A 129,511-nucleotide genomic window follows, 5' to 3' on the forward strand; every position below is an offset into this window, starting at 1 on the left:
TTGTCCCGTGGGTGCCTGTCTGTGTCCTGGGGGGGCCTGTCTGTGTCCTCCGGGTGCCTGTCTGTGTCCTGGGGGGACCTGTCTGTGTCCTGTGGGTACATAGGTATGTCCTGGGGGGCCTGTCTGTGTCCTGTGAGTGCCTGCCTGTGTCCTGTGAGTGTCTTTCTGTGTCTCGTGGGTGCCTATCTGTGTCTCGTGGGTGCCTGTCTGTGTCTCGTGGGTGCCTGTCTTTGTCGCGTGGGTGCCTGTCTTTGTCCCGTGGGTGCCTGTCTGTGTCCTGGGGGGGGCCTGTCTGTGTCCTGCGGTTACCTGTCTGTGTCCTGCGGGTGCCTGTCTTTGTCCCGTGGGTTCCTGGGTGTGTCCTGGGGGGCCTGTCTGTGTCCTGTGAGTGCCTCTCTGTGTCCTGTGGGTGCCTGTCTGTGTCCTGGGGGGGCCTGTCTGTGTTCTGTGAGTGCCTAGCTGTGTCTTGTGGTTGGCTGTCTGTGTCCTGTGAGTGCCTGTCTGTGTCCTGTGAGTGCCTGTCTGTGTCCTGTGAGTGTCTTTCTGTGTCCTGGGGGGCCTGTCTGTGTCCCGTGGGTGCCTCTCTGTGTCCCGTGGGTGTCTGTCTGTGTCCTGTGAGTGCCTTTCTGAGTCCTGGGGGGCCTGTCTGTGTCCCGTGGGTGCCTGTCTGTGTCCCATGGGTGTCTGTCTGCGTCCTCTGGGTGCCTGTCCGTGTCCTGTGGGTGCCTGTCTCTGTCCAGCGGGTGCCTGTCTTTGTCCTGCGGGTGATTGTCTTTGTCCTGTGGGGGCTTGTCTGTGTCCTGTGGGAGCCTGTCTGTGTCCTGTGGGGGCCTGTCTGTGTCCTGGGGGGCCTGTCTCTGTCCAGCGGGTGCCTGTCTTTGTCCTGCGGGTGATTGTCTTTGTCCTGTGGGGGCTTGTCTGTGTGCTGTGGGAGCCTGTCTGTGTCCTGTGGGGGCCTGTCTGTGTCCTGGGGGGCCTGTCTGTGTCCTGTGAGTCCCTGTCTGTGTCCTGAGGGGCCTGCCTGTGTCCTGTGGGTGCCTGTCTGTGTCCTGGGGGCCTGTCCGCGTCCTGCGGGTGCCTGTCTATGTCCTGGGGGCCTGTCCACGTCCTGCGGGTGGCTGTCTGTGTCCTGCGGTTACCTGTCTGCGTCCTGCGGGTGCCTGTCTTTGTCCCGTGGGTGCCTGGGTGTGTCCTGGGGGGCCTGTCTGTGTCCTGGGGGGGCCTGTCTGTGTCCTGTGGGTACATAGGTGTGTCCTGGGGGGCCTGTCTGTGTCCTGAAGGGCCGGTCTGTGTCCTGTGGGTGCCTTTCTGTGTCCTGGGGGCCTGTCCGTGTCCTGCGGGTGCCTGTCCGTGTCCTGCGGGTGCCTGTCTGTGTCCTGCGGGTGCCTCTCTGTGTCCTGGGGGGGCCTGTCTGTGTCGTATGGGTGCATAGGTTTGTCCTGGGTGGCCTGTCTGTGTCCTGTGAGAGCCTGTCTGTGTCCTGTGAGTGCCTTTCTGTGTCCTGGGGGGCCTGTCTGTGTCCCGTGGGTGCCTGTCTGTGTCCTGTAGGTGTCTGTCTGTGTCCTCTGGGTGCCTGTCCGTGTCCTCTGGGTGCCTGTCTGTGTCCTGCGGGTGCCTGTCTTTGTCCCGTGGGTGCCTGTCTGTGTCCTGGGGGGGCCTGTCTGTGTCCTGCGGGTGCCTGTCTGTGTCCTAGGGGGGGCCTGTCTGTGTCCTGTGGGTGCATAGGTATGTCCAGGGGGGCCTGTATGTGTCCTGTGAGTGCCTGCCTGTGTCCTGTGAGTGTCTTTCTGTGTCCTGGGGGGCCTGTCTGTGTCTCGTGGGTGCCTGTCTGTGTCTCGTGGGTGCCTGTCTTTGTCCCGTGGGTGCCTGTCTGTGTCGTGGGGGGGCCTGTCTGTGTCCTGCGGTTACCTGTCTGTGTCCTGCGGGTGCCTGTCTTTGTCCCGTGCGTGCCTGGGTGAGTCCTGGGGGGCCTGTCTGTGTCCTGTAAGTTCCTCTCTGTGTCCTGTGGGTGCCTGTCTGTGTCCTGGGGGGCCTGTCTGTGTTCTGTGAGTGCCTGGCTGTGTCTTGTGGTTGGCTGTCTGTGTCCTGTGTGTGCCTGTCTGTGTCCTGTGAGTGTCTTTCTGTGTCCTGGGGGGCCTGTCTGTGTCCCGTGGGTGCCTGTCTGTGTCTCGTGGGTGATTGTCTTTGTCCTGTGGGGGCTTGTCTGTGTCCTGTGGGAGCCTGTCTGTGTCCTATGGGGGCCTGTCTGTGTCCTATGGGGGCCTGTCTGTGTCCTGTGGGGCCTGTCTGTGTCCTGTGAGTGCCTGTCTGTGTCCTGAGGGGCCTGTCTGTGTCCTGTGGGTGCCTGTCTGTGTCCTGGGGGCCTGCCACGTCCTGCGGGTGGCTGTCTGTGTCCTGCGGTTACCTGTCTGCGTCCTGCGGGTGCCTTTCTTTGTCCCGTGGGTGCCTGGGTGTGTCCTGGGGGGCCTGTCTGTGTCCTGGGGGGGCCTGTCTGTGTCCTGTGGGTGCATAGGTGTTTCCTGGGGGGCCTGTCTGTGTCCTGAGGGGCCTGTCTATGTCCTGTTGGTGCCTGTCTGTGTCCTGGGGGTGCCTATCTGTGTCCTCTGGGTGCCTGTCCGTGTCCTCTGGGTGCCTGTCTGTGACCTGCGGGTGCCTGTCTGTGTCCTGAGGGTGCCTGTCTTTGTCCTGCGGGTGCCTGTCTTTGTCTTGCGGGTGCCTGTCTTTGTCCTGTGGGTGCCTGTCAGTGTCCTGTGGGGGGCCTGTCTGTGTCCTCTGGGTGCCTGTCCGTGACCTGTGGGTGCCTGTCTGTGTCCTGCGGGTGGCTGTCTGTGTCCTACGGGTGCCTGTCTTTGTCCTGTGGGTGCCTGTCTGTGTCCTGGGGGGCCTGTCTGTGTCCTGGGGGAGCCTGGGTATGTCCCGGGGGGCCTGACTGTGTCCTGTGAGTGCCTGTCTGTGTCCTGTGGGTGCCTTTCTATGTCCTGAGGGGCCGGTCTGTGTCCTGTGGGTGCCTGTTTGTGTCCTGGGGGCCTGTCCGTGTCCTGCGGGTGCCTGTCCGTGTCCTGCGGGTGCCTGTCTGTGTCCTGCGGGTGCCTGTCTGTGTCCTGTGGGGGCCTGTCTGTGTCCTATGGGTACATAGGTGTGTCCTGGGGGGCCTGTCTGTGTCCTGTGAGTGCCTGTGTGTGTCCTGTGAGTGCCTTTCTGTGTCCTGGGGGGCCTGTCTGTGTCCCGTGGGTGCCTGTCTGTGTCCTGTAGGTGTCTGTCTGTGTCCTCTGGGTGCCTGTCCGTGTCCTCTGGGTGCCTGTCTGTGTCCTGCGGGTGCCTGTCTTTGTCCCGTGGGTGCCTGTCTGTGTCCTGGGGGGGCCTGTCTGTGTCCTCCGGGTGCCTGTCTGTGTCCTGGGGGGACCTGTCTGTGTCCTGTGGGTACATAGGTATGTCCTGGGGGGCCTGTCTGTGTCCTGTGAGTGCCTGCCTGTGTCCTGTGAGTGTCTTTCTGTGTCTCGTGGGTGCCTATCTGTGTCTCGTGGGTGCCTGTCTGTGTCTCGTGGGTGCCTGTCTTTGTCGCGTGGGTGCCTGTCTTTGTCCCGTGGGTGCCTGTCTGTGTCCTGGGGGGGGCCTGTCTGTGTCCTGCGGTTACCTGTCTGTGTCCTGCGGGTGCCTGTCTTTGTCCCGTGGGTTCCTGGGTGTGTCCTGGGGGGCCTGTCTGTGTCCTGTGAGTGCCTCTCTGTGTCCTGTGGGTGCCTGTCTGTGTCCTGGGGGGGCCTGTCTGTGTTCTGTGAGTGCCTAGCTGTGTCTTGTGGTTGGCTGTCTGTGTCCTGTGAGTGCCTGTCTGTGTCCTGTGAGTGCCTGTCTGTGTCCTGTGAGTGTCTTTCTGTGTCCTGGGGGGCCTGTCTGTGTCTCGTGGGTGCCTCTCTGTGTCCCGTGGGTGTCTGTCTGTGTCCTGTGAGTGCCTTTCTGAGTCCTGGGGGGCCTGTCTGTGTCCCGTGGGTGCCTGTCTGTGTCCCATGGGTGTCTGTCTGTGTCCTCTGGGTGCCTGTCCGTGTCCTGTGGGTGCCTGTCTCTGTCCAGCGGGTGCCTGTCTTTGTCCTGCGGGTGATTGTCTTTGTCCTGTGGGGGCTTGTCTGTGTCCTGTGGGAGCCTGTCTGTGTCCTGTGGGGGCCTGTCTGTGTCCTGGGGGGCCTGTCTGTGTCCTGTGAGTGCCTGTCTGTGTCCTGAGGGGCCTGCCTGTGTCCTGTGGGTGCCTGTCTGTGTCCTGGGGGCCTGTCCGCGTCCTGCGGGTGCCTGTCTATGTCCTGGGGGCCTGTCCACGTCCTGCGGGTGGCTGTCTGTGTCCTGCGGTTACCTGTCTGCGTCCTGCGGGTGCCTGTCTTTGTCCCGTGGGTGCCTGGGTGTGTCCTGGGGGGCCTGTCTGTGTCCTGGGGGGGCCTGTCTGTGTCCTGTGGGTACATAGGTGTGTCCTGGGGGGCCTGTCTGTGTCCTGAAGGGCCGGTCTGTGTCCTGTGGGTGCCTTTCTGTGTCCTGGGGGCCTGTCCGTGTCCTGCGGGTGCCTGTCCGTGTCCTGCGGGTGCCTGTCTGTGTCCTGCGGGTGCCTGTCTGTGTCCTGGGGGGCCTGTCTGTGTCGTATGGGTGCATAGGTTTGTCCTCGGTGGCCTGTCTGTGTCCTGTGAGAGCCTGTCTGTGTCCTGTGAGTGCCTTTCTGTGTCCTGGGGGGCCTGTCTGTGTCCCGTGGGTGCCTGTCTGTGTCCTGTAGGTGTCTGTCTGTGTCCTCTGGGTGCCTGTCCGTGTCCTCTGGGTGCCTGTCTGTGTCCTGCGGGTGCCTGTCTTTGTCCCGTGGGTGCCTGTCTGTGTCCTGGGGGGGCCTGTCTGTGTCCTGCGGGTGCCTGTCTGTGTCCTAGGGGGGGCCTGTCTGTGTCCTGTGGGTGCATAGGTATGTCCAGGGGGGCCTGTATGTGTCCTGTGAGTGCCTGCCTGTGTCCTGTGAGTGTCTTTCTGTGTCCTGGGGGGCCTGTCTGTGTCTCGTGGGTGCCTGTCTGTGTCTCGTGGGTGCCTGTCTTTGTCCCGTGGGTGCCTGTCTGTGTCGTGGGGGGGCCTGTCTGTGTCCTGCGGTTACCTGTCTGTGTCCTGCGGGTGCCTGTCTTTGTCCCGTGGGTTCCTGGGTGTGTCCTGGGGGGCCTGTCTGTGTCCTGTAAGTTCCTCTCTGTGTCCTGTGGGTGCCTGTCTGTGTCCTGGGGGGCCTGTCTGTGTTCTGTGAGTGCCTGGCTGTGTCTTGTGGTTGGCTGTCTGTGTCCTGTGTGTGCCTGTCTGTGTCCTGTGAGTGTCTTTCTGTGTCCTGGGGGGCCTGTCTGTGTCCGGTGGGTGCCTGTCTGTGTCTCGTGGGTGATTGTCTTTGTCCTGTGGGGGCTTGTCTGTGTCCTGTGGGAGCCTGTCTGTGTCCTATGGGGGCCTGTCTGTGTCCTGTGGGGCCTGTCTGTGTCCTGTGAGTGCCTGTCTGTGTCCTGAGGGGCCTGTCTGTGTCCTGTGGGTGCCTGTCTGCGTCCTGGGGGCCTGCCACGTCCTGCGGGTGGCTGTCTGTGTCCTGCGGTTACCTGTCTGCGTCCTGCGGGTGCCTTTCTTTGTCCCGTGGGTGCCTGGGTGTGTCCTGGGGGGCCTGTCTGTGTCCTGGGGGGGCCTGTCTGTGTCCTGTGGGTGCATAGGTGTTTCCTGGGGGGCCTGTCTGTGTCCTGAGGGGCCTGTCTATGTCCTGTTGGTGCCTGTCTGTGTCCTGGGGGCCTGTCCACGTCCTGCGGGTGCCTGTCTGTGTCCTGGGGGCCTGTCCACGTCCTGCGGGTGGCTGTCTGTGTCCTGCGGTTACCTGTCTGTGTCCTGCGGTGCCTGTCTTTGTCCCGTGGGTGGCTGGGTGTGTCCTGGGGGGCCTGTCTGTGTCCTGTGAGTGCCTCTCTGTGTCCTGTGGGTGCCTGTCTGTGTCCTGGGGGGCCTGTCTGTGTTCTGTGAGTGCCTGGCTGTGTCTTGTGGTTGGCTGTCTGTGTCCTGTGAGTGCCTGTCTGTGTCCTGGGGGGGGGGGCTGTCTGTGTCCTGTGGGTGCATAGGTGTGTCCTGGGGGGTCTGTATGTGTCCCGTGGGTGCCTGTCTATGTCCTGGGGGGGCCTGTCTGTGTCCTGGGGGGCCTGTCTGTGTCCTGTGGGTGCCTGTCTGTGTCCTGGGGGCCTGTCCGCGTCCTGTGGGTGGCTGTCTGTGTCCTGGGGGCCTGTCCACATCCTGCGGGTGGCTGTCTGTGTCCTTCGGTTAACTGTCTGCGTCCTGCGGGTGTCTGTCTTTGTACCGTGGGTGCTTGGGTGTGTCCTGAGGGGCCGGTCTGTGACCTGCGGGTGCCTGTCTGTGTCCTGCGAGAGCCTGTCTGTGTCCTGGGGGGGCCTGTCTGTGTCCTATGGGTGCATAGGTGTGTCCTGGGGGGCCTGTCTGTGTCCTGTGAGTGCCTGTCTGTGTACTGTGAGTGCCTTTCTGTGTCCTGGGGGGCCTGTCTGTTTCCCGTGGGTGCCTGTCTGTGTCCTGTAGGTGTCTGTCTGTGTCCTCTGGGTGCCTGTCCGTGTCCTCTGGGTGCCTGTCTGTGTCCTGCGGGTGCCTGTCTTTGTCCCGTGGGTGCCTGTCTGTGTCCTGGGGGGGGCCTGTCTGTGTCCTGCGGGTGCCTGTCTGTGTCCTGGGGGGGGCCTGTCTGTGTCCTGTGGGTGCATAGGTATGTCCTGGGGGGCCTGTCTGTGTCCTGTGAGTGCCTGCCTGTGTCCTGTGAGTGTCTTTCTGTGTCCTGGGGGGCCTGTCTGTGTCCCGTGGGTGCCTCTCTGTGTCCCGTGGGTGTCTGTCTGTGTCCTCTGGGGTCCGTGTCCTCTGGGTGCCTGTCTGTGTCCTGCGGGTGCCTGTCTTTGTCCCGTGGGTGCCTGTCTGTGTCCTGGGGGGGGCCTGTCTGTGTCCTGCGGGTGCCTGTCTGTGTCCTGGGTGGGGCCTCTCTGTGTCCTGTGGGTGCATAGGTATGTCCTGGGGGGCCTGTCGGTGTCCTGTGAGTGCCTGCCTGTGTCCTGTGAGTGTCTTTCTGTGTCCTGGGGGGCCTGTCTGTGTCCCGTGGGTGCCTCTCTGTTTCCCGTGGGTGCCTGTCTGTGTCTCGTGGGTGCCTGTCGTTGTCCCATGGGTGCCTGTCTGTGTCCTGGGGGGCCTGTCTCTGTCCTGCGGTTACCTGTCTGTGTCCTGCGGGTGCCTGTCTTTGTCCCGTGGGTGCCTGGGTGTGTCCTGGGGGGCCTGTCTGTGTCGTGTAAGTGCCTCTCTGTGTCATGTGGGTGCCTGTCTGTGTCCTCGGGGGCCTGTCTGTGTTCTGTGAGTGCCTGTCTGTGTCTTGTGGTTGGCTGTCTGTGTCCTGTGAGTGCCTGTCTGTGTCCTGTGAGTGTCTTTCTGTGTCCTGGGGGGCCTGTCTGTGTCCCGTGGGTGCCTGTCTGTGTCTCGTGGGTGATTGTCTTTGTCCTGTGGGGGCTTGTCTGTGTCCTGTGGGAGCCTGTATGTGTCCTGTGGGGGCCTGTCTGTGTCCTGGGGGGCCTGTCTGTGTCCTGTGAGTGCCTGTCTGTGTCCTGAGGGGCCTGTCTGTGTCCTGTGGGTGCCTGTCTGTGTCCTGGGGGCCTGCCCACATCCTGCGGGTGGCTGTCTGTGTCCTGCGGTTACCTGTCTGCGTCCTGCGGGTGCCTGTCTTTGTCCCGTGGGTGCCTGGGTGTGTCCTGGGGGGCCTGTCTGTGTCCTGGGGGGGTCTGTCTGTGTCCTGTGGGTGCATAGGTGTGTCCTGGGGGGCCTGTCTGTGTCCTGAAGGGCCTGTCTGTGTCCTCTGGGTGCCTGTCTGTGTCCTGGGGGCCTGTCCACGTCCTGCGGGTGCCTGTCTGTGTCCTGGGGGCCTGTCCACGTCCTGCGGGTGGCTGTCTGTGTCCTGCGGTTACCTGTCTGTGTCCTGCGGGTGCCTGTCTTTGTCCCGTGGGTGCCTGGGTGTGTCCTGGGGGGCCTGTCTGTGTCCTGTGAGTGCCTCTCTGTGTCCTGTGGGTGCCTGTCTGTGTCCAGGGGGGCCTGTCTGTGTTCTGTGAGTGCCTAGCTGTGTCTTGTGGTTGGCTGTCTGTGTCCTGTGAGAGCCTGTCTGTGTCCTGGGGGGGGGGGGGCGTCTGTGTCCTGTGGGTGCATAGGTGTGTCCTGGGGGGTCTGTCTGTGTCCTGTGAGTGCCTGCCTGTGTCCTGTGAGTGTCTTTCTGTGTCCTGGGGGCCTGTCCGTGTCCTGCGGGTGCCTGTCCGTGACCTGCGGGTGCCTGTCTGTGTCCTGCGAGAGCCTGTCTGTGTCCTGGGGGGGCCTGTCTGTGTCCTATGGGTGCATAGGTGTGTCCTGGGGGGCCTGTCTGTGTCCTGTGAGTGCCTGTCTGTGTACTGTGAGTGCCTTTCTGTGTCCTGGGGGGCCTGTCTGTTTCCCGTGGGTGCCTGTCTGTGTCCTGTAGGTGTCTGTCTGTGTCCTCTGGGTGCCTGTCCGTGTCCTCTGGGTGCCTGTCTGTGTCCTGCGGGTGCCTGTCTTTGTCCCGTGGGTGCCTGTCTGTGTCCTGGGGGGGCCTGTCTGTGTCCTGCGGGTGCCTGTCTGTGTCCTGGGGGGGGCCTGTCTGTGTCCTGTGGGTGCATAGGTATGTCCTGGGGGGCCTGTCTGTGTCCTGTGAGTGCCTGCCTGTGTCCTGTGAGTGTCTTTCTGTGTCCTGGGGGGCCTGTCTGTGTCCCGTGGGTGCCTCTCTGTGTCCCATGGGTGTCTGTCTGTGTCCTCTGGGGTCCGTGTCCTCTGGGTGCCTGTCTGTGTCCTGCGGGTGCCTGTCTTTGTCCCGTGGGTGCCTGTCTGTGTCCTGGGGGGGGCCTGTCTGTGTCCTGCGGGTGCCTGTCTGTGTCCTGGGTGGGGCCTCTCTGTGTCCTGTGGGTGCATAGGTATGTCCTGGGGGGCCTGTCGGTGTCCTGTGAGTGCCTGCCTGTGTCCTGTGAGTGTCTTTCTGTGTCCTGGGGGGCCTGTCTGTGTCCCGTGGGTGCCTCTCTGTTTCCCGTGGGTGCCTGTCTGTGTCTCGTGGGTGCCTGTCGTTGTCCCATGGGTGCCTGTCTGTGTCCTGGGGGGGCCTGTCTCTGTCCTGCGGTTACCTGTCTGTGTCCTGCGGGTGCCTGTCTTTGTCCCGTGGGTGCCTGGGTGTGTCCTGGGGGGCCTGTCTGTGTCGTGTAAGTGCCTCTCTGTGTCATGTGGGTGCCTGTCTGTGTCCTCGGGGGCCTGTCTGTGTTCTGTGAGTGCCTGTCTGTGTCTTGTGGTTGGCTGTCTGTGTCCTGTGAGTGCCTGTCTGTGTCCTGTGAGTGTCTTTCTGTGTCCTGGGGGGCCTGTCTGTGTCCCGTGGGTGCCTGTCTGTGTCTCGTGGGTGATTGTCTTTGTCCTGTGGGGGCTTGTCTGTGTCCTGTGGGAGCCTGTATGTGTCCTGTGGGGGCCTGTCTGTGTCCTGGGGGGCCTGTCTGTGTCCTGTGAGTGCCTGTCTGTGTCCTGAGGGGCCTGTCTGTGTCCTGTGGGTGCCTGTCTGTGTCCTGGGGGCCTGCCCACGTCCTGCGGGTGGCTGTCTGTGTCCTGCGGTTACCTGTCTGCGTCCTGCGGGTGCCTGTCTTTGTCCCGTGGGTGCCTGGGTGTGTCCTGGGGGGCCTGTCTGTGTCCTGGGGGGGTCTGTCTGTGTCCTGTGGGTGCATAGGTGTGTCCTGGGGGGCCTGTCTGTGTCCTGAAGGGCCTGTCTGTGTCCTCTGGGTGCCTGTCTGTGTCCTGGGGGCCTGTCCACGTCCTGCGGGTGCCTGTCTGTGTCCTGGGGGCCTGTCCACGTCCTGCGGGTGGCTGTCTGTGTCCTGCGGTTACCTGTCTGTGTCCTGCGGGTGCCTGTCTTTGTCCCGTGGGTGCCTGGGTGTGTCCTGGGGGGCCTGTCTGTGTCCTGTGAGTGCCTCTCTGTGTCCTGTGGGTGCCTGTCTGTGTCCAGGGGGGCCTGTCTGTGTTCTGTGAGTGCCTAGCTGTGTCTTGTGGTTGGCTGTCTGTGTCCTGTGAGAGCCTGTCTGTGTCCTGGGGGGGGGGCCGTCTGTGTCCTGTGGGTGCATAGGTGTGTCCTGGGGGGTCTGTCTGTGTCCTGTGAGTGCCTGCCTGTGTCCTGTGAGTGTCTTTCTGTGTCCTGGGGGGCCTGTCTGTGTCCCGTGGGTGCCTGTCTATATCCTGGGGGTCCTGTCTGTGTCCTGAGGGGCCTGTCTGTGTCCTGTGAGTGCCTTTCTGAGTCTTGGGGGGCCTGTCTGTGTCCTGTGGGTGCCTGTCTGTGACCCGTGGGTGTCTGTCTGTGTCCTCTGGGTGCCTGTTCGTTTCCTGCGGGTGCCTGTCTGTGTCCTGCGGGTGCCTGTCCGTGTCCTGCGGGTGCCTGTCTGTGTCCTGAGGGTGCCTTTGTGTGTCCTGCGGGTGCCTGTCTTTGTCCGTGGGTGCCTGTCTTTGTCCGTGGGTGCCTGTCTGTGTCCTCTTGGGGCCTGTATGTGTCCTGGGGGGCCTGTCTGTGTCCTGTGAGTGCCTTTCTGAGTCCTGGGGGGTCTGTCTGTGTCCTGTGGGTGCCTGTCTGTGTCCCGTGGGTGTCTGTCTGTGTCCTCTGGGTGCCTGTCCGTGTCCTGCGGGTGCCTGTCTGTGTCCTGCGGGTGCCTGTCTGTGTCCCGCGGGTGCTTGTCTTTGTCTTTTGGGGGCCTGTCTTTGTCCTGGGGGGGCCTGTCTGTGTCCTGGGGGGCCTGTCTGTGTTCTGTGAGTGCCTGTCTGTGTCCTTTGGGTGCCTGTCTGTGGGTGCCTGTCCATGTCCTGTGGGTGCCTGTTTGTGTCCTTCGGGTGCCTGTCTGTGTCCCGTGGGTGCCTCTCTTTGTCCCGTGGGTGCCTGTCTGTGTCCTGGGGGGTCTGTCTGTGTCATCTGGGTGCCTGGATGTGTCCTGAGGGGCCTGTCTGTGTCCTGTGAGTGCCTGTCTGTGTCCTGTGGGTGCATGTTTGTGTCCTGGGGGGCCTGTCCGTGTCCCACGGGTGCCTGTCTGTGTCCTGCGGGTGCCTGTCTTTGTCCCGTGGGTGCCTGTCTTTGTCACATGGGTGCCTGTATGTGTCCTCAGGGGGCCTGTCTGTGTCCTGTGAGTGCCTGGGTGTGTCCTGGGGGGGCCTGTCTGTGTCCCGGGGGGCCTCTCTGTGTCCTGGGGGGGCCTGTCTGTGTCGTGGGGGGCCACCAGTGTCCTGGGAGGGACTGTCAGTGTCCTGAGAGTGCCTGGGTGTGTCCTGGGGGGCCTGTCTGTGTTCTGTGAGTGCCTATCTGTGTCCTGTGGGTGCCTTTCTGTGTCCTGTGGGCGCCTGTCTGTGTCCTGTGGGTGTCTGTCTGTGTCCTCTGGGTGCCTGTCTGTGTCCTGCGGGTGCTTGTCTGTGTCCCGCGGGTGCCTGTCTTTATCCCGTGGGTGCCTGTCTGTGTCCTGAGGGGCCTGCCTGTGTCCTGTGGCTGTCTGGGTATGCCCTAGGAGGCCTGTCTTTGTCCTGTGAGTGCCTTTCTGTGTCCTGTGGGTGCCTTTCTGTGTCCTGGGGGGCCTGTCTGTGTCCTGTGGGTGCCTGTCTGTGTCCTGGGGGGCCTGTCTGTGTCCTGGATGGCCTGTCCGTGTGCTGTGGGTGCCTGTCCATGTCCTGGGGGGCCTGTCCGTGTCCTGCTGGTGTCTGTCCGTGTCCTGAGGGTGCCTGTCTGTGTCCTGCGGGTGCCTGTCTTTGTCCCGTGGGTGCCTGTCTTTGTCCCGTGGGTGCCTGTCTGTGTCCTGGGGGGCCTGTCTGTGTCCTGTGAGAGCCTGGGTGTGTCCTGGGGGGCCTGTCTGTGTCCTGTGAGTGCCTGTCAGTGCCCTGTGGGTGCCTGTCTGTGTCCTGGGGGCCTGTCCGCATCCTGCGGGTGCCTGTCTGTGTCATGCGGTTGCCTGTCTGTGTCTTGCGGGTGCCTGTCTTTGTCCTGTGGGTGCCTGCCTGTGTCCTGGGGGGGGCATGTCTGTATCCTGTGCGCGCATCGGTGTGTCCTGACGGGACAGTCTGTGTCTTGTGATTGCCTGTCTGTGTCCTCTGAGTTCCTTTCTATGTCCTGGGGGGCCTGTCTGTCTCCCGTGGGTGCCTGTCTGTGTCCTGTGGGTGTCTGTTTGTGTCCAGTGGGTGCCTCTCCGTGTCCTGTGGGTGCTGTCTGTGTCCTCTGAGTGCCTGTCTCTTTCCTCTTGGTGCCTGTCTGTGTCCCGGGTGTGTCTGTGTCCTGTGGGTGCCTGTCTCGGTCCTGTGGGTACCTGTCTGTGTCCTGTGGGTGCATCTGTGTCCCCTGGGTGCCTGTCGGTCTACTGTGGGTGTCTGTCTGTGTCCTCTGGGTGCGTCTGTGTCCTGTGAGAGCCTGTCTGTGGGTGCCTGTCTGTGTCCTGTGGGTGCATCTGTGTCCTGTGGGTGCCTGTCTATGTCCTGTGGGTGTCTGTATGTGTCCTGTGTGGTGCCTCTCTGTGTCCTGTGGGTGCCTGTCTGTGTCCTGTGGGTGCCTGTTTGTGTCCTGTGGGTGTCTGTCTGTGTCCTCTGGGTGCCTGTCCGTGTCCTGTGGGTGCCTGTCTGTCCTGTGGGTGCCTGTCTGTGTCCTGTGGGTACCTGTCTTTGTCCCGGGGGTGCCTGTCTGTGTCCTGGGGGGCCTGGGTGTATCCTGGGGGGCCTGTCTGTGTCCTGTGAGTACCTGTCTGTGTCCTGTGGGTGCCTGTCAGTGTCCTGTGAGGGGCCTGTCTGTGTCCTCTGGGTGCCTGTCTGTGACCTGCGGGTGCCTGTCTGTGACCTGCGGGTGCCTGTCTGTGTCCTGCGGGTGCCTGTCTTTGTTCTGTGGGTGCCTGTCTGTGTCCTGGGGGGCCTGTCTGTGTCCTTGGGGTGCCTGGTTATGTCCTGGGGGCCTGACTGTGTCCTGTGAGTGACTGTCTGTGTCCTGTGGGTTCCTTTCTATGTCCTGAGGGGCCTGTCTGTGTCCTGTGGGTGCCTGTCTGTGTCCTGGGGGCCTGTCGGTGTCGTGCGGGTGCCTGACCGTGTCCTGCAGGTGCCTGTCTGTGTCCTGTTGGGGCCTGTCTGTGTCCTGTGGGTGCATAGGTGTGTCCTGGGGGGCCTGTCTGTGTCCTGTGATTACCTGTCTGTGTCCTGTGAGTGCCTTTCTGTGTCCTGGGGGGCCTGTCTGTGTCCCTTGGGTGCCTGTCTGTGTCCTGTGGGTGTCGATCTGTGTCCTCTGGGTGCCTGTCCGTGTCCTGTGGGTGCCTGTCTGTGTCCTGCGGGTGCCTGTCTTTGTCCCGTGGGTGCCTGTCTGTGTCCTGGGGGGGCCTGTCTGTGTGCTGCGGGTGCCTGTCTGTGTCCTGGGGGGGCCTGTCTGTGTCCTGTGAGTGCCTGGGTGTGTCTTGGGGGGCCTGTCTGTGTCCTGTGAGTGCCTGTCAGTGCCCTGTGGGTGCCTGTCTGTGTCCTGGGGGCCTGTCCGCATCCTGCGGGTGCCTGTCTGTGTCATGCGGTTGCCTGTCTGTGTCTTGCGGGTGCCTGTCTTTGTCCTGTGGGTGCCTGCCTGTGTCCTGGGGGGGGCATGTCTGTATCCTGTGCGCGCATCGGTGTCTCCTGACGGGACAGTCTGTGTCTTGTGATTGCCTGTTTGTGTCCTCTGAGTTCCTTTCTATGTCCTGGGGGGCCTGTCTGTCTCCCGTGGGTGCCTGTCTGTGTCCTGTGGGTGTCTGTTTGTGTCCAGTGGGTGCCTCTCCGTGTCCTGTGGGTGCTGTCTGTGTCCTCTGAGTGCCTGTCTCTTTCCTCTTGGTGCCTGTCTGTGTCCCGGGTGTGTCTGTGTCCTGTGGGTGCCTGTCTCGGTCCTGTGGGTACCTGTCTGTGTCCTGTGGGTGCATCTGTGTCCCCTGGGTGCCTGTCGGTCTACTGTGGTTGTCTGTCTGTGTCCTCTGGGTGCGTCTGTGTCCTGTGAGAGCCTGTCTGTGGGTGCCTGTCTGTGTCCTGTGGGTGCATCTGTGTCCTGTGGGTGCCTGTCTATGTCCTGTGGGTGTCTGTATGTGTCCTGTGTGGTGCCTCTCTGTGTCCTGTGGGTGCCTGTCTGTGTCCTGTGGGTGCCTGTTTGTGTCCTGTGGGTGTCTGTCTGTGTCCTCTGGGTGCCTGTCCGTGTCCTGTGGGTGCCTGTCTGTCCTGTGGGTGCCTGTCTGTGTCTTGTGGGTACCTGTCTTTGTCCCGTGGGTGCCTGTCTGTGTCCTGGGGGGCCTGGGTGTATCCTGGGGGGCCTGTCTGTGTCCTGTAAGTGCCTGTCTGTGTCCTGTGGGTGCCTGTCAGTGTCCTGTGAGGGGCCTGTCTGTGTCCTCTGGGTGCCTGTCCGTGACCTGCGGGTGCCTGTCTGTGTCCTGCGGGTGCCTGTCTTTGTTCTGTGGGTGCCTGTCTGTGTCCTGGGGGACCTGTCTGTGTCCTTGGGGTGCCTGGTTATGTCCCGGGGGCCTGACTGTGTCCTGTGAGTGCCTGTCTGTGTCCTGTGGGTTCCTTTCTATGTCCTGAGGGGCCTGTCTGTGTCCTGTGGGTGCCTGTCTGTGTCCTCTGAGTGCCTGTCTCTTTCCTCTGGGTGCCTGTCTGTGTCCCGGGTGTGTCTGTGTCCTGTGGGTGCCTGTCTCGGTCCCGTGGGTGCCTGTCTGTGTCCTGTGGGTGCCTGTCTGTGTCATGTGGGTGTCTCTCTGTGTCCTCTGGGTGCCTGTCCGTGTCCTGCGGGTGCTTGTCTTTGTCCCGTGGGTGTCTGTAGGTGTGTCCTGGGGGGCCTGTCTGTGTCCTGTGAGTGCCTGTCTGTGTCCTCTGGGTGCCTGTCTGTGTCCCCGGGTGCCTCTGTGTCCTGTGGGTGCCTATCTCTGTCCTGGGGGGCCTGTCTGTGTCCTGTGGGTGCCTGGGCGTGTCCTGGGGGCCTGTCTGTGTCCTGTGAGTGCCTGTCTGTGTCCTGTGGGTGCCTTTCTGTGTCCTGAGGGGCCTGTCTGTCTCCTGGGGGTGCTGTCTGTGTCGTGGGGGCCTGTCCGCGTCCTGCGGGTGCCTGTCTGTGTTGTGCGGTTACCTGTCTGTGTCCTGCGGGTGCCTGTCTGTGTCCTGTGAGTGCCTTTCTGTGTCCTGGGGGGCCTGTCTGTGTCCCGTGGGTGCCTGTCTGTGTCCTGTGAGTGTCTGTCTGTGTCCTGTGGGTGCCTGTCCGTGTCCTGTGGGTGGCTGTCTGTGTCCTGCGGGTGCCTGTCTTTGTCCCGTGGGTGCCTATCTGTGTCCTGGGGGGGCCTGTCCGTGTCCTGCGGGTGCCTGTCAGTGTCCTGGGTGGGCCTGTCTGTGTCCTGTGGGTGCATAGGTGTGTCCTGGGGGCCTGTCTGTGTCCTGTGAGTGCCTGTCTGTGTCCTGTGAGTGCCTTTCTGTGTCCTGGGGGGCCTGTCTGTGTCCCGTGGGTGCCTGTCTGTGTCCTGTGAGTGTCTGTCTGTGTCCTGTGGGTGCCTGTCCGTGTCCTGTGGGTGCCTGTCTGTGTCCTCCGGGTGCCTGTCTTTGTCCCGTGGGTGCCTATCTGTGTCCTGGGGGGGCCTGTCTGAGACCTGTGGGTGCCTGTTTGTGTGCAGTGGGTGCCTCTCCGTGTACTGTGGGTGCCTGTCTGTCTCCTCTGAGTGGCTATCTGTTTCCTCTGGGTGCCTGTCGGTGTCCACGGGTGCGTCTGTGTCCTGTGGGTGCCTGTCTCTGTCCTGTGGGTACCTGTCTCTGTCCTGTGGGTGCCTGTCTGTGTCCTCTGGGTGCGTCTGTGTCCTGTGAGAGCCTGTCTGTGGGTGCCTGGCTGTATCCAGTGGGTGTCTGTTTGTGTCCTATGTGGTGCCTCTCTGTGTCCTGTGGGTGCCTGTCTGTGTCCTGTGGGTGCCTGTCTGTGTCCTGCGGGTGTCTGTCTTTGTCCCGAGGGTGCCTGTGTCCTGGGGGGGGCCTGTCTGTGTCCTGGGGGGGCCTGTCTGTGTCCTTGGGGGCCTGGGTGTGTCCTGTGGGTGCCTGTCTGCGTGCTGGGGGGCCTGTCTTTGAGTGCCTGTCTTTGTCCCGTGGGTGTCTGTCTGTGTCCTGGGGGGGCATGTCTGTGTCCTGTGGATGCCTGGGTGTGTCCTGGGGGGCCTGTCTGTGTCCTGTGAGTACCTGTCTGTGTCCTGTGAGTGCCTTTCTGTGTCCTGGGGGTGCCTTTCTGTGTCCTGGGGGCCTGTCCGCACCCTGCGGGTGCCTGTCTATGTCATGCGGTTGCCTGTTTGTGTCCTGCTGGTGCCTGTCTGTGTCCCGTGGGAGCCTGTCTGTGTCCTGTGGGTGCCTGTTTGTGACCAGTGGGTGCCTCTCAGTGTCCTGTGGGTGCCTGTCTGTGTCCTCTGAGCGCCTGTCTCTTTCCTCTGGGTGCCTGTCTGTGTCCCCGGGTGTGTCTGTGTCCTGTGGGTGCCTGTCTGTGTCCTGTGGGTACCTGTCTGTATCCTGTGGGTGCATCTGTGTCCCCTGGGTGCCTGTCGGTCTACTGTGGGTGTCTGTCTGTGTCCTCTGGGTGCGTCTGTGTCCTGTGAGAGCCTGTCTGTGGGTGCCTGTCTGTGTCCTGTGGGTGCATCTGTGTCCTGTGGGTGCCTGTCTGTGTCCTGCGGGTGCCTGTCTTTGTCCCGAGGGTGCCTGTCTGTGTCCTGGGGGGGCCTGTCTGTGTCCTGGGGGGGCCTGTCTGTGTCCTTGGGGGCCTGGGTGTGTCCCGGGGGGCCTGTCTGTGTCCTGTGAGTGCCTGTCTGTGTCCTGTGGGTGCCTGTCTGCGTGCTGGGGGTGCCTGTCTGTGAGTGCCTGTCTTTGTCCCGAAGGGTGTCTGTCTGTGTCCTGGGGGGGCCTGTCTGTGTCCTATGGATGCCTGGGTGTGTCCTGGGGGGCCTGTCTGTGTCCTGTGAGTACCTGTCTGTGTCCTGTGGGTGCCTTTCTGTGTCCTGAGGGGCCTATCTGTGTCCTGGGGGTGTCTGTCTGCGTGCTGGGGGTGCCTGTCTGTGAGTGCCTGTCTTTGTCCCGAAGGGTGTCTGTCTGTGTCCTGGGGGGGCCTGTCTGTGTCCTATGGATGCCTGGGTGTGTCCTGGGGGGCCTGTCTGTGTCCTGTGAGTACCTGTCTGTGTCCTGTGGGTGCCTTTCTGTGTACTGGGGGCCTGTCCGCATCCTGCGGGTGCCTGTCTGTGTCATGCGGTTGCCTGTTTGTGTCCTGCGGGTGCCTGTCGTTGTCCTGTGGGTGCCTGCCTGTGTCCTGGGGGGGCCTGTCTGTATCCTGTGCGTGCATCGGTGTGTCCTGAGGTGACAGTCTGTGTCTTGTGAGTGCCTGTCTGTGTCCTGTGAGTGCCTTTCTGTGTCCTGGGGGGCCTGTCTGTGTCCCGTGGGTGCCTGTCTGTGTCCCGTGGGTGCCTGTCCGTGTCCTGTGGGTGCCTGTCCGTGTCCCGTGGGTGCCTGTCTGTGTCCTGTGGGTGCCTGTTTGTGTCCAGTGGGTGCCTCTCCGTGTCCTGTTGGTGCCTGTCTGTGTCCTCTGAGCGCCTGTCTCTTTCCTCTGGGTGCCTGTCTGTGTCCCCGGGTGTGTCTGTGTCCTGTGGGTGCCTGTCTCGGTCCTGTGGGTACCTGTCTGTGTCCTGTGGGTGCATCTGTGTCCCCTGGGTGCCTGTCGGTCTACTGTGGGTGTCTGTCTGTGTCCTCTGGGTGCGTCTGTGTCCTGTGAGAGCCTGTCTGTGGGTGCCTGTCTGTGTCCTGTGGGTGCATCTGTGTCCTGTCGGTGCCTGTCTATGTCCTGTGGGTGTCTGTATGTGTCCTGTGTGGTGCCTCTCTGTGTCCTGTGGGTGCCTGTCTGTGTCCTGTGGGTGCCTGTTTGTGTCCTGTGGATGTCTGTCTGTGTCCTCTGGGTGCCTGTCTGTGTCCTGTGGGTGCCTGTCTGTCCTGTGGGTGCCTGTCTGTGTCCTGCGGGTACCTGTCTTTGTCCCATGGGTGCATGTCTGTGTCCTGGGGGGCCTGGGTGTGTCCTGGGGGGCCTGTCTGTGTCCTGTGAGTGCCTGTCTGTGTTCTGTGAGTGCCTGTCTGTGTCTTGTGGTTGGCTGTCTGTTTCCTGTCAGTGCCTGTCTGTGTCCTGGGGTGCCTGTCTGTGTCCAGTGGGTGTCTGTCTGTGTCCTCTGGGTGCCTGTCTGTGTCCTGTGGGTGCCTGTCTGTCCTGTGGGTGCCTGTCTGTGTCCTGCGGGTACCTGTCTTTGTCCCATGGGTGCATGTCTGTGTCCTGGGGGGCCTGGGTGTGTCCTGGGGGGCCTGTCTGTGTCCTGTGAGTGCCTGTCTGTGTTCTGTGAGTGCCTGTCTGTGTCTTGTGGTTGGCTGTCTGTTTCCTGTCAGTGCCTGTCTGTGTCCTGGGGTGCCTGTCTGTGTCCGGTGGGTGTCTGTCTGTGTCCTCTGGGTGCGTGTCGTGTCCTGCGGGTGCCTGCCTGTGTCCTAGGGGGCCTGTCTGTGTTCTGTGCGTGCATGGGTGTGTCCTGGGGGGCCTGTCTGTGTCCTCTGAGTGCCTGTCTGTGTCCTCTGGGTGCCTGTCTGTGTCCCCGGGTGCCTCTGTGTCCTGTGGGTGCCTGTCTCTGTCCTGTGGGTACCTGTCTGTGTCCTATGGGTGCCTGTCTGTGTCCTGTGGGTGCCTGTCTCTGTCCTCTGGGTGCATCTGTGTCCCCTGTGTGCCTGTCTGTGTCCTGTGGGTGCCTGTCTGTGTCCTCTGGGTGCGTCTGTGTCCTGTGGGAGCCTGTCTGTGGGTGCCTGTCTGTGTCCAGTGGGTGCCTGTCTATGTCCTGTGGGTGTCTGTATGTGCCTGAGTGGTGCCTCTCTGTGTCCTGTGGGTGCCTGTCTGTGTCCTGTGGGTGCCTGTGTCCTGTGGGTGCCTGTCTGTGTCCTCTCGGTGCCTGTCCGTGTCCTCTGGGTGCCTGTCCGTGACCTGCGGGTGCCTGTCTGTGTCCTGCGGGTGCCTGTCTGTGTCCTACGGGTGCCTGTCTTTGTCCTGCGGGTGCCTGTCTTTGTCCTGTGGGTGCCTGTCAGTGTCCTGTGGGGGGCCTGTCTGTGTCCTCTGGGTGCCTGTCCGTGACCTGCGGGTGCCTGTCTGTGTCCTGCGGGTGCCTGTCGTTGTCCTGTGGGTGCCTGTCTGTGTCCTGGGGGGCCTGTCTGTGTCCTTGGGGTGCCTGGTTATGTCCCGGGGGCCTGACTGTGTCCTGTTAGTGCCTGTCTGTGTCCTGTGGGTGCCTTTCTATGTCCTGAGGGGCCTGTGTCCTGTGGGTGCCTGTCTGTGTCCTGGGGGCCTGTCCGTGTCATGCGGGTGCCTGTCCGTGTCCTGCGGGTGCCAGTCGGTGTCCTGGGGGGGGCCTGTCTGTGTCCTGTGGGTTCATAGGTGTGTCCTGGGGGGCATGTCTGTGTCCTGTGATTACCTGTCTGTGTCCTGTGAGTGCCTTTCTGTGTCCTGGGGGGCCTGTCTGTGTCCCGTGGGTGCCTGTCTGTGTCCTGTGGGTGTCTGTCTGTGTCCTCTGGGTGCCTGTCAGTGTCCTGTGGGTGCCTGTCTGTGTCCTGCAGGTGCCTGTCTTTGTCCCGTGGGTGCCAGTCTGTGTCTTGGGGGGCCTGTCTGTGTCCTGTAAGTGCCTGTCTGTGTCCTCTGGGTGCCTTTCTGTGTCCTGAGGGGGCTGTCTGTGTCCTGTGGGTGCCTGTCTGTGTCCTGTGGGTGCCTTTCTGTGTCCTGAGGGGCCTGTCCATGTCCTGTGGGTGCCTGTCTGTGTCCTGTGGGTGCCTGTCTGTGTCCTGGGGGCCTGTCCGTGTCCTGCAGGTGCCTGTCTGTGTCCTGCGGGAGCCTGTCTGTGGGGCCTGTCAGTGTCCTGGGGGGGCCTGTCTGTGTCCGGTGAGTGCCTGGGTGTGTCCTGGGGGCCCTGTCGGTGTCCTGTGAGTGCCTGTCTTTGTCCTGTGGGTGCTTTTCTGTGTCCTGAGGGGCCTGTCTGTGTCCTGCGGGCGCCTGTCTTTGTCCCGTGGGTGCCTATCTTTGTCCCGTGGGTGCCTGTCTGTGTCCTGGGGGGGCCTGTCTGTGTCCTGTGAGTGCCTGGGTGTGTCCTGGGGAGCCTGTCTGTGTCCTGTGAGTGCCTGTCTGTGCCCTGTGGGTGCCTGTCTGTGTCCCGTGGGTGCCTGGGTGTGTCCTGAGGGGCCTGTCCGTGTCCTGTTGGTGCCTGTCTGTGTCCGGTGGGTGCCTTTTTGTGTCCTGAGGGGCCTGTCTGTGTCCTGTGGGTGCCTTTCTGTGTCCTGAGGTGCCTGTCTTTGTCCTTCGAGTGCCTTTCTGTGTCCTGGGGGGCCTGTCTGTGTCCCGTGGGTGCCTGTCTGTGTCCCGTGGGTGCCTGTCCGTGTCCTGTGGGTGCCTGTCTGTGTCCTGTGGGTGTCTGTTTGTGTCCAGTGGGTGCCTCTCCGTGTCCTGTGGGTGCCTGTCTGTGTCCTCTGAGTGCCTGTCTCTTTCCTCTGGGTGCCTGTCTGTGTCCCGGGTGTGTCTGTGTCCTGTGGGTGCCTGTCTCGGTCCTGTGGGTACCTGTCTGTGTCCTGTGGGTGCATCTGTGTCCCCTGGGTGCCTGTCGGTCTCCTGTGGGTGTCTGTATGTGTCCTGTGCGGTGCCTCTCTGTGTCCTGTGGGTGCCTGTCTGTGTCCTGTGGGTGTCTGTCTGTGTCCTCTGGGTGCCTGTCCGTGTCCTGTGGGTGCCTGTCTGTCCTGTGGGTGCCTGTCTGTGTCCTATGGGTACCTGTCTTTGTCCAGTGGGTGCATGTCTGTGTCCTGGGGGGCCTGGGTGTGTCCTGGGGGGGCCTGTCTGTGTTCTGTGAGTGCCTCTCTGTGTCCTGTGGGTGCCTGTCTGTGTCCTGTGGGTGCCTGTCAGTGTCCTGTGGGGGGCCTGTCTGTGTCCTCTGGGTGCCTCTCCGTGACCTGCGGGTGCCTGTCTGTGTCCTGCGGGTGCCTGTCTTTGTCCTGTGGGTGCCTGTCTGTGTCCTGGGGGGCCTGTCTGTGTCCTTGGGGTGCCTGGTTATGTCTCGGGGGCCTGACTGTGTCCTGTGAGTACCTGTCTGTGTCCTGTGGGTGCCTTTCTATGTCCTGAGGGGCCTGTCTGTGTCCTATGGGTGCCTGTCTGTGTCCTGGGGGCCTGTCGGTGTCGTGCGGGTGCCTGTCCGTGTCCTGTGAGTGCCTGTCTGTGTTCTGTGAGTGCCTCTCTGTGTCCTGTGGGTGCCTGTCTGTGTCCTGTGGGTGCCTGTCAGTGTCCTGTGGGGGGCCTGTCTGTGTCCTCTGGGTGCCTCTCCGTGACCTGCGGGTGCCTGTCTGTGTCCTGCGGGTGCCTGTCTTTGTCCTGTGGGTGCCTGTCTGTGTCCTGGGGGGCCTGTCTGTGTCATTGGGGTGCCTGGTTATGTCCCGGGGGCCTGACTGTGTCCTGTGAGTACCTGTCTGTGTCCTGTGGGTGCCTTTCTATGTCCTGAGGGGCCTGTCTGTGTCCTATGGGTGCCTGTCTGTGTCCTGGGGGCCTGTCGGTGTCGTGCGGGTGCCTGTCCGTGTCCTGCGGGTGCCTGTCTGTGTCCTGGGGGGGCCTGTCTGTGTCCTGTGGGTGCATAGGTGTGTCCTGGGGGGCCTGTCTGTGTCCTGTGAGTACCTGTCTGTGTCCTGTGAGTGCCTTTCTGTGTCCTGGGGGGTCTGTCTGTGTCCCGTGGGTGCCTGTCTGTGTCCTGTGGGTGTCTGTCTGTGTCCTCTGGGTGCCTGTCCGTGTCGTGTGGGTGCCTGTCTGTGTCCTGCGGGTGCCTGTCTCTGTCCCTTGGGTGCCTGTCTGTGTCCTGGGGGGGCCTGTCTGTGTCCTGCGGGTGCCTGTCTGTGTCCTGGGGGGGGGCCTGTCTGTGTCCCGTGGGTGCCTGTCTTTGTCCCGTGGGTGCCTGGGTGTGTCCTGAGGGGCCTGTCTTTGTCCTGTGAGTGCCTGTCTGTGTCCTGTGAGTGTCTTTCTGTGTCCTTGGGGGCCTGTCTGTGTCCCGTGGGTGCCTGTCTGTGTCCCGTGGGTGTCTGTCTGTGTCCTGTGAGTGCCTTTCTGAGTCCTGGGGGCCCTGTCTGTGTCCAGTGGGTGCCTGTCTGTGTCACGTGGGTGTCTGTCTGTGTCCTCTGGGTGCCTGTCCGTGTCCTGCGGGTGCCTGTCTGTGTCCCGCGGGTGCCTGTCTTTGTCCTGCGGGTGCTTGTCTTTGTCCTGTGGGGGCCTGTCTGTGTCCTGTGGGAGCCTGTCTGTGTCCTGTGGGGGCCTGTCTGTGTCCTGGGGGGCCTGTCTGTGTCCTGTGAGTACCTGTCTGTGTCCTGAGGGGCCTGTCTGTGTCCTGTGGGTGCCTGTCTGTGTCCTGGGGGACTGTCCGTGTCCTGCGGGTGCCTGTCTGTGTCCTGGTGGCCTGTCTGTGTCCTGGGGGACTGTCCGCGTCCTGCGGGTGCCTGTCTGTGTCCTGGTGGCCTGTGTGCGTCTGTGTTCAGGGGGGCCTGTCTGTGTCCTGTGGGTGCATGTTTGTGTCCTGTTGGGGCCTGTCTGTGTCCTGGGGGGGGGCCTGTCTGTGTCCTGTGGGTGCATAGGTGTGTCCTGGGGGCCTGTCTGTGTCCTGTGAGTGCCTTTCTGTGTCCCGTGGGTGCCTGTCTGTGTCCCGTGGGTGTCTGTCTGTGTCCTGTGGGTGCCTGTCCATGTCCTGTGGGACCCTGTTTGTGTCCTGCGGGTGCCTGTCTGTGTCCCGTGGGTGCCTGTCTTTGTCCCGTGGGTGCCTGTCTGTGTCCTGGGGGGTCTTTCTGTTTCATCTGGGTGCCTGGGTGTGTCCTGAGGGGCCTGTCTGTGTCCTGTGAGTGCCTGTCTGTGTCCTGTGGGTGCCTTTCTGTGTTCAGGGGGGCCTGTCTGTGTCCTGTGGGTGCATGTTTGTGTCCTGTTGGGGCCTGTCTGTGTCCTGGGGGGGGGCCTGTCTGTGTCCTGTGGGTGCATAGGTGTGTCCTGGGGGCCTGTCTGTGTCCTGTGAGTGCCTGTCTGTGTCCTGTGAGTGTCTTTCTGTGTCCTTGGGGGCCTGTCTGTGTCCCGTGGGTGCCTGTCTGTGTCCCGTGCGTGTCTGTGTCCAGTGGGTGCCTGTCTGTGTCACGTGGGTGCCTGTCTGTGTCCCGCGGGTGCCTGTCTTTGTCCTGAGGGTGCTTGTCTTTGTCCTGTGGGGGCCTGTCTGTGTCCTGTGGGAGCCTGTCTGTGTCCTGTGGGGGCCTGTCTGTGTCCTGGGGGGCCTGTCTGTGTACTGTGGGTGCCTGTCTGTGTCCTGGGGGCCTGTCCGTGTCCTGCGGGTGCCTGTCTGTGTCCTGCGGGTGCCTGTGTGTGTCTTGCGGGTACCTGTCTTTGTCCGTGGGTGCCTGTCTTTGTCCGTGGGTGCCTGTCTGTGTCCTGTTGGGGCCTGTCTGTGTCCTGGGGGGTCTGTCTGTGTCCTGTGAGTGCCTTTCTGAGTCCTGGGGGGCCTGTCTGTGTCCTGTGGGTGCCTGTCTGTGTCCCGTGGGTGTCTGTCTGTGTCCTCTGGGTGCCTGTCCGTGTCCTGCGGGTGCCTGTCTGTGCCCTGCGGGTGCCTGTCTGTGTCCCGCGGGTGCTTGTCTTTGTCTTTTGAGGGCCTGTCTGTGTCCTGGGGGGGGCCTGTCTGTGTCCTGTGGGTGCCTATCTGTGTCCTTTGGGTGCCTTTCTGTGTCCTGGGGGGCCTGTCTGTGTCCTGTGGGTGCCTGTCTGTGTCCTGGGGGCCTGTCAGCGTCCTGCGGGTGCCTGTCTGTGTCCTGTGGGTGCCTGTCTGTGTCCTGCGGTTCCCTGTCTGTGTCCTGCGGGTGCCTGTCTTTGTCCCGTGGGTGCCTGCCTGTGTCCTGGGGGGGCCTGTCTGTGTCCTATGGGTGCATCGGTGTTTCCTGGGGGGCCAGTCTGTGTCCTGTGAGTGCCTGTCTGTGTCCTGTGAGTGCCTTTCTGTGTCCCGTGGGTGCCTGTCTGTGTCCCGTGGGTGTCTGTCTGTGTCCTGTGGGTGCCTGTCCATGTCCTGTGGGACCCTGTTTGTGTCCTGCGGGTGCCTGTCTGTGTCCCGTGGGTGCCTGTCTTTGTCCCGTGGGTGCCTGTCTGTGTCCTGGGGGGTCTTTCTGTTTCATCTGGGTGCCTGGGTGTGTCCTGAGGGGCCTGTCTGTGTCCTGTGAGTGCCTGTCTGTGTCCTGTGGGTGCCTTTCTGTGTTCAGGGGGGCCTGTCTGTGTCCTGTGGGTGCATGTTTGTGTCCTGTTGGGGCCTGTCTGTGTCCTGGGGGGGGGGCCTGTCTGTGTCCTGTGGGTGCATAGGTGTGTCCTGGGGGCCTGTCTGTGTCCTGTGAGTGCCTGTCTGTGTCCTGTGAGTGTCTTTCTGTGTCCTTGGGGGCCTGTCTGTGTCCCGTGGGTGCCTGTCTGTGTCCCGTGGGTGTCTGTCTGTGTCCTGTGAGTGCCTTTCTGAGTCCTGGGGGCCCTGTCTGTGTCCAGTGGGTGCCTGTCTGTGTCACGTGGGTGTCTGTCTGTGTCCTCTGGGTGCCTGTCCGTGTCCTGCGGGTGCCTGTCTGTGTCCCGCGGGTGCCTGTCTTTGTCCTGAGGGTGCTTGTCTTTGTCCTGTGGGGGCCTGTCTGTGTCCTGTGGGAGCCTGTCTGTGTCCTGTGGGGGCCTGTCTGTGTCCTGGGGGGCCTGTCTGTGTCCTGTGAGTACCTGTCTGTGTCCTGAGGGGCCTGTCTGTGTCCTGTGGGTGCCTGTCTGTGTCCTGGGGGACTGTCCGCGTCCTGCGGGTGCCTGTCTGTGTCCTGGTGGCCTGTGCGCGTCATGCGGGTGCCTGTCTGTGTCCTGCGTTTACCTGTCTGTGTCCTGCGGGTGCCTGTCTTTGTCCCGTGGGTGCCTGGGTGTGTCCTGGGGGGCCTGTCTGTGTCCTGTGAGTGCCTCTCTGTGTCCTGTGGGTGCCTGTCTGTGTCCTGGGGGGCCTGTCTGTGTTCTGTGAGTGCCTGGCTGTGCCCTGTGGTTGGCTGTCTGTGTCCTGTGAGTGCCTGTCTGTGTCCTGGGGTGCCTGTCTGTCCTGTGGGTGTCTGTCTGTGTCCTCTGGATGCCTGTCCGTGACCTGCGGGTGCCTGTCTGTGTCCTACTGGTGCCTTTCTCTGTCCTGCCGTTGCCTGTCTTTGTCCTGTGGGTGCCTGTCTGTGTCCTGGGGGCCTGTCTCTGTCCTGTGGGTTCCTGGGTGTGTCCTGGGGGGCCTGTCTGTGTCCTGTGAGTGCCTGTCTGTCTCCTGTGGGTGCCTTTCTGTGTCCTGAGGGGCCTGTCTGTGTACTGTGGGTGCCTGTCTGTGTCCTGGGGGCCTGTCCGTGTCCTGCGGGTGCCTGTCTGTGTCCTGCGGGTGCCTGTGTGTGTCCTGCGGGTACCTGTCTTTGTCCGTGGGTGCCTGTCTTTGTCCGTGGGTGCCTGTCTGTGTCCTGTTGGGGCCTGTCTGTGTCCTGGGGGGTCTGTCTGTGTCCTGTGAGTGCCTTTCTGAGTCCTGGGGGGCCTGTCTGTGTCCTGTGGGTGCCTGTCTGTGTCCCGTGGGTGTCTGTCTGTGTCCTCTGGGTGCCTGTCCGTGTCCTGCGGGTGCCTGTCTGTGTCCTGCGGGTGCCTGTCTGTGTCCCGCGGGTGCTTGTCTTTGTCTTTTGGGGGCCTGTCTGTGTCCTGGGGGGGGCCTGTCTGTGTCCTGTGGGTGCCTATCTGTGTCCTTTGGGTGCCTTTCTGTGTCCTGGGGGGCCTGTCTGTGTCCTGTGGGTGCCTGTCTGTGTCACGTGGGTGTCTGTCTGTGTCCTGTGGGTGCCTGTCTGTGTCCTGCGGTTCCCTGTCTGTGTCCTGCGGGTGCCTGTCTTTGTCCCGTGGGTGCCTGCCTGTGTCCTGGGGGGGCCTGTCTGTGTCCTATGGGTGCATCGGTGTTTCCTGGGGGGCCAGTCTGTGTCCTGTGAGTGCCTGTCTGTGTCCTGTGAGTGCCTTTCTGTGTCCCGTGGGTGCCTGTCTGTGTCCCGTGGGTGTCTGTCTGTGTCCTGTGGGTGCCTGTCCATGTCCTGTGGGACCCTGTTTGTGTCCTGCGGGTGCCTGTCTGTGTCCCGTGGGTGCCTGTCTTTGTCCCGTGGGTGCCTGTCTGTGTCCTGGGGGGTCTTTCCGTTTCATCTGGGTGCCTGGGTGTGTCCTGAGGGGCCTGTCTGTGTCCTGTGAGTGCCTGTCTGTGTCCTGTGGGTGCCTTTCTGTGTTCAGGGGGGCCTGTCTGTGTCCTGTGGGTGCATGTTTGTGTCCTGTTGGGGCCTGTCTGTGTCCTGGGGGGGGGCCTGTCTGTGTCCTGTGGGTGCATAGGTGTGTCCTGGGGGCCTGTCTGTGTCCTGTGAGTGCCTGTCTGTGTCCTGTGAGTGTCTTTCTGTGTCCTTGGGGGCCTGTCTGTGTCCCGTGGGTGCCTGTCTGTGTCCCGTGGGTGTCTGTCTGTGTCCTGTGAGTGCCTTTCTGAGTCCTGGGGGCCCTGTCTGTGTCCAGTGGGTGCCTGTCTGTGTCACGTGGGTGTCTGTCTGTGTCCTCTGGGTGCCTGTCCGTGTCCTGCGGGTGCCTGTCTGTGTCCCGCGGGTGCCTGTCTTTGTCCTGAGGGTGCTTGTCTTTGTCCTTTGGGGGCCTGTCTGTGTCCTGTGGGAGCCTGTCTGTGTCCTGTGGGGGCCTGTCTGTGTCCTGGGGGGCCTGTCTGTGTCCTGTGAGTACCTGTCTGTGTCCTGAGGGGCCTGTCTGTGTCCTGTGGGTGCCTGTCTGTGTCCTGGGGGACTGTCCGCGTCCTGCGGGTGCCTGTCTGTGTCCTGGTGGCCTGTGCGCGTCATGCGGGTGCCTGTCTGTGTCCTGCGTTTACCTGTCTGTGTCCTGCGGGTGCCTGTCTTTGTCCCGTGGGTGCCTGGGTGTGTCCTGGGGGGCCTGTCTGTGTCCTGTGAGTGCCTCTCTGTGTCCTGTGGGTGCCTGTCTGTGTCCTGGGGGCCTGTCTGTGTTCTGTGAGTGCCTGGCTGTGCCCTGTGGTTGGCTGTCTGTGTCCTGTGAGTGCCTGTCTGTGTCCTGGGGTGCCTGTCTGTCCTGTGGGTGTCTGTCTGTGTCCTCTGGATGCCTGTCCGTGACCTGCGGGTGCCTGTCTGTGTCCTACTGGTGCCTTTCTCTGTCCTGCCGTTGCCTGTCTTTGTCCTGTGGGTGCCTGTCTGTGTCCTGGGGGGCCTGTCTCTGTCCTGTGGGTTCCTGGGTGTGTCCTGGGGGGCCTGTCTGTGTCCTGTGAGTGCCTGTCTGTCTCCTGTGGGTGCCTTTCTGTGTCCTGAGGGGCCTGTCTGTGTACTGTGGGTGCCTGTCTGTGTCCTGGGGGCCTGTCCGTGTCCTGCGGGTGCCTGTCTGTGTCCTGCGGGTGCCTGTGTGTGTCCTGCGGGTACCTGTCTTTGTCCGTGGGTGCCTGTCTTTGTCCGTGGGTGCCTGTCTGTGTCCTGTTGGGGCCTGTCTGTGTCCTGGGGGGTCTGTCTGTGTCCTGTGAGTGCCTTTCTGAGTCCTGGGGGGCCTGTCTGTGTCCTGTGGGTGCCTGTCTGTGTCCCGTGGGTGTCTGTCTGTGTCCTCTGGGTGTCTGTCCGTGTCCTGCGGGTGCCTGTCTGTGCCCTGCGGGTGCCTGTCTGTGTCCCGCGGGTGCTTGTCTTTGTCTTTTGAGGGCCTGTCTGTGTCCTGGGGGGGGCCTGTCTGTGTCCTGTGGGTGCCTATCTGTGTCCTTTGGGTGCCTTTCTGTGTCCTGGGGGGCCTGTCTGTGTCCTGGGGGCCTGTCTCTGTCCTGTGGGTTCCTGGGTGTGTCCTGGGGGGCCTGTCTGTGTCCTGTGAGTGCCTGTCTGTCTCCTGTGGGTGCCTTTCTGTGTCCTGAGGGGCCTGTCTGTGTACTGTGGGTGCCTGTCTGTGTCCTGGGGGCCTGTCTTTGTCCTGCGGGTGCCTGTCTGTGTCCTGCGGGTGCCTGTGTGTGTCCTGCGGGTACCTGTCTTTGTCCGTGGGTGCCTGTCTTTGTCCGTGGGTGCCTGTCTGTGTCCTGTTGGGGCCTGTCTGTGTCCTGGGGGGTCTGTCTGTGTCCTGTGAGTGCCTTTCTGAGTCCTGGGGGGCCTGTCTGTGTCCTGTGGGTGCCTGTCTGTGTCCCGTGGGTGTCTGTCTGTGTCCTCTGGGTGCCTGTCCGTGTCCTGCGGGTGCCTGACTGTGTCCTGCGGGTGCCTGTCTGTGTCCCGCGGGTGCTTGTCTTTGTCTTTTGGGGGCCTGTCTGTGTCCTGGGGGGGGGCCTGTCTGTGTCCTGTGGGTGCCTATCTGTGTCCTTTGGGTGCCTTTCTGTGTCCTGGGGGGCCTGTCTGTGTCCTGTGGGTGCCTGTCTGTGTCCTGGGGCCTGTCAGCGTCCTGCGGGTGCCTGTCTGTGTCCTGTGGGTGCCTGTCTGTGTCCTGCGGTTCCCTGTCTGTGTCCTGCGGGTGCCTGTCTTTGTCCCGTGGGTGCCTGCCTGTGTCCTGGGGGGGCCTGTCTGTGTCCTATGGGTGCATCGGTGTTTCCTGGGGGGCCAGTCTGTGTCCTGGGAGTGCCTGTCTGTGTCCTGTGAGTGCCTTTCTGTGTCCCGTGGGTGCCTGTCTGTGTCCTGGGGGTGCCTGTCTGTGTCCTGCGTTTACCTGTCTGTGTCCTGCGGGTGCCTGTCTTTGTCCCGTGGGTGCCTGGGTGTGTCCTGGGGGGCCTGTCTGTGTCCTGTGAGTGCCTCTCTGTGTCCTGTGGGTGCCTGTCTGTGTCCTGGGGGGCCTGTCTGTGTTCTGTGAGTGCCTGGCTGTGTCCTGTGGTTGGCTGTCTGTGTCCTGTGAGTGCCTGTCTGTGTCCTGGGGTGCCTGTCTGTCCTGTGGGTGTCTGTCTGTGTCCTCTGGATGCCTGTCCGTGACCTGCGGGTGCCTGTCTGTGTCCTACTGGTGCCTTTCTCTGTCCTGCCGTTGCCTGTCTTTGTCCTGTGGGTGCCTGTCTGTGTCCTGGGGGGCCTGTCTCTGTCCTGTGGGTTCCTGGGTGTGTCCTGGGGGGCCTGTCTGTGTCCTGTGAGTGCCTGTCTGTCTCCTGTGGGTGCCTTTCTGTGTCCTGAGGGGCCTGTCTGTGTACTGTGGGTGCCTGTCTGTGTCCTGGGGGCCTGTCCATGTCCTGCGGGTGCCTGTCTGTGTCCTGCGGGTGCCTGTGTGTGTCCTGCGGGTACCTGTCTTTGTCCGTGGGTGCCTGTCTTTGTCCGTGGGTGCCTGTCTGTGTCCTGTTGGGGCCTGTCTGTGTCCTGGGGGGTCTGTCTGTGTCCTGTGAGTGCCTTTCTGAGTCCTGGGGGGCCTGTCTGTGTCCTGTGGGTGCCTGTCTGTGTCCCGTGGGTGTCTGTCTGTGTCCTCTGGGTGTCTGTCCGTGTCCTGCGGGTGCCTGTCTGTGCCCTGCGGGTGCCTGTCTGTGTCCCGCGGGTGCTTGTCTTTGTCTTTTGAGGGCCTGTCTGTGTCCTGGGGGGGGCCTGTCTGTGTCCTGTGGGTGCCTATCTGTGTCCTTTGGGTGCCTTTCTGTGTCCTGGGGGGCCTGTCTGTGTCCTGTGGGTGCCTGTCTGTGTCCTGGGGGCCTGTCAGCGTCCTGCGGGTGCCTGTCTGTGTCCTGTGGGTGCCTGTCTGTGTCCTGCGGTTCCCTGTCTGTGTCCTGCGGGTGCCTGTCTTTGTCCCGTGGGTGCCTGCCTGTGTCCTGGGGGGGCCTGTCTGTGTCCTATGGGTGCATCGGTGTTTCCTGGGGGGCCAGTCTGTGTCCTGTGAGTGCCTGTCTGTGTCCTGTGAGTGCCTTTCTGTGTCCCGTGGGTGCCTGTCTGTGTCCCGTGGGTGTCTGTCTGTGTCCTGTGGGTGCCTGTCCATGTCCTGTGGGACCCTGTTTGTGTCCTGCGGGTGCCTGTCTGTGTCCCGTGGGTGCCTGTCTTTGTCCCGTGGGTGCCTGTCTGTGTCCTGGGGGGTCTTTCCGTTTCATCTGGGTGCCTGGGTGTGTCCTGAGGGGCCTGTCTGTGTCCTGTGAGTGCCTGTCTGTGTCCTGTGGGTGCCTTTCTGTGTCCTGGGGGGCCTGTCTGTGTCCTGTGGGTGCCTGTCTGTGTCCTGGGGGCCTGTCAGCGTCCTGCGGGTGCCTGTCTGTGTCCTGTGGGTGCCTGTCTGTGTCCTGCGGTTCCCTGTCTGTGTCCTGCGGGTGCCTGTCTTTGTCCCGTGGGTGCCTGCCTGTGTCCTGGGGGGGCCTGTCTGTGTCCTATGGGTGCATCGGTGTTTCCTGGGGGGCCAGTCTGTGTCCTGTGAGTGCCTGTCTGTGTCCTGTAAGTGCCTTTCTGTGTCCCGTGGGTGCCTGTCTGTGTCCCGTGGGTGTCTGTCTGTGTCCTGTGGGTGCCTGTCCATGTCCTGTGGGTGCCTGTTTGTGTCCTGCGGGTGCCTGTCTGTGTCCCGTGGGTGCCTGTCTTTGTCCCGTGGGTGCCTGTCTGTGTCCTGGGGGGTCTTTCTGTTTCATCTGGGTGCCTGGGTGTGTCCTGAGGGGCCTGTCTGTGTCCTGTGAGTGCCTGTCTGTGTCCTGTGGGTGCCTTTCTGTGTTCAGGAGGGCCAGTCTGTGTCCTGTGGGTGCATGTTTGTGTCCTGGGGGGCCTGTCCGTGTCCCACGGATGCCTGTCTGTGTCCTGCGGGTGCCTGTCTTTGTCCCGTGGGTGCCTGTCATTGTCACATGGGTGCCTGTCTGTGTCCTCAGGGGGCCTGTCTGTGTCCTGTGAGTGCCTGGGTGTGTCCTGGGGGGCCTGTCTGTGTCCTGTGAGTGCCTGACTGTGCCCTGTGTATGCCTGTCTGTGTCCTGGGGGGCCTGTCCGTGTCCTGCGGGTGCCTGTCCGTGTCCTGTGGGTGCCTGTCTGTGTCGCAGGAGGGCCTGTCTGTGTCCCGGGGGGGCCTCTCTGTGTCCTGGGGGGGCCTGTCTGTGTCCTGCGGGGCCACCAGTGTCCTGGGAGGGACTGTCAGTGTCCTGTGAGTGCCTGGGTGTGCCTGGGGGGGCCTGTCTGTGTTCTGTGAGTGCCTATCTGTGTCCTGTGGGTGCCTTTCTGTGTCCTGTGGGCGCCTGTCTGTGTCCTGTGGGTGTCTGTCTGTGTCCTCTGGGTGGCTGTCTGTGTCCTGCGGGTGCCTGTCTGTGTCCTGTGGGTGCCTGTCTTTATCCCGTGGGTGCCTGTCTGTGTCCTGGGGGGCCTGCCTGTGTCCTGTGGCTGTCTGGGTATGCCCTAGGAGGCCTGTCTGTGTCCTGTGAGTGCCTTTCTGTGTCCTGTGGGTGCCTTTCTGTGTTACCTGGGGGGCCTGTCTGTGTCCTCTGGGTGCCTGTCTGTGTCCTGGGGGGCCTGTCTGTGTCCTGGGGGGCCTGTCCGTGTGCTGTGGGTGCCTGTCCGTGTCCTGGGGGGCCTGTCCGTGTCCTGCTGGTGTCTGTCCGTGTCCTGTGGGTGCCTGTCTGTGTCCTGCGGGTGCCTGTCTTTGTCCCGTGGGTGCCTGTCTTTGTCCTGTGGGTGCCTGTCTGTGTCCTGGGGGGGCCTGTGTGTGTCCTGTGAGTGCCTGGGTGTGTCCTGGGGGGCCTGTCTGTGTCCTGTGAGTGCCTGTCAGTGCCCTATGGGTGCCTGTCTGTGTCCTGGGGGCCTGTCCGCATCCTGCGGGTGCCTGTCTGTGTCATGCGGTTGCCTGTCTGTGTCTTGCGGGTGCCTGTCTTTGTCCTGTGGGTGCCTGCCTGTGTCCTGGGGTGGCATGTCTGTATCCTGTGCTCGCATCGGTGTGTCCTGAGGGGACAGTCTGTGTCTTGTGAGTGCCTGTCTGTGTCCTCTGAGTTCCTTTCTGTGTCCTGGGGGGCCTGTCTGTGTCCCGTGGGTGCCTGTCTGTGTCCCGTGGGTGCCTGGCCGTGTCCTGTGGGTGTCTGTCTGTGTCCTGTGGGTGTCTGTTTGTGTCCAGTGGGTGCCTCTCCGTGTCCTGTGGGTGCCTGTCTGTGTCCCCTTAGTGCCTGTCTCTTTCCTCTGGGTGCCTGTCTGTGTCCAGGGTGTGTCTGTGTCCTGTGGGTGCCTGTCTCGGTCCTGTGGGTACCTGTCTGTGTCCTGTGGGTGCATCTGTGTCCCCTGGGTGCCTGTCGGTCTACTGTGGGTGTCTGTCTGTGTCCTCTGGGTGCGTCTGTGTCCTGTGAGAGCCTGTCTGCGGGTGCCTGTCTGTGTCCTGTGGGTGCATCTGTGTCCTTTGGGTGCCTGTCTATGTCCTGTGGGTGTCTGTATGTGTCCTGTGTGGTGCCTCTCTGTGTCCTGTGGGTGCCTGTCTGTGTCCTGTGGGTGCCTGTTTGTGTCCTGTGGGTGTCTGTCTGTGTCCTCTGGGTGCCTGTCCGTGTCCTGTGGGTGCCTGTCTGTCCTGTGGGTGCCTGTCTGTGTCCTGGGGGGCGTGGGTGTGTCCTGGGGGGCCTGTCTGTGTCCTGTGAGTGCCTGTCTGTGTCCAGTGGGTGCCTGTCAGTGTCCTGTGGGGGGCCTGTCTGTGTCCTCTGGGTGCCTGTCCGTGACCTGCGGGTGCCTGTCTGTGTCCTGCGGGTGCCTGTCTTTGTCCAGTGGGTGCCTGTCTGTGTCCTGGGGGGCCTGTCTGTGTCCTTGGGGTGCCTGGTTATGTCCCGGGGGCCTGACTGTGTCCTCTGAGTGCCTGTCTGTGTCCTGTGGGTTCCTTTCTATGTCCTGAGGGTCCTGTCTGTGTCCTGTGGGTGCCTGTCTGTGTCCTGGGGGCCTGTCGGTGTCGTGCGGGTGCCTGTCCGTGTCCTGCGGGTGCCTGTCTGTGTCCTGGTGGGGCCTCTCTGTGTCCTGTGGGTGCCTAGGTGTGTCCTGGGGGGCCTGTCTGTGTCCTGTCAGTACCTGATTGTGTCCTGTGAGTGCCTTTCTGTGTCCTGGGGGGCCTGTCTGTGTCCCGTGGGTGCCTGTCTGTGTCCTGTGGGTGTCTGTCTGTGTCCTCTGGGTGCCTGTCTGTGTCCTGTGGGTGCCTGTCTGTGTCCTGCGGGTGCCTGTCTTTGTCCCGTGGGTGCCTGTCTGTGTCCTGGGGGGCCTGTCTGTGTCCTGCGGGTGCCTGTCTGTGTCCTAGGGGGGCCTGTCTGTGTCCTGTGGGTGCATAGGTGTGTCCTGGGGGCCTGTCTGTGTCCTGTGAGCGCCTGTCTGTGTCCTGTGAGTGTCTTTCTGTGTCCTGGGGGGCCTGTCTGTGTCCCGGGGGTGCCTGTCTGTGTCCCGTGGGTGTCTGTCTGTGTCCTGTGAGTGCCTTTCTGAGTCTTGGGGGGCCTGTCTGTGTCCCGTGGGTGCATAGGTGTGTCCTGGGGGCCTGTCTGTGTCCTGTGAGTGCCTGTCTGTGTCCTGTGAGTGTCTTTCTGTGTCCTGGGGGGCCTGTCTGTGTCCCGGGGGTGCCTGTCTGTGTCCCGTGGGTGTCTGTCTGTGTCCTGTGAGTGCCTTTCTGAGTCCTGGGGGGCCTGTCTGTGTCCCGTGGGTGCATAGGTGTGTCCTGGGGGCCTGTCCGTGTCGTGTGGGTGCCTGTCTGTGTCCTGCGGGTGCCTGTCTCTGTCCCTTGGGTGCCTGTCTGTGTCCTGGGGGGGCCTGTCTGTGTCCTGCGGGTGCCTGTCTGTGTCCTGGGGGGGGGCCTGTCTGTGTCCCGTGGGTGCCTGTCTTTGTCCCGTGGGTGCCTGGGTGTGTCCTGAGGGGCCTGTCTTTGTCCTGTGAGTGCCTGTCTGTGTCCTGTGAGTGTCTTTCTGTGTCCTTGGGGGCCTGTCTGTGTCCCGTGGGTGCCTGTCTGTGTCCCGTGGGTGTCTGTCTGTGTCCTGTGAGTGCCTTTCTGAGTCCTGGGGGCCCTGTCTGTGTCCAGTGGGTGCCTGTCTGTGTCACGTGGGTGTCTGTCTGTGTCCTCTGGGTGCCTGTCCGTGTCCTGCGGGTGCCTGTCTGTGTCCCGCGGGTGCCTGTCTTTGTCCTGCGGGTGCTTGTCTTTGTCCTGTGGGGGCCTGTCTGTGTCCTGTGGGAGCCTGTCTGTGTCCTGTGGGGGCCTGTCTGTGTCCTGGGGGGCCTGTCTGTGTCCTGTGAGTACCTGTCTGTGTCCTGAGGGGCCTGTCTGTGTCCTGTGGGTGCCTGTCTGTGTCCTGGGGGACTGTCCGTGTCCTGCGGGTGCCTGTCTGTGTCCTGGTGGCCTGTCTGTGTCCTGGGGGACTGTCCGCGTCCTGCGGGTGCCTGTCTGTGTCCTGGTGGCCTGTGTGCGTCTGTGTTCAGGGGGGCCTGTCTGTGTCCTGTGGGTGCATGTTTGTGTCCTGTTGGGGCCTGTCTGTGTCCTGGGGGGGGGCCTGTCTGTGTCCTGTGGGTGCATAGGTGTGTCCTGGGGGCCTGTCTGTGTCCTGTGAGTGCCTTTCTGTGTCCCGTGGGTGCCTGTCTGTGTCCCGTGGGTGTCTGTCTGTGTCCTGTGGGTGCCTGTCCATGTCCTGTGGGACCCTGTTTGTGTCCTGCGGGTGCCTGTCTGTGTCCCGTGGGTGCCTGTCTTTGTCCCGTGGGTGCCTGTCTGTGTCCTGGGGGGTCTTTCTGTTTCATCTGGGTGCCTGGGTGTGTCCTGAGGGGCCTGTCTGTGTCCTGTGAGTGCCTGTCTGTGTCCTGTGGGTGCCTTTCTGTGTTCAGGGGGGCCTGTCTGTGTCCTGTGGGTGCATGTTTGTGTCCTGTTGGGGCCTGTCTGTGTCCTGGGGGGGGGCCTGTCTGTGTCCTGTGGGTGCATAGGTGTGTCCTGGGGGCCTGTCTGTGTCCTGTGAGTGCCTGTCTGTGTCCTGTGAGTGTCTTTCTGTGTCCTTGGGGGCCTGTCTGTGTCCCGTGGGTGCCTGTCTGTGTCCCGTGCGTGTCTGTGTCCAGTGGGTGCCTGTCTGTGTCACGTGGGTGCCTGTCTGTGTCCCGCGGGTGCCTGTCTTTGTCCTGAGGGTGCTTGTCTTTGTCCTGTGGGGGCCTGTCTGTGTCCTGTGGGAGCCTGTCTGTGTCCTGTGGGGGCCTGTCTGTGTCCTGGGGGGCCTGTCTGTGTACTGTGGGTGCCTGTCTGTGTCCTGGGGGCCTGTCCGTGTCCTGCGGGTGCCTGTCTGTGTCCTGCGGGTGCCTGTGTGTGTCTTGCGGGTACCTGTCTTTGTCCGTGGGTGCCTGTCTTTGTCCGTGGGTGCCTGTCTGTGTCCTGTTGGGGCCTGTCTGTGTCCTGGGGGGTCTGTCTGTGTCCTGTGAGTGCCTTTCTGAGTCCTGGGGGGCCTGTCTGTGTCCTGTGGGTGCCTGTCTGTGTCCCGTGGGTGTCTGTCTGTGTCCTCTGGGTGCCTGTCCGTGTCCTGCGGGTGCCTGTCTGTGCCCTGCGGGTGCCTGTCTGTGTCCCGCGGGTGCTTGTCTTTGTCTTTTGAGGGCCTGTCTGTGTCCTGGGGGGGGCCTGTCTGTGTCCTGTGGGTGCCTATCTGTGTCCTTTGGGTGCCTTTCTGTGTCCTGGGGGGCCTGTCTGTGTCCTGTGGGTGCCTGTCTGTGTCCTGGGGGCCTGTCAGCGTCCTGCGGGTGCCTGTCTGTGTCCTGTGGGTGCCTGTCTGTGTCCTGCGGTTCCCTGTCTGTGTCCTGCGGGTGCCTGTCTTTGTCCCGTGGGTGCCTGCCTGTGTCCTGGGGGGGCCTGTCTGTGTCCTATGGGTGCATCGGTGTTTCCTGGGGGGCCAGTCTGTGTCCTGTGAGTGCCTGTCTGTGTCCTGTGAGTGCCTTTCTGTGTCCCGTGGGTGCCTGTCTGTGTCCCGTGGGTGTCTGTCTGTGTCCTGTGGGTGCCTGTCCATGTCCTGTGGGACCCTGTTTGTGTCCTGCGGGTGCCTGTCTGTGTCCCGTGGGTGCCTGTCTTTGTCCCGTGGGTGCCTGTCTGTGTCCTGGGGGGTCTTTCTGTTTCATCTGGGTGCCTGGGTGTGTCCTGAGGGGCCTGTCTGTGTCCTGTGAGTGCCTGTCTGTGTCCTGTGGGTGCCTTTCTGTGTTCAGGGGGGCCTGTCTGTGTCCTGTGGGTGCATGTTTGTGTCCTGTTGGGGCCTGTCTGTGTCCTGGGGGGGGGGCCTGTCTGTGTCCTGTGGGTGCATAGGTGTGTCCTGGGGGCCTGTCTGTGTCCTGTGAGTGCCTGTCTGTGTCCTGTGAGTGTCTTTCTGTGTCCTTGGGGGCCTGTCTGTGTCCCGTGGGTGCCTGTCTGTGTCCCGTGGGTGTCTGTCTGTGTCCTGTGAGTGCCTTTCTGAGTCCTGGGGGCCCTGTCTGTGTCCAGTGGGTGCCTGTCTGTGTCACGTGGGTGTCTGTCTGTGTCCTCTGGGTGCCTGTCCGTGTCCTGCGGGTGCCTGTCTGTGTCCCGCGGGTGCCTGTCTTTGTCCTGAGGGTGCTTGTCTTTGTCCTGTGGGGGCCTGTCTGTGTCCTGTGGGAGCCTGTCTGTGTCCTGTGGGGGCCTGTCTGTGTCCTGGGGGGCCTGTCTGTGTCCTGTGAGTACCTGTCTGTGTCCTGAGGGGCCTGTCTGTGTCCTGTGGGTGCCTGTCTGTGTCCTGGGGGACTGTCCGCGTCCTGCGGGTGCCTGTCTGTGTCCTGGTGGCCTGTGCGCGTCATGCGGGTGCCTGTCTGTGTCCTGCGTTTACCTGTCTGTGTCCTGCGGGTGCCTGTCTTTGTCCCGTGGGTGCCTGGGTGTGTCCTGGGGGGCCTGTCTGTGTCCTGTGAGTGCCTCTCTGTGTCCTGTGGGTGCCTGTCTGTGTCCTGGGGGGCCTGTCTGTGTTCTGTGAGTGCCTGGCTGTGCCCTGTGGTTGGCTGTCTGTGTCCTGTGAGTGCCTGTCTGTGTCCTGGGGTGCCTGTCTGTCCTGTGGGTGTCTGTCTGTGTCCTCTGGATGCCTGTCCGTGACCTGCGGGTGCCTGTCTGTGTCCTACTGGTGCCTTTCTCTGTCCTGCCGTTGCCTGTCTTTGTCCTGTGGGTGCCTGTCTGTGTCCTGGGGGCCTGTCTCTGTCCTGTGGGTTCCTGGGTGTGTCCTGGGGGGCCTGTCTGTGTCCTGTGAGTGCCTGTCTGTCTCCTGTGGGTGCCTTTCTGTGTCCTGAGGGGCCTGTCTGTGTACTGTGGGTGCCTGTCTGTGTCCTGGGGGCCTGTCCGTGTCCTGCGGGTGCCTGTCTGTGTCCTGCGGGTGCCTGTGTGTGTCCTGCGGGTACCTGTCTTTGTCCGTGGGTGCCTGTCTTTGTCCGTGGGTGCCTGTCTGTGTCCTGTTGGGGCCTGTCTGTGTCCTGGGGGGTCTGTCTGTGTCCTGTGAGTGCCTTTCTGAGTCCTGGGGGGCCTGTCTGTGTCCTGTGGGTGCCTGTCTGTGTCCCGTGGGTGTCTGTCTGTGTCCTCTGGGTGCCTGTCCGTGTCCTGCGGGTGCCTGTCTGTGTCCTGCGGGTGCCTGTCTGTGTCCCGCGGGTGCTTGTCTTTGTCTTTTGGGGGCCTGTCTGTGTCCTGGGGGGGGCCTGTCTGTGTCCTGTGGGTGCCTATCTGTGTCCTTTGGGTGCCTTTCTGTGTCCTGGGGGGCCTGTCTGTGTCCTGTGGGTGCCTGTCTGTGTCACGTGGGTGTCTGTCTGTGTCACGTGGGTGCCTGTCTGTGTCCTGCGGTTCCCTGTCTGTGTCCTGCGGGTGCCTGTCTTTGTCCCGTGGGTGCCTGCCTGTGTCCTGGGGGGGCCTGTCTGTGTCCTATGGGTGCATCGGTGTTTCCTGGGGGGCCAGTCTGTGTCCTGTGAGTGCCTGTCTGTGTCCTGTGAGTGCCTTTCTGTGTCCCGTGGGTGCCTGTCTGTGTCCCGTGGGTGTCTGTCTGTGTCCTGTGGGTGCCTGTCCATGTCCTGTGGGACCCTGTTTGTGTCCTGCGGGTGCCTGTCTGTGTCCCGTGGGTGCCTGTCTTTGTCCCGTGGGTGCCTGTCTGTGTCCTGGGGGGTCTTTCCGTTTCATCTGGGTGCCTGGGTGTGTCCTGAGGGGCCTGTCTGTGTCCTGTGAGTGCCTGTCTGTGTCCTGTGGGTGCCTTTCTGTGTTCAGGGGGGCCTGTCTGTGTCCTGTGGGTGCATGTTTGTGTCCTGTTGGGGCCTGTCTGTGTCCTGGGGGGGGGCCTGTCTGTGTCCTGTGGGTGCATAGGTGTGTCCTGGGGGCCTGTCTGTGTCCTGTGAGTGCCTGTCTGTGTCCTGTGAGTGTCTTTCTGTGTCCTTGGGGGCCTGTCTGTGTCCCGTGGGTGCCTGTCTGTGTCCCGTGGGTGTCTGTCTGTGTCCTGTGAGTGCCTTTCTGAGTCCTGGGGGCCCTGTCTGTGTCCAGTGGGTGCCTGTCTGTGTCACGTGGGTGTCTGTCTGTGTCCTCTGGGTGCCTGTCCGTGTCCTGCGGGTGCCTGTCTGTGTCCCGCGGGTGCCTGTCTTTGTCCTGAGGGTGCTTGTCTTTGTCCTTTGGGGGCCTGTCTGTGTCCTGTGGGAGCCTGTCTGTGTCCTGTGGGGGCCTGTCTGTGTCCTGGGGGGCCTGTCTGTGTCCTGTGAGTACCTGTCTGTGTCCTGAGGGGCCTGTCTGTGTCCTGTGGGTGCCTGTCTGTGTCCTGGGGGACTGTCCGCGTCCTGCGGGTGCCTGTCTGTGTCCTGGTGGCCTGTGCGCGTCATGCGGGTGCCTGTCTGTGTCCTGCGTTTACCTGTCTGTGTCCTGCGGGTGCCTGTCTTTGTCCCGTGGGTGCCTGGGTGTGTCCTGGGGGGCCTGTCTGTGTCCTGTGAGTGCCTCTCTGTGTCCTGTGGGTGCCTGTCTGTGTCCTGGGGGGCCTGTCTGTGTTCTGTGAGTGCCTGGCTGTGCCCTGTGGTTGGCTGTCTGTGTCCTGTGAGTGCCTGTCTGTGTCCTGGGGTGCCTGTCTGTCCTGTGGGTGTCTGTCTGTGTCCTCTGGATGCCTGTCCGTGACCTGCGGGTGCCTGTCTGTGTCCTACTGGTGCCTTTCTCTGTCCTGCCGTTGCCTGTCTTTGTCCTGTGGGTGCCTGTCTGTGTCCTGGGGGGCCTGTCTCTGTCCTGTGGGTTCCTGGGTGTGTCCTGGGGGGCCTGTCTGTGTCCTGTGAGTGCCTGTCTGTCTCCTGTGGGTGCCTTTCTGTGTCCTGAGGGGCCTGTCTGTGTACTGTGGGTGCCTGTCTGTGTCCTGGGGGCCTGTCCGTGTCCTGCGGGTGCCTGTCTGTGTCCTGCGGGTGCCTGTGTGTGTCCTGCGGGTACCTGTCTTTGTCCGTGGGTGCCTGTCTTTGTCCGTGGGTGCCTGTCTGTGTCCTGTTGGGGCCTGTCTGTGTCCTGGGGGGTCTGTCTGTGTCCTGTGAGTGCCTTTCTGAGTCCTGGGGGGCCTGTCTGTGTCCTGTGGGTGCCTGTCTGTGTCCCGTGGGTGTCTGTCTGTGTCCTCTGGGTGTCTGTCCGTGTCCTGCGGGTGCCTGTCTGTGCCCTGCGGGTGCCTGTCTGTGTCCCGCGGGTGCTTGTCTTTGTCTTTTGAGGGCCTGTCTGTGTCCTGGGGGGGGCCTGTCTGTGTCCTGTGGGTGCCTATCTGTGTCCTTTGGGTGCCTTTCTGTGTCCTGGGGGGCCTGTCTGTGTCCTGGGGGCCTGTCTCTGTCCTGTGGGTTCCTGGGTGTGTCCTGGGGGGCCTGTCTGTGTCCTGTGAGTGCCTGTCTGTCTCCTGTGGGTGCCTTTCTGTGTCCTGAGGGGCCCGTCTGTGTACTGTGGGTGCCTGTCTGTGTCCTGGGGGCCTGTCTTTGTCCTGCGGGTGCCTGTCTGTGTCCTGCGGGTGCCTGTGTGTGTCCTGCGGGTACCTGTCTTTGTCCGTGGGTGCCTGTCTTTGTCCGTGGGTGCCTGTCTGTGTCCTGTTGGGGCCTGTCTGTGTCCTGGGGGGTCTGTCTGTGTCCTGTGAGTGCCTTTCTGAGTCCTGGGGGGCCTGTCTGTGTCCTGTGGGTGCCTGTCTGTGTCCCGTGGGTGTCTGTCTGTGTCCTCTGGGTGCCTGTCCGTGTCCTGCGGGTGCCTGACTGTGTCCTGCGGGTGCCTGTCTGTGTCCCGCGGGTGCTTGTCTTTGTCTTTTGGGGGCCTGTCTGTGTCCTGGGGGGGGGCCTGTCTGTGTCCTGTGGGTGCCTATCTGTGTCCTTTGGGTGCCTTTCTGTGTCCTGGGGGGCCTGTCTGTGTCCTGTGGGTGCCTGTCTGTGTCCTGGGGCCTGTCAGCGTCCTGCGGGTGCCTGTCTGTGTCCTGTGGGTGCCTGTCTGTGTCCTGCGGTTCCCTGTCTGTGTCCTGCGGGTGCCTGTCTTTGTCCCGTGGGTGCCTGCCTGTGTCCTGGGGGGGCCTGTCTGTGTCCTATGGGTGCATCGGTGTTTCCTGGGGGGCCAGTCTGTGTCCTGGGAGTGCCTGTCTGTGTCCTGTGAGTGCCTTTCTGTGTCCCGTGGGTGCCTGTCTGTGTCCTGGGGGTGCCTGTCTGTGTCCTGCGTTTACCTGTCTGTGTCCTGCGGGTGCCTGTCTTTGTCCCGTGGGTGCCTGGGTGTGTCCTGGGGGGCCTGTCTGTGTCCTGTGAGTGCCTCTCTGTGTCCTGTGGGTGCCTGTCTGTGTCCTGGGGGGCCTGTCTGTGTTCTGTGAGTGCCTGGCTGTGTCCTGTGGTTGGCTGTCTGTGTCCTGTGAGTGCCTGTCTGTGTCCTGGGGTGCCTGTCTGTCCTGTGGGTGTCTGTCTGTGTCCTCTGGATGCCTGTCCGTGACCTGCGGGTGCCTGTCTGTGTCCTACTGGTGCCTTTCTCTGTCCTGCCGTTGCCTGTCTTTGTCCTGTGGGTGCCTGTCTGTGTCCTGGGGGGCCTGTCTCTGTCCTGTGGGTTCCTGGGTGTGTCCTGGGGGGCCTGTCTGTGTCCTGTGAGTGCCTGTCTGTCTCCTGTGGGTGCCTTTCTGTGTCCTGAGGGGCCTGTCTGTGTACTGTGGGTGCCTGTCTGTGTCCTGGGGGCCTGTCCATGTCCTGCGGGTGCCTGTCTGTGTCCTGCGGGTGCCTGTGTGTGTCCTGCGGGTACCTGTCTTTGTCCGTGGGTGCCTGTCTTTGTCCGTGGGTGCCTGTCTGTGTCCTGTTGGGGCCTGTCTGTGTCCTGGGGGGTCTGTCTGTGTCCTGTGAGTGCCTTTCTGAGTCCTGGGGGGCCTGTCTGTGTCCTGTGGGTGCCTGTCTGTGTCCCGTGGGTGTCTGTCTGTGTCCTCTGGGTGTCTGTCCGTGTCCTGCGGGTGCCTGTCTGTGCCCTGCGGGTGCCTGTCTGTGTCCCGCGGGTGCTTGTCTTTGTCTTTTGAGGGCCTGTCTGTGTCCTGGGGGGGGCCTGTCTGTGTCCTGTGGGTGCCTATCTGTGTCCTTTGGGTGCCTTTCTGTGTCCTGGGGGGCCTGTCTGTGTCCTGTGGGTGCCTGTCTGTGTCCTGGGGGCCTGTCAGCGTCCTGCGGGTGCCTGTCTGTGTCCTGTGGGTGCCTGTCTGTGTCCTGCGGTTCCCTGTCTGTGTCCTGCGGGTGCCTGTCTTTGTCCCGTGGGTGCCTGCCTGTGTCCTGGGGGGGCCTGTCTGTGTCCTATGGGTGCATCGGTGTTTCCTGGGGGGCCAGTCTGTGTCCTGTGAGTGCCTGTCTGTGTCCTGTGAGTGCCTTTCTGTGTCCCGTGGGTGCCTGTCTGTGTCCCGTGGGTGTCTGTCTGTGTCCTGTGGGTGCCTGTCCATGTCCTGTGGGACCCTGTTTGTGTCCTGCGGGTGCCTGTCTGTGTCCCGTGGGTGCCTGTCTTTGTCCCGTGGGTGCCTGTCTGTGTCCTGGGGGGTCTTTCCGTTTCATCTGGGTGCCTGGGTGTGTCCTGAGGGGCCTGTCTGTGTCCTGTGAGTGCCTGTCTGTGTCCTGTGGGTGCCTTTCTGTGTCCTGGGGGGCCTGTCTGTGTCCTGTGGGTGCCTGTCTGTGTCCTGGGGGCCTGTCAGCGTCCTGCGGGTGCCTGTCTGTGTCCTGTGGGTGCCTGTCTGTGTCCTGCGGTTCCCTGTCTGTGTCCTGCGGGTGCCTGTCTTTGTCCCGTGGGTGCCTGCCTGTGTCCTGGGGGGGCCTGTCTGTGTCCTATGGGTGCATCGGTGTTTCCTGGGGGGCCAGTCTGTGTCCTGTGAGTGCCTGTCTGTGTCCTGTAAGTGCCTTTCTGTGTCCCGTGGGTGCCTGTCTGTGTCCCGTGGGTGTCTGTCTGTGTCCTGTGGGTGCCTGTCCATGTCCTGTGGGTGCCTGTTTGTGTCCTGCGGGTGCCTGTCTGTGTCCCGTGGGTGCCTGTCTTTGTCCCGTGGGTGCCTGTCTGTGTCCTGGGGGGTCTTTCTGTTTCATCTGGGTGCCTGGGTGTGTCCTGAGGGGCCTGTCTGTGTCCTGTGAGTGCCTGTCTGTGTCCTGTGGGTGCCTTTCTGTGTTCAGGAGGGCCAGTCTGTGTCCTGTGGGTGCATGTTTGTGTCCTGGGGGGCCTGTCCGTGTCCCACGGATGCCTGTCTGTGTCCTGCGGGTGCCTGTCTTTGTCCCGTGGGTGCCTGTCATTGTCACATGGGTGCCTGTCTGTGTCCTCAGGGGGCCTGTCTGTGTCCTGTGAGTGCCTGGGTGTGTCCTGGGGGGCCTGTCTGTGTCCTGTGAGTGCCTGACTGTGCCCTGTGTATGCCTGTCTGTGTCCTGGGGGGCCTGTCCGTGTCCTGCGGGTGCCTGTCCGTGTCCTGTGGGTGCCTGTCTGTGTCGCAGGAGGGCCTGTCTGTGTCCCGGGGGGGCCTCTCTGTGTCCTGGGGGGGCCTGTCTGTGTCCTGCGGGGCCACCAGTGTCCTGGGAGGGACTGTCAGTGTCCTGTGAGTGCCTGGGTGTGCCTGGGGGGGCCTGTCTGTGTTCTGTGAGTGCCTATCTGTGTCCTGTGGGTGCCTTTCTGTGTCCTGTGGGCGCCTGTCTGTGTCCTGTGGGTGTCTGTCTGTGTCCTCTGGGTGGCTGTCTGTGTCCTGCGGGTGCCTGTCTGTGTCCTGTGGGTGCCTGTCTTTATCCCGTGGGTGCCTGTCTGTGTCCTGGGGGGCCTGCCTGTGTCCTGTGGCTGTCTGGGTATGCCCTAGGAGGCCTGTCTGTGTCCTGTGAGTGCCTTTCTGTGTCCTGTGGGTGCCTTTCTGTGTTACCTGGGGGGCCTGTCTGTGTCCTCTGGGTGCCTGTCTGTGTCCTGGGGGGCCTGTCTGTGTCCTGGGGGGCCTGTCCGTGTGCTGTGGGTGCCTGTCCGTGTCCTGGGGGGCCTGTCCGTGTCCTGCTGGTGTCTGTCCGTGTCCTGTGGGTGCCTGTCTGTGTCCTGCGGGTGCCTGTCTTTGTCCCGTGGGTGCCTGTCTTTGTCCTGTGGGTGCCTGTCTGTGTCCTGGGGGGGCCTGTGTGTGTCCTGTGAGTGCCTGGGTGTGTCCTGGGGGGCCTGTCTGTGTCCTGTGAGTGCCTGTCAGTGCCCTATGGGTGCCTGTCTGTGTCCTGGGGGCCTGTCCGCATCCTGCGGGTGCCTGTCTGTGTCATGCGGTTGCCTGTCTGTGTCTTGCGGGTGCCTGTCTTTGTCCTGTGGGTGCCTGCCTGTGTCCTGGGGTGGCATGTCTGTATCCTGTGCTCGCATCGGTGTGTCCTGAGGGGACAGTCTGTGTCTTGTGAGTGCCTGTCTGTGTCCTCTGAGTTCCTTTCTGTGTCCTGGGGGGCCTGTCTGTGTCCCGTGGGTGCCTGTCTGTGTCCCGTGGGTGCCTGGCCGTGTCCTGTGGGTGTCTGTCTGTGTCCTGTGGGTGTCTGTTTGTGTCCAGTGGGTGCCTCTCCGTGTCCTGTGGGTGCCTGTCTGTGTCCCCTTAGTGCCTGTCTCTTTCCTCTGGGTGCCTGTCTGTGTCCAGGGTGTGTCTGTGTCCTGTGGGTGCCTGTCTCGGTCCTGTGGGTACCTGTCTGTGTCCTGTGGGTGCATCTGTGTCCCCTGGGTGCCTGTCGGTCTACTGTGGGTGTCTGTCTGTGTCCTCTGGGTGCGTCTGTGTCCTGTGAGAGCCTGTCTGCGGGTGCCTGTCTGTGTCCTGTGGGTGCATCTGTGTCCTTTGGGTGCCTGTCTATGTCCTGTGGGTGTCTGTATGTGTCCTGTGTGGTGCCTCTCTGTGTCCTGTGGGTGCCTGTCTGTGTCCTGTGGGTGCCTGTTTGTGTCCTGTGGGTGTCTGTCTGTGTCCTCTGGGTGCCTGTCCGTGTCCTGTGGGTGCCTGTCTGTCCTGTGGGTGCCTGTCTGTGTCCTGGGGGGCGTGGGTGTGTCCTGGGGGGCCTGTCTGTGTCCTGTGAGTGCCTGTCTGTGTCCAGTGGGTGCCTGTCAGTGTCCTGTGGGGGGCCTGTCTGTGTCCTCTGGGTGCCTGTCCGTGACCTGCGGGTGCCTGTCTGTGTCCTGCGGGTGCCTGTCTTTGTCCAGTGGGTGCCTGTCTGTGTCCTGGGGGGCCTGTCTGTGTCCTTGGGGTGCCTGGTTATGTCCCGGGGGCCTGACTGTGTCCTCTGAGTGCCTGTCTGTGTCCTGTGGGTTCCTTTCTATGTCCTGAGGGTCCTGTCTGTGTCCTGTGGGTGCCTGTCTGTGTCCTGGGGGCCTGTCGGTGTCGTGCGGGTGCCTGTCCGTGTCCTGCGGGTGCCTGTCTGTGTCCTGGTGGGGCCTCTCTGTGTCCTGTGGGTGCCTAGGTGTGTCCTGGGGGGCCTGTCTGTGTCCTGTCAGTACCTGATTGTGTCCTGTGAGTGCCTTTCTGTGTCCTGGGGGGCCTGTCTGTGTCCCGTGGGTGCCTGTCTGTGTCCTGTGGGTGTCTGTCTGTGTCCTCTGGGTGCCTGTCTGTGTCCTGTGGGTGCCTGTCTGTGTCCTGCGGGTGCCTGTCTTTGTCCCGTGGGTGCCTGTCTGTGTCCTGGGGGGCCTGTCTGTGTCCTGCGGGTGCCTGTCTGTGTCCTAGGGGGGCCTGTCTGTGTCCTGTGGGTGCATAGGTGTGTCCTGGGGGCCTGTCTGTGTCCTGTGAGCGCCTGTCTGTGTCCTGTGAGTGTCTTTCTGTGTCCTGGGGGGCCTGTCTGTGTCCCGGGGGTGCCTGTCTGTGTCCCGTGGGTGTCTGTCTGTGTCCTGTGAGTGCCTTTCTGAGTCTTGGGGGGCCTGTCTGTGTCCCGTGGGTGCATAGGTGTGTCCTGGGGGCCTGTCTGTGTCCTGTGAGTGCCTGTCTGTGTCCTGTGAGTGTCTTTCTGTGTCCTGGGGGGCCTGTCTGTGTCCCGGGGGTGCCTGTCTGTGTCCCGTGGGTGTCTGTCTGTGTCCTGTGAGTGCCTTTCTGAGTCCTGGGGGGCCTGTCTGTGTCCCGTGGGTGCCTGTCTGTGTCACGTGGGTGTCTGTCTGTGTCCTCTGGGTGTCTGTCCGTGTCCTGCGGGTGCCTGTCTGTGTCCCGCGGGTGCCTGTCTTTGTCCTGCGGGTGCTTGTCTTTGTCCTGCCGGTGCTTGTCTTTGTCCTGTGGGGGCCTGTCTGTGTCCTGTGGGAGCCTGTCTGTGTCCTGTGGGGGCCTGTCTGTGTCCTGGGGGGCCTGTCTGTGTCCTGTGAGTACCTGTCTGTGTCCTGAGGGGCCTGTCTGTGTCCTGTGGGTGCCTGTCTGTGTCCTGGAGGCCTGTCCGCGTCCTGCGGGTGCCTGTCTGTGTCCTGGGGGCCTGTGCGCGTCATGCGGGTGCCTGTCTGTGTCCTGCGGTTACCTGTCTGTGTCCTGCGGGTGCCTGTCTTTGTCCCGTGGGTGCCTGGGTGTGTCCTGGGGGGCCTGTCTGTGTCCTGTGAGTGCCTCTCTGTGTCCTGTGGGTGCCTGTCTGTGTCCTGGGGGGCCTGTCTGTGTTCTGTGAGTGCCTGGCTGTGTCTTGTGGTTGTGAGTCTGTGTCCTGTGAGTGCCTGTCTGTGTCCTGGGGTGCCTGTCTGTCCTGTGGGTGTCTGTCTGTGTCCTCTGGATGCCTTTCCGTGACCTGCGGGTGCCTGTCTGTGTCCTACGGGTGCCTTTCTCTGTCCTGCGGGTGCCTGTCTTTGTCTTGTGGGTGCCTGTCTGTGTCCTGGGGGGCCTGTCTCTGTCCTGTGGGTTCTTGGTTGTGTCCTGGGGGCCTGTCTGTGTCCTGTGAGTGCCTGTCTGTGTCCTGTGGGTGCTTTTCTGTGTCCTGAGGGGCCTGTCTGTGTACTGTGGGTGCCTGTCTGTGTCCTGGGGGCCTGTCCGTGTCCTGCGGGTGCCTGTCTGTGTCCTGCGGGTGCCTGTGTGTGTCCTGCGGGTGCCTGTCTTTGTCCGTGGGTGCCTTTCTTTGTCCGTGGGTGCCTGTCAATGTCCTGGGGGGGCCTGTCTGTGTCCCGTGGGTGTCTGTCTGTGTCCTCTGGGTGCCTGTCCGTGTCCTGCGGGTGCCTGTCTGTGTCCTGCGGGTGCCTGTCTGTGTCCCGCGGGTGCTTGTCTTTGTCTTTTGGGGGCCTGTCTGTGTCCTGGGGGGGGCCTGTCTGTGTCCTGGGGGTGCCATTTTGTGTCCTGAGGGGCCTGTCTGTGTCCTGTGGGTGCCTGTCTGTGTCCTGGGGGCCTGTCAGCGTCCTGCGGGTGCCTGTCTGTGTCCTGGGTGCCTGTCCGCGTCCTGTGAGTGCCATTCTGTGTCACGTGGGTGCCTGTCTGTGTCTCGTGGGTGTCTGTCTGTGTCCTGTGGGTGCCTGTCCATTTCCTATGGGTGCCTGTTTGTGTCCTGCGGGTGCCTGTCTGTGTCCCGTGGGTGCCTGTCTATGTCCCGTGGGTGCCTGGGTGTGTCCTGAGGGGCCTGTCTGTGTCCTGTGAGTGCCTGTCTGTGTCCTGTGGGTGCCTTTCTGTGTTCTGGGAGGCCTGTCTGTGTCCTGTGGGTGCATGTTTGTGTCCTGGGGGGCCTGTCCGTGTCCTGCGGGTGCCTGTCTGTGTCCTGTGAGTGCCTTTCTGTGTCACGTGGGTGCCTGTCTGTGTCTCGTGGGTGTCTGTCTGTGTCCTGTGGGTGCCTGTCCATGTCCTGTGGGTGCCTGTTGTGTCCTGCGGGTGCCTGTCTGTGTCCCGTGGGTGCCTGTCTTTGTCCCGTGGGTGCCTGGGTGTGTCCTGAGGGGCCTGTCTGTGTCCTGTGAGTGCCTGTCTGTGTCCTGTGAGTGTCTTTCTGTGTCCTTGGGGGCCTGTCTGTGTCCCGTGGGTGCCTGTCTGTGTCCCGTGGGTGTCTGTCTGTGTCCTGTGAGTGCCTTTCTGAGTCCTGGGGGCCCTGTCTGTGTCCAGTGGGTGCCTGTCCGTGTCCTGCGGGTGCCTGTCTGTGTCCCGCGGGTGCCTGTCTTTGTCCTGCGGGTGCTTGTCTTTGTCCTGTGGGGGCCTGTCTGTGTCCTGTGGGAGCCTGTCTGTGTCCTGTGGGGGCCTGTCTGTGTCCTGGGGGGCCTGTCTGTGTCCTGTGAGTACCTGTCTGTGTCCTGAGGGGCCTGTCTGTGTCCTGTGGGTGCCTGTCTGTGTCCTGGGGGACTGTCCGTGTCCTGCGGGTGCCTGTCTGTGTCCTGGTGGCCTGTCTGTGTCCTGGGGGACTGTCCGCGTCCTGCGGGTGCCTGTCTGTGTCCTGGTGGCCTGTGTGCGTCTGTGTTCAGGGGGGCCTGTCTGTGTCCTGTGGGTGCATGTTTGTGTCCTGTTGGGGCCTGTCTGTGTCCTGGGGGGGGGCCTGTCTGTGTCCTGTGGGTGCATAGGTGTGTCCTGGGGGCCTGTCTGTGTCCTGTGAGTGCCTTTCTGTGTCCCGTGGGTGCCTGTCTGTGTCCCGTGGGTGTCTGTCTGTGTCCTGTGGGTGCCTGTCCATGTCCTGTGGGACCCTGTTTGTGTCCTGCGGGTGCCTGTCTGTGTCCCGTGGGTGCCTGTCTTTGTCCCGTGGGTGCCTGTCTGTGTCCTGGGGGGTCTTTCTGTTTCATCTGGGTGCCTGGGTGTGTCCTGAGGGGCCTGTCTGTGTCCTGTGAGTGCCTGTCTGTGTCCTGTGGGTGCCTTTCTGTGTTCAGGGGGGCCTGTCTGTGTCCTGTGGGTGCATGTTTGTGTCCTGTTGGGGCCTGTCTGTGTCCTGGGGGGGGGCCTGTCTGTGTCCTGTGGGTGCATAGGTGTGTCCTGGGGGCCTGTCTGTGTCCTGTGAGTGCCTGTCTGTGTCCTGTGAGTGTCTTTCTGTGTCCTTGGGGGCCTGTCTGTGTCCCGTGGGTGCCTGTCTGTGTCCCGTGCGTGTCTGTGTCCAGTGGGTGCCTGTCTGTGTCACGTGGGTGCCTGTCTGTGTCCCGCGGGTGCCTGTCTTTGTCCTGAGGGTGCTTGTCTTTGTCCTGTGGGGGCCTGTCTGTGTCCTGTGGGAGCCTGTCTGTGTCCTGTGGGGGCCTGTCTGTGTCCTGGGGGGCCTGTCTGTGTACTGTGGGTGCCTGTCTGTGTCCTGGGGGCCTGTCCGTGTCCTGCGGGTGCCTGTCTGTGTCCTGCGGGTGCCTGTGTGTGTCTTGCGGGTACCTGTCTTTGTCCGTGGGTGCCTGTCTTTGTCCGTGGGTGCCTGTCTGTGTCCTGTTGGGGCCTGTCTGTGTCCTGGGGGGTCTGTCTGTGTCCTGTGAGTGCCTTTCTGAGTCCTGGGGGGCCTGTCTGTGTCCTGTGGGTGCCTGTCTGTGTCCCGTGGGTGTCTGTCTGTGTCCTCTGGGTGCCTGTCCGTGTCCTGCGGGTGCCTGTCTGTGCCCTGCGGGTGCCTGTCTGTGTCCCGCGGGTGCTTGTCTTTGTCTTTTGAGGGCCTGTCTGTGTCCTGGGGGGGGCCTGTCTGTGTCCTGTGGGTGCCTATCTGTGTCCTTTGGGTGCCTTTCTGTGTCCTGGGGGGCCTGTCTGTGTCCTGTGGGTGCCTGTCTGTGTCCTGGGGGCCTGTCAGCGTCCTGCGGGTGCCTGTCTGTGTCCTGTGGGTGCCTGTCTGTGTCCTGCGGTTCCCTGTCTGTGTCCTGCGGGTGCCTGTCTTTGTCCCGTGGGTGCCTGCCTGTGTCCTGGGGGGGCCTGTCTGTGTCCTATGGGTGCATCGGTGTTTCCTGGGGGGCCAGTCTGTGTCCTGTGAGTGCCTGTCTGTGTCCTGTGAGTGCCTTTCTGTGTCCCGTGGGTGCCTGTCTGTGTCCCGTGGGTGTCTGTCTGTGTCCTGTGGGTGCCTGTCCATGTCCTGTGGGACCCTGTTTGTGTCCTGCGGGTGCCTGTCTGTGTCCCGTGGGTGCCTGTCTTTGTCCCGTGGGTGCCTGTCTGTGTCCTGGGGGGTCTTTCTGTTTCATCTGGGTGCCTGGGTGTGTCCTGAGGGGCCTGTCTGTGTCCTGTGAGTGCCTGTCTGTGTCCTGTGGGTGCCTTTCTGTGTTCAGGGGGGCCTGTCTGTGTCCTGTGGGTGCATGTTTGTGTCCTGTTGGGGCCTGTCTGTGTCCTGGGGGGGGGGCCTGTCTGTGTCCTGTGGGTGCATAGGTGTGTCCTGGGGGCCTGTCTGTGTCCTGTGAGTGCCTGTCTGTGTCCTGTGAGTGTCTTTCTGTGTCCTTGGGGGCCTGTCTGTGTCCCGTGGGTGCCTGTCTGTGTCCCGTGGGTGTCTGTCTGTGTCCTGTGAGTGCCTTTCTGAGTCCTGGGGGCCCTGTCTGTGTCCAGTGGGTGCCTGTCTGTGTCACGTGGGTGTCTGTCTGTGTCCTCTGGGTGCCTGTCCGTGTCCTGCGGGTGCCTGTCTGTGTCCCGCGGGTGCCTGTCTTTGTCCTGAGGGTGCTTGTCTTTGTCCTGTGGGGGCCTGTCTGTGTCCTGTGGGAGCCTGTCTGTGTCCTGTGGGGGCCTGTCTGTGTCCTGGGGGGCCTGTCTGTGTCCTGTGAGTACCTGTCTGTGTCCTGAGGGGCCTGTCTGTGTCCTGTGGGTGCCTGTCTGTGTCCTGGGGGACTGTCCGCGTCCTGCGGGTGCCTGTCTGTGTCCTGGTGGCCTGTGCGCGTCATGCGGGTGCCTGTCTGTGTCCTGCGTTTACCTGTCTGTGTCCTGCGGGTGCCTGTCTTTGTCCCGTGGGTGCCTGGGTGTGTCCTGGGGGGCCTGTCTGTGTCCTGTGAGTGCCTCTCTGTGTCCTGTGGGTGCCTGTCTGTGTCCTGGGGGGCCTGTCTGTGTTCTGTGAGTGCCTGGCTGTGCCCTGTGGTTGGCTGTCTGTGTCCTGTGAGTGCCTGTCTGTGTCCTGGGGTGCCTGTCTGTCCTGTGGGTGTCTGTCTGTGTCCTCTGGATGCCTGTCCGTGACCTGCGGGTGCCTGTCTGTGTCCTACTGGTGCCTTTCTCTGTCCTGCCGTTGCCTGTCTTTGTCCTGTGGGTGCCTGTCTGTGTCCTGGGGGCCTGTCTCTGTCCTGTGGGTTCCTGGGTGTGTCCTGGGGGGCCTGTCTGTGTCCTGTGAGTGCCTGTCTGTCTCCTGTGGGTGCCTTTCTGTGTCCTGAGGGGCCTGTCTGTGTACTGTGGGTGCCTGTCTGTGTCCTGGGGGCCTGTCCGTGTCCTGCGGGTGCCTGTCTGTGTCCTGCGGGTGCCTGTGTGTGTCCTGCGGGTACCTGTCTTTGTCCGTGGGTGCCTGTCTTTGTCCGTGGGTGCCTGTCTGTGTCCTGTTGGGGCCTGTCTGTGTCCTGGGGGGTCTGTCTGTGTCCTGTGAGTGCCTTTCTGAGTCCTGGGGGGCCTGTCTGTGTCCTGTGGGTGCCTGTCTGTGTCCCGTGGGTGTCTGTCTGTGTCCTCTGGGTGCCTGTCCGTGTCCTGCGGGTGCCTGTCTGTGTCCTGCGGGTGCCTGTCTGTGTCCCGCGGGTGCTTGTCTTTGTCTTTTGGGGGCCTGTCTGTGTCCTGGGGGGGGCCTGTCTGTGTCCTGTGGGTGCCTATCTGTGTCCTTTGGGTGCCTTTCTGTGTCCTGGGGGGCCTGTCTGTGTCCTGTGGGTGCCTGTCTGTGTCACGTGGGTGTCTGTCTGTGTCCTGTGGGTGCCTGTCTGTGTCCTGCGGTTCCCTGTCTGTGTCCTGCGGGTGCCTGTCTTTGTCCCGTGGGTGCCTGCCTGTGTCCTGGGGGGGCCTGTCTGTGTCCTATGGGTGCATCGGTGTTTCCTGGGGGGCCAGTCTGTGTCCTGTGAGTGCCTGTCTGTGTCCTGTGAGTGCCTTTCTGTGTCCCGTGGGTGCCTGTCTGTGTCCCGTGGGTGTCTGTCTGTGTCCTGTGGGTGCCTGTCCATGTCCTGTGGGACCCTGTTTGTGTCCTGCGGGTGCCTGTCTGTGTCCCGTGGGTGCCTGTCTTTGTCCCGTGGGTGCCTGTCTGTGTCCTGGGGGGTCTTTCCGTTTCATCTGGGTGCCTGGGTGTGTCCTGAGGGGCCTGTCTGTGTCCTGTGAGTGCCTGTCTGTGTCCTGTGGGTGCCTTTCTGTGTTCAGGGGGGCCTGTCTGTGTCCTGTGGGTGCATGTTTGTGTCCTGTTGGGGCCTGTCTGTGTCCTGGGGGGGGGGCCTGTCTGTGTCCTGTGGGTGCATAGGTGTGTCCTGGGGGCCTGTCTGTGTCCTGTGAGTGCCTGTCTGTGTCCTGTGAGTGTCTTTCTGTGTCCTTGGGGGCCTGTCTGTGTCCCGTGGGTGCCTGTCTGTGTCCCGTGGGTGTCTGTCTGTGTCCTGTGAGTGCCTTTCTGAGTCCTGGGGGCCCTGTCTGTGTCCAGTGGGTGCCTGTCTGTGTCACGTGGGTGTCTGTCTGTGTCCTCTGGGTGCCTGTCCGTGTCCTGCGGGTGCCTGTCTGTGTCCCGCGGGTGCCTGTCTTTGTCCTGAGGGTGCTTGTCTTTGTCCTTTGGGGGCCTGTCTGTGTCCTGTGGGAGCCTGTCTGTGTCCTGTGGGGGCCTGTCTGTGTCCTGGGGGGCCTGTCTGTGTCCTGTGAGTACCTGTCTGTGTCCTGAGGGGCCTGTCTGTGTCCTGTGGGTGCCTGTCTGTGTCCTGGGGGACTGTCCGCGTCCTGCGGGTGCCTGTCTGTGTCCTGGTGGCCTGTGCGCGTCATGCGGGTGCCTGTCTGTGTCCTGCGTTTACCTGTCTGTGTCCTGCGGGTGCCTGTCTTTGTCCCGTGGGTGCCTGGGTGTGTCCTGGGGGGCCTGTCTGTGTCCTGTGAGTGCCTCTCTGTGTCCTGTGGGTGCCTGTCTGTGTCCTGGGGGGCCTGTCTGTGTTCTGTGAGTGCCTGGCTGTGCCCTGTGGTTGGCTGTCTGTGTCCTGTGAGTGCCTGTCTGTGTCCTGGGGTGCCTGTCTGTCCTGTGGGTGTCTGTCTGTGTCCTCTGGATGCCTGTCCGTGACCTGCGGGTGCCTGTCTGTGTCCTACTGGTGCCTTTCTCTGTCCTGCCGTTGCCTGTCTTTGTCCTGTGGGTGCCTGTCTGTGTCCTGGGGGGCCTGTCTCTGTCCTGTGGGTTCCTGGGTGTGTCCTGGGGGGCCTGTCTGTGTCCTGTGAGTGCCTGTCTGTCTCCTGTGGGTGCCTTTCTGTGTCCTGAGGGGCCTGTCTGTGTACTGTGGGTGCCTGTCTGTGTCCTGGGGGCCTGTCCGTGTCCTGCGGGTGCCTGTCTGTGTCCTGCGGGTGCCTGTGTGTGTCCTGCGGGTACCTGTCTTTGTCCGTGGGTGCCTGTCTTTGTCCGTGGGTGCCTGTCTGTGTCCTGTTGGGGCCTGTCTGTGTCCTGGGGGGTCTGTCTGTGTCCTGTGAGTGCCTTTCTGAGTCCTGGGGGGCCTGTCTGTGTCCTGTGGGTGCCTGTCTGTGTCCCGTGGGTGTCTGTCTGTGTCCTCTGGGTGTCTGTCCGTGTCCTGCGGGTGCCTGTCTGTGCCCTGCGGGTGCCTGTCTGTGTCCCGCGGGTGCTTGTCTTTGTCTTTTGAGGGCCTGTCTGTGTCCTGGGGGGGGCCTGTCTGTGTCCTGTGGGTGCCTATCTGTGTCCTTTGGGTGCCTTTCTGTGTCCTGGGGGGCCTGTCTGTGTCCTGGGGGCCTGTCTCTGTCCTGTGGGTTCCTGGGTGTGTCCTGGGGGGCCTGTCTGTGTCCTGTGAGTGCCTGTCTGTCTCCTGTGGGTGCCTTTCTGTGTCCTGAGGGGCCTGTCTGTGTACTGTGGGTGCCTGTCTGTGTCCTGGGGGCCTGTCTTTGTCCTGCGGGTGCCTGTCTGTGTCCTGCGGGTGCCTGTGTGTGTCCTGCGGGTACCTGTCTTTGTCCGTGGGTGCCTGTCTTTGTCCGTGGGTGCCTGTCTGTGTCCTGTTGGGGCCTGTCTGTGTCCTGGGGGGTCTGTCTGTGTCCTGTGAGTGCCTTTCTGAGTCCTGGGGGGCCTGTCTGTGTCCTGTGGGTGCCTGTCTGTGTCCCGTGGGTGTCTGTCTGTGTCCTCTGGGTGCCTGTCCGTGTCCTGCGGGTGCCTGACTGTGTCCTGCGGGTGCCTGTCTGTGTCCCGCGGGTGCTTGTCTTTGTCTTTTGGGGGCCTGTCTGTGTCCTGGGGGGGGGCCTGTCTGTGTCCTGTGGGTGCCTATCTGTGTCCTTTGGGTGCCTTTCTGTGTCCTGGGGGGCCTGTCTGTGTCCTGTGGGTGCCTGTCTGTGTCCTGGGGCCTGTCAGCGTCCTGCGGGTGCCTGTCTGTGTCCTGTGGGTGCCTGTCTGTGTCCTGCGGTTCCCTGTCTGTGTCCTGCGGGTGCCTGTCTTTGTCCCGTGGGTGCCTGCCTGTGTCCTGGGGGGGCCTGTCTGTGTCCTATGGGTGCATCGGTGTTTCCTGGGGGGCCAGTCTGTGTCCTGGGAGTGCCTGTCTGTGTCCTGTGAGTGCCTTTCTGTGTCCCGTGGGTGCCTGTCTGTGTCCTGGGGGTGCCTGTCTGTGTCCTGCGTTTACCTGTCTGTGTCCTGCGGGTGCCTGTCTTTGTCCCGTGGGTGCCTGGGTGTGTCCTGGGGGGCCTGTCTGTGTCCTGTGAGTGCCTCTCTGTGTCCTGTGGGTGCCTGTCTGTGTCCTGGGGGGCCTGTCTGTGTTCTGTGAGTGCCTGGCTGTGTCCTGTGGTTGGCTGTCTGTGTCCTGTGAGTGCCTGTCTGTGTCCTGGGGTGCCTGTCTGTCCTGTGGGTGTCTGTCTGTGTCCTCTGGATGCCTGTCCGTGACCTGCGGGTGCCTGTCTGTGTCCTACTGGTGCCTTTCTCTGTCCTGCCGTTGCCTGTCTTTGTCCTGTGGGTGCCTGTCTGTGTCCTGGGGGGCCTGTCTCTGTCCTGTGGGTTCCTGGGTGTGTCCTGGGGGGCCTGTCTGTGTCCTGTGAGTGCCTGTCTGTCTCCTGTGGGTGCCTTTCTGTGTCCTGAGGGGCCTGTCTGTGTACTGTGGGTGCCTGTCTGTGTCCTGGGGGCCTGTCCATGTCCTGCGGGTGCCTGTCTGTGTCCTGCGGGTGCCTGTGTGTGTCCTGCGGGTACCTGTCTTTGTCCGTGGGTGCCTGTCTTTGTCCGTGGGTGCCTGTCTGTGTCCTGTTGGGGCCTGTCTGTGTCCTGGGGGGTCTGTCTGTGTCCTGTGAGTGCCTTTCTGAGTCCTGGGGGGCCTGTCTGTGTCCTGTGGGTGCCTGTCTGTGTCCCGTGGGTGTCTGTCTGTGTCCTCTGGGTGTCTGTCCGTGTCCTGCGGGTGCCTGTCTGTGCCCTGCGGGTGCCTGTCTGTGTCCCGCGGGTGCTTGTCTTTGTCTTTTGAGGGCCTGTCTGTGTCCTGGGGGGGGCCTGTCTGTGTCCTGTGGGTGCCTATCTGTGTCCTTTGGGTGCCTTTCTGTGTCCTGGGGGGCCTGTCTGTGTCCTGTGGGTGCCTGTCTGTGTCCTGGGGGCCTGTCAGCGTCCTGCGGGTGCCTGTCTGTGTCCTGTGGGTGCCTGTCTGTGTCCTGCGGTTCCCTGTCTGTGTCCTGCGGGTGCCTGTCTTTGTCCCGTGGGTGCCTGCCTGTGTCCTGGGGGGGCCTGTCTGTGTCCTATGGGTGCATCGGTGTTTCCTGGGGGGCCAGTCTGTGTCCTGTGAGTGCCTGTCTGTGTCCTGTGAGTGCCTTTCTGTGTCCCGTGGGTGCCTGTCTGTGTCCCGTGGGTGTCTGTCTGTGTCCTGTGGGTGCCTGTCCATGTCCTGTGGGACCCTGTTTGTGTCCTGCGGGTGCCTGTCTGTGTCCCGTGGGTGCCTGTCTTTGTCCCGTGGGTGCCTGTCTGTGTCCTGGGGGGTCTTTCCGTTTCATCTGGGTGCCTGGGTGTGTCCTGAGGGGCCTGTCTGTGTCCTGTGAGTGCCTGTCTGTGTCCTGTGGGTGCCTTTCTGTGTCCTGGGGGGCCTGTCTGTGTCCTGTGGGTGCCTGTCTGTGTCCTGGGGGCCTGTCAGCGTCCTGCGGGTGCCTGTCTGTGTCCTGTGGGTGCCTGTCTGTGTCCTGCGGTTCCCTGTCTGTGTCCTGCGGGTGCCTGTCTTTGTCCCGTGGGTGCCTGCCTGTGTCCTGGGGGGGCCTGTCTGTGTCCTATGGGTGCATCGGTGTTTCCTGGGGGGCCAGTCTGTGTCCTGTGAGTGCCTGTCTGTGTCCTGTAAGTGCCTTTCTGTGTCCCGTGGGTGCCTGTCTGTGTCCCGTGGGTGTCTGTCTGTGTCCTGTGGGTGCCTGTCCATGTCCTGTGGGTGCCTGTTTGTGTCCTGCGGGTGCCTGTCTGTGTCCCGTGGGTGCCTGTCTTTGTCCCGTGGGTGCCTGTCTGTGTCCTGGGGGGTCTTTCTGTTTCATCTGGGTGCCTGGGTGTGTCCTGAGGGGCCTGTCTGTGTCCTGTGAGTGCCTGTCTGTGTCCTGTGGGTGCCTTTCTGTGTTCAGGAGGGCCAGTCTGTGTCCTGTGGGTGCATGTTTGTGTCCTGGGGGGCCTGTCCGTGTCCCACGGATGCCTGTCTGTGTCCTGCGGGTGCCTGTCTTTGTCCCGTGGGTGCCTGTCATTGTCACATGGGTGCCTGTCTGTGTCCTCAGGGGGCCTGTCTGTGTCCTGTGAGTGCCTGGGTGTGTCCTGGGGGGCCTGTCTGTGTCCTGTGAGTGCCTGACTGTGCCCTGTGTATGCCTGTCTGTGTCCTGGGGGGCCTGTCCGTGTCCTGCGGGTGCCTGTCCGTGTCCTGTGGGTGCCTGTCTGTGTCGCAGGAGGGCCTGTCTGTGTCCCGGGGGGGCCTCTCTGTGTCCTGGGGGGGCCTGTCTGTGTCCTGCGGGGCCACCAGTGTCCTGGGAGGGACTGTCAGTGTCCTGTGAGTGCCTGGGTGTGCCTGGGGGGGCCTGTCTGTGTTCTGTGAGTGCCTATCTGTGTCCTGTGGGTGCCTTTCTGTGTCCTGTGGGCGCCTGTCTGTGTCCTGTGGGTGTCTGTCTGTGTCCTCTGGGTGGCTGTCTGTGTCCTGCGGGTGCCTGTCTGTGTCCTGTGGGTGCCTGTCTTTATCCCGTGGGTGCCTGTCTGTGTCCTGGGGGGCCTGCCTGTGTCCTGTGGCTGTCTGGGTATGCCCTAGGAGGCCTGTCTGTGTCCTGTGAGTGCCTTTCTGTGTCCTGTGGGTGCCTTTCTGTGTTACCTGGGGGGCCTGTCTGTGTCCTCTGGGTGCCTGTCTGTGTCCTGGGGGGCCTGTCTGTGTCCTGGGGGGCCTGTCCGTGTGCTGTGGGTGCCTGTCCGTGTCCTGGGGGGCCTGTCCGTGTCCTGCTGGTGTCTGTCCGTGTCCTGTGGGTGCCTGTCTGTGTCCTGCGGGTGCCTGTCTTTGTCCCGTGGGTGCCTGTCTTTGTCCTGTGGGTGCCTGTCTGTGTCCTGGGGGGGCCTGTGTGTGTCCTGTGAGTGCCTGGGTGTGTCCTGGGGGGCCTGTCTGTGTCCTGTGAGTGCCTGTCAGTGCCCTATGGGTGCCTGTCTGTGTCCTGGGGGCCTGTCCGCATCCTGCGGGTGCCTGTCTGTGTCATGCGGTTGCCTGTCTGTGTCTTGCGGGTGCCTGTCTTTGTCCTGTGGGTGCCTGCCTGTGTCCTGGGGTGGCATGTCTGTATCCTGTGCTCGCATCGGTGTGTCCTGAGGGGACAGTCTGTGTCTTGTGAGTGCCTGTCTGTGTCCTCTGAGTTCCTTTCTGTGTCCTGGGGGGCCTGTCTGTGTCCCGTGGGTGCCTGTCTGTGTCCCGTGGGTGCCTGGCCGTGTCCTGTGGGTGTCTGTCTGTGTCCTGTGGGTGTCTGTTTGTGTCCAGTGGGTGCCTCTCCGTGTCCTGTGGGTGCCTGTCTGTGTCCCCTTAGTGCCTGTCTCTTTCCTCTGGGTGCCTGTCTGTGTCCAGGGTGTGTCTGTGTCCTGTGGGTGCCTGTCTCGGTCCTGTGGGTACCTGTCTGTGTCCTGTGGGTGCATCTGTGTCCCCTGGGTGCCTGTCGGTCTACTGTGGGTGTCTGTCTGTGTCCTCTGGGTGCGTCTGTGTCCTGTGAGAGCCTGTCTGCGGGTGCCTGTCTGTGTCCTGTGGGTGCATCTGTGTCCTTTGGGTGCCTGTCTATGTCCTGTGGGTGTCTGTATGTGTCCTGTGTGGTGCCTCTCTGTGTCCTGTGGGTGCCTGTCTGTGTCCTGTGGGTGCCTGTTTGTGTCCTGTGGGTGTCTGTCTGTGTCCTCTGGGTGCCTGTCCGTGTCCTGTGGGTGCCTGTCTGTCCTGTGGGTGCCTGTCTGTGTCCTGGGGGGCGTGGGTGTGTCCTGGGGGGCCTGTCTGTGTCCTGTGAGTGCCTGTCTGTGTCCAGTGGGTGCCTGTCAGTGTCCTGTGGGGGGCCTGTCTGTGTCCTCTGGGTGCCTGTCCGTGACCTGCGGGTGCCTGTCTGTGTCCTGCGGGTGCCTGTCTTTGTCCAGTGGGTGCCTGTCTGTGTCCTGGGGGGCCTGTCTGTGTCCTTGGGGTGCCTGGTTATGTCCCGGGGGCCTGACTGTGTCCTCTGAGTGCCTGTCTGTGTCCTGTGGGTTCCTTTCTATGTCCTGAGGGTCCTGTCTGTGTCCTGTGGGTGCCTGTCTGTGTCCTGGGGGCCTGTCGGTGTCGTGCGGGTGCCTGTCCGTGTCCTGCGGGTGCCTGTCTGTGTCCTGGTGGGGCCTCTCTGTGTCCTGTGGGTGCCTAGGTGTGTCCTGGGGGGCCTGTCTGTGTCCTGTCAGTACCTGATTGTGTCCTGTGAGTGCCTTTCTGTGTCCTGGGGGGCCTGTCTGTGTCCCGTGGGTGCCTGTCTGTGTCCTGTGGGTGTCTGTCTGTGTCCTCTGGGTGCCTGTCTGTGTCCTGTGGGTGCCTGTCTGTGTCCTGCGGGTGCCTGTCTTTGTCCCGTGGGTGCCTGTCTGTGTCCTGGGGGGCCTGTCTGTGTCCTGCGGGTGCCTGTCTGTGTCCTAGGGGGGCCTGTCTGTGTCCTGTGGGTGCATAGGTGTGTCCTGGGGGCCTGTCTGTGTCCTGTGAGCGCCTGTCTGTGTCCTGTGAGTGTCTTTCTGTGTCCTGGGGGGCCTGTCTGTGTCCCGGGGGTGCCTGTCTGTGTCCCGTGGGTGTCTGTCTGTGTCCTGTGAGTGCCTTTCTGAGTCTTGGGGGGCCTGTCTGTGTCCCGTGGGTGCATAGGTGTGTCCTGGGGGCCTGTCTGTGTCCTGTGAGTGCCTGTCTGTGTCCTGTGAGTGTCTTTCTGTGTCCTGGGGGGCCTGTCTGTGTCCCGGGGGTGCCTGTCTGTGTCCCGTGGGTGTCTGTCTGTGTCCTGTGAGTGCCTTTCTGAGTCCTGGGGGGCCTGTCTGTGTCCCGTGGGTGCATAGGTGTGTCCTGGGGGCCTGTCCGTGTCGTGTGGGTGCCTGTCTGTGTCCTGCGGGTGCCTGTCTCTGTCCCTTGGGTGCCTGTCTGTGTCCTGGGGGGGCCTGTCTGTGTCCTGCGGGTGCCTGTCTGTGTCCTGGGGGGGGGCCTGTCTGTGTCCCGTGGGTGCCTGTCTTTGTCCCGTGGGTGCCTGGGTGTGTCCTGAGGGGCCTGTCTTTGTCCTGTGAGTGCCTGTCTGTGTCCTGTGAGTGTCTTTCTGTGTCCTTGGGGGCCTGTCTGTGTCCCGTGGGTGCCTGTCTGTGTCCCGTGGGTGTCTGTCTGTGTCCTGTGAGTGCCTTTCTGAGTCCTGGGGGCCCTGTCTGTGTCCAGTGGGTGCCTGTCTGTGTCACGTGGGTGTCTGTCTGTGTCCTCTGGGTGCCTGTCCGTGTCCTGCGGGTGCCTGTCTGTGTCCCGCGGGTGCCTGTCTTTGTCCTGCGGGTGCTTGTCTTTGTCCTGTGGGGGCCTGTCTGTGTCCTGTGGGAGCCTGTCTGTGTCCTGTGGGGGCCTGTCTGTGTCCTGGGGGGCCTGTCTGTGTCCTGTGAGTACCTGTCTGTGTCCTGAGGGGCCTGTCTGTGTCCTGTGGGTGCCTGTCTGTGTCCTGGGGGACTGTCCGTGTCCTGCGGGTGCCTGTCTGTGTCCTGGTGGCCTGTCTGTGTCCTGGGGGACTGTCCGCGTCCTGCGGGTGCCTGTCTGTGTCCTGGTGGCCTGTGTGCGTCTGTGTTCAGGGGGGCCTGTCTGTGTCCTGTGGGTGCATGTTTGTGTCCTGTTGGGGCCTGTCTGTGTCCTGGGGGGGGGCCTGTCTGTGTCCTGTGGGTGCATAGGTGTGTCCTGGGGGCCTGTCTGTGTCCTGTGAGTGCCTTTCTGTGTCCCGTGGGTGCCTGTCTGTGTCCCGTGGGTGTCTGTCTGTGTCCTGTGGGTGCCTGTCCATGTCCTGTGGGACCCTGTTTGTGTCCTGCGGGTGCCTGTCTGTGTCCCGTGGGTGCCTGTCTTTGTCCCGTGGGTGCCTGTCTGTGTCCTGGGGGGTCTTTCTGTTTCATCTGGGTGCCTGGGTGTGTCCTGAGGGGCCTGTCTGTGTCCTGTGAGTGCCTGTCTGTGTCCTGTGGGTGCCTTTCTGTGTTCAGGGGGGCCTGTCTGTGTCCTGTGGGTGCATGTTTGTGTCCTGTTGGGGCCTGTCTGTGTCCTGGGGGGGGGCCTGTCTGTGTCCTGTGGGTGCATAGGTGTGTCCTGGGGGCCTGTCTGTGTCCTGTGAGTGCCTGTCTGTGTCCTGTGAGTGTCTTTCTGTGTCCTTGGGGGCCTGTCTGTGTCCCGTGGGTGCCTGTCTGTGTCCCGTGCGTGTCTGTGTCCAGTGGGTGCCTGTCTGTGTCACGTGGGTGCCTGTCTGTGTCCCGCGGGTGCCTGTCTTTGTCCTGAGGGTGCTTGTCTTTGTCCTGTGGGGGCCTGTCTGTGTCCTGTGGGAGCCTGTCTGTGTCCTGTGGGGGCCTGTCTGTGTCCTGGGGGGCCTGTCTGTGTACTGTGGGTGCCTGTCTGTGTCCTGGGGGCCTGTCCGTGTCCTGCGGGTGCCTGTCTGTGTCCTGCGGGTGCCTGTGTGTGTCTTGCGGGTACCTGTCTTTGTCCGTGGGTGCCTGTCTTTGTCCGTGGGTGCCTGTCTGTGTCCTGTTGGGGCCTGTCTGTGTCCTGGGGGGTCTGTCTGTGTCCTGTGAGTGCCTTTCTGAGTCCTGGGGGGCCTGTCTGTGTCCTGTGGGTGCCTGTCTGTGTCCCGTGGGTGTCTGTCTGTGTCCTCTGGGTGCCTGTCCGTGTCCTGCGGGTGCCTGTCTGTGCCCTGCGGGTGCCTGTCTGTGTCCCGCGGGTGCTTGTCTTTGTCTTTTGAGGGCCTGTCTGTGTCCTGGGGGGGGCCTGTCTGTGTCCTGTGGGTGCCTATCTGTGTCCTTTGGGTGCCTTTCTGTGTCCTGGGGGGCCTGTCTGTGTCCTGTGGGTGCCTGTCTGTGTCCTGGGGGCCTGTCAGCGTCCTGCGGGTGCCTGTCTGTGTCCTGTGGGTGCCTGTCTGTGTCCTGCGGTTCCCTGTCTGTGTCCTGCGGGTGCCTGTCTTTGTCCCGTGGGTGCCTGCCTGTGTCCTGGGGGGGCCTGTCTGTGTCCTATGGGTGCATCGGTGTTTCCTGGGGGGCCAGTCTGTGTCCTGTGAGTGCCTGTCTGTGTCCTGTGAGTGCCTTTCTGTGTCCCGTGGGTGCCTGTCTGTGTCCCGTGGGTGTCTGTCTGTGTCCTGTGGGTGCCTGTCCATGTCCTGTGGGACCCTGTTTGTGTCCTGCGGGTGCCTGTCTGTGTCCCGTGGGTGCCTGTCTTTGTCCCGTGGGTGCCTGTCTGTGTCCTGGGGGGTCTTTCTGTTTCATCTGGGTGCCTGGGTGTGTCCTGAGGGGCCTGTCTGTGTCCTGTGAGTGCCTGTCTGTGTCCTGTGGGTGCCTTTCTGTGTTCAGGGGGGCCTGTCTGTGTCCTGTGGGTGCATGTTTGTGTCCTGTTGGGGCCTGTCTGTGTCCTGGGGGGGGGGCCTGTCTGTGTCCTGTGGGTGCATAGGTGTGTCCTGGGGGCCTGTCTGTGTCCTGTGAGTGCCTGTCTGTGTCCTGTGAGTGTCTTTCTGTGTCCTTGGGGGCCTGTCTGTGTCCCGTGGGTGCCTGTCTGTGTCCCGTGGGTGTCTGTCTGTGTCCTGTGAGTGCCTTTCTGAGTCCTGGGGGCCCTGTCTGTGTCCAGTGGGTGCCTGTCTGTGTCACGTGGGTGTCTGTCTGTGTCCTCTGGGTGCCTGTCCGTGTCCTGCGGGTGCCTGTCTGTGTCCCGCGGGTGCCTGTCTTTGTCCTGAGGGTGCTTGTCTTTGTCCTGTGGGGGCCTGTCTGTGTCCTGTGGGAGCCTGTCTGTGTCCTGTGGGGGCCTGTCTGTGTCCTGGGGGGCCTGTCTGTGTCCTGTGAGTACCTGTCTGTGTCCTGAGGGGCCTGTCTGTGTCCTGTGGGTGCCTGTCTGTGTCCTGGGGGACTGTCCGCGTCCTGCGGGTGCCTGTCTGTGTCCTGGTGGCCTGTGCGCGTCATGCGGGTGCCTGTCTGTGTCCTGCGTTTACCTGTCTGTGTCCTGCGGGTGCCTGTCTTTGTCCCGTGGGTGCCTGGGTGTGTCCTGGGGGGCCTGTCTGTGTCCTGTGAGTGCCTCTCTGTGTCCTGTGGGTGCCTGTCTGTGTCCTGGGGGGCCTGTCTGTGTTCTGTGAGTGCCTGGCTGTGCCCTGTGGTTGGCTGTCTGTGTCCTGTGAGTGCCTGTCTGTGTCCTGGGGTGCCTGTCTGTCCTGTGGGTGTCTGTCTGTGTCCTCTGGATGCCTGTCCGTGACCTGCGGGTGCCTGTCTGTGTCCTACTGGTGCCTTTCTCTGTCCTGCCGTTGCCTGTCTTTGTCCTGTGGGTGCCTGTCTGTGTCCTGGGGGCCTGTCTCTGTCCTGTGGGTTCCTGGGTGTGTCCTGGGGGGCCTGTCTGTGTCCTGTGAGTGCCTGTCTGTCTCCTGTGGGTGCCTTTCTGTGTCCTGAGGGGCCTGTCTGTGTACTGTGGGTGCCTGTCTGTGTCCTGGGGGCCTGTCCGTGTCCTGCGGGTGCCTGTCTGTGTCCTGCGGGTGCCTGTGTGTGTCCTGCGGGTACCTGTCTTTGTCCGTGGGTGCCTGTCTTTGTCCGTGGGTGCCTGTCTGTGTCCTGTTGGGGCCTGTCTGTGTCCTGGGGGGTCTGTCTGTGTCCTGTGAGTGCCTTTCTGAGTCCTGGGGGGCCTGTCTGTGTCCTGTGGGTGCCTGTCTGTGTCCCGTGGGTGTCTGTCTGTGTCCTCTGGGTGCCTGTCCGTGTCCTGCGGGTGCCTGTCTGTGTCCTGCGGGTGCCTGTCTGTGTCCCGCGGGTGCTTGTCTTTGTCTTTTGGGGGCCTGTCTGTGTCCTGGGGGGGGCCTGTCTGTGTCCTGTGGGTGCCTATCTGTGTCCTTTGGGTGCCTTTCTGTGTCCTGGGGGGCCTGTCTGTGTCCTGTGGGTGCCTGTCTGTGTCACGTGGGTGTCTGTCTGTGTCACGTGGGTGCCTGTCTGTGTCCTGCGGTTCCCTGTCTGTGTCCTGCGGGTGCCTGTCTTTGTCCCGTGGGTGCCTGCCTGTGTCCTGGGGGGGCCTGTCTGTGTCCTATGGGTGCATCGGTGTTTCCTGGGGGGCCAGTCTGTGTCCTGTGAGTGCCTGTCTGTGTCCTGTGAGTGCCTTTCTGTGTCCCGTGGGTGCCTGTCTGTGTCCCGTGGGTGTCTGTCTGTGTCCTGTGGGTGCCTGTCCATGTCCTGTGGGACCCTGTTTGTGTCCTGCGGGTGCCTGTCTGTGTCCCGTGGGTGCCTGTCTTTGTCCCGTGGGTGCCTGTCTGTGTCCTGGGGGGTCTTTCCGTTTCATCTGGGTGCCTGGGTGTGTCCTGAGGGGCCTGTCTGTGTCCTGTGAGTGCCTGTCTGTGTCCTGTGGGTGCCTTTCTGTGTTCAGGGGGGCCTGTCTGTGTCCTGTGGGTGCATGTTTGTGTCCTGTTGGGGCCTGTCTGTGTCCTGGGGGGGGGCCTGTCTGTGTCCTGTGGGTGCATAGGTGTGTCCTGGGGGCCTGTCTGTGTCCTGTGAGTGCCTGTCTGTGTCCTGTGAGTGTCTTTCTGTGTCCTTGGGGGCCTGTCTGTGTCCCGTGGGTGCCTGTCTGTGTCCCGTGGGTGTCTGTCTGTGTCCTGTGAGTGCCTTTCTGAGTCCTGGGGGCCCTGTCTGTGTCCAGTGGGTGCCTGTCTGTGTCACGTGGGTGTCTGTCTGTGTCCTCTGGGTGCCTGTCCGTGTCCTGCGGGTGCCTGTCTGTGTCCCGCGGGTGCCTGTCTTTGTCCTGAGGGTGCTTGTCTTTGTCCTTTGGGGGCCTGTCTGTGTCCTGTGGGAGCCTGTCTGTGTCCTGTGGGGGCCTGTCTGTGTCCTGGGGGGCCTGTCTGTGTCCTGTGAGTACCTGTCTGTGTCCTGAGGGGCCTGTCTGTGTCCTGTGGGTGCCTGTCTGTGTCCTGGGGGACTGTCCGCGTCCTGCGGGTGCCTGTCTGTGTCCTGGTGGCCTGTGCGCGTCATGCGGGTGCCTGTCTGTGTCCTGCGTTTACCTGTCTGTGTCCTGCGGGTGCCTGTCTTTGTCCCGTGGGTGCCTGGGTGTGTCCTGGGGGGCCTGTCTGTGTCCTGTGAGTGCCTCTCTGTGTCCTGTGGGTGCCTGTCTGTGTCCTGGGGGGCCTGTCTGTGTTCTGTGAGTGCCTGGCTGTGCCCTGTGGTTGGCTGTCTGTGTCCTGTGAGTGCCTGTCTGTGTCCTGGGGTGCCTGTCTGTCCTGTGGGTGTCTGTCTGTGTCCTCTGGATGCCTGTCCGTGACCTGCGGGTGCCTGTCTGTGTCCTACTGGTGCCTTTCTCTGTCCTGCCGTTGCCTGTCTTTGTCCTGTGGGTGCCTGTCTGTGTCCTGGGGGGCCTGTCTCTGTCCTGTGGGTTCCTGGGTGTGTCCTGGGGGGCCTGTCTGTGTCCTGTGAGTGCCTGTCTGTCTCCTGTGGGTGCCTTTCTGTGTCCTGAGGGGCCTGTCTGTGTACTGTGGGTGCCTGTCTGTGTCCTGGGGGCCTGTCCGTGTCCTGCGGGTGCCTGTCTGTGTCCTGCGGGTGCCTGTGTGTGTCCTGCGGGTACCTGTCTTTGTCCGTGGGTGCCTGTCTTTGTCCGTGGGTGCCTGTCTGTGTCCTGTTGGGGCCTGTCTGTGTCCTGGGGGGTCTGTCTGTGTCCTGTGAGTGCCTTTCTGAGTCCTGGGGGGCCTGTCTGTGTCCTGTGGGTGCCTGTCTGTGTCCCGTGGGTGTCTGTCTGTGTCCTCTGGGTGTCTGTCCGTGTCCTGCGGGTGCCTGTCTGTGCCCTGCGGGTGCCTGTCTGTGTCCCGCGGGTGCTTGTCTTTGTCTTTTGAGGGCCTGTCTGTGTCCTGGGGGGGGCCTGTCTGTGTCCTGTGGGTGCCTATCTGTGTCCTTTGGGTGCCTTTCTGTGTCCTGGGGGGCCTGTCTGTGTCCTGGGGGCCTGTCTCTGTCCTGTGGGTTCCTGGGTGTGTCCTGGGGGGCCTGTCTGTGTCCTGTGAGTGCCTGTCTGTCTCCTGTGGGTGCCTTTCTGTGTCCTGAGGGGCCCGTCTGTGTACTGTGGGTGCCTGTCTGTGTCCTGGGGGCCTGTCTTTGTCCTGCGGGTGCCTGTCTGTGTCCTGCGGGTGCCTGTGTGTGTCCTGCGGGTACCTGTCTTTGTCCGTGGGTGCCTGTCTTTGTCCGTGGGTGCCTGTCTGTGTCCTGTTGGGGCCTGTCTGTGTCCTGGGGGGTCTGTCTGTGTCCTGTGAGTGCCTTTCTGAGTCCTGGGGGGCCTGTCTGTGTCCTGTGGGTGCCTGTCTGTGTCCCGTGGGTGTCTGTCTGTGTCCTCTGGGTGCCTGTCCGTGTCCTGCGGGTGCCTGACTGTGTCCTGCGGGTGCCTGTCTGTGTCCCGCGGGTGCTTGTCTTTGTCTTTTGGGGGCCTGTCTGTGTCCTGGGGGGGGGCCTGTCTGTGTCCTGTGGGTGCCTATCTGTGTCCTTTGGGTGCCTTTCTGTGTCCTGGGGGGCCTGTCTGTGTCCTGTGGGTGCCTGTCTGTGTCCTGGGGCCTGTCAGCGTCCTGCGGGTGCCTGTCTGTGTCCTGTGGGTGCCTGTCTGTGTCCTGCGGTTCCCTGTCTGTGTCCTGCGGGTGCCTGTCTTTGTCCCGTGGGTGCCTGCCTGTGTCCTGGGGGGGCCTGTCTGTGTCCTATGGGTGCATCGGTGTTTCCTGGGGGGCCAGTCTGTGTCCTGGGAGTGCCTGTCTGTGTCCTGTGAGTGCCTTTCTGTGTCCCGTGGGTGCCTGTCTGTGTCCTGGGGGTGCCTGTCTGTGTCCTGCGTTTACCTGTCTGTGTCCTGCGGGTGCCTGTCTTTGTCCCGTGGGTGCCTGGGTGTGTCCTGGGGGGCCTGTCTGTGTCCTGTGAGTGCCTCTCTGTGTCCTGTGGGTGCCTGTCTGTGTCCTGGGGGGCCTGTCTGTGTTCTGTGAGTGCCTGGCTGTGTCCTGTGGTTGGCTGTCTGTGTCCTGTGAGTGCCTGTCTGTGTCCTGGGGTGCCTGTCTGTCCTGTGGGTGTCTGTCTGTGTCCTCTGGATGCCTGTCCGTGACCTGCGGGTGCCTGTCTGTGTCCTACTGGTGCCTTTCTCTGTCCTGCCGTTGCCTGTCTTTGTCCTGTGGGTGCCTGTCTGTGTCCTGGGGGGCCTGTCTCTGTCCTGTGGGTTCCTGGGTGTGTCCTGGGGGGCCTGTCTGTGTCCTGTGAGTGCCTGTCTGTCTCCTGTGGGTGCCTTTCTGTGTCCTGAGGGGCCTGTCTGTGTACTGTGGGTGCCTGTCTGTGTCCTGGGGGCCTGTCCATGTCCTGCGGGTGCCTGTCTGTGTCCTGCGGGTGCCTGTGTGTGTCCTGCGGGTACCTGTCTTTGTCCGTGGGTGCCTGTCTTTGTCCGTGGGTGCCTGTCTGTGTCCTGTTGGGGCCTGTCTGTGTCCTGGGGGGTCTGTCTGTGTCCTGTGAGTGCCTTTCTGAGTCCTGGGGGGCCTGTCTGTGTCCTGTGGGTGCCTGTCTGTGTCCCGTGGGTGTCTGTCTGTGTCCTCTGGGTGTCTGTCCGTGTCCTGCGGGTGCCTGTCTGTGCCCTGCGGGTGCCTGTCTGTGTCCCGCGGGTGCTTGTCTTTGTCTTTTGAGGGCCTGTCTGTGTCCTGGGGGGGGCCTGTCTGTGTCCTGTGGGTGCCTATCTGTGTCCTTTGGGTGCCTTTCTGTGTCCTGGGGGGCCTGTCTGTGTCCTGTGGGTGCCTGTCTGTGTCCTGGGGGCCTGTCAGCGTCCTGCGGGTGCCTGTCTGTGTCCTGTGGGTGCCTGTCTGTGTCCTGCGGTTCCCTGTCTGTGTCCTGCGGGTGCCTGTCTTTGTCCCGTGGGTGCCTGCCTGTGTCCTGGGGGGGCCTGTCTGTGTCCTATGGGTGCATCGGTGTTTCCTGGGGGGCCAGTCTGTGTCCTGTGAGTGCCTGTCTGTGTCCTGTGAGTGCCTTTCTGTGTCCCGTGGGTGCCTGTCTGTGTCCCGTGGGTGTCTGTCTGTGTCCTGTGGGTGCCTGTCCATGTCCTGTGGGACCCTGTTTGTGTCCTGCGGGTGCCTGTCTGTGTCCCGTGGGTGCCTGTCTTTGTCCCGTGGGTGCCTGTCTGTGTCCTGGGGGGTCTTTCCGTTTCATCTGGGTGCCTGGGTGTGTCCTGAGGGGCCTGTCTGTGTCCTGTGAGTGCCTGTCTGTGTCCTGTGGGTGCCTTTCTGTGTCCTGGGGGGCCTGTCTGTGTCCTGTGGGTGCCTGTCTGTGTCCTGGGGGCCTGTCAGCGTCCTGCGGGTGCCTGTCTGTGTCCTGTGGGTGCCTGTCTGTGTCCTGCGGTTCCCTGTCTGTGTCCTGCGGGTGCCTGTCTTTGTCCCGTGGGTGCCTGCCTGTGTCCTGGGGGGGCCTGTCTGTGTCCTATGGGTGCATCGGTGTTTCCTGGGGGGCCAGTCTGTGTCCTGTGAGTGCCTGTCTGTGTCCTGTAAGTGCCTTTCTGTGTCCCGTGGGTGCCTGTCTGTGTCCCGTGGGTGTCTGTCTGTGTCCTGTGGGTGCCTGTCCATGTCCTGTGGGTGCCTGTTTGTGTCCTGCGGGTGCCTGTCTGTGTCCCGTGGGTGCCTGTCTTTGTCCCGTGGGTGCCTGTCTGTGTCCTGGGGGGTCTTTCTGTTTCATCTGGGTGCCTGGGTGTGTCCTGAGGGGCCTGTCTGTGTCCTGTGAGTGCCTGTCTGTGTCCTGTGGGTGCCTTTCTGTGTTCAGGAGGGCCAGTCTGTGTCCTGTGGGTGCATGTTTGTGTCCTGGGGGGCCTGTCCGTGTCCCACGGATGCCTGTCTGTGTCCTGCGGGTGCCTGTCTTTGTCCCGTGGGTGCCTGTCATTGTCACATGGGTGCCTGTCTGTGTCCTCAGGGGGCCTGTCTGTGTCCTGTGAGTGCCTGGGTGTGTCCTGGGGGGCCTGTCTGTGTCCTGTGAGTGCCTGACTGTGCCCTGTGTATGCCTGTCTGTGTCCTGGGGGGCCTGTCCGTGTCCTGCGGGTGCCTGTCCGTGTCCTGTGGGTGCCTGTCTGTGTCGCAGGAGGGCCTGTCTGTGTCCCGGGGGGGCCTCTCTGTGTCCTGGGGGGGCCTGTCTGTGTCCTGCGGGGCCACCAGTGTCCTGGGAGGGACTGTCAGTGTCCTGTGAGTGCCTGGGTGTGCCTGGGGGGGCCTGTCTGTGTTCTGTGAGTGCCTATCTGTGTCCTGTGGGTGCCTTTCTGTGTCCTGTGGGCGCCTGTCTGTGTCCTGTGGGTGTCTGTCTGTGTCCTCTGGGTGGCTGTCTGTGTCCTGCGGGTGCCTGTCTGTGTCCTGTGGGTGCCTGTCTTTATCCCGTGGGTGCCTGTCTGTGTCCTGGGGGGCCTGCCTGTGTCCTGTGGCTGTCTGGGTATGCCCTAGGAGGCCTGTCTGTGTCCTGTGAGTGCCTTTCTGTGTCCTGTGGGTGCCTTTCTGTGTTACCTGGGGGGCCTGTCTGTGTCCTCTGGGTGCCTGTCTGTGTCCTGGGGGGCCTGTCTGTGTCCTGGGGGGCCTGTCCGTGTGCTGTGGGTGCCTGTCCGTGTCCTGGGGGGCCTGTCCGTGTCCTGCTGGTGTCTGTCCGTGTCCTGTGGGTGCCTGTCTGTGTCCTGCGGGTGCCTGTCTTTGTCCCGTGGGTGCCTGTCTTTGTCCTGTGGGTGCCTGTCTGTGTCCTGGGGGGGCCTGTGTGTGTCCTGTGAGTGCCTGGGTGTGTCCTGGGGGGCCTGTCTGTGTCCTGTGAGTGCCTGTCAGTGCCCTATGGGTGCCTGTCTGTGTCCTGGGGGCCTGTCCGCATCCTGCGGGTGCCTGTCTGTGTCATGCGGTTGCCTGTCTGTGTCTTGCGGGTGCCTGTCTTTGTCCTGTGGGTGCCTGCCTGTGTCCTGGGGTGGCATGTCTGTATCCTGTGCTCGCATCGGTGTGTCCTGAGGGGACAGTCTGTGTCTTGTGAGTGCCTGTCTGTGTCCTCTGAGTTCCTTTCTGTGTCCTGGGGGGCCTGTCTGTGTCCCGTGGGTGCCTGTCTGTGTCCCGTGGGTGCCTGGCCGTGTCCTGTGGGTGTCTGTCTGTGTCCTGTGGGTGTCTGTTTGTGTCCAGTGGGTGCCTCTCCGTGTCCTGTGGGTGCCTGTCTGTGTCCCCTTAGTGCCTGTCTCTTTCCTCTGGGTGCCTGTCTGTGTCCAGGGTGTGTCTGTGTCCTGTGGGTGCCTGTCTCGGTCCTGTGGGTACCTGTCTGTGTCCTGTGGGTGCATCTGTGTCCCCTGGGTGCCTGTCGGTCTACTGTGGGTGTCTGTCTGTGTCCTCTGGGTGCGTCTGTGTCCTGTGAGAGCCTGTCTGCGGGTGCCTGTCTGTGTCCTGTGGGTGCATCTGTGTCCTTTGGGTGCCTGTCTATGTCCTGTGGGTGTCTGTATGTGTCCTGTGTGGTGCCTCTCTGTGTCCTGTGGGTGCCTGTCTGTGTCCTGTGGGTGCCTGTTTGTGTCCTGTGGGTGTCTGTCTGTGTCCTCTGGGTGCCTGTCCGTGTCCTGTGGGTGCCTGTCTGTCCTGTGGGTGCCTGTCTGTGTCCTGGGGGGCGTGGGTGTGTCCTGGGGGGCCTGTCTGTGTCCTGTGAGTGCCTGTCTGTGTCCAGTGGGTGCCTGTCAGTGTCCTGTGGGGGGCCTGTCTGTGTCCTCTGGGTGCCTGTCCGTGACCTGCGGGTGCCTGTCTGTGTCCTGCGGGTGCCTGTCTTTGTCCAGTGGGTGCCTGTCTGTGTCCTGGGGGGCCTGTCTGTGTCCTTGGGGTGCCTGGTTATGTCCCGGGGGCCTGACTGTGTCCTCTGAGTGCCTGTCTGTGTCCTGTGGGTTCCTTTCTATGTCCTGAGGGTCCTGTCTGTGTCCTGTGGGTGCCTGTCTGTGTCCTGGGGGCCTGTCGGTGTCGTGCGGGTGCCTGTCCGTGTCCTGCGGGTGCCTGTCTGTGTCCTGGTGGGACCTCTCTGTGTCCTGTGGGTGCCTAGGTGTGTCCTGGGGGGCCTGTCTGTGTCCTGTCAGTACCTGATTGTGTCCTGTGAGTGCCTTTCTGTGTCCTGGGGGGCCTGTCTGTGTCCCGTGGGTGCCTGTCTGTGTCCTGTGGGTGTCTGTCTGTGTCCTCTGGGTGCCTGTCTGTGTCCTGTGGGTGCCTGTCTGTGTCCTGCGGGTGCCTGTCTTTGTCCCGTGGGTGCCTGTCTGTGTCCTGGGGGGCCTGTCTGTGTCCTGCGGGTGCCTGTCTGTGTCCTAGGGGGGCCTGTCTGTGTCCTGTGGGTGCATAGGTGTGTCCTGGGGGCCTGTCTGTGTCCTGTGAGCGCCTGTCTGTGTCCTGTGAGTGTCTTTCTGTGTCCTGGGGGGCCTGTCTGTGTCCCGGGGGTGCCTGTCTGTGTCCCGTGGGTGTCTGTCTGTGTCCTGTGAGTGCCTTTCTGAGTCTTGGGGGGCCTGTCTGTGTCCCGTGGGTGCATAGGTGTGTCCTGGGGGCCTGTCTGTGTCCTGTGAGTGCCTGTCTGTGTCCTGTGAGTGTCTTTCTGTGTCCTGGGGGGCCTGTCTGTGTCCCGGGGGTGCCTGTCTGTGTCCCGTGGGTGTCTGTCTGTGTCCTGTGAGTGCCTTTCTGAGTCCTGGGGGGCCTGTCTGTGTCCCGTGGGTGCCTGTCTGTGTCACGTGGGTGTCTGTCTGTGTCCTCTGGGTGTCTGTCCGTGTCCTGCGGGTGCCTGTCTGTGTCCCGCGGGTGCCTGTCTTTGTCCTGCGGGTGCTTGTCTTTGTCCTGCCGGTGCTTGTCTTTGTCCTGTGGGGGCCTGTCTGTGTCCTGTGGGAGCCTGTCTGTGTCCTGTGGGGGCCTGTCTGTGTCCTGGGGGGCCTGTCTGTGTCCTGTGAGTACCTGTCTGTGTCCTGAGGGGCCTGTCTGTGTCCTGTGGGTGCCTGTCTGTGTCCTGGAGGCCTGTCCGCGTCCTGCGGGTGCCTGTCTGTGTCCTGGGGGCCTGTGCGCGTCATGCGGGTGCCTGTCTGTGTCCTGCGGTTACCTGTCTGTGTCCTGCGGGTGCCTGTCTTTGTCCCGTGGGTGCCTGGGTGTGTCCTGGGGGGCCTGTCTGTGTCCTGTGAGTGCCTCTCTGTGTCCTGTGGGTGCCTGTCTGTGTCCTGGGGGGCCTGTCTGTGTTCTGTGAGTGCCTGGCTGTGTCTTGTGGTTGTGAGTCTGTGTCCTGTGAGTGCCTGTCTGTGTCCTGGGGTGCCTGTCTGTCCTGTGGGTGTCTGTCTGTGTCCTCTGGATGCCTTTCCGTGACCTGCGGGTGCCTGTCTGTGTCCTACGGGTGCCTTTCTCTGTCCTGCGGGTGCCTGTCTTTGTCTTGTGGGTGCCTGTCTGTGTCCTGGGGGGCCTGTCTCTGTCCTGTGGGTTCTTGGTTGTGTCCTGGGGGCCTGTCTGTGTCCTGTGAGTGCCTGTCTGTGTCCTGTGGGTGCTTTTCTGTGTCCTGAGGGGCCTGTCTGTGTACTGTGGGTGCCTGTCTGTGTCCTGGGGGCCTGTCCGTGTCCTGCGGGTGCCTGTCTGTGTCCTGCGGGTGCCTGTGTGTGTCCTGCGGGTGCCTGTCTTTGTCCGTGGGTGCCTTTCTTTGTCCGTGGGTGCCTGTCAATGTCCTGGGGGGGCCTGTCTGTGTCCCGTGGGTGTCTGTCTGTGTCCTCTGGGTGCCTGTCCGTGTCCTGCGGGTGCCTGTCTGTGTCCTGCGGGTGCCTGTCTGTGTCCCGCGGGTGCTTGTCTTTGTCTTTTGGGGGCCTGTCTGTGTCCTGGGGGGGGCCTGTCTGTGTCCTGGGGGTGCCATTTTGTGTCCTGAGGGGCCTGTCTGTGTCCTGTGGGTGCCTGTCTGTGTCCTGGGGGCCTGTCAGCGTCCTGCGGGTGCCTGTCTGTGTCCTGGGTGCCTGTCCGCGTCCTGTGAGTGCCATTCTGTGTCACGTGGGTGCCTGTCTGTGTCTCGTGGGTGTCTGTCTGTGTCCTGTGGGTGCCTGTCCATTTCCTATGGGTGCCTGTTTGTGTCCTGCGGGTGCCTGTCTGTGTCCCGTGGGTGCCTGTCTATGTCCCGTGGGTGCCTGGGTGTGTCCTGAGGGGCCTGTCTGTGTCCTGTGAGTGCCTGTCTGTGTCCTGTGGGTGCCTTTCTGTGTTCTGGGAGGCCTGTCTGTGTCCTGTGGGTGCATGTTTGTGTCCTGGGGGGCCTGTCCGTGTCCTGCGGGTGCCTGTCTGTGTCCTGTGAGTGCCTTTCTGTGTCACGTGGGTGCCTGTCTGTGTCTCGTGGGTGTCTGTCTGTGTCCTGTGGGTGCCTGTCCATGTCCTGTGGGTGCCTGTTGTGTCCTGCGGGTGCCTGTCTGTGTCCCGTGGGTGCCTGTCTTTGTCCCGTGGGTGCCTGGGTGTGTCCTGAGGGGCCTGTCTGTGTCCTGTGAGTGCCTGTCTGTGTCCTGTGGGTGCCTTTCTGTGTTCTGGGACGCCTGTCTGTGTCCTGTGGGTGCATGTTTGTGTCCTGGGGGGCCTGTCCGTATCCTGCGGGTGCCTGTCTGTGTCCTGCGGGTGCCTGTCTTAGTCCCGTGGGTGCCTGTCTTTGTCACATGGGTGCCTGTCTTTGTCACATGGGTGCCTGTCTGTGTCCTCAGGGGGCCTGTCTGTGTCCTGTGAGTGCCTGGGTGTGTCCTGGGGGGCCTGTCTGTGTCCTGTGAGTGCCTGACTGTACCCTGTGTATGCCTGCCTGTGTCCTGGGGGGCCTGTCCGTGTCCTGCGGGTGCCTGTCCGTGTCCTGCGGGTGCCTCTCTGTGTCCTGTGGGTGCCTGTCTGTGTCCCAGGGGGGCATGTCTGTGTCCTGTGGGTGCCCCTCTGTGTCCCGTGGGTGCCTGTCTGTGTCCTGTGGGTGTCTGTGTGTGTCCTCTGGGTGCCTGTCTGTGTCCAGCGGGTGCCTGTCTGTGTCCCGCAAGTGCCTGTCTTTGTCCCGTGGGTGCCTGTCTGTGTCCTGGGGGGGGCCTGTCTGTGTCCTATGGGTGCATGGGTGTTTCCTGGGGGGCCAGTCTGTGTCCTGTGAGTGCCTGTCTGTGTCCTGTGAGTGCCTTTCTGTGTCCCGTGGGTGCCTGTCTGTGTCCCCTGGGTGTCTGTCTGTGTCCTGTGGGTGTCTGTCCATGTCCTGTGGGTGCCTTTTTGTGTCCTGCGGCTGCCTGTCTGTGTCCCGTGGGTGTCTGTCTTTGTCCCGTGGGTGCCTGTCTGTGTCCTGGGGGGTCTGTCTGTGTCATCTGGGTGCCTGGGTGTGTCTCGTGGGTGTCTGTCTGTGTCCTGTGGGTGCCTGTCCATGTCCTGTGGGTGCCTGTTTGTGTCCTGCGGGTGCCTGTCTGTGTCCTGTGGGTTCCTGTCTTTGTCCCGTGGGTGCCTGGGTGTGTCCTGAGGGGCCTGTCTGTGTCCTTTGAGTGCTTGTCTGTGTCCTGTGGGTGCCTTTCTGTGTTCTGGGAGGCCTGTCTGTGTCCTGTGGGTGCATGTTTGTGTCCTGGGGGGGCCTGTCCGTGTCCTGCGGGTGCCTGTCTGTACCCTGTGTATGACTGCCTGTGTCCTGGGGGGCCTGTCCGTGTCCTGCGGGTGCCTGTCCGTGTCCTGGGGGTGCCTCTCTGTGTCCTGTGGGTGCCTGTCTGTGTCCCAGGGGGGCCTGTCTGTGTCCCGGCGGGGCCTCTCTGTGTCCTGGGGGGGGTCTGTCTGTGTCCTGGGGGGCCACCAGTGTCCAGGGAGGGACTGTCAGTGTCCTGTGAGTCCCCGGGTGTGTCCTGGGGGGCCTGTTGTGTTCTGTGAGTGCCTATCTGTGTCCTGTGGGTGCCTTTCTGTGTCCCGTGGGTGCCTGTCTGTGTCCAGCAAGTGTCTGTGTGTGTCCTCTGGGTGCCTGTCTGTGTCCTGCGGGTGCCTGTCTGTGTCCAGCAAGTGCCTGTCTTTGTCCCGTGGGTGCCTGTCTGTGTCCTGGGGGGGCCTGTCTGTGTCCTATGGGTGCATCGGTGTTTCCTGTGGGGCCAGTCTGTGTCCTGTGAGTGCCTGTCTGTGTCCTGTGAGTGCCTTTCGGTGTCCCGTGGGTGCCTGTCTGTGTCCCCTGGGTGTCTGTCTGTGTCCTGTGGGTGTCTGTCCATGTCCTGTGGGTGCCTGTTTGTGTCCTGCGGCTGCCTGTCTGTGTCCCGTGGGTGCCTGTCTTTGTCCCGTGGGTGCCTGTCTGTGTCCTGGGGGGTCTGTCTGTGTCATCTGGGTGCCTGGGTGTGTCTCGTGGGTGTCTGTCTGTGTCCTGTGGGTGCCTGTCCATGTCCTGTGGGTGCCTGTCCATGTCCTGTGGGTGCCTGTTTGTGTCCTGCGGGTGCCTGTCTGTGTCCCGTGGGTGCCTGTCTTTGTCCCGTGGGTGGCTGGGTGTGTCCTGAGGGGCCTGTCTGTGTCCTGTGAGTGCCTGTCTGTGTCCTGTGGGTGCCTTTCTGTGTTCTGGGAGGCCTGTCTGTGTCCTGTGGGTGCATGTTTGTGTCCTGGGGGGCCTGTCCGTGTCCTGCGGGTGCCTGTCTGTGTCCTGTGAGTGCCTTTCTGTGTCACGTGGGTGCCTGTCTGTGTCTCGTGGGTGTCTGTCTGTGTCCTGTGGGTGCCTGTCCATGTCCTGTGGGTGCCTGTTTGTGTCCTGCGGGTGCCTGTCTGTGTCCCGTGGGTGCCTGTCTTTGTCCGTGGGTGCCTGGGTGTGTCCTGAGGGGCCTGTCTGTGTCCTGTGAGTGCCTGTCTGTGTCCTGTGGGTGCCTTTCTGTGTTCTGGGAGGCCAGTCTGTGTCCTGTGGGTGCATGTTTGTGTCCTGGGTGGCCTGTCCGTGTCCTGCGGGTGCCTGTCTGTGTCCTGCGGGTGCCTGTCTTAGTCCCGTGGGTGCCTGTCTTTGTCACATGGGTGCCTGTCTTTGTCACATGGGTGCCTGTCTGTGTCCTCAGGGGGCCTGTCTGTGTCCTGTGAGTGCCTGGGTGTGTTCCGGGGGGGCCTGTCTGTGTCCTGTGAGTGCCTGACTGTACCCTGTGTATGCCTGCCTGTGTCCTGGGGGGCCTGTCCGTGTCCTGCGGGTGTCTGTGTGTGTCCTCTGGGTGCCTGTCTGTGTCCTGCGGGTGCCTGTCTGTGTCCCGCAAGTGCCTGTCTTTGTCCCGTGGGTGCCTGTCTGTGTCCTGGGGGGGCCTGTCTGTGTCCTATGGGTGCATCGGTGTTTCCTGGGGGGCCAGTCTGTGTCCTGTGAGTGCCTGTCTGTGTCCTGTGAGTGCCTTTCTGTGTCCCGTGGGTGTCTGTCTGTGTCCTGTGGGTGTCTGTCCATGTCCTGTGGGTGCCTGTTTGTGTCCTGCGGCTGCCTGTCTGTGTCCCGTGGGTGCCTGTCTTTGTCCCGTGGGTGCCTGTCTGTGTCCTGGGGGGTCTGTCTGTGTCATCTGGGTGCCTGGGTGTGTCTCGTGGGTGTCTGTCTGTGTCCTGTGGGTGCCTGTCCATGTCCTGTGGGTGCCTGTTTGTGTCCTGAGGGTGCCTGTCTGTGTCCCGTGGGTGCCTGTCTTTGTCCCGTGGGTGCGTGGGTGTGTCCTGAGGGGCATGTCTGTGTCCTGTGAGTGCCTGTCTGTGTCCTGTGGGTGCCTTTCTGTGTTCTGGGAGGCCTGTCTGTGTCCTGTGGGTGCATGTTTGTGTCCTGGGGGGCCTTTCCGTGTCCTGCGGGTGCCTGTCTGTACCCTGTGTATGCCTGCCTGTGTCCTGGGGGGCCTGTCCGTGTCCTGCGGGTGCCTGTCCGTGTCCTGCGGGTGCCTCTCTGTGTCCTGTGGGTGCCTGTCTGTGTCCCAGGGGGGCCTGTCTGTGTCCCGGGGGGGCCTGTCTGTGTCCCGGGGGGGCCTCTCTGTGTCCTGGGGGGGTCTGTCTGTGTCCTGGGGGGCCACCAGTGTCCAGGGAGGGACTGTCAGTGTCCTGTGAGTCCCCGGGTGTGTCCTGGGGGGCCTGTCGTGTTCTGTGAGTGCCAATCTGTGTCCTGTGGGTGCCTTTCTGTGTCCAGTGGGCGCCAGTCTGTGTCCTGTGGGTGTCTGTGTGTGTCCTCTGGGTGCCTGTCTGTGTCCTGCGGGTGCCTGTCTGTGTCCCGCAAGTGACTGTCTTTGTCCTGTGGGTGCCTGTCTGTGTCCTGGGGGGGCCTGTCTGTGTCCTATGGGTGCATCGGTGTTTCCTGGGGGGCCAGTCTGTGTCCTGTGAGTGCCTGTCTGTGTCCTGTGAGTGCCTTTCTGTGTCCCGTGGGTGCCTGTCTGTGTCCCGTGGGTGTCTGTCTGTGTCCTGTGGGTGTCTGTCCATGTCCTGTGGGTGCCTGTTTGTGTCCTGCGGCTGCCTGTCTGTGTCCCGTGGGTGCCTGTCTTTGTCCCGTAGGTGCCTGTCTGTGTCCTGGGGGGTCTGTCTGTGTCATCTGGGTGCCTGGGTGTGTCTCGTGGGTGTCTGTCTGTGTCCTGTGGGTGCCTGTCCATGTCCTGTGGGTGCCTGTTTGTGTCCTGCGGGTGCCTGTCTGTGTCCCGTGGGTGCCTGTCTTTGTCCCGTGGGTGCCTGGGTGTGTCCTGAGGGGCCTGTCTGTGTCCTGTGAGTGCCTGTCTGTGTCCTGTGGGTGCCTTTCTGTGTTCTGGGAGGCCTGTCTGTGTCCTGTGGGTGCATGTTTGTGTCCTGGGGGGCCTGTCCGTGTCCTGCGGGTGCCTGTCTATGTCCTGTGAGTGCCTTTCTGTGTCACGTGGGTGCCTGTCTGTGTCTCGTGGGTGTCTGTCTGTGTCCTGTGGGTGCCTGTCCATGTCCTGTGGGTGCCTGTTTGTGTCCTGCGGGTGCCTGTCTGTGTCCCGTGGGTGCCTGTCTTTGTCCCGTGGGTGCCTGGGTGTGTCCTGAGGAGCCTGTCTGTGTCCTGTGAGTTCCTGTCTGTGTCCTGTGGGTGCCTTTCTGTGTTCTGGGAGGCCTGTCTGTGTCCTGTGGGTGCATGTTTGTGTCCTAGGGGCCTGTCCGTGTCCTGCGGGTGCCTGTCTGTGTCCTGCGGGTGCCTGTCTTAGTCCCGTGGGTGCCTGTCTTTGTCACATGGGTGCCTGTCTTTGTCACATGTGTGCCTGTCTGTGTCCTCAGGGGGCCTGTCTGTGTCCTGTGAGTGTCTGGGTGTGTCCTGGGGGGCCTGTCTGTGTCCTGTGAGTGCCTGACTGTACCCTGTGTATGCCTGCCTGTGTCCTGGGGGGCCTGTCCGTGTCCTGCGGGTGCCTGTCCGTGTCCTGCGGGTGCCTCTCTGTGTCCTGTGGGTGCCTGTCTGTGTCCCAGGGGGGCCTGTCTGTGACCCGGGGGGGCCTCTCTGTGTCCTGGGGGGGTCTGTCTGTGTCCTGGTGGGCCACCAGTGTCCAGGGAGGGACTGTCAGTGTCCTGTGAGTGCCTGGGTGTGTCCTGGGGGGCCTGTCGTGTTCTGTGAGTGCCTATCTGTGTCCTGTGGGTGCCTTTCTGTGTCCCGTGGGCGCCTGTCTGTGTCCTGTGGGTGTCTGTGTGTGTCCTCTGGGTGCCTGTCTGTGTCCTGCGGGTGCCTGTCTGTGTCCCGCAAGTGCCTGTCTTTGTCCCGTGGGTGCCTGTCTGTGTCCTGGGGGGGGCCTGTCTGTGTCCTATGGGTGCATCGGTGTTTCCTGGGGGTCCAGTCTGTGTCCTGTGAGTGCCTGTCTGTGTCCTGTGAGTGCCTTTCTGTGTCCCGTGGGTGTCTGTCTGTGTCCTGTGGGTGTCTGTCCATGTCCTGTGGGTGCCTGTTTGTGTCCTGCGGCTGCCTGTCTGTGTCCCGTGGGTGCCTGTCTTTGTATCGTGGGTGCCTGTCTGTGTCCTGGGGGGTCTGTCTGTGTCATCTGGGTGCCTGGGTGTGTCCTGAGGGGCCTGTCTGTGTCCTGTGAGTGCCTGTCTGTGTCCTGTGGGTGCCTTTCTGTGTTCAGGGGGGCCTGTCTGTGTCCTGTGGGTGCATGTTTGTGTCCTGGGGGGCCTGTCCGTGTCCCACTGGTGCCTGTCTGTGTCCTGCGGGTGCCTCTCTTTGTCCCGTGGGTGCCTGTCTTTGTCACATGGGTGCCTGTCTGTGTCCTCAGGCGGCCTGTCTGTGTCCTGTGAGTGCCTGGGTGTGTCCTGGGGGGCCTGTCTGTGTCCTGTGAGTGCCTGACTGTGCCCTGTGTATGCCTGTCTGTGTCCTGGGGGGCCTGTCTGTGTCCTGCGGGTGCCTGTCCGTGTCCTGCGGGTGCCTGTCTGTGTCCCAGGGGGGCCTGTCTGTGTCCTGTGGGTGTCTGTCTGTGTCCTGTGGGTGCCTGTCCATGTCCTGTGGGTGCCTGTTTGTGTCCTGCGGGTGCCTGTCTGTGTCCCGTGGGTGCCTGTCTTTGTCCCGTGGGTGCCTGGGTGTGTCCTGAGGGGCCTGTCTGTGTCCTGTGAGTGCCTGTCTGTGTCCTGTGGGTGCCTTTCTGTGTTCTGGGAGGCCTGTCTGTGTCCTGTGGGTGCATGTTTGTGTCCTGGGGGGCCTGTCCGTGTCCTGCGGGTGCCTGTCTGTGTCCTGTGAGTGCCTTTCTGTGTCACGTGGGTGCCTGTCTGTGTCTCGTGGGTGTCTGTCTGTGTCCTGTGGGTGCCTGTCCATGTCCTGTGGGTGCCTGTTTGTGTCCTGCGGGTGCCTGTCTGTGTCCCGTGGGTGCCTGTCTTTGTCCCGTGGGTGCCTGGGTGTGTCCTGAGGAGCCTGTCTGTGTCCTGTGAGTTCCTGTCTGTGTCCTGTGGGTGCCTTTCTGTGTTCTGGGAGGCCTGTCTGTGTCCTGTGGGTGCATGTTTGTGTCCTGGGGGCCTGTCCGTGTCCTGCGGGTGCCTGTCTGTGTCCTGCGGGTGCCTGTCTTAGTCCCGTGGGTGCCTGTCTTTGTCACATGGGTGCCTGTCTTTGTCACATGGGTGCCTGTCTGTGTCCTCAGGGGGCCTGTCTGTGTCCTGTGAGTGTCTGGGTGTGTCCTGGGGGGCCTGTCTGTGTCCTGTGAGTGCCTGACTGTACCCTGTGTATGCCTGCCTGTGTCCTGGGGGGCCTGTCCGTGTCCTGCGGGTGCCTGTCCGTGTCCTGCGGGTGCCTCTCTGTGTCCTGTGGGTGCCTGTCTGTGTCCCAGGGGGGCCTGTCTGTGACCCGGGGGGCCTCTCTATGTCCTGGGGGGGTCTGTCTGTGTCCTGGTGGGCCACCAGTGTCCAGGGAGGGACTGTCAGTGTCCTGTGAGTGCCTGGGTGTGTCCTGGGGGGCCTGTCGTGTTCTGTGAGTGCCTATCTGTGTCCTGTGGGTGCCTTTCTGTGTCCCGTGGGCGCCTGTCTGTGTCCTGTGGGTGTCTGTGTGTCCTCTGGGTGCCTGTCTGTGTCCTGCGGGTGCCTGTCTGTGTCCCGCAAGTGCCTGTCTTTGTCCCGTGGGTGCCTGTCTGTGTCCTGGGGGGGGCCTGTCTGTGTCCTATGGGTGCATCGGTGTTTCCTGGGGGTCCAGTCTGTGTCCTGTGAGTGCCTGTCTGTGTCCTGTGAGTGCCTTTCTGTGTCCCGTGGGTGTCTGTCTGTGTCCTGTGGGTGTCTGTCCATGTCCTGTGGGTGCCTGTTTGTGTCCTGCGGCTGCCTGTCTGTGTCCCGTGGGTGCCTGTCTTTGTCCCGTGGGTGCCTGTCTTTGTATCGTGGGTGCCTGTCTGTGTCCTGGGGGGTCTGTCTGTGTCATCTGGGTGCTTGGGTGTGTCCTGAGGGGCCTGTCTGTGTCCTGTGAGTGCCTGTCTGTGTCCTGTGGGTGCCTTTCTGTGTTCAGGGGGGCCTGTCTGTGTCCTGTGGGTGCATGTTTGTGTCCTGGGGGGCCTGTCCGTGTCCCACTGGTGCCTGTCTGTGTCCTGCGGGTGCCTCTCTTTGTCCCGTGGGTGCCTGTCTTTGTCACATGGGTGCCTGTCTGTGTCCTCAGGGGGCCTGTCTGTGTCCTGTGAGTGCCTGGGTGTGTCCTGGGGGGCCTGTCTGTGTCCTGTGAGTGCCTGACTGTGCCCTGTGTATGCCTGTCTGTGTCCTGGGGGGCCTGTCTGTGTCCTGCGGGTGCCTGTCTGTGTCCTGCGGGTGCCTGTCTGTGTCCCAGGGGGGCCTGTCTGTGTCCTGTGGGTGTCTGTCTGTGTCCTCTGGGTGCCTGTCTGTGTCCTGCGGGTGCCTGTCTGTGTCCTGCAGTTACCTGTCTGTGACCTGCGGGGGCCTGTCTTTGTCCCGTGGGTGCCTGTCTGTGTCCTGGGGGGCCTATCTGTGTCCTGTGGGTGCCTTTCTGTGTCCCGTGGGCGCCTGTCTGTGTCCTGTGGGTGTCTGTCTGTGTCCTCTGGGTGCCTGTCTGTGTCCTGCGGGTGCCTGTCTGTGTCCCGCGGGTGCCTGTCTTTGTCCCGTGGGTGCCTGTCTGTGTCCCGTGGGTGTCTGTGTGTGTCCTCTGGGTGCCTGTCTGTGTCCTGCGGGTGCCTGTCTGTGTCCCGCAAGTGCCTGTCTTTGTTCCGTGGGTGCCTGTCTGTGTCCTGGGGGGGTCTGTCTTTGTCCTATGGGTGCATCGGTGTTTCCTGGGGGGCCAGTCTGTGTCCTGTGAGTGCCTGTCTGTGTCCTGTGAGTGCCTTTCTGTGTTCCGTGGGTGCCTGTCTGTGTCCCGTGGGTGTCTGGCTGTGTCCTGTGGGTGTCTGTCCATGTCCTGTGGGTGCCTGTTTGTGTCCTGCGGCTGCCTGTCTGTGTCCCGTGGGTGCCTGTCTTTGTCCCGTGGGTGCCTGTCTTTGTCCCGTGGGTGCCTGTCTGTGTCCTGGGGGGTCTGTCTGTGTCATCTGGGTGCCTGGGTGTGTCCTGAGGGGCCTGTCTGTGTCCTGTGAGTGCCTGTCTGTGTCCTGTGGGTGCCTTTCTGTGTTCAGGGGGGCCTGTCTGTGTCCTGTGGGTGCATGTTTGTGTCCTGGGGGGCCTGTCCGTGTCCCACTGGTGCCTGTCTGTGTCCTGCGGGTGCCTCTCTTTGTCCCGCGGGTGCCTGTCTTTGTCACATGGGTGCCTGTCTGTGTCCTCAGGGGGCCTGTCTGTGTCCTGTGAGTGCCTGGGTGTGTCCTGGGGGGCCTGTCTGTGTCCTGTGAGTGCCTGACTGTGCCCTGTGTATGCCTGTCTGTGTCGTGGGGGGCCTGTCTGTGTCCTGCGGGTGCCTGTCTGTGTCCCAGGGGGGCCTGTCTGTGTCCTGTGGGTGTCTGTCTGTGTCCTCTGGGTGCCTGTCTGTGTCCTGCGGGTGCCTGTCTGTGTCCTGCAGTTACCTGTCTGTGACCTGCGGGGGCCTGTCTTTGTCCCGTGGGTGCCTGTCTGTGTCCTGGGGGGCCTATCTGTGTCCTGTGGGTGCCTTTCTGTGTCCCGTGGGCGCCTGTCTGTGTCCTGTGGGTGTCTGTCTGTGTCCTCTGGGTGCCTGTCTGTGTCCTGCGGGTGCCTGTCTGTGTCCCGCGGGTGCCTGTCTTTGTCCCGTGGGTGCCTGTCTGTGTCCTGTGGGTGTCTGTGTGTGTCCTCTGGGTGCCTGTCTGTGTCCTGCGGGTGCCTGTCTGTGTCCCGCAAGTGCCTGTCTTTGTCCCGTGGGTGCCTGTCTGTGTCCTGGGGGGGCCTGTCTGTGTCCTATGGGTGCATCGGTGTTTCCTGGGGGGCCAGTCTGTGTCCTGTGAGTGCCTGTCTGTGTCCTGTGAGTGCCTTTCTGTGTCCCGTGGGTGCCTGTCTGTGTCCCGTGGGTGTCTGTCTGTGTCCTGTGGGTGTCTGTCCATGTCCTGTGGGTGCCTGTTTGTGTCTTGCGGCTGCCTGTCTGTGTCCCGTGGGTGCCTGTCTTTGTCCTGTGGGTGCCTGTCTGTGTCCTGGGGGGTCTGTCTGTGTCATCTGGGTGCCTGGGTGTGTCTCGTGGGTGTCTGACTGTGTCCTGTGGGTGCCTGTCCATGTCCTGTGGGTGCCTGTTTGTGTCCTGCAGGTGCCTGTCTGTGTCCCGTGGGTGCCTGTCTTTGTCCCGTGGGTGCCTGGGTGTGTCCTGAGGGGCCTGTCTGTGTCCTGTGAGTGCCTGTCTGTGTCCTGTGGGTGCCTTTCTGTGTTCTGGGAGGCCTGTCTGTGTCCTGTGGGTGCATGTTTGTGTCCTGGGGGGCCTGTCCGTGTCCTGCGGGTGCCTGTCTGTGTCCTGTGAGTGCCTTTCTGTGTCACGTGGGTGCCTGTCTGTGTCTCGTGGGTGTCTGTCTGTGTCCTGTGGGTGCCTGTCCATGTACTGTGGGTGCCTGTTTGTATCCTGCGGGTGCCTGTCTGTGTCCCGTGGGTGCCTGTCTTTGTCCTGTGGGTGCCTGGGTGTGTCCTGAGGGGCCTGTCTGTGTCCTGTGAGTGCCTGTCTGTGTCCTGTGGGTACCTTTCTGTGTTCTGGGAGGCCTGTTTGTGTCCTGTGGGTGCATGTTTGTGTCCTGGGGGGCCTGTCCGTGTCCTGCGGATGCCTGTCTGTGTCCTGCGGGTGCCTGTCTTAGTCCCGTGGGTGCCTGTCTTTGTCACATGGGTGCCTGTCTTTGTCACATGGGTGCCTGTCTGTGTCCTCAGGGGGCCTGTCTGTGTCCTGTGAGTGCCTGGGTGTGTCCTGGGGGGCCTGTCTGTGTCCTGTGAGTGCCTGACTGTACTCTGTGTATGCCTGCCTGTGTCCTGGGGGGCCTGTCCGTGTCCTGCGGGTGCCTCTCTGTGTCCTGTGGGTGCCTGTCTGTGTCCCAGGGGGGCCTATCTGTGTCCCGGGGGGGCCTCTCTGTGTCCTGGGGGGGTCTGTCTGTGTCCTGGGGGGCCACCAGTGTCCAGGGAGGGACTGTCAGTGTCCTGTGAGTGCCTGGGTGTGTCCTGGGGGGCCTGTCGTGTTCTGTGAGTGCCTATCTGTGTCCTGTGGGTGCCTTTCTGTGTCCCGTGGGCGCCTGTCTGTGTCCTGTGGGTGTCTTTGTGTGTCCTCTGGGTGCCTGTCTGTGTCCTGCGGGTGCCTGTCTCTGTCCCGCAAGTGCCTGTCTTTGTCCCGTGGGTGCCTGTCTGTGTCCTGGGGGGGCCTGTCTGTGTCATATGGGTGCATCGGTGTTTCCTGGGGGGCCAGTCTGTGTCCTGTGAGTGCCTGTCTGTGTCCTGTGAGTGCCTTTCTGTGTCCTGTGGGTGCCTGTCTGTCCTGTGGGTGCCTGTCTGTGTCCTGTGGGTACCTGTCTTTGTCCCGTGGGTGCCTGTCTGTGTCCTGGGGGGCCTGGGTGTGTCCTGGGGGGTCTGTCTGTCTCCTGTGAGTGCCTGTCTGTGTCCTGGGGGTTCTGTCTGTGTCATCTGGGTGCCTGGGTGTGTCATGAGGGGCCTGTCTGTGTCCTGTGAGTGCCTGTCTGTGTCCTGTGGGTGCCTTTCTGTGTTCAGGGGGGCCTGTCTGTGTCCTGTGGGTGCATGTTTGTGTCCTGGGGGGCCTGTCCGTGTCCCACGGGTGCCTGTCTGTGTCCTGCGGGTGCCTCTCTTTGTCCCGTGGGTGCCTGTCTTTGTCACATGGGTGCCTGTCTGTGTCCTCAGGGGGCCTGTCTGTGTCCTGTGAGTGCCTGGGTGTGTCCTGGGGGCCTGTCTGTGTCCTGTGCGTGCCTGACTGTGCCCTGTGTATGCCTGTCTGTGTCCTGGGGGGCCTGTCTGTGTCCTGCGGGTGCCTGTCCGTGTCCTGCGGGTGCCTGTCTGTGTCCCATGGGGGCCTGTCTGTGTCCTGTGGGTGTCTGTCTGTGTCCTCTGGGTGCCTGTCTGTGTCCTGCGGTTGCCTGTCTGTGTCCTGCGGTTACCTGTCTGTGACCTGTGGAGGCCTGTCTTTTTCCCGTGGGTGCCTGTCTGTGTCCTGGGGGGCCTATCTGTGTCCTGTGGGTGCCTTTCTGTGTCCCGTGGGCGCCTGTCTGTGTCCTGTGGGTGTCTGTCTGTGTCCTCTGGGTGCCTGTCTGTGTCCTGCGGTTGCCTGTCTGTGTCCTGCGGTTACCTGTCTGTGACCTGTGGGGGCCTGTCTTTGTCCCGTGGGTGCCTGTCTGTGTCCTGGGGGGCCTATCTGTGTCCTGTGGGTGCCTTTCTGTGTCCCGCGGGTGCCTGTCTTTGTCCCGTGGGTGCCTGTCTGTGTCCCGTGGGTGCCTGGGTGTGTCCTGGGGGGCCTGTCTGTGTCCTGTGAGTGCCTCTCTGTGTCCTGTGGGTGCCTGTCTGTGTCCTGAGGGGCCTGTCTGTGTCCTGTGAGTGCCTGTCTGTGTCCTGTGGGTGCCTTTCTGTGTTCAGGGGGGCCTGTCTGTGTCCTGTGGGTGCATGTTTGTGTCCTGGGGGGCCTGTCCGTGTCCCACGGGTGCCTGTCTGTGTCCTGCGGGTGCCTCTCTTTGTCCCGTGCGTGCCTGTCTTTGTCACATGGGTGCCTGTCTGTGTCCTCAGGGGGCCTGTCTGTGTCCTGTGAGTGCCTGGGTGTGTCCTGGGGGGCCTGTCTGTGTCCTGTGAGTGCCTGACTGTGCCCTGTGTATGCCTGTCTGTGTCCTGGGGGGGGGCCTGTCTGTGTCCTGCGGGTGCCTTTCTGTGTCCTGTGGGCGCCTGTCTGTGTCCTGTGGGTGTCTGTCTGTGTCCTCTGGGTGCCTGTCTGTGTCCTGCGGTTACCTGTCTGTGACCTGCGGGGCCTGTCTTTGTCCCGTGGGTGCCTGTCTATGTCCTGGGGGGCCTATCTGTGTCCTGTGGGTGCCTTTCTGTGTCCCGTGGGCGCCTGTCTGTGTCCTGTGGGTGTCTGTCTGTGTCCTCTGGGTGCCTGTCTGTGACCTGCGGGGGCCTGTCTGTGTCCTGGGGGGCCTGCCTGTGTCCTGTGGGTGTCTGGGTATGCCCTAGGAGGCATGTCTGTGTCCTGTGAGTGCCTTTCTGTGTCCTGTGGGTGCCTTTCTGTGTCCTGGGGGGCCTGTCTGTGTCCTGTGGGTGCCTGTCTGTGTCCTGGGGGGCCTGTCTGTGTCCTGGGGGGCCTGTCCGTGTGCTGTGGGTGCCTGTCCGTGACCTGGGGGGCCTGTCCGTGTCCTGCTGGTGTCTGTCCGTGTCCTGCGGGTACCTGTCTGTGTCCTGCGGGTGCCTGTCTTTGTCCCGTGGGTGCCTGTCTTTGTCCCGTGGGTGCCTGTCTGTGTCCTGGGGGGGCCTGTCTGTGTCCTGTTTGTGCCTGGGTGTGTCCTGGGGGGCCTGTCTGTGTCCTGTGAGTGCCTGTCAGTGCCCTGTGGGTGCCTGTCTGTGTCCTGGGGGCCTGTCCGCATCCTGCAGATGCCTGTCTGTGTCATGCGGTTGCCTGTCTGTGTCTTGCGGGTGCCTGTCTTTGTCCTGTGGGTGCCTGCCTGTGTCCTGGGGGGGCATGTCTGTATCCTGCGCGCGCATCGGTGTGTCCTGAGGGGACAGTCTGTGTCTTGTGAGTGCCTGTCTGTGTCCTCTGAGTGCCTTTCTGTGTCCTGGGGGGCCTGTCTGTGTCCCGTGGGTGCCTGTCTGTGTCCTTGGGTGCCTGTCCGTGTCCTGTGGGTGCCTGTCTGTGTCCCGTGGGTGTCTGTCTATGACCTGTGGGTGTCTGTTTGTGTCCAGTGGGTGCCTCTCCGTGTCCTGTGGGTGCCTGTCTGTGTCCTCTGAGTGCCTGTCTCTTTCCTCTGGGTGCCTGTGTCCCGGGTGTGTCTGTGTCCTGTGGGTGCCTGTCTTTGTCCCGTGGGTGCCTGTCTGTGTCCTGGGAGGCCTGGGTGTGTCCTGGGGGGCCTGTCTGTGTCATGTGAGTGCCTGTCTGTGTTCTGTGAGTGCCTGTCTGTGTCTTGTGGTTGGCTGTCTGTTTCCTGTCAGTGCTTGTCTGTGTCCTGCGGGTGTCTGTCTGTGTCCGGTGGGTGTCTGTCTGTGTCCTCTGGGTGCGTGTTGTGTCCTGCGGGTGCCTGCCTGTGTCCTATGGGGGGCCTGTCTGTGGGTGCATGGGTGTGTCCTGGGGGGCCTGTCTGTGTCCTCTGAGTGCCTGTCTGTGTCCTGCGGGTGCCTGTCTGTGTCCTGGGGGGGCCTGTCAGTGTCCTGGGGGGGGGCCTGTCTGTGTCCTGTGGATGTATAGGTGTGTCCTGGGGGGCCTGTCTGTGTCCTGTGAGTGCCTGTCTGTGTTCTGTGAGTGCCTTTCTGTGTCCTGGGGGGCCTATCTGTATCCCGTGGGTGCCTGTCTGTGTCCTGTGGGTGCCTCTCCGTGTCCTGTGGATGCCTGTCTGTGTCCTCTGAGTGCCTGTCTGTGTCCTCTGGGTGCCTGTCTGTGTCCCCGGGTGCCTCTGTGTCCTGTGGGTGCCTGTCTCTGTCCTGTGGGTACCTGTCTGTGTCCTATGGGTGCCAGTCTGTGTCCTGTGGGTGCCTGTCTCTGTCCTCTGGGTGGATCTGTGTCCCCTGTGTGTCTGTCTGTGTCCTGTGGGTGCCTGTCTGTGTCCTCTGGGTGCGTCTGTGTCCTGTGGGAGCCTGTCTGTGGGTGCCTGTCTGTGTCCTGTGGGTGCCTGTCTATGTCCTGTGGGTGTCTGTATGTGCCTGAGTGGTGCCTCTCTGTGTCCTGTGGGTGCCTGTGTGTGCCTGTCTGTGTCCTCTCGGTGCCTGTCCGTGTCCTCTGCGTGCCTGTCCGTGACCTGCGGGTGCCTGTCTGTGTCCTGCGGGTGCCTGTCTGTGTCCGACGGGTGCCTGTGTTTGTCCTGCGGGTGCCTGTCTTTGTCCTGTGGGTGCCTGTCAGTGTCCTGTGGGGGGCCTGTCTGTGTCCTCTGGGTGCCTCTCCGTGACCTGCGGGTGCCTGTCTGTGTCCTGCGGGTGCCTGTCTTTGTCCTGTGGGTGCCTGTCTGTGTCCTGGGGGGCCTGTCTGTGTCCTTGGGGTGCCTGGTTCTGTCCCGGGGGCCTGACTGTGTCCTGTGAGTGCCTGTCTGTGTCCTGTGGGTGCCTTTCTATGTCCTGAGGGGCCTGTGTGTGTCCTGTGGGTGCCTGTCTGTGTCCTGGGGGCCTGTCGGTGTCGTGCGGGTGCCTGTCCGTGTCCTGCGGGTGCCTGTCTGTGTCCTGGTGGGGCCTGTCTGTGTCCTGTGGGAGCATAGGTGTGTCCTGGGGGGCCTGTCTGTGTCCTGTGAGTACCTGTCTGTGTCCTGTGAGTGCCTTTCTGTGTCCTGGGGGGCCTGTCTGTGTCCCATGGGTGCCTGTCTGTGTCCTGTGGGTGCCTGTCTGTGTCCTGTGGGTGTCTGTCAGTGTCCTCTGGGTGCCTGTCCGTGTCCTGTGGATGCCTGTCTTTGTCCCGTGGGTGCTTGTCTGTGTCCTGGGGGGGCCTGTCTGTGTCCTGCGGGTGCCTGTCTGTGTCCTGGGGGGGGCCTGTCTGTGTCCTGTGGGTGCATAGGTGTGTCCTGGGGGCCTGTCTGTGTCCTGTGAGTGCCTGTCTGTGTCCTGTGAGTGTGTTTCTGTGTCCTGGGGGGCCTGTCTGTGTCCTGTGGGTGCCTGTCTGTGTCCCGTGGGTGTCTGTCTGTGTCCTGTGAGTGCCTTTCTGAGTCCTGGGGGGCCTGTCTGTGTCCCGTGGGTGCCTGTCTGTGTCATGTGGGTGTCTGTCTGTGTCCTCTGGGTGCCTGTCTGTGTCCTGCGGGTGCCTGTCTGTGTCCCGCGGGTGCCTGTCTTTGTCCTGCGGGTGCTTGTCTTTGTCCTGTGGGGGCCTGTCTGTGTCCTGTGGGAGCCTGTCTGTGTCCTATGGGGACCTGTCTGTGTCCTGGGGGGCCTGTCTGTGTCCTGTGAGTACCTGTCTGTGTCCTGAGGGGGCTGTCTGTGTCCTGTGGGTGCCTGTCTGTGTCCTGGGGGCCTGTCCGCGTCCTGCGGGTGCCTGTCTGTGTCCTGGGGGCCTGTGTGCGTCATGCGGGTGCCTGTCTGTGTCCTGCTGTTACCTGTCTGTGTCCTGGGGGGCCTGTCTTTGTCCCGTGAGTGCCTCTCTGTGTCCTGTGGGTGCCTGTCTGTGTCCTGGGGGTGCCTGTCTGTGTCCCGTGGGTGCCTGTCTGTGTCATGTGGGTGTCTGTCTGTGTCCTCTGGGTGCCTGTCCGTGTCCTACGGGTGCCTGTCTGTGTCCGGCGGGTGCCTGTCTTTGTCCTGCGGGTGCTTGTCTTTGTCCTGCAGGTGCCTGTCTTTGTCCGTGGGTGCCTGTCTTTGTCCGTGGGTGCCTGTCTGTGTCCTGGGGGGGCCTGTCTGTGTCCTCTGCATGCCTGTCCGTGACCTGCGGGTGCCTGTCTGTGACCTGCGGGTGCCTGTCTGTGTCCCCTGGGTGCCTGTCGGTCTCCTGTGGGTGTCTGTCTGTGTCCTCTGGGTGCGTCTGTGTCCTGTGAGAGCCTGTCTGTGGGTGCCTGTCTGTGTCCTGTGGGTGCATCTGTGTCCTGTGGGTGCCTGTCTATGTCCTGTGGGTGTCTGTATGTGTCCGGTGTGGTGCCTCTCTGTGTCCTGTGGGTGTCTGTCTGTGTCCTGTGGGTGCCTGTCCGTGTCCTGTGGGTGCCTGTCTGTCCTGTGGGTGCCTGTCTGTGTCCAGAGGGGCCTGTCTGTGTCCCGTGGGTGCCTGACTGTGTCCCGTGGGTGCCTGGGTGTGTCCTGAGGGGCCTGTCCGTGTCCTGTGGGTGCCTGTCTGTGTCCGGTGGGTGCCTTTCTGTGTCCTGAGGGGCCTGTCTGTGTCCTGTGGGTGCCTTTCTGTGTCCTGAGGTGCCTGTCTTTGTCCTCTGAGTGCCTTTCTGTGTCCTGGGGGGCCTGTCTGTGTCCCGTGGGTGCCTGTCTGTGTCCCGTGGGTGCCTGTCCGTGTCCTGTGGGTGCCTGTCTGTGTCCCGTGGGTGTCTGTCTATGACCTGTGGGTGTCTGTTTGTGTCCAGTGGGTGCCTCTCCGTGTCCTGTGGGTGCCTGTCTGTGTCCTCTGAGTGCCTGTCTCTTTCCTCTGGGTGCCTGTGTCCCGGGTGTGTCTGTGTCCTGTGGGTGCCTGTCTTTGTCCCGTGGGTGCCTGTCTGTGTCCTGGGAGGCCTGGGTGTGTCCTGGGGGGCCTGTCTGTGTCATGTGAGTGCCTGTCTGTGTTCTGTGAGTGCCTGTCTGTGTCTTGTGGTTGGCTGTCTGTTTCCTGTCAGTGCTTGTCTGTGTCCTGCGGGTGTCTGTCTGTGTCCGGTGGGTGTCTGTCTGTGTCCTCTGGGTGCGTGTTGTGTCCTGCGGGTGCCTGCCTGTGTCCTATGGGGGGCCTGTCTGTGGTTGCATGGGTGTGTCCTGGGGGGCCTGTCTGTGTCCTCTGAGTGCCTGTCTGTGTCCTGCGGGTGCCTGTCTGTGTCCTGGGGGGGCCTGTCAGTGTCCTGGGGGGGGGCCTGTCTGTGTCCTGTGGATGTATAGGTGTGTCCTGGGGGGCCTGTCTGTGTCCTGTGAGTGCCTGTCTGTGTTCTGTGAGTGCCTTTCTGTGTCCTGGGGGGCCTATCTGTATCCCGTGGGTGCCTGTCTGTGTCCTGTGGGTGCCTCTCCGTGTCCTGTGGATGCCTGTCTGTGTCCTCTGAGTGCCTGTCTGTGTCCTCTGGGTGCCTGTCTGTGTCCCCGGGTGCCTCTGTGTCCTGTGGGTGCCTGTCTCTGTCCTGTGGGTACCTGTCTGTGTCCTATGGGTGCCAGTCTGTGTCCTGTGGGTGCCTGTCTCTGTCCTCTGGGTGGATCTGTGTCCCCTGTGTGCCTGTCTGTGTCCTGTGGGTGCCTGTCTGTGTCCTCTGGGTGCGTCTGTGTCCTGTGGGAGCCTGTCTGTGGGTGCCTGTCTGTGTCCTGTGGGTGCCTGTCTATGTCCTGTGGGTGTCTGTATGTGCCTGAGTGGTGCCTCTCTGTGTCCTGTGGGTGCCTGTGTGTGCCTGTCTGTGTCCTCTCGGTGCCTGTCCGTGTCCTCTGCGTGCCTGTCCGTGACCTGCGGGTGCCTGTCTGTGTCCTGCGGGTGCCTGTCTGTGTCCGACGTGTGCCTGTGTTTGTCCTGCGGGTGCCTGTCTTTGTCCTGTGGGTGCCTGTCAGTGTCCTGTGGGGGGCCTGTCTGTGTCCTCTGGGTGCCTCTCCGTGACCTGCGGGTGCCTGTCTGTGTCCTGCGGGTGCCTGTCTTTGTCCTGTGGGTGCCTGTCTGTGTCCTGGGGGGCCTGTCTGTGTCCTTGGGGTGCCTGGTTCTGTCCCGGGGGCCTGACTGTGTCCTGTGAGTGCCTGTCTGTGTCCTGTGGGTGCCTTTCTATGTCCTGAGGGGCCTGTCTGTGTCCTGTGGGTGCCTGTCTGTGTCCTGGGGGCCTGTCGGTGTCGTGCGGGTGCCTGTCCGTGTCCTGCGGGTGCCTGTCTGTGTCCTGGTGGGGCCTGTCTGTGTCCTGTGGGAGCATAGGTGTGTCCTGGGGGGCCTGTCTGTGTCCTGTGAGTACCTGTCTGTGTCCTGTGAGTGCCTTTCTGTGTCCTGGGGGGCCTGTCTGTGTCCCATGGGTGCCTGTCTGTGTCCTGTGGGTGCCTGTCTGTGTCCTGTGGGTGTCTGTCAGTGTCCTCTGGGTGCCTGTCCGTGTCCTGTGGATGCCTGTCTGTGTCCTGCGGGTGCCTGTCTTTGTCCCGTGGGTGCTTGTCTGTGTCCTGGGGGGGCCTGTCTGTGTCCTGCGGGTGCCTGTCTGTGTCCTGGGGGGGGCCTGTCTGTGTCCTGTGGGTGCATAGGTGTGTCCTGGGGGCCTGTCTGTGTCCTGTGAGTGCCTGTCTGTGTCCTGTGAGTGTGTTTCTGTGTCCTGGGGGGCCTGTCTGTGTCCTGTGGGTGCCTGTCTGTGTCCCGTGGGTGTCTGTCTGTGTCCTGTGAGTGCCTTTCTGAGTCCTGGGGGGCCTGTCTGTGTCCCGTGGGTGCCTGTCTGTGTCATGTGGGTGTCTGTCTGTGTCCTCTGGGTGCCTGTCTGTGTCCTGCGGGTGCCTGTCTGTGTCCCGCGGGTGCCTGTCTTTGTCCTGCGGGTGCTTGTCTTTGTCCTGTGGGGGCCTGTCTGTGTCCTGTGGGAGCCTGTCTGTGTCCTATGGGGACCTGTCTGTGTCCTGGGGGGCCTGTCTGTGTCCTGTGAGTACCTGTCTGTGTCCTGAGGGGGCTGTCTGTGTCCTGTGGGTGCCTGTCTGTGTCCTGGGGGCCTGTCCGCGTCCTGCGGGTGCCTGTCTGTGTCCTGGGGGCCTGTGCGCGTCATGCGGGTGCCTGTCTGTGTCCTGCGGTTACCTGTCTGTGTCCTGGGGGGCCTGTCTTTGTCCCGTGAGTGCCTCTCTGTGTCCTGTGGGTGCCTGTCTGTGTCCTGGGGGTGCCTGTCTGTGTCCCGTGGGTGCCTGTCTGTGTCATGTGGGTGTCTGTCTGTGTCCTCTGGGTGCCTGTCCGTGTCCTACGGGTGCCTGTCTGTGTCCGGCGGGTGCCTGTCTTTGTCCTGCGGGTGCTTGTCTTTGTCCTGCAGGTGCCTGTCTTTGTCCGTGGGTGCCTGTCTTTGTCCGTGGGTGCCTGTCTGTGTCCTGGGGGGGCCTGTCTGTGTCCTCTGCATGCCTGTCCGTGACCTGCGGGTGCCTGTCTGTGACCTGCGGGTGCCTGTCTGTGTCCCCTGGGTGCCTGTCGGTCTCCTGTGGGTGTCTGTCTGTGTCCTCTGGGTGCGTCTGTGTCCTGTGAGAGCCTGTCTGTGGGTGCCTGTCTGTGTCCTGTGGGTGCATCTGTGTCCTGTGGGTGCCTGTCTATGTCCTGTGGGTGTCTGTATGTGTCCGGTGTGGTGCCTCTCTGTGTCCTGTGGGTGTCTGTCTGTGTCCTGTGGGTGCCTGTCCGTGTCCTGTGGGTGCCTGTCTGTCCTGTGGGTGCCTGTCTGTGTCCAGAGGGGCCTGTCTGTGTCCCGTGGGTGCCTGACTGTGTCCCGTGGGTGCCTGGGTGTGTCCTGAGGGGCCTGTCCGTGTCCTGTGGGTGCCTGTCTGTGTCCGGTGGGTGCCTTTCTGTGTCCTGAGGGGCCTGTCTGTGTCCTGTGGGTGCCTTTCTGTGTCCTGAGGTGCCTGTCTTTGTCCTCTGAGTGCCTTTCTGTGTCCTGGGGGGCCTGTCTGTGTCCCGTGGGTGCCTGTCTGTGTCCCGTGGGTGCCTGTCTGTGTCCCGTGGGTGCCTGTCCGTGTCCTGTGGGTGCCTGTCTGTGTCCCGTGGGTGTCTGTCTGCGTCCTGTGGATGTCTGTTTGTGTCCAGTGGGTGCCTCTCCGTGTCCTGTGGGTGCCTGTCTGTGTCCTCTGAGCGCCTGTCTCTTTCCTCTGGGTGCCTGTCTGTGTCCCGGGTGTGTCTGTGTCCTGTGGGTGCCTGTCTCGGTCCGGTACCCACCTGTCTGTGTCCTGTGGGTGCATCTGTGTCCCCTGGGTGCCTGTCGGTCTCATGTGGGTGACTGTCTGTGTCCTCTGGGTGCGTCTGTGTCCTGTGAGAGCCTGTCTGTGGGTGCCTGTCTGTGTCCTGTGGGTGCATATGTGTCCTGTGGGTGCCTGTCTATGTCCTGTGGGTGTCTGTATGTGTCCGGTGTGGTGCCTCTCTGTGTCCTTTGGGTGCCTGTTTGTGTCCTGTGGGTGTCTGTCTGTGTCCTGTGGGTGCCTGTCCGTGTCCTGTGGGTGCCTGTCTGTCCTGTGGGTGCCTGTCTGTGTCCTGTGGGTACCTGTCTTTGTCCCGTGGGTGCCTGTCTGTGTCCTGGGGGGCCTGGGTGTGTCCTGGGGGGTCTGTCTGTGTCCTGTGTGTGCCTGTCTGTGTTCTGCGAGTGCATGTCTGTGTCTTGTGGTTGGCAGTCTGTTTCCTGTCAGTGCCTGTCTGTGTCTTGGGGTGCCTGTCTGTGTCCGGTGGGTGTCTGTATTGTGTCCTCTGGGTGCGTCTGTGTCCTGTGAGAGCCTGTCTGTGGGTGCCTGTCTGTGTCCTGTGGGTGCATCTGTGTCCTGTGGGTGCCTGTCTATGTCCTGTGGGTGTCTGTATGTGTCCGGTGTGGTGCCTCTCTGTGTCCTGTGGGTGCCTGTTTGTGTCCTGTGGGTGCCTGTTTGTGTCCTGTGGGTGCCTGTCCGTGTCCTGTGGGTGCCTGTCTGTCCTGTGGGTGCCTGTCTGTGTCCTCTGGGTACCTGTCTTTGTCCCGTGGGTGCCTGTCTGTGTCCTGGGGGGCCTGGGTGTGTGCTGGGGGGTCTGTCTGTGTCCTGTGAGTGCCTGTCTGTGTTCTGTGAGTGCCTGTCTGTGTCTTGTGGTTGGCTGTCTGTTTCCTGTCAGTGCCTGTCTGTGTCTTGGTGTGCCTGTCTGTGTCCGGTGGGTGTCTATCTGTGTCCTCTGGGTGCGTGTCGGGTCCTGCGGGTGTCTGTCTGTGTCCTCTGGGTGCATCTGTGTCCTGTGGGAGCCTGTCTGTGGGTGCCTGTCTGTGTCCTGTGGGCGCCTGTCTATGTCCTGTGGGTGTCTGTATGTGCCTGAGTGGTGCCTCTCTGTGTCCTGTGGGTGCCTGTCTGTGTGCTGTGAGTGCCTGTGTCCTGTGGGTGCCTGTCTGTGTCCTCTGGATGCCTGTCCGTGGCCTCTGGGTGCCTGTCCGTGACCTGCGGGTGCCTGTCTGTGTCCTGCGGGTGCCTGTCTGTGTCCTACGGGTGCCTGTGTTTGTCCTGCGGGTGCCTGTCTTTGTCCTGTGGGTGCCTGTCAGTGTCCTGTGGGGGGCCTGTCTGTGTCCTCTGGGTGCCTCCCCGTGACCTGCGGGTGCCTGTCTGTGTCCTGCGGGTGCCTGTCTTTGTCCTGTGGGTGCCTGTCTGTGTCCTGGGGGGCCTGTCTGTGTCCTTGGGGTGCCTGGTTATGTCCCGGGGGCCTGACTGTGTCCTGTGAGTACCTGTCTGTGTCCTGTGGGTGCCTTTCTATGTCCTGAGGGTCCTGTTTGTTTCCTATGGGTGCCTGTCTGTGTCCTGAGGGCCTGTCGGTGTCGTGCGGGTGCCTGTCCGTGTCCTGCGCGTGCCTGTCTGTGTCCTGGGGGGGCCTGTCTGTGTCCTGTGGGTGCATAGGTGTGTCCTGGGGGGCCTGTCTGTGTCCTGTGAGTACCTGTCTGTGTCCTGTGAGTGCCTTTCTGTGTCCTGGGGGGCCTGTCTGTGTCCTGTGGGTGCCTGTCTGTGTCCTGTGGGTGTCTGTCTGTGTCCTCTGGGTGCCTGTCCGTGTCGTGTGGGAGCCTGTCAGTGTCCTGTGGGTGCCTGTCTGTGTCCTGAGGGGCCTGTCCGTGTCCTGTGGGTGCCTGTCTGTGTCCGGTGGGTGCCTTTCTGTGTCCTGAGGGGCCTGTCTGTGTCCTGTGGGTGCCTTTCTGTGTCCTGAGGTGCCTGTCTTTGTCCTCTGAGTGCCTTTCTGTGTCCTGGGGGGCCTGTCTGTGTCCCGTGGGTGCCTGTCTGTGTCCCGTGGGTGCCTGTCTGTGTCCCGTGGGTGCCTGTCCGTGTCCTGTGGGTGCCTGTCTGTGTCCCGTGGGTGTCTGTCTGTGTCCTGTGGGTGTCTGTTTGTGTCCAGTGGGTGCCTCTCCGTGTCCTGTGGGTGCCTGTCTGTGTCCTCTGAGCGCCTGTCTCTTTCCTCTGGGTGCCTGTCTGTGTCCCGGGTGTGTCTGTGTCCTGTGGGTGCCTGTCTCGGTCCTGTGGGTACCTGTCTGTGTCCTGTGGGTGCATTTGTGTCCCCTGGGTGCCTGTCGGTCTCCTGTGGGTGTCTGTCTGTGTCCTCTGGGTGCGTCTGTGTCCTGTGGGTGCCTGTCTATGTCCTGTGGGTGTCTGTATGTGTCCGGTGTGGTGCCTCTCTGTGTCCTGTGGGTGCCTGTTTGTGTCCTGTGGGTGTCTGTCTGTGTCCTGTGGGTGCCTGTCCGTGTCCTGTGGGTGCCTGTCTGTCCTGTGGGTGCCTGTCTGTGTCCTGTGGGTACCTGTCTTTGTCCCGTGGGTGCCTGTCTGTGTCCTGGGGGGCCTGGGTGTGTCCTGCGGGGTCTGTCTGTGTCCTGTGAGTGCCTGTCTGTGTTCTGTGAGTGCCTGTCTGTGTCTTGTGGTTGGCTGTCTGTTTCCTGTCAGTGCCTGTCTGTGTCTTGGGGTGCCTGTCTGTGTCCGGTGGGTGTCTGTCTGTGTCCTCTGGGTGCGTGTCGGGTCCTGCGGGTGCCTGTCTGTGTCCTCTGGGTGCGTCTGTGTCCTGTGGGAGCCTTTCTGTGGGTGCCTGTCTGTGTCCTGTGGGTGCCTGTCTATGTCCTGTGGGTGTCTGTATGTGCCTGAGTGGTGCCTCTCCGTGTCCTGTGGGTGCCTGTCTGTGTCCTCTGAGCGGCTGTCTCTTTCCTCTGGGTGCCTGTCTGTGTCCCGGGTGTGTCTGTGTCCTGTGGGTGCCTGTCTCGGTCCTGTGGGTACCTGTCTGTGTCCTGTGGGTGCATTTGTGTCCCCCGGGTGCCTGTCGGTCTCCTGTGGGTGTCTGTCTGTGTCCTCTGGGTGCGTCTGTGTCCTGTGAGAGCCTGTCTGTGGGTGCCTGTCTGTGTCCTGTGGGTGCATCTGTGTCCTGTGGGTGCCTGTCTATGTCCTGTGGGTGTCTGTATGTGTCCGGTGTGGTGCCTCTCTGTGTCCTGTGGGTGCCTGTTTGTGTCCTGTGGGTGTCTGTCTGTGTCCTGTGGGTGCCTGTCCGTGTCCTGTGGGTGCCTGTCTGTCCTGTGGGTGCCTGTCTGTGTCCTGTGGGTACCTGTCTTTGTTCCGTGGGTGCCTGTCTGTGTCCTGGGGGGCCTGGGTGTGTCCTGCGGGGTCTGTCTGTGTCCTGTGAGTGCCTGTCTGTGTTCTGTGAGTGCCTGTCTGTGTCTTGTGGTTGGCTGTCTGTTTCCTGTCAGTTCCTGTCTGTGTCTTGGGGTGCCTGTCTGTGTCCGGTGGGTGTCTGTCTGTGTACTCTGGGAGCGTGTCGGGTCCTGCGGGTGCCTGTCTGTGTCCTCTGGGTGCGTCTGTGTCCTGTGAGAGCCTGTCTGTGGGTGCCTGTCTGTGTCCTGTGGGTGCATCTGTGTCCTGTGGGTGCCTGTCTATGTCCTGTGGGTGTCTGTATGTGTCCGGTGTGGTGCCTCTCTGTGTCCTGTGGGTGCCTGTTTGTGTCCTGTGGGTGTCTGTCTGTGTCCTGTGGGTGCCTGTCCGTGTCCTGTGGGTGCCTGTCTGTCCTGTGGGTGCCTGTCTGTGTCCTGTGGGTACCTGTCTTTGTCCCGTGGGTGCCTGTCTGTGTCCTGGGGGGCCTGGGTGTGTCCTGCGGGGTCTGTCTGTGTCCTGTGAGTGCCTGTCTGTGTTCTGTGAGTGCCTGTCTGTGTCTTGTGGTTGGCTGTCTGTTTCCTGTCAGTGCCTGTCTGTGTCTTGGGGTGCCTGTCTGTGTCCGGTGGGTGTCTGTATGTGTCCTCTGGGTGCGTGTCGGGTCCTGCGGGTGCCTGTCTGTGTCCTCTGGGTGCGTCTGTGTCCTGTGGGAGCCTTTCTGTGGGTGCCTGTCTGTGTCCTGTGGGTGCCTGTCTATGTCCTGTGGGTGTCTGTATGTGCCTGAGTGGTGCCTCTCTGTGTCCTGTGGGTGCCTGTCTGTGTCCTGTGAGTGCCTGTGTCCTGTGGGTGCCTGTCTGTGTCCTCTGGATGCCTGTCCGTGTCCTCTGGGTGCCTGTCCGTGACCTGCGGGTGCCTGTCTGTGTCCTGCGGGTGCCTGTCTGTGTCCTACGGGTGCCTGTGTTTGTCCTGCGGGTGCCTGTCTTTGTCCTGTGGGTGCCTGTCAGTGTCCTGTGGGGGGCCTGTCTGTGTCCTCTGGGTGCCTATCCGTGACCTGCGGGTGCATGTCTGTGTCCTGCCGGTGCCTGTCTTTGTCCTGTGGGTGCCTGTCTGTGTCCTGGGGGGCCTGTCTGTGTCCTTGGGGTGCCTGGTTATGTCCCGGGGGCCTGACTGTGTCCTGTGAGTACCTGTCTGTGTCCTGTGGGTGCCTTTCTATGTCCTGAGGGGCCTGTCTGTTTCCTATGGGTGCCTGTCTGTGTCCTGGGGGCCTGTCGGTGTCGTGCGGGTGCCTGTCCGTGTCCTGCGTGTGCCTGTCTGTGTGCTGGGGGGGCCTGTCTGTGTCCTGTGGGTGCATAGGTGTGTCCTGGGGGGCCTGTCTGTGTCCTGTGAGTACCTGTCTGTGTCCTGTGAGTGCCTTTCTGTGTCCTGGGGGGCCTGTCTGTGTCCCGTGGGTGCCTCTCTGTGTCCTGTGGGTGTCTTTCTGTGTCCTCTGGGTGCCTGTCCGTGTCGTGTGGGTGCCTGTCTGTGTCCTGCGGGTGCCTGTCTTTGTCCCGTGGGTGCCTGTCTGTGTCCTGGGGGGGCCTGTCTGTGTCCTGCGGGTGCCTGTCTGTGTCCTGGGGGGGGGCCTGTCTGTGTCCTGTGGGTGCATAGGTGTGGTCTGGGGGCCTGTCTGTGTCCTGTGAGTGCCTGTCTGTGTCCTGTGAGTGTCTTTCTGTGTCCTGGGGTGCCTGTCTGTGTCCCGTGGGTGCCTGTCTGTGTCCCGTGGGTGTCTGTCTGTGTCCTGTGAGTGCCTTTCTGAGTCCTGGGGGGCCTGTCTGTGTCCAGTGGGTGCCTGTCTGTGTCATGTGGGTGTCTGTCTGTGTCCTCTGGGTGCCTGTCCGTGTCCTGCGGGTGCCTGTCTGTGTGCCGCGGGTGCCTGTCTTTGTCCTGCGGGTGCTTGTCTTTGTCCTGTGGGGGCCTGTCTGTGTCCTGTGGGAGCCTGTCTGTGTCCTGTGGGGGCCTGTCTGTGTCCTGGGGGGCCTGTCTGTGTCCTGTGAGTACCTGTCTGTGTCCTGAGGGGCCTGTCTGTGTCCTGTGGGTGCCTGTCTGTGTGCTGGGGGACTGTCCGCGTCCTGCGGGTGCCTGTCTGTGTTCTGGGGGCCTGTGCGCATCATGCGGGTGCCTGTCTGTGTCCTGCGGTTACCTGTCTGTGTCCTGCGGGTGCCTGTCTTTGTCCCATGGGTGCCTGGGTGTGTCCTGGGGGGCCTGTCTGTGTCCTGTGAGTGCCTCTCTGTGTCCTGTGGGTGCCTGTCTGTGTCCTGGGGGGCCTGTCTGTGTCCTGTGAGTACCTGTCTGTGTCCTGTGAGTGCCTTTCTGTGTCCTGGGGGGCCTGTCTGTGTCCCGTGGGTGCCTGTCTGTGTCCTGTGGGTGCCTGTCTGTGTCCTGTGGGTGTCTGTCAGTGTCCTCTGGGTGCCTGTCCGTGTCCTGTGGGTGCCTGTCTGTGTCCTGCGGGTGCCTGTCTGTGTCCTGGGGGGGGCTGTCTGTGTCCTGTGGGTGCATAGGTGTGGCCTGGGGGCCTGTCTGTGTCCTGTGAGTGCCTGTCTGTGTCCTGTGAGTGTCTTTCTGTGTCCTGGGGTGCCTGTCTGTGTCCCGTGGGTGCCTGTCTGTGTCCCGTGGGTGTCTGTCTGTGTCCTGTGAGTGCCTTTCTGAGTCCTGGGGGGCCTGTCTGTGTCCAGTGGGTGCCTGTCTGTGTCATGTGGGTGTCTGTCTGTGTCCTCTGGGTGTCTGTCCGTGTCCTGCGGGTGCCTGTCTGTGTGCCGCGGGTGCCTGTCTTTGTCCTGCGGGTGCTTGTCTTTGTCCTGTGGGGGCCTGTCTGTGTCCTGTGGGAGCCTGTCTGTGTCCTGTGGGGGCCTGTCTGTGTCCTGGGGGGCCTGTCTGTGTCCTGTGAGTACCTGTCTGTGTCCTGAGGGGCCTGTCTGTGTCCTGTGGGTGCCTGTCTGTGTCCTGGGGGACTGTCCGCGTCCTGCGGGTGCCTGTCTGTGTCCTGGGGGCCTGTGCGCGTCATGCGGGTGCCTGTCTGTGTCCTGCGGTTACCTGTCTGTGTCCTGCGGGTGCCTGTCTTTGTCCCGTGGGTGCCTGGGTGTGTCCTGGGGGGACTGTCTGTGTCCTGTGAGTGCCTCTCTGTGTCCTGTGGGTGCCTGTCTGTGTCCTGGGGGGCCTGTCTGTGTCCTGTGAGTACCTGTCTGTGTCCTGTGAGTGCCTTTCTGTGTCCTGGGGGGCCTGTCTGTGTCCCGTGGGTGCCTGTCTGTGTCCTGTGGGTGCCTGTCTGTGTCCTGTGGGTGTCTGTCAGTGTCCTCTGGGTGCCTGTCCGTGTCCTGTGGGTGCCTGTCTGTGTCCTGCGGGTGCCTGTCTTTGTCCCGTGGGTGCTTGTCTGTGTCCTGGGGGGGCCTGTCTGTGTCCTGCGGGTGCCTGTCTGTGTCCTGGGGGTGCCTGTCTGTGTCCTGTGGGTGCATAGGTGTGTCCTGGGGGCCTGTCTGTGTCCTGTGAGTGCCTGTCTGTGTCCTGTGAGTGTCTTTCTGTGTCCTGGGGGGCCTGTCTGTGTCCCGTGGGTGCCTGTCTGTGTCCTGTGGGTGCCTGTCTGTGTCCTGTGGGTGTCTGTCAGTGTCCTCTGGGTGCCTGTCCGTGTCCTGTGGGTGCCTGTCTGTGTCCTGCGGGTGCCTGTCTTTGTCCTGTGGGTGCTTGTCTGTGTCCTGGGGGGGCCTGTCTGTGTCCTGCGGGTGCCTGTCTGTGTCCTGGGGGGGGCCTGTCTGTGTCCTGTGGGTGCATAAGTGTGTCCTGGGGGCCTGTCTTTGTCCTGTGGGTGCCTGTCTGTGTCCTGGGGGGCCTGTCTGTGTCCTGTGAGTGCCTTTCTTTGTCCTGTGGGTGCCTTTCTGTGTCCTGAGGGGCCTGTCTGTGTCCTGCGGGCGCCTGTCTTTTTTCCCGTTGGTGCCTGTCTTTGTTCCGTGGGTGCCTGTCTGTGTCCTGGGGGGGCCTGTCTGTGTCCTGTGAGTGCCTGGGTGTGTCCTGGGGAGCCTGTCTGTGTCCTGTGAGTGCCTGTCTGTGCCCTGTGGGTGCCTGTCTGTGTCCTGGGGGGCCTGTCTGTGTCCCGTGGGTGCCTGTCTGTGTGCCGTGGGTGCCTGGGTGTGTCCTGAGGGGCCTGTCCGTGTCCTGTGGGTGCCTGTCTGTGTCCGGTGGGTGCCTTTCTGTGTCCTGAGGGGCCTGTCTGTGTACTGTGGGTGCCTTTCTGTGTCCTGAGGTGCCTGTCTTTGTCCTCTGAGTGCCTTTCTGTGTCCTGGGGGGCCTGTCTGTGTCCCGTGGGTGCCTGTCTGTGTCCCGTGGGTGCCTGTCTGTGTCCCGTGGGTGCCTGTCCGTGTCCTGTGGGTGCCTGTCTGTGTCCCGTGGGTGTCTGTCTGTGTCCTGTGGGTGTCTGTTTGTGTCCAGTGGGTGCCTCTCCGTGTCCTGTGGGTGCCTGTCTGTGTCCTCTGAGCGCCTGTCTCTTTCCTCTGGGTGCCTGTCTGTGTCCCGGGTGTGTCTGTGTCCTGTGGGTGCCTGTCTCGGTCCTGTGGGTACCTGTCTGTGTCCTGTGGGTGCATCTGTGTCCCCTGGGTGCCTGTCGGTCTCATGTGGGTGTCTGTCTGTGTCCTCTGGGTGCGTCTGTGTCCTGTGAGAGCCTGTCTGTGGGTGCCTGTCTGTGTCCTGTGGGTGCATCTGTGTCCTGTGGGTGCCTGTCTATGTCCTGTGGGTGTCTGTCTGTGTCCGGTGTGGTGCCTCTCTGTGTCCTGTGGGTGCCTGTTTGTGTCCTGTGGGTGTCTGTCTGTGTCCTGTGGGTGCCTGTCCGTGTCCTGTGGGTGCCTGTCTGTCCTGTGGGTGCCTGTCTGTGTCCTGGGGGGCCTGTCTGCGTCCCGTGGGTGCCTGTCTGTGTCCCGTGGGTGCCTGGGTGTGTCCTGAGGGGCCTGTTCGTGTCCTGTGGGTGCCTGTCTGTGTCCGGTGGGTGCCTTTCTGTGTCCTGAGGGGCCTGTCTGTGTCCTGTGGGTGCCTTTCTGTGTCCTGAGGTGCCTGTCTTTGTCCTCTGAGTGCCTTTCTGTGTCCTGGGGGGCCTGTCTGTGTCCCGTGGGTGCCTGTCTGTGTCCCGTGGGTGCCTGTCCGTGTCCTGTGGGTGCCTGTCTGTGTCCCGTGGGTGTCTGTCTGTGTCCTGTGGGTGTCTGTCTGTGTCCTGTGGGTGTCTGTTTGTGTCCAGTGGGTGCATCTGTGTCCTGTGGGAGCCTGTCTATGTCCTGTGGGTGTCTGTATGTGTCCGGTGTGGTGCCTCTCTGTGTCCTGTGGGTGCCTGTTTATGTCCTGTGGGTGTCTGTCTGTGTCCTGTGGGTGCCTGTCCGTGTCCTGTGGGTGCCTGTCTGTCCTGTGGGTGCCTGTCTGTGTGTTGTGGGTACCTGTCTTTGTCCCGTGGGTGCCTGTCTGTGTCCTGGGGGGCCTGGGTGTGTCCTGGGGGGTCTGTCTGGGTCCTGTGAGTGCCTGTCTGTGTCTTGTGGTTGGCTGTCTGTTTCCTGTCAGTGCCTGTCTGTGTCTCGGGGTGCCTGTCTGTGTCCGGTGGGTGTCTGTCTGTGTCCTCTGGGTGCGTGTCGGGTCCTGCGGGTGTCTGTCTGTGTCCTCTGGGTGCGTCTGTGTCCTGTGGGAGCCTGTCTGTGGGTGCCTGTCTGTGTCCTGTGGGTGCCTGTCTATGTCCTGTGGGTGTCTGTATGTGCCTGAGTGGTGCTTCTCTGTGTCCTGTGGGTGCCTGTCTGTGTCCTGTGAGTGCCTGTGTCCTGTGGGTGCCTGTCTGTGTCCTCTGGATGCCTGTCCGTGTCCTCTGGGTGCCTGTCCGTGACCTGCGGGTGCCTGTCTGTGTCCTGCGGGTGCCTGTCTGTGTCCTACGGGTGCCTGTGTTTGTCCTGCGGGTGCCTGTCTTTGTCCTGTGGGTGCCTGTCAGTGTCCTGTGGGGGGCCTGTCTGTGTCCTCTGGGTGCCTGTCCGTGACCTGCGGGTGCCTGTCTGTGTCCTGCGGGTGCCTGTCTTTGTCCTGTGGGTGCCTGTCTGTGTCCTGGGGGGCCTGTCTGTGTCCTTGGGGTGCCTGGTTATGTCCCGGGGGCCTGACTGTGTCCTGTGAGTACCTGTCTGTGTCCTGTGGGTGCCTTTCTATGTCCTGAGGGGCCTGTTTGTTTCCTATGGGTGCCTGTCTGTGTCCTGGGGGCCTGTCGGTGTCGTGCGGGTGCCTGTCCGTGTCCTGCGGGTGCCTGTCTGTGTCCTGGGGGGGCCTGTCTGTGTCCTGTGGGTGCATAGGTGTGTCCTGGGGGGCCTGTCTGTGTCCTGTGAGTACCTGTCTGTGTCCTGTGAGTGCCTTTCTGTGTCCTGGGGGGCCTGTCTGTGTCCCGTGGGTGCCTGTCTGTGTCCTGTGGGTGTCTGTCTGTGTCCTCTGGGTGCCTGTCCGTGTCGTGTGGGTGCCTGTCAGTGTCCTGTGGGTGCCTGTCTGTGTCCTGAGGGGCCTGTCCGTGTCCTGTGGGTGCCTGTCTGTGTCCGGTGGGTGCCTTTCTATGTCCTGAGGGGCCTGTCTGTGTCCTGTGGGTGCCTTTCTGTGTCCTGAGGTGCCTGTCTTTGTCCTCTGAGTGCCTTTCTGTGTCCTGGGGGGCCTGTCTGTGTCCCGTGGGTGCCTGTCTGTGTCCCGTGGGTGCCTGTCTGTGTCCCGTGGGTGTCTGTCTGTGTCCTGTGGGTGTCTGTTTGTGTCCAGTGGGTGCCTCTCCGTGTCCTGCGGGTGCCTGTCTGTGTCCTCTGAGCGCCTGTCTCTTTCCTCTGGGTGCCTGTCTGTGTCCCGGGTGTGTCTGTGTCCTGTGGGTGCCTGTCTCGGTCCTGTGGGTACCTGTCTGTGTCCTGTGGGTGCATCTGTGTCCCCTGGGTGCCTGTCGGTCTCCTGTGGGTGTCTGTCTGTGTCCTCTGGGTGCGTCTGTGTCCTGTGAGAGCCTGTCTGTGGGTGCCTGTCTGTGTCCTGTGGGTGCATCTGTGTCCTGTGGGTGCCTGTCTATGTCCTGTGGGTGTCTGTATGTGTCCGGTGTGGTGCCTCTCTGTGTCCTGTGGGTGCCTGTTTGTGTCCTGTGGGTGTCTGTCTGTGTCCTCTGGGTGCCTGTCCGTGTCCTGTGGGTGCCTGTCTGTCCTGTGGGTGCCTGTCTGTGTCCTGTGGGTACCTGTCTTTGTCCCGTGGGTGCCTGTCTGTGTCCTGGGGGGCCTGGGTGTGTCCTGCGGGTCTGTCTGTGTCCTGTGAGTGCCTGTCTGTGTTCTGTGAGTGCCTGTCTGTGTCTTGTGGTTGGCTGTCTGTTTCCTGTCAGTGCCTGTCTGTGTCTTGGGGTGCCTGTCTGTGTCCGGTGGGTGTCTGTCTGTGTCCTCTGGGTGCGTGTCGGGTCCTGCGGGTGCCTGTCTGTGTCCTCTGGGTGCGTCTGTGGGAGCCTGTCTGTGGGTGCCTGTCTGTGTCCTGTGGGTGCCTGTCTATGTCCTGTGGGTGTCTGTATGTGCCTGAGTGGTGCCTCTCTGTGTCCTGTGGGTGCCTGTCTGTGTCCTGTGAGTGCCTGTGTCCTGTGGGTGCCTGTCTGTGTCCTCTGGATGCCTGTCCGTGTCCTCTGGGTGCCTGTCCGTGACCTGCGGGTGCTAATCTGTGTCCTGCGGGTGCCTGTCTGTGTCCTACGGGTGCCTGTGTTTGTCCTGCGGGTGCCTGTCTTTGTCCTCTGGGTGCCTGTCCGTGACCTGCGGGTGCCTGTATGTGTCCTGCGGGTGCCTGTCTTTGTCCTGTGGGTGCCTGTCTGTGTCCTGGGGGGCCTGTCTGTGTCCTTGGGGTGCCTGGTTATGTCCCGGGGGCCTGACTGTGTCCTGTGAGTACCTGTCTGTGTCCTGTGGGTGCCTTTCTATGTCCTGAGGGGCCTGTCTGTTTCCTATGGGTGCCTGTCTGTGTCCTGGGGGCCTGTCGGTGTCGTGCGGGTGCCTGTCCGTGTCCTGCGGGTGCCTGTCTGTGTCCTGGGGGGGCCTGTCTGTGTCCTGTGGGTGCATAGGTGTGTCCTGGGGGGCCTGTCTGTGTCCTGTGAGTACCTGTCTGTGTCCTGTGAGTGCCTTTCTGTGTCCTGGGGGGCCTGTCTGTGTCCCGTGGGTGCCTGTCTGTGTCCTGTGGGTGCCTGTCTGTGTCCTCTGGGTGCCTGTCCGTGTCGTGTGGGTGCCTGTCTGTGTCCTGCGGGTGCCTGTCTTTGTCCCGTGGGTGCCTGTCTGTGTCCTGGGGGGGCCTGTCTGTGTCCTGCGGGTGCCTGTCTGTGTCCTGGGGGGGGCCTTTCTGTGTCCTGTGGGTGCATAGGTGTGTTCTTGGGGCCTGTCTGTGTCCTGTGAGTGCCCGTCTGTGTCCTGTGAGTGTCTTTCTGTCTCCTGGGGTGCCTGTCTGTGTCCCGTGGGTGCCTGTCTGTGTCCCGTGGGTGTCTGTCTGTGTCCTGTGAGTGCCTTTCTGAGTCCTGGGGGGCCTGTCTGTGTCCAGTGGGTGCCTGTCTGTGTCATGTGGGTGTCTGTCTGTGTCCTCTGGGTGCCTGTCCGTGTCCTGCGGGTGCCTGTCTGTGTGCCGCAGGTGCCTGTCTTTGTCCTGCGGGTGCTTGTCTTTGTCCTGTGGGGGCCTGTCTGTGTCCTGTGGGAGCCTGTCTGTGTCCTGTGGGGGCCTGTCTGTGTCCTGGGGGGCCTGTCTGTGTCCTGTGAGTACCTGTCTGTGTCCTGAGGGGCCTGTCTGTGTCCTGTGGGTGCCTGTCTGTGTCCTGGGGGACTGTCTGCGTCCTGCGGGTGCCTGTCTGTGTCCTGGGGGCCTGTGCGCGTCATGCGGGTGCCTGTCTGTGTCCTGCGGTTACCTGTCTGTGTCCTGCGGGTGCCTGTTTTTGTCCCGTGGGTGCCTGGGTGTGTCCTGGGGGGCCTGTCTGTGTCCTGTGAGTGCCTCTCTGTGTCCTGTGGGTGCCTGTCTGTGTCCTGGGGGGCCTGTCTGTGTCCTGTGAGTACCTGTCTGTGTCCTGTGAGTGCCTTTCTGTGTCCTGGGGGGCCTGTCTGTGTCCCGTGGGTGCCTGTCTGTGTCCTGTGGGTGCCTGTCTGTGTCCTGTGGGTGTCTGTCAGTGTCCTCTGGGTGCCTGTCCGTGTCCTGTGGGTGCCTGTCTGTGTCCTGCGGGTGCCTGTCTTTGTCCCGTGGGTGCTTATCTGTGTCCTGGGGGGGCGTGTCTGTGTCCTGCGGGTGCCTGTCTGTGTCCTGGGGGGGCCTGTCTGTGTCCTGTGGGTGCATAGTTGTGTCCTGGGGGCCTGTCTGTGTCCTGTGAGTGCCTGTCTGTGTCCTGTGAGTGTCTTTCTGTGTCCTGGGGGGGCCTGTCTGTGTCCCGTGGGTGCCTGTCTGTGTCCCGTGGGTGTCTGTCTGTGTCCTGTGAGTGCCTTTCTGAGTCCTGGGGGGCCTGTCTGTGTCCCGTGGGTGCCTGTCTGTGTCATGTGGGTGTCTGTCTGTGTCCTCTGGGTGCCTGTCCGTGTCCTGCGGGTGCCTGTCTGTGTCCCGCGGGTGCCTGTCTTTGTCCTGCGGGTGCTTGTCTTTGTCCTGTGGAGGCCTGTCTGTGTCCTGTGGGAGCCTGTCTGTGTCCTGTGGGGGCCTGTCTGTGTCCTGGGGAGCCTGTCTGTGTCCTGTGAGTACCTGTCTGTGTCCTGAGGGGCCTGTCTGTGTCCTGTGGGTGCCTGTCTGTGTCCTGGGGGCCTGTCCGCGTCCTGCGGGTGCCTGTCTGTGTCCTGGGGGCCTGTGCGCGTCATGCGGGTGCCTGTCTGTGTCCTGCGGTTACCTGTCTGTGACCTGCGGGGGCCTGTCTTTGTCCCGTGGGTGCCTGGGTGTGTCCTGGGGGGCCTGTCTGTGTCCTGTGAGTGCCTGGCTGTGTCTTGTGGTTGGCTGTCTGTGTCCTGTGAGTGCCTATCTCTGTCCTGGGGTGCCTGTCTGTCCTGTGGGTGTCTGTCTGTGTCCTCTGGATGCTTGTCCGTGACCTGCGGGTGCCTGTCTGTGTCCTACGGGTGCCTTTCTCTGTCCTGCCGGTGCCTGTCTTTGTCCTGTGGGTGCCTGTCTGTGTCCTGGGGGGCCTGTCTGTGTCCTGTGAGTGCCTGTCTGTGTCCTGTGGGTGCCTTTCTGTGTCCAGAGGGGCCTGTCTGTGTACTGTGGGTGCCTGTCTTTGTCCTGTGGGTGCCTGTCTGTGTCCTGGGGGGCCTGTCTGTGTCCTGTGAGTGCCTGTCTGTGTCCTGTGGGTGCCTTTTTGTGTCCTGAGGGGCCTGTCTGTGTACTGTGGGTGCCTGTCTGTGTCCTGGAGGCCTGTCCGTGTCCTGCGGGTGCCTGTCTGTGTCCTGCGGGTGCCTGTGTGTGTCCTGCAGGTGCCTGTCTTTGTCCGTGGGTGCCTGTCTTTGTCCGTGGGTGCCTGTCTGTGTCCTGGGGGGGCCTGTCTGTGTCCTCTGCGTGCCTGTCCGTGACCTGCGGGTGCCTGTTTGTGTCCTGCGGGTGCCTGTCTGTGTCCTGTGGGGGGCCTGTCTGTGTCCTCTGGGTGCCTGTGTTTGTCCTGCGGGTGCCTGTCTTTGTCCTGTGGGTGCCTGTCAGTGTCCTGTGGGGGGCCTGTCTGTGTCCTCTGGGTGCCTGTCCGTGACCTGCGGGTGCCTGTCTGTGTCCTGCGGGTGCCTGTCTTTGTCCAGTGGGTGCCTGTCTGTGTCCTGGGGGGCCTGTCTGTGTCCTGGGGGGCCTGTCTGTGTCCTTGGGGTGCCTGGTTATGTCCCGGGGGCCTGACTGTGTCCTGTGAGTGCCTGTCTGTGTCCTGCGGGTGCCTGTCTGTGTCCTACGGGTGCCTGTGTTTGTCCTGCGGGTGTCTGTCTTTGTCCTGTGGGTGCCTGTCAGTGTCCTGTGGGGGGCCTGTCTGTGTCCTCTGGGTGCCTATCCGTGACCTGCGGGTGCCTGTCTGTGGCTTGCGGGTGCCTGTCGTTGTCCTGTGGGTGCCTGTCTGTGTCCTGGGGGGCCTGTCTGTGTCCTTGGGGTGCCTGGTTATGTCCCGGGGACCTGACTGTGTCCTGTTAGTACCTGTCTGTGTCCTGTGGGTGCCTTTCTATGTCCTGAGGGGCCTGTGTCCTGTGGGTGCCTGTCTGTGTCCTGGGGGCCTGTCCGTGTCATGCTGTGCCTGTCCGTGTCCTGCGGGTGCCGGTCTGTGTCCTGGGGGAGGCCTGTCTGTGTCCTGTGGGTGCATAGGTGTGTCCTGGGGGGCCTGTCTGTGTCCTGTGATTACCTGTCTGTGTCCTGTGAGTGCCTTTCTGTGTCCTGGGGGACTTTCTGTGTCCTGGGGGGCCTGCCTGTGTCCTCTGGGTGCCTGTCAGTGTCCTGTGGGTGCCTGTCTGTGTCCTGCAGGTGCCTGTCTTTGTTCCGTGGGTGCCTGTCTGTGTCTTGGGCGGCCTGTCTGTGTCCTGTAAGTGCCTGTCTGTGTCCTCTGGGTGCCTTTCTGTGTCCTGAGGGGCCTGTCTGTGTCCTGTGGGTGCCTGTCTGTCTCCTGTGGGTGCCTTTCTGTGTCCTGAGGGGCCTGTCCGTGTCCTGTGGGTGCCTGTCTGTGTCCTGTGGGTGCCTGTCTGTGTCCTGGGGGCCTGTCCGTGTCCTGCAGGTGCCTGTCTGTGTCCTGCGGGAGCCTGTCTGTGGGGCCTGTCAGTGTCCTGTGTGGGCCTGTCTGTGTCCTGTGGGTGCATAGGTGTGTCCTGGGGGCCTCTCTGCGTCCTGTGAGTGCCTGTCTGTGTCCTGTGAGTGCCTTTCTGTGTCCTGGGGGGCCTGTCTGTGTCCCGTGGGTGCTTGGCTGTGTCCTGTGGGCGCCTGTCTGTGTCCCGCGGGTGCCTGTCTATGTCCCGCGGGTGACTGTCTGTGTCCTGGGGGGGCCTGTCTGTGTCCGGAGGGTGCCTGGGTGTGTCCTGGGGTCCCTGTCGGTGTCCTGTGAGTGCCTGTCTTTGTCCTGTGGGTGCCTTTCTGTGTCCTGAGGGGCCTGTCTGTGTCCTGCGGGCGCCTGTCTTTGTCCCGTCGGTGCCTGTCTTTGTCCCGTGGGTGCCTGTCTGTGTCCTGGGGGGGCCTGTCTGTGTCCTGTGAGTGCCTGGGTGTGTCCTGAGGAGCCTGTCTGTGTCCTGTGAGTGCCTGTCTGTGCCCTGTGGGTGCCTGTCTGTGTCCTGGGGGGCCTGTCTGTGTCCCGTGGGTGCCTGGGTGTGTCCTGAGGGGCCTGTCCGTGTCCTGAGGGTGCCTGTCTGTGTCCGGTGGGTGCCTTTCTGTGTCCTGAGGGGCCTGTCTGTGTCCTGTGGGTGCCTTTCTGTGTCCTGAGGTGCCTGTCTTTGTCCTCTGAGTGCCTTTCTGTGTCCTGGGGGGCCTGTCTGTGTCCCGTGGGTGCCTGTCTGTGTCCTGTGGGTGCCTGTCTGTGTTCCGTGGGTGTCTGTCCGTGTCCTGTGGGTGCCTGTCTGTGTCCCGTGGGTGTCTGTCTGTGTCCTGTGGGTGTCTGTTTGTGTCCAGTGGGTGCCTCTCCGTGTCCTGTGGGTGCCTGTCTGTGTCCTCTGAGTGCCTGTCTCTTTCCTCTGGGTGCCTGTCTGTGTCCCGGGTGTGTCTGTGTCCTGTGGGTGCCTGTCTCGGTCCTGTGGGTACCTGTCTGTGTCCTGTGGGTGCATCTGTGTCCCCTGGGTGCTTGTCGGTCTCCTGTGGGTGTCTGTCTGTGTCCTCTGGGTGCGTCTGTGTCCTGTGAGAGCCTGTCTGTGGGTGCCTGTCTGTGTCCTGTGGGTGCATCTGTGTCCTGTGGGTGCCTGTCTATGTCCTGTGGGTGTCTGTATGTGTCCTGTGTGGTGCCTCTCTGTGTCCTGTGGGTGCCTGTCTGTGTCCTGTGGGTGCCTGTTTGTGTCCTGTGGGTGTCTGTCTGTGTCCTCTGGGTGCCTGTCCGTGTCCTGTGGGTGCCTGTCTGTCCTGTGGGTGCCTGTCTGTGTCCTGTGGGTACCTGTCTTTGTCCCGTGGGTGCCTGTCTGTGTCCTGGGGGGGCCTGGGTGTGTCCTGGGGGGTCTGTCTGTGTCCTGTGAGTGCCTGTCTGTGTTCTGTGAGTGCCTGTCTGTGTCTTGTGGTTGGCTGTCTGTTTCCTGTCAGTGCCTGTCTGTGTCTTGGGGTGCCTGTCTGTGTCCGGTGGGTGTCTGTCTGTGTCCTCTGGGTGCGTGTCGGGTCCGGCGGGTGCCTGTCTGTGTCCTCTGGGTGCGTCTGTGTCCTGTGGGAGCCTGTCTGTGGGTGCCTGTCTGTGTCCTGTGGGTGCCTGTCTATGTCCTGTGGGTGTCTGTATGTGCCTGAGCGGTGCCTCTCTGTGTCCTGTGGGTGCCTGTCTGTGTCCTGTTAGTGCCTGTGTCCTGTGGGTGCCTGTCTGTGTCCTCTGGGTGCCTGTCCGTGTCCTCTGGGTGCCTGTCCGTGACCTGCGGGTGCCTGTCTGTGTCCTGCGGGTGCCTGTCTGTGTCCTACGGGTGCCTGTGTTTGTCCTGCGGGTGCCTGTCTTTGTCCTGTGGGTGCCTGTCAGTGTCCTGTGGGGGGCCTGTCTGTGTCCTCTGGGTGCCTGTCCGTGACCTGCGGGTGCCTGTCTGTGTCCTGCGGGTGCCTGTTTTTGTCCTGTGGGTGCCTGTCTGTGTCCTGGGGGGCCTGTCTGTGTCCTTGGGGTGCCTGGTTATGTCCCGGGGGCCTGACTGTGTCCTGTGAGTACCTGTCTGTGTCCTGTGGGTGCCTTTCTATGTCCTGAGGGGCCTGTCTGTGAACTATGGGTGCCTGTCTGTGTCCTGGGGGCCTGTCGGTGTCGTGCGGGTGCCTGTCCGTGTCCTGCGGGTGCCTGTCTGTGTCCTGGGGGGGCCTGTCTGTGTCCTGTGGGTGCATAGGTGTGTCCTGGGGGGCCTGTCTGTGTCCTGTGAGTACCTGTCTGTGTCCTGTGAGTGCCTTTCTGTGTCCTGGGGGGCCTGTCTCTGTCCCGTGGGTGCCTGTCTGTGTCCTGTGGGTGTCTGTCTGTGTCCTCTGGGTGCCTGTCCGTGTCGTGTGGGTGCCTGTCTGTGTCCTGCGGGTGCCTGTCTTTGTCCCGTGGGTGCCTGTCTGTGTCCTACGGGTGCCTGTCTATGTCCTGGGGGGGGCCTGTCTGTGTCCTGTGGGTGCATAGGTGTGTCCTGGGGGCCTGTCTGTGTCCTGTGAGTGCCTGTCTGTCTCCTGTGAGTGTCTTTCTGTGTCCTGGGGGGCCTGTCTGTGTCCCGTGGGTGCCTGTCTGTGTCCCGTAGGTGTCTGTCTGTGTCCTGTGAGTGCCTTTCTGAGTCCTGGGGGGCCTGTCTGTGTCCAGTGGGTGCCTGTCTGTGTCACATGGGTGTCTGTCTGTGTCCTCTGGGTGCCTGTCCGTGTCCTGCGGGTGCCTGTCTGTGTCCCGCGGGTGCCTGTCTTTGTCCTGCGGGTGCTTGTCTTTGTCCTGTGGGGGCCTGTCTGTGTCCTGTGGGAGCCTGTCTGTGTCCTGTGGGGGCCTGTCTGTGTCCTGGGGGCCTGTCTGTGTCCTGTGAGTACCTGTCTGTGTCCTGAGGGGCCTGTCTGTGTCCTGTGGGTGCCTGTCTGTGTCCTGGGGGACTGTCCGCGTCCTGCGGGTGCCTGTCTGTGTCCTGGGGGCCTGTGCGCGTCATGCGGGTGCCTGTCTGTGTCCTGCGGTTACCTGTCTGTGTCCTGCGGATGCCTGTCTGTGTCCCGTGGGTGCCTGGGTGTGTCCTGGGGGGCCTGTCTGTGTCCTGTGAGTGCCTCTCTGTGTCCTGTGGGTGCCTGTCTGTGTCCTGGGGGGCCTGTCTGTGTTCTGTGAGTGCCTGGCTGTGTCCTGTGGTTGGCTGTCTGTGTCCTGTGAGTGCCTGTCTGTGTCCTGTGGTGCCTGTCTGTCCTGTGGGTGTCTGTCTGTGTCCTCTGGATGCCTGTCCGTGACCTGCGGGTGCCTATCTGTGTCCTACGGGTGCCTTTCTCTGTCCTGCCGGTGCCTGTCTTTGTCCTGTGGGTGCCTGTCTGTGTCCTGGGGGGCCTGTCTCTGTCCTTTGGGTTCCTGGGTGTGTCCTGGGGGCCCTGCCTGTGTCCTGTGAGTGCCTGTCTGTCTCCTGTGGGTGCCTTTCTGTGTCCTGAGGGGCGTGTCTGTGTTCTGTGGGAGCCTGTCTGTGTCCTGGGGGCCTGTCCGTGTCCTGCGGGTGCCTGTCTGTGTCCTGCGGGTGCCTGTGTGTGTCCTGCGGGTGCCTGTCTTTGTCCGTGGGTGCCTGTCTGTGTCCTGTTGGGGCCTGTGTGTGTCCTGCGGGTGCCTGTCTTTGTCCGTGGGTGCCTGTCTGTGTCCTGGGGGACTGTCCGCGTCCTGCGGGTGCCTGTCTGTGTCCTGGGGGCCTGTGCGCGTCATGCGGGTGCCTGTCTGTGTCCTGCGGTTACCTGTCTGTGTCCTGCGGGTGCCTGTCTTTGTCCCGTGGGTGCCTGGGTGTGTCCTGGGGGGCCTGTCTGTGTCCTGTGAGTGCCTCTCTGTGTCCTGTGGGTGCCTGTCTGTGTCCTGGGGGGCCTGTCTGTGTTCTGTGAGTGCCTGGCTGTGTCCTGTGGTTGGCTGTCTATGTCATGTGAGTGCCTGTCTGTGTCCTGGGGTGCCTGTCTGTCTCCTGTGGGTGCCTTTCTGTGTCCTGAGGGGTGTGTCTGTGTACTGTGGGAGCCTGTCTGTGTCCTGGGGGCCTGTCCATGTCCTTCGGGTGCCTGTCTGTGTCCTGCGGGTGCCTGTGTGTGTCCTGCGGGTGCCTGTCTTTGTCCGTGGGTGCCTGTCTGTGTCCTGTTGGGGCCTGTCTGTGTCCTGGGGGCCTGTCTGTGTCCTGTCAGTGCCTTTCTGAGTCCTGGGGGGCCTGTCTGTGTCCTGTGGGTGCCTGTCTGTGTCCCGTGGGTGTCTGTCTGTGTCCTCTGGGTGCCTGTCCGTGTCCTGCGGGTGCCTGTCTGTGTCCTGCGGGTGCCTGTCTGTGTCCCACGGGTGTTTGTCTTTGTCTTTTGGGGGCCTGTCTGTGTCCTGGGGGGGGCCTGTCTGTGTCCTGGGGGGCCTGTCTGTGTTCTGTGAGTGCCTATCTGTGTCCTTTGGGTGCCTTTCTGTGTCCTGAGGGGCCTGTCTGTGTCCTGTGGGTGCCTGTCTGTGTCCTGGGGGCCTGTCAGCGTTCTGCGGGTGCCTGTCTGTGTCCTGGGTGCCTGTCCGCGTCCTGCGGGTGCCTGTTTGTGTCCTGCGGTTCCCTGTCTGTGTCCTGCGGGTGCCTGTCTTTGTCCGGTGGGTGCCTGCCTGTGTCCTGGGGGGGCCTGTCTGTGTCCTGTGGGTGCATCGGTGTTTCCTGGGGGGCCAGTCTGTGTCCTGTGAGTGCCTGTCTGTGTCCTTTGAGTGCCTTTCTGTGTCCCGTGGGTGCCTGTCTGTGTCCCGTGGGTGTCTGTCTGTGTCCTGTGGGTGCCTGTCCATGTCCTGTGGGTGCCTGTTTGTGTCCTACGGGTGCCTGTCTGTGTCCCGTGGGTGCCTGTCTTTGTCCCATGGGTGCCTGTCTTTGTCCCATGGGTGCCTGTCTGTGTCCTGGGGGGTCTGTCTGTGTCATCTGGGTGCCTGGGTGTGTCCTGAGGGGCCTGTCTGTGTCCTGTGAGTGCCTGTCTGTGTCCTGTGGGTGCCTTTCTGTGTTCAGGGGGGCCTGTCTGTGTCCTGTGGGTGCATGTTTGTGTCCTGGGGGGCCTGTCCGTGTCCCACTGGTGCCTGTCTGTGTCCTGTGGGTGCCTCTCTTTGTCCCGTGGGTGCCTGTCTTTGTCACATGGGAGCCTGTCTGTGTCCTCAGGGGGCCTGTCTGTGTCCTGTGAGTGCCTGGGTGTGTCCTGGGGGGCCTGTCTGTGTCCTGTGAGTGCCTGACTGTGCCCTGTGTATGCCTGTCTGTGTCCTGGGGGGCCTGTCCGTGTCCTGCGGGTGCCTGTCCGTGTCCTGCGGGTGCCTGTCTGTGTCCCAGGGGGGCCTGTCTGTGTCCCGGGGGGGCCTCTCTGTGTCCTGGGGGGGGCCTGTCTATGTCCTGGGGGGCCACCAGTGTCCTGGGAGGGACTGTCAGTGTCCTGTGAGTGCCTGGGTGTGCCTGGGGGGCCTGTCTGTGTTCTGTGAGTGCCTATCTGTGTCCTGTGGGTGCCTTTCTGTGTCCTGTGGGTGCCTTTCTGTGTCCTGCGGGTGCCTGTCTGTGTCCCGCGGGTGCCTGTCTTTATCCCGTGGGTGCCTGTCTGTGTCCTGGGGGGCCTGCCTGTGTCCTGTGGCTGTCTGGGTATGCCCTAGGAGGCCTGTCTGTGTCCTGTGAGTGCCTTTCTGTGTCCTGTGGGTGCCTTTCTGTGTCCTGGGGGGCCTGTCTGTGTCCTGTGGGTGCCTGTCTGTGTCCTGGGGAGCCTGTCTGTGTCCTGGGGGGCCTGTCCGTGTGCTGTGGGTGCCTGTTCGTGTCCTGGGGGGCCTGTTCGTGTCCTCCTGGTGTCTGTCCGTGTCCTGCGGGTGCCTGTCTGTGTCCTGCGGGTGCCTGTCTTTGTCCCGTGGGTGCCTGTCTTTGTCCCGTGGGTGCCTGTGTGTGTCCTGAGGGGCCTGTCTGTGTCCTGTGAGTGCCTGTCTGTGTCCTGTGGGTGCCTTTCTGTGTTCTGGGAGGCCTGTCTGTGTCCTGTGGGTGCATGTGTGTGTCCTGCGGGTGCCTGTCTTTGTCCGTGGGTGCCTTTCTTTGTCCGTGGGTGCCTGTCTGTGTCCTGGGGGGGCCTGTCTGTGTCTTGGGGGGCCTGTCTGTGTCCGGTGAGTGCCTGTCTGTGTCCTGTGAGTGCCTTTCTGAGTCCTGGGGGGCCTGTCTATGTCCTGTGGGTGCCTGTCTGTGTCCCGTGGGTGTCTGTCTGTGTCCTCTGGGTGCCTGTCCGTGTCCTGCGGGTGCCTGTCTGTGTCCTGCGGGTGCCTGTCTGTGTCCCGCAGGTGCTTGTCTTTGTCTTTTGGGTGCCTGTCTATGTCCTGTGGGTGTCTGTATGTGTCCTGTGTGGTTCCTCTCTGTGTCCTGTGGGTGCCTGTCTGTGTCCTGTGGGTGCCTGTTTGTGTCCTGTGGGTGTCTGTCTGTGTCCTCTGGGTGGCTGTCTGTGTCCTGGGGGCCTGTCAGCGTCCTGCGGGTGCCTGTCTGTGTCCTGGGTGCCTGTCCGCGTCCTGTGAGTGCCTTTCTGTGTCACGTGGGTGCCTGTCTGTGTCTCGTGGGTGTCTGTCTGTGTCCTGTGGGTGCCTGTCCATGTCCTGTGGGTGCCTGTGTGTGTCCTGCGGGTGCCTGTCTGTGTCCCGTGGGTGCCTGTCTTTGTCCCGTGGGTGCCTGGGTGTGTCCTGAGGGGCCTGTCTGTGTCCTGTGAGTGCCTGTCTGTGTCCTGTAGGTGCCTTTCTGTGTTCTGGGAGGCCTGTCTGTGTCCTGTGGGTGCATGTTTGTGTCCTGGGGGGCCTGTCCGTGTCCTGCGGGTGCCTGTCTGTGTCCTGTGAGTGCCTTTCTGTGTCACGTGGGTGCCTGTCTGTGTCTCGTGGGTGTCTGTCTGTGTCCTGTGGGTGCCTGTCCATGTCCTGTGGGTGCCTGTTTGTGTCCTGCGGGTGCCTGTCTGTGTCCCGTGGGTTCCTGTCTTTGTCCCGTGCGTGCCTGGGTGTGTCCTGAGGGGCCTGTCTGTGTCCTGTGAGTGCCTGTCTGTGTCCTGTGGGTGCCTTTCTGTGTTCTGGGAGGCCTGTCTGTGTCCTGTGGGTGCATGTTTGTGTCCTGGGGGGCCTGTCCGTGTCCTGCGGGTGCCTGTCTTAGTCCCGTGGGTGCCTGTCTTTGTCACATGGGTGCCTGTCTTTGTCACATGGGTGCCTGTCTGTGTCCTGTGAGTGCCTGGGTGTGTCCTGGGGGGCATGTCTGTGTCCTGTGAGTGCCTGACTGTACCCTGTGTATGCCTGCCTGTGTCATGGGGGGCCTGTCCATGTCCTGCGGGTGCCTGTCCGTGTCCTGCGGGTGCCTCTCTGTGTCCTGTGGGTGCCTGTCTGTGTCCCAGGGGGGCCTGTCTGTGTCCCGGGGGGGCCTCTCTGTGTCCTGGGGGGGCCTGTCTGTGTCCTGGGGGGCCACCAGTGTCCAGGGAGGGACTGTCAGTGTCCTATGAGTGCCTGGGTGTGTCCTGGGGGGCCTGTCGTGTTCTGTGAGTGCCTATCTGTGTCCTGTGGGTGCCTTTCTGTGTCCCGTGGGCACCTGTCTGTGTCCTGTGGGTGTCTGTGTGTGTCCTCTGGGTGCCTGTCTGTGTCCTGCGGGTGCCTGTCTGTGTCCCGCAAGTGACTGTCTTTGTCCCGTGGGTGCCTGTCTGTGTCCTGGGGGGGCCTGTCTGTGTCCTATGGGTGCATCGGTGTTTCCTGGGGGGCCAGTCTGTGTCCTGTGAGTGCCTGTCTGTGTCCTGTGAGTGCCTTTCTGTGTCCTGTGGGTGTCTGTCCATGTCCTGTGGGTGCCTGTTTGTGTCCTGCGGCTGCCTGTCTGTGTCCCGTGGGTGCCTGTCTTTGTCCCGTGGGTGCCTGTCTGTGTCCTGGGGGGTCTGTCTGTGTCATCTGGGTGCCTGGGTGTGTCCTGAGGGGCCTGTCTGTGTCCTGTGAGTGCCTGTCTGTGTCCTTTGGGTGCCTTTCTGTGTTCAGGGGGGCCTGTCTGTGTCCTGTGGGTGCATGTTTGTGTCCTGGGGGGCCTGTCCGGGTCCCACAGATGCCTGTCTGTGTCCTGCGGGTGCCTCTCTTTGTCCCGTGGGTGCCTGTCTTTGTCACATGGGTGCCTGTCTGTGTCCTCAGGGGGCCTGTCTGTGTCCTGTGAGTGCCTGGGTGTGTCCTGGGGGGCCTGTCTGTGTCCTGTGAGTGCCTGACTGTGCCCTGTGTATGCCTGTCTGTGTCCTGGGGGGCCTGTCTGTGTCCTGCGGGTGCCTGTCTGTGTCCTGCGGGTGCCTGTCTGTGTCCCAGGGGGGCCTGTCTGTGTCCTGTTGGTGTCTGTCTGTGTCCTCTGGGTGCCTGTCTGTGTCCTGCGGGTGCCTGTCTGTGTCCTGCGTTACCTGTCTGTGACCTGCGGGGCCTGTCTTTGTCCCGTGGGTGCCTGTCTGTGTCCTGGGGGGCCTATCTGTGTCCTGTGGGTGCCTTTCTGTGTCCCGTGGGCGCCTGTCTGTGTCCTGTGGGTGTCTGTCTGTGTCCTCTGGGTGCCTGTCTGTGTCCTGCGGGTGCCTGTCTGTGTCCCGCGGGTGCCTGTCTTTGTCCCGTGGGTGCCTGTCTGTGTCCCGTGGGTGCCTGGGTGTGTCCTGGGGGGCCTGTCTGTGTCCTGTGAGTGCCTCTCTGTGTCCTGTGGGTGCCTGTCTGTGTCCTGAGGGGCCTGTCTGTGTCCTGTGAGTGCCTGTCTGTGTCCTGTGGGTGCCTTTCTGTGTTCAGGGGGGCCTGTCTGTGTCCTGTGGGTGCATGTTTGTGTCCTGGGGGGCCTGTCCGTGTCCCTCGGGTGCCTGTCTATGTCCTGCGGGTGCCTCTCTTTGTCCCGTGGGTGCCTGTCTTTGTCACATGGGTGCCTGTCTGTGTCCTCAGGGGGCCTGTCTGTGTCCTGTGAGTGCCTGGGTGTGTCCTGGGGGGCCTGTCTGTGTCCTGTGAGTGCCTGACTGTGCCCTGTGTATGCCTGTCTGTGTCCTGGGGGGCCTGTCTGTGTCCTGCGGGTGCCTTTCTGTGTCCCGTGGGCGCCTGATTGTGTCCTGTGGGTGTCTGTCTGTGTCCTCTGGGTGCCTGTCTGTGTCCTGCGGGTGCCTGTCTGTGCCCTGCGGTTACCTGTCTGTGACCTGCGGGGGCCTGTCTATGTCCCGTGGGTGCCTGTCTGTGTCCTGGGGGGCCTATCTGTGTCCTGTGGGTGCCTCTCTGTGTCCTGTGGGTGCCTGTCTGTGTCCTGTGAGAGCCTTTCTGTGTCCTGGGGGGCCTGTCTTTTTCCTGTGTGTGCCTGTCTGTGTCCTGGGCGGCCTGTCTGTGTCCTGTGGGTGCCTGTCTGTGTCCTGTGAGTGCCTTTCTGTGTCCTGGGGGGCCTGTCTGTGTCCCGTGGGTGCCTGTCTGTGTCCTGTGGGTGCCTGTCTGTGTCCTGTGGGTGTCTGTCCATGTCCTGTGGGTGCCTGTTTGTGTCCTACGGGTTCCTGTCTGTGTCCCGTGGGTGCCTGTCTTTGTCCCATGGGTGCCTGTCTTTGTCCCATGGGTGCCTGTCTGTGTCCTGGGGGGTCTGTCTGTGTCATCTGGGTGCCTGGGTGTGTCCTGAGGGGCCTGTCTGTGTCCTGTGAGTGCCTGTCTGTGTCCTGTGGGTGCCTTTCTGTGTTCAGGGGGGCCTGTCTGTGTCCTGTGGGTGCATGTTTGTGTCCTGGGGGGCCTGTCCGTGTCCCACTGGTGCCTGTCTGTGTCCTGTGGGTGCCTCTCTTTGTCCCGTGGGTGCCTGTCTTTGTCACATGGGAGCCTGTCTGTGTCCTCTGCGTGCCTGTCCGTGACCTGCGGGTGCCTGTCTGTGTCCTGCGGGTGCCTGTCTGTGTCCTACGGGTGCCTGTGTTTGTCCTGCGAGTGCCTGTCTTTGTCCTGTGGGTGCCTGTCAGTTTCCTGTGGGGGGCCTGTCTGTGTCCTCTGGGTGCCTGTCCGTGACCTGTGAGTACCTGTCTGTGTCCTGAGGGGCCTGTCTGTGTCCTGTGGGTGCCTGTCTGTGTCCTGGGGGCCTGTCCGCGTCCTGCGGGCGCCTGTCTGTGTCCTGGGGGCCTGTGCGCGTCATGCGGGTGCCTGTCTGTGTCCTGCGGTTACCTGTCTGTGACCTGCGGGGGCCTGTCTTTGTCCCGTGGGTGCCTGGGTGTGTCCTGGGGGGCCTGTCTGTGTCCTGTGAGTGCCTCTCTGTGTCCTGTGGGTGCCTGTCTGTGTCCTGTGAGAGCCTTTCTGTGTCCTGGGGGGCCTGTCTTTTTCCTGTGTGTGCCTGTCTGTGTCCTGGGCGGCCTGTCTGTGTCCTGTGGGTGCCTGTCTGTGTCCTGTGAGTGCCTTTCTGTGTCCTGGGGGGCCTGTCTGTGTCCCGTGGGTGCCTGTCTGTGTCCTGTGGGTGCCTGTCTGTGTCCTGTGGGTGTCTGTCCATGTCCTGTGGGTGCCTGTTTGTGTCCTACGGGTTCCTGTCTGTGTCCCGTGGGTGCCTGTCTTTGTCCCATGGGTGCCTGTCTTTGTCCCATGGGTGCCTGTCTGTGTCCTGGGGCGTCTGTCTGTGTCATCTGGGTGCCTGGGTGTGTCCTGAGGGGCCTGTCTGTGTCCTGTGAGTGCCTGTCTGTGTCCTGTGGGTGCCTTTCTGTGTTCAGGGGGGCCTGTCTGTGTCCTGTGGGTGCATGTTTGTGTCCTGGGGGGCCTGTCCGTGTCCCACTGGTGCCTGTCTGTGTCCTGTGGGTGCCTCTCTTTGTCCCGTGGGTGCCTGTCTTTGTCACATGGGAGCCTGTCTGTGTCCTCAGGGGGCCTGTCTGTGTCCTGTGAGTGCCTGTCTGTGTCCTGGGGGGCCTGTCCGTGTCCTGCGGGTGCCTGTCCGTGTCCTGCGGGTGCCTGTCTGTGTCCCAGGGGGGCCTGTCTGTGTCCCGGGGGGGCCTCTCTGTGTCCTGGGGGGGGCCTGTCTATGTCCTGGGGGGCCACCAGTGTCCTGGGAGGGACTGTCAGTGTCCTGTGAGTGCCTGGGTGTGCCTGGGGGGCCTGTCTGTGTTCTGTGAGTGCCTATCTGTGTCCTGTGGGTGCCTTTCTGTGTCCTGTGGGTGCCTTTCTGTGTCCTGCGGGTGCCTGTCTGTGTCCCGCGGGTGCCTGTCTTTATCCCGTGGGTGCCTGTCTGTGTCCTGGGGGGCCTGCCTGTGTCCTGTGGCTGTCTGGGTATGCCCTAGGAGGCCTGTCTGTGTCCTGTGAGTGCCTTTCTGTGTCCTGTGGGTGCCTTTCTGTGTCCTGGGGGGCCTGTCTGTGTCCTGTGGGTGCCTGTCTGTGTCCTGGGGAGCCTGTCTGTGTCCTGGGGGGCCTGTCCGTGTGCTGTGGGTGCCTGTTCGTGTCCTGGGGGGCCTGTTCGTGTCCTCCTGGTGTCTGTCCGTGTCCTGCGGGTGCCTGTCTGTGTCCTGCGGGTGCCTGTCTTTGTCCCGTGGGTGCCTGTCTTTGTCCCGTGGGTGCCTGGGTGTGTCCTGAGGAGCCTGTCTGTGTCCTGTGAGTGCCTGTCTGTGTCCTGTGGGTGCCTTTCTGTGTTCTGGGAGGCCTGTCTGTGTTCTGTGAGTGCCTGGCTGTGTCTTGTGGTTGGCTGTCTGTGTCCTGTGAGTGCCTGTCTGTGTCCTGGGGTGCCTGTCTGTCCTGTGGGTGTCTGTCTGTGTCCTCTGGATGCCTTTCCGTGACCTGCGGGTGCCTGTCTGTGTCCTACGGGTGCCTTTCTCTGTCCTGCCGGTGCCTGTCTTTGTCCTGTGGGTGCCTGTCTGTGTCCTGGGGGGCCTGTCTGTGTCCTGTGAGTGCCTGTCTGTGTCCTGTGGGTGCCTTTCTGTGTCCTGAGGGGCCTGTCTGTGTACTGTGGGTGCCTGTCTGTGTCCTGGGGGCCTGTCCGTGTCCTGCAGGTGCCTGTCTGTGTCCTGCGGGTGCCTGTGTGTGTCCTGCAGGTGCCTGTCTTTGTCCGTGGGTGCCTGTCTTTGTCCGTGGGTGCCTGTCTGTGTCCTGGGGGGGCCTGTCTGTGTCCTGGGGGGCCTGTCTGTGTCCTGTGAGTGCCTGTTTGTGTCCTGTGAGTGTCTTTCTGAGTCCTGGGGGGCCTGTCTGTGTCCTGTGGGTGCCTGTCTGTGTCCTGTGGGTGCCTGTCTGTGTCCCGTGGGTGTCTGTCTGTGTCCTCTGGGTGCCGGTTCGGGTCCTGCGGGTGCCTGTCTGTGTCCTGCGGGTGCCTGTCTGTGTCCCGCTGGTGCTTGTTTTTGTCTTTTGGGGGCCTGTCTGTGTCCTGGGGGGCCTGTCTGTGTTCTGTGAGTGCCTGTCTGTGTCCTGTGGGTGCCTTTATGTGTCCTGAGGGGCCTGTCTGTGTCCTGTGGGTGCCTGTCTGTGTCCTGGGGGCCTGTCAGCGTCCTGCGGGTACCTGTCTGTGTCCTGGGTGCCTGTCCGCGTCCTGCGGGTGCCTGTCTGTGTCCTGCGGTTCCCTGTCTGTGTCCTGCGGGTGCCTGTCTTTGTCCCGTGGGTGCCTGCCTATGTCCTGGGGGGGCCTGTCTGTGTCCTGTGGGTGCATCGGTGTTTCCTGGGGGGCCAGTCTGTGTCCTGTGAGTGTCTTTCTGTGTCCCGTGGGTGCCTGTCTGTGTCCTGTGGGTGCCTGTCCATGTCCTGTGGGTGCCTGTTTGTGTCCTGCGGGTGCCTGTCTGTGTCCCGTGGGTGCCTGTCTTTGTCCCGTGGGTGCCTGTCTGTGTCCTGGGGGGGCCTGTCTGTGTCATCTGGGTGCCTGGGTGTGTCCTGAGGGGCCTGTCTGTGTCCTGTGAGTGCCTGTCTGTGTCCTGTGGGTGCCTTTCTGTGTTCTGGGGGGCCTGTCTGTGTCCTGTGGGTACATGTTTGTGTCCTGGGGGGCCTGTCCGTGTCCTGCGGGTGCCTGTCTGTGTCCTGCGGGTGCCTGTCTTTGTCCCGTGGGTGCCTGTCTTTGTCACATGGGTGCCTGTCTTTGTCACATGGGTGCCTGTCTGTGTCCTCAGGGGGCCTGTCTGTGTCCTGTGAGTGCCTGGGTGTGTCCTGCGGGGCCTGCCTGTGTCCTGTGAGTGCCTGACTGTACCCTGTGTATGCCTGTCTGTGTCCTGGGGGGCCAGTCCGTGTCCTGCGGGTGCCTGTCCGTGTCCTGTGGGTGCCTGTCTGTGTCCCAGGTGGGCCTTTCTGTGTTCTGTGAGTGCCTATCTGTGTCCTGTGGGTGCCTTTCTGTGTCCCGTGGGCGCCTTTCTGTGTCCTGTGGGTGCCTGTCTGTGTCCTCTGGGTGCCTGTCTGTGTCCTGCGGGTGCCTGTCTGTGTCCCGCGGGTGCCTGTCTTTGTCCTGTGGGTGCCTGTCTGTGTCCTGGGGGCCTGCCTGTGTCCTGTGGGTGTCTGGGTATGACCTAGGAGGCCTGTCTGTGTCCTGTGAGTGCCTTTCTGTGTCCTGTGGGTGCCTTTCTGTGTCCTAGGGGGCCTGTCTGTGTCCTGTGGGTGCCTGTCTGTGCCCTGGGGGTCCTGTCTGTGTCCTGGGGGGCCTGTCCGTGTGCTGTGGGTGCCTGTCCGTGTCCTGGGGGGCCTGTCCGTGTCCTACGGGTGTCTGTCCGTGTCCTACGGGTGTCTGTCCGTGTACTGCGGGTGCCTGTCTGTGTCCTGCGGGTGCCTGTCCTTGTCCCATGGGTGCCTGTCTGTGTCCTGGGGGGGCCTGTCTGTGTCCTGTGAGTGCCTGGGTGTGTCCTGGGGGGGCCTGTCTATGTCCTGTGAGTGCCTGTCAGTGCCCTGTGTGTGCCTGTCTGTGTCCTGGGGGGCCTGTACGTGTACTGCGGGTGCCTGTCTGTGTCCTACGGGTGCCTGTCTGTGTCCAGGGGGGCCTGTCTGTGTCATAGGGGGGCCTGTTTGTGTCATGGGGGGGCCTGTCTGTGACCTGGGGGGCCACCAGTGTCCTGTGAGTGCCTGGGTGTGTCCTGCGGGCCTGTCTGTGTTCTGTGAGTGCCTATCTGTGTCCTGTGGGTGCCTTTCTGTGACCCGTAGGCACCTGTCTGTGTCCTGTGGGTGTCTGTCTGTGTCCTCTGGGTGCCTGTCTGTGTGCTGCGGGTGCCTGTCTGTGTCCTGCGGGTGCCTGTCTTTGTCCCGTGGGTGCCTGTTTGTGTCCTGGGGAGCCTGCCTGTGTCCTGTGGGTGCCTGGGTATGCCCTAGGAGGCCTGTCTGTGTCCTGTGAGTGTCTTTCTGTGTCCTGTCGGCGCTTTTCTGTGTCCTGGGGGGCCTGTCTGTGTGCTGAGGGTGCCTGTCCGTGTCCTAGGGGGCCTGTCCGTGTCCTGCGGGTGCCTGTCCGTGTCCTGCGGGTGCCTGTCTTTTTCCCGGGGGGGGGCCTGTCTGTGTCCCGGGGGGGCCTGTCAATGTCCTGTGAGTGCCTGGGTGTATCCTGGGGGGCCTGTCTGTGTTCTGTGAGTGACTTTCTGTGTCTTGTGGGCACCTGTCTGTGTCCTGTGGGTGTCTGTCTGTGTCCTCTGTGTGCCTGTCTGTGTCCTGCGGGTGCCTGTCTGTGTCCCGCGGGTGCCTGTCTGTGTCCCGCGGGTGCCTGTCTTTGTCCCGTGGGTGCCTGTCTGTGTCCTGTGGGGCCTGCCTGTGTCCTGTGGGTGCCTGGGTATGCCCTAGGAGGCCTGTCTGTGTCCTGTGAGTGCCTTTCTGTGCCCTGGGGGTGCTTTTCTGTGTCGTAGGGGGCCTGTCTGTGTGCTGTGGGTGCCTGTCCGTGTCCTGGGGGGCCTGTCCGTGTCCTGCGGGTGCCTGTCCGTGTCCTGCGGGTGCCTGTCTTTTTCCCGGGGGGGCCTGTCTGTGTCCCGGGGGGGCCTGTCATTGTCCTGGGGGTCCTGTCAGTGTCCTGTGAGTGCCTGGGTGTATCCTGGGGGGCCTGTCTGTGTTCTGTGAGTGCCTTTCTGTGTCTCGTGGGCACCTGTCTGTGTCCTGTGGGTGTCTGTCTGTGTCCTCTGTGTGCCTGTCTGTGTCCTGCGGGTGCCTGTCTGTGTCCCGCGGGTGCCTGTCCTTGTCCCATGGGTGCCTGTCTGTGTCCTGTGGGGCCTGCCTGTGTCCTGTGGGTGCCTGGGTATGCCCTAGGAGGCCTGTCTGTGTCCTCTGAATGCCTGTCTGTGTCCTCTGGGTGCCTGTCTGTGTCCCAGGGTGCCTCTGTGTCCTGTGGGTGCCTGTCTCTGTCCTGTGGGTACCTGTCAGTGTCCTCTGGGTGCCTGTCCGTGTCCTGTGGGTGCCTGTCTGTGTCCTGCGGGTGCCTGTCTTTGTCCCGTGGGTGCCTGTCTGTGTCCTGGGGGGGCCTGTCTGTGTCCTGCGGGTGCCTGTCTGTGTCCTGGGGGGGCGCCTGTCTGTGTCCTGTGGGTGCATAGGTGTGTCCTGGGGGCCTGTCTGTGTCCTGTGAGTGCCTGTCTGGGTCCTGTGAGTGTCTTTCCTTGTCCTGGGGGGCATGTCTGTGTCCCGCGGGTGCCTGTCTGTGTCCTGTGGGTGTCTGTCTGTGTCCTGTGAGTGCCTTTCTGAGTACTGGGGGGCCTGTCTGTGTCCCGTGGGTGCCTGTCTGTGTCATGTGGGTGTCTGTCTGTGTCCTCTGGGTGCCTGTCCGTGTCCTGCGGGTGCCTGTCTGTGTCCTGCGGGTGCCTGTCTTTGTCCTGCGGGTGCTTGCCTTTGTCCTGTGGGGGCCTGTCTGTGTCCTGTGGGAGCCTGTCTGTGTCCTGTGGGGGCCTGCCTGTGTCCTGGGGGGCCTGTCTGTGTCCTGTGAGTAGCTGTCTGTGTCCTGAGGGGCCTGTCTGTGTCCTGTGGGTGCCTGTCTGTGTCCTGGGGGCCTGTCCGTGTCCTGCGGGTGCCTGTCTGTGCCCTGGGGGCCTGTGCGCGTCATGCGGGTGCCTGTCTGTGTCCTGCGGTTACCTGTCTGTGACCTGCGGGGGAATGTCTTTGTCCCGTGGGTGCCTGGGTGTGTCCTGGGGGGCCTGTCTGTGTCCTGTGAGTGCCTCTCTGTGTCCTGTGGGTGCCTGTCTGTGTCCTGGGGGGCCTGTCTGTGTTCTGTGAGTGCCTGGCTGTGTCTTGTGGTTGGCTGTCTGTTTCCTGTGAGTGCCTGTCTGTGTCCTGGGGTGCCTGTCTGTGACCTGCGGGTGCCTGTCTGTGTCCTACGGGTGCCTTTCTCTGTCCTGCCGGTGCCTGTCTTTGTCCTGTGGGTGCCTGTCTGTGTCCTGGGGGGCCTGTCTGTGTCCTGTGAGTGCCTGTCTGTGTCCTGTGGGTGTCTTTCTGTGTCCTGAGGGGCCTGTCTGTGTACTGTGGGTGCCTGTCTGTGTCCTGGGGGCCTGTCCATTTCCTGCGGGTGCCTGTCTCTGTCCTGCGGGTGCCTGTGTGTGTCCTGCAGGTGCCTGTCTTTGTCCGTGGGTGCCTGTCTTTGTCCGTGGGTGCCTGTCTGTGTCCTGGGGGGGCCTGTTTGTGTCCTCTGCGTGCCTATCCGTGACCTGCGGGTGCCTGTCTGTGTCCTGCGGGTGCCTGTCTGTGTCCTACGGGTGCCTGTGTTTGTCCTGCGGGTGCCTGTCTTTGTCCTGTGAGTGCCTGTCAGTGTCCTGTATGGGGCCTGTCTGTGTCCTCTGGGTGCCTGTCCGTGACCTGCGGGTGCCTGTCTGTGTCCTGCGGGTGCCTGTCTTTGTCCTGTGGGTGCCTGTCTGTGTCCTGCGGGGCCTGTCTGTGTCCTGCGGGGCCTGTCTGTGTCCTTGGGGTGCCTGGTTATGTCCCGGGGGCCTGACTGTGTCCTGTGAGTGCCTGTCTGTGTCCTGTGGGTGCCTTTCTATGTCCTGAGGGGCCTGTCTGTGTCCTGTGGGTGCCTGTCTGTGTTCTGGGGGCCTGTTGGTGTCGTGTGGGTGCCTGTCCGTGTCCTGGGGGTGCCTGTCTGTGTCCTGGTGGGGCCTGTCTGTGTCCTGTGGGAGCATAGGAGTGTCCTGGGGGGCCTGTCTGTGTCCTGTGAGTACCTGTCTGTGTCCTGTGAGTGCCTTTCTGTGTCCTGGGGGGCCTGTCTGTGTCCCGTGGGTGCCTGTCTGTGTCCCGTGGGTGCCTGCCTGTGTCCTGTGGGTGTCTGTCAGTGTCCTCTGGGTGCCTGTCCGTGTCCTGTGGGTGCCTGTCTGTGTCCTGCGGGTACCTTTCTTTGTCCTGTGGGTGCCTGTCTGTGTCCTGGGGGGGCCTGTCTTTGTCCTGCGGGTGCCTGTCTGTGTCCTGGGGGGGCCTGTCTGTGTCCTGTGGGTGCATAGGTGTGTCCTGGGGGCCTGTCTGTGTCCTGTGAGTACCTGTCTGTGTCCTGTGAGTGTCTTTCTGTGTCCTGGGGGGCCTGTCTGTGTCCCGTGGGTGCCTGTCTGTGTCCCGTGGGTGTCTGTCTGTGTCCTGTGAGTGCCTTTCTGAGTCCTGGGGGGCCTGTCTGTGTCCCGTGGGTGCCTGTCTGTGTCATGTGGGTGTCTGTCTGTGTCCTCTGGGTGCCTGTCCGTGTCCTGCGGGTGCCTGTCTGTGTCCTGCGGGTGCCTGTCTTTGTCCTGCGGGTGCTTGTCTTTGTCCTGTGGGGGCCTGTCTGTGTCCTGAGGGGCCTGTCTATGTCCTGTGGGTGCCTGTCGGTGTCCTGGGGGCCTGTCCGCGTCCTGCGGGTGCCTGTCTGTGTCCTGGGGGCCTGTGCGCGTCATGCGGGTGCCTGTCTGTGACCTGCGGGGGCCTGTCTTTGTCCCGTGGGTGCCTGGGTGTGTCCTGGGGGGCCTGTCTGTGTCCTGTGCCTCTCTGTGTCCTGTGGGTGCCTGTCTGTGTCCTGGGTGGCCTGTCTGTGTTCTGTGAGTGCCTGGCTGTGTCTTGTGGTTGGCTGTCTGTGTCCTGTGAGTGCCTGTCTGTGTCCTGGGGGGCCTGTCTGTCCTGTGGGTGTCTGTCTGTGTCCTCTGGATGCCTGTCCGTGACCTGCGGGTGCCTGTCTGTGTCCTACGGGTGCCTTTCTCTGTCCTGCCGGTGCCTGTCTTTGTCCTGTGGGTACCTGTCTGTGTCCTGGGGGGCCTGTCTGTGTCCTGTGAGTGCCTGTATGTGTCCTGTGGGTGCCTTTCTGTGTCCTGAGGGGCCTGTCTGTGTACTGTGGGTGCCTGTCTGTGTCCTGGGGGCCTGTCCGTGTCCTGCAGGTGCCTGTCTGTGTCCTGCGGGTGCCTGTCTGTGTCCCGCTGGTGCTTTTCTTTGTCTTTTGGGGGTCTGTCTGTGTCCTGGGGGGCCTGTCTGTGTTCTGTGAGTGCCTGTCTGTGTCCTGTGGGTTCCTTTCTGTGTCCTGAGGGGCCTGTCTGTGTCCTGTGGGTGACTGTCTGTGTCCTGGGGGCCTGTCAGCGTCCTGCGGGTGCCTGTCTGTGTCCTGGGTGCCTGTTCGCGTCCTGTGGGTGCCTGTCTGTGTCCTGCGGTTCCCTGTCTGTGTCCTGTGGGTGCCTGTCTTTGTCCCGTGGGTGCCTGCCTGTGTCCTGGGGGGGCCTGTCTGTGTCCTATGGGTGCATCGGTGTTTCCTGGGGGGCCAGTCTGTGTCCTGTGAGTGCCTGTCTGTGTCCTGTGAGTGCCTTTCTGTGTCCCGTGGGTGCCTGTCTGTGTCCCGTGGGTGTCTGTCTGTGTCCTGTGGGTGCCTGTCCATGTCCTGTGGGTGCCTGTTTGTGTCCTGCGGGTGCCTGTCTGTGTCCCGTGGGTGCCAGTCTTTGTCCCGTGGGTGCCTGTCTGTGTCCTGGGGGGGCCTGTCTGTGTCATCTGGGTGCCTGGGTGTGTCCTGAGGGGCCTGTCTGTGTCCTGTGAGTGCCTGTCTGTGTCCTGTGTGTGCCTTTCTGTGTTCTGGGGGGCCTGTCTGTGTCCTGTGGGTGCATGTTTGTGTCCTGGGGGGCCTGTCCGTGTCCTGTGGGTGCCTGTCTATGTCCTGCGGGTGCCTGTCTTTGTCCCATGGGTGCCTGTCTTTGTCACATGGGTGCCTGTCTATGTCCTCAGGGGGCCTGTCTGTGTCCTGTGAGTGCCTGGGTGTGTCCTGGGGGGCCTGTCTGTGTCCTGTGAGTGCCTGACTGTACCCTGTGTATGCCTGTCTGTGTCCTGCGGGTGCCTGTCCGTGTCCTGCGGGTGCCTGTCTGTGTCCTGTGGGTGCCTGTCTGTGTCCCAGGGGGGCCTGTCTGTGTCCCGGGGGGGCCTCTCTGTGTCCTGGGGGGGCCTGTCTGTGTCCTGGGGGCCACCAGTGTCCTGGAAGGGACTGTCAGTGTCCTGTGGGTGCCTGGGTGTGTCCTGGGGGGCCTGTCTGTGTTCTGTGAGTGCCTATCTGTGTCCTGTGGGTGCCTTTCTGTGTCCCGTGGGCGCCTGTCTGTGTCCTGTGGGTGTCTGTCTGTGTCCTCTGGGTGCTTGTCTGTGTCCTGCGGGTGCCTGTCTGTGTCCCGCGGGTGCCTGTCTTTGTCCCGTGGGTGCCTGTCTGTGTCCTGGGGGCCTGCCTGTGTCCTGTGGGTGTCTGGTTATGCCCTAGGAGGCCTGTCTGTGTCCTGTGAGTGCCTTTCTGTGTCCTGTGGGTGCCTTTCTGTGTCCTGGGGGGCCTGTCTGTGTCCTGTGGGTGCCTGTCTGTGTCCTGGGGGTCCTGTCTGTGTCCTGGGGGGCCTGTCCGTGTGCTGTGGGTGCCTGTCCGTGTCCTGGGGGGCCTGTCCGTGTCCTACGGGTGTCTGTCCGTGTCCTGCGGGTGCCTGTCTGTGTCCTGCGGGTGCCTGTCTTTGTCCCGTGGGTGCCTGTCTGTGTCCTGGGGGGGCCTGTCTGTGTCCTGTGAGTGCCTGGGTGTGTCCTGGGGGGGCCTGTCTGTGTCCTGTGAGTGCCTGTCAGTGCCCTGTGTGTGCCTGTCTGTGTCCTGGGGGGCCTGTCCGTGTCCTGCGGGTGCCTGTCTGTGTCCTACGGGTGCCTGCCTGTGTCCCAGGGGGGCCTGTCTGTGTCCCAGGGGGGCCTGTTTGTGTCCCAGGGGGGCCTGTTTGTGTCCTGGGGGGCCTGCCTGTGTCCTGTGGGTGCCTGGGTATGCCCTAGGAGGCCTGTCTGTGTCCTGTGAGTGCCTTTCTGTGTCCTGTGGGCGCTTTTCTGTGTTATGGGGGGCCTGTCTGTGTGCTGTGGGTGCATGTCCATGTCCTGGGGGGCCTGTCCGTGTCCTGCGGGTGCCTGTCTTTTTCCCGGGGGGGCCTGTCTGTGTCCCGGGGGGGGCCTGTCAGTGTCCTGGGGGTCCTGTCAGTGTCCTGTGAGTGCCTGGGTGTATCCTGGGTGGCCTGTCTGTGTTCTGTGAGTGCCTTTCTGTGTCTCGTGGGCACCTGTCTGTGTCCTGTGGGTGTCTGTCTGTGTCCTCTGTGTGCCTGTCTGTGTCCTGCGGGTGCCTGTCTGTGTCCCGCGGGTGCCTGTCGTGGTCCCGTGGGTGCCTGTCTGTGTCCTGTGGGGCCTGCCTGTGTCCTGTGGGTGCCTGGGTATGCCCTATGAGGCCTGTCTGTGTCCTGTGAGTACCTTTCTGTGTCCTGGGGGTGCTTTTCTGTGTCCTGGGGGGCCTGTCTGTGTGCTGTGGGTGCCTGTCCGTGTCCTGGGGGGCCTGTCCGTGTGCTGTGGGTGCCTGTCCGTGTCCTGCGGGTGCCTGTCTTTTTTCCGGGGGGGCCTGTCTGTGTCCCGGGGGGGCCTGTCAGTGTCCTGGGGGTCCTGTCAGTGTCCTGTGAGTGCCTGGGTGTATCCTGGGGGGCCTGTTTGTGTTCTGTGAGTGCCTTTCTGTGTCTCGTGGGCACCTGTCTGTGTCCTGTGGGTGTCTGTCTGAGTCCTCTGTGTGCCTGTCTGTGTCCTGCGAGTGCCTGTCTGTGTCCCGCGGGTGCCTGTCTTTGTCCCGTGGGTGCCTGTCTGTGTCCTGTGGGGCCTGCCTGTGTCCTGTGGGTGCCTGGGTATGCCCTAGGAGGCCTGTCGGTGTCCTGTGAGAGCCTTTCTGTGTCCTGTGGGTGCTTTTCTGTGTCCTGGGGGGCCTGTCTGTGTGCTGTGGGTGCCTGTCCGTGTCCTGGGGGGCCTGTCCGTGTCCTGCGGGTGCCTGTCCGTGTCCTGCGGGTGCCTGTCTTTTTCCCGGGGGGGGGGGCTGTCTGTGTCCTGGGGGGGGCCTGTCAGTGTCCTGGGGGTCCTGTCAGTGTCCTGTGAGTGCCTGGGTGTATCCTGGGTGGCCTGTCTGTGTTCTGTGAGTGCCTTTCTGTGTCTCGTGGGCACCTGTCTGTGTCCTGTGGGTGTCAGTCTGTGTCCTCTGTGTGCCTGTCTGTGTCCTGCGGGTGCCTGTCTTTGTCCCGTGGGTGCCTGTCTGTGTCCTGTGGGGCCTGCCTGTGTCCTGTGGGTGCCTGGGTATGCCCTAGGAGACCTGTCTGTGTCCTCTGAATGCCTGTCTGTGTCCTCTGGGTGCCTGTCTGTGTCCCCGGGTGCCTCTGTGTCCTGTGGGTACCTGTCTCTGTCCTGTGGGTACCTGTCTGTGTCCTATGGGTGCCAGTCTGTGTCCTGTGGGTGCCTGTCTCTGTCCTCTGGGTGGATCTGTGTCCCCTGTGTGCCTGTCTGTGTCCTGTGGGTGCCTGTCTGTGTCCTCTGGGTGCGTCTGTGTCCTGTGGGAGCCTGTCTGTGGGTGCCTGTCTGTGTCCTGTGGGTGCCTGTCTATGTCCTGTGGGTGTCTGTATGTGCCTGAGTGGTGCCTCTCTGTGTCCTGTGGGTGCCTGTCTGTGTCCTGTGGGTGCCTGTGTCCTATGGGTGCCTGTCTGTGTCCTCTCGGTGCCTGTCCGTGTCCTCTGCGTGCCTGTGTTTGTCCTGCGGGTGCCTGTCTTTGTCCTGTGGGTGCCTGTCAGTGTCCAGTGGGGGGCCTGTCTGTGTCCTCTGGGTGCCTCTCCGTGACCTGCGGGTGCCTGTCTGTGTCCTGCGGGTGCCTGTCTTTGTCCTGTGGGTGCCTGTCTGTGTCCTGGGGGGCCTGTCTGTGTCCTTGGGGTGCCTGGTTATGTCCCGGGGGCCTGACTGTGTCCTGTGAGTGCCTGTCTGTGTCCTGTGGGTGCCTTTCTATGTCCTGAGGGGC

Source organism: Pleurodeles waltl, chromosome 7 (assembly GCF_031143425.1).
Source record: "Pleurodeles waltl isolate 20211129_DDA chromosome 7, aPleWal1.hap1.20221129, whole genome shotgun sequence".
Taxonomy (NCBI): Eukaryota; Metazoa; Chordata; class Amphibia; order Caudata; family Salamandridae; genus Pleurodeles; species Pleurodeles waltl.